Below are 144179 nucleotides of genomic sequence, written 5' to 3'. Positions count from 1 at the left end.
GAGCAGCGCACGTCACAGGGGAGCCGCAGGCCGCATTCGGAGGTGTCAGGGGCCGGATGAGGCCCGAGGGCCGGAGGTTCCCCACCGCTGATTCAAAGAAATCAACAGGGGTTGTGATCGCAAGCAGTTTTGCAATATACTCTCCCTTCCTGTCAAAAGAAGTGTCCTTCTTCCTGTCAAACTGCAGTCCAGGCTTCCTTTATGCTGATATTTGGTCTTTTCTGTTCAAAAAAAGAGACCAAACACAGGAAGTCCCAGTCCTTTGAGCACTCACAGACATAGCTTGGTATTGTATGACAGCCATACCTGAGCGCGCACAGAGTGGGACAAGTGTTCACTGTGCGCTGGGGCCTCCTGCTGAGGGTAGTAGTAGGTGGTAGTACTGGGTAGGACCCGGGTAGCCAGTTGCCAGATGTTAGGTCACGGTATTGGCACGAGGGGAGCTGACTAACCCACGGGAACCTGACCATGCGGGGCCCGGGCAATTCCTCGTTGTCCCTAGTCAAGGCACCAATAACTGGACCAATGCCAGGGTTCAGAAACAACGGTAGTTGTGCGTTTATTGTAACGGTGGTAACCAATAGCAACAGTGTCTCTGGATGCAACCAGGAATAAGGCAGACTTGGATATAACTGAGGAATGGGTGATGCTGCAATAGGCTGTGATGGTAGCGTTACTTGAAGCAATAGGAATCTGAATGATGGGAGTAGTAGTGCTGGAGATATGATACTGGGCGGAATGAATTGAACTGAATACTTGCTGTTGATGAGAATAGGTGATGAGAGGAATAGTGACTGAAGAATGACACCCAGATCTTGCTGAATATCAGAATCTTGAAAATGAGGAACCCAGGTCCCGACTGGACCGGAACACTTCTGGACAGCACCGGGACTGATACCGCGGAGTTGCAGCCTTGTACCACAGGGGCAGCAGAGAAACACACCCTTCCCCCTTGAAGGTAGAGGGAAGAACTATACAACCTCCTCCCTTAGGTAGGAAGAAGACTGAGGTAGACAGGAAGACAGGAACTGACATAGCATCCCCAGCCAAAGCTCGGCGGCTATTGGGGTTACCATGGCAGCCGGGGAACAGTCACGTGACACCAAGCCTATTGCATAATCACACCATTGAACCATAGGTATATAAATATACATGAGAAGTACCATACTTGAACACTGGGGGCGACACAATACCAACAGTTTGCAGTGGCCATTATAGTTTCCAGAACAGGAATAACTAGGAAACATACATATAAGAACAAATCCTGACACCAATATACACTTTTAGGAGAAATTAGAGAAAACCTCTGTTCTGGGCCACTGCAACTGCGCATCCACATTCAGTAGTAGAGGATACTGGGGGTGCTCGCATTATATGGTCAGCTCTCCTGTCACACAGCACCAAAACTTATGTAACCACACAGTGACATTATACTGAGTGAAGAGCATTGTCTCCTAGTCAGCTGCAGAGCTGATATTGTAATTAGTCTTAGGTAATAGCCCTCAATTGTTATTAAACCTGCATGATGAACAGTTTTTTTTTCTTATGTGAGCGCACAAAGGACTGTGACTTCCTGTGTTTCATCTATTTTTTTAACACACCGTCGAAATAACATAGCGGCCATTATTTGACGCTAAATGGCGGCCATCCAATAAGGATGTAGGATTAGCGCTATATTGCTGCTCTGTAAAGAGTATGCCTTCTCAGGAATACCCCTTTAAATCTTGCAGTTTTCTGGAGTAGTCCTACATGATTTACTCTCGGGAAGGAAGTTTAGAGGGTCTTTTTGTCCTTTACAGATCACTTTCCTTTCTTTTTACACAGAGCCTTTTCTCCACATCTCTGACGCTCCAGGGGCTGACACAGACTGCAAAGGACCCCTGTGCAAAAAATGAGTTTGGGCCCCCATAACCTATTCATAGCTCCACCTTTCTGCCTTAAAGGAGCACACATATATACACCCGGTTATCCGGTACATGTGTCCTGGTTACTCGGGAGGGTCCTATAGCACAGATGCCAGGGCCCACTAAAGGACTGTACTGCAGTCTGTGCAGGCCCCAGTGTGGGTCTGGGGTACCTGTGGCCCACCAATAGAACTAATCAAATAAATAACCTGTCAGAAGTGACATGCTGACCTGGTCCCATCCTGTATCCTGTATATCCAGAATAACAATAACTACAATAAAAATGCCTTACATTTATGAAGCCCTCAGAGAATGCTGGGAGTTGTAGTTTCCACGGGGACAACCCCTTGAGTTGTTTACTTATTTGTACCTAAAATCCCAGCATATCCTGAGGGCTGCAGACTGCAGTAAATGCTGGGAGTTGTAGTGTTTGCAGCTGTTGTACTTGGATGGTCCTGGGTGCATTGTACACTAAATGCTTTGTGGGAAATTTAGAATATATAGCTCATAATTTGGCAGTGTCCCCAGAACAGCACTGATAGGGGATAGAACACATGGGCACTTAATCACTGTTAATGTACTGTATGTGGCTGCACAGGTGGGAGACATGTACTGTATGTGGCTGCACAGGTGGGAGACATGTACTGTACGTGGCTGCACAGGTGGGATACACGTATTGTATGTGCTGATGCCGCCTGGGAGGCCCACTACAGACCTGTGCCATGCTGAGCTGACACTTTAGACACTGAGGTCACATGGTCAATATGGCAAGCACCTGTATCCTTGCACTTTGGAGATGTCTGGAAGCACCCTCCATAGCTCTTCCGTTACAGAAGGGTTAAGATATCTATCGTATGGAACATCTGACTGCCCAACTGCATGAAGACAAGACCGTTTTCTTTGTAGCTGGTTATATTGGGCTCAATATGTGGAAACTGATGAATATAAGACCCATATTTCTTCCTAAGCCACAGGTGAAGCCTCCCTCCCACATCCACCCCCCTTTCTTTTGTCCCTTTCCTCCTTCCTTTTGTCCCGACACCCCCCCCCCCCTTCTTTTCGCCTACCACTATGCTTCTCCTTTTTATAGAAGTAGGAAACAGAAAATCCAGCACTTAAAGTAGATAGTATTAAGTATATAAGTTAAAAGCTGGAAACGCTGCAATGGCTTTTAACTTATATGGGATTAAAAGTTATGTTTTAATACTGGCTGTAAATGGCTGCCGCCAACTTGGAGAACCAAAAGTAGAGGTCAAGAGGGAAGAAAGGTGTTTTTTTTTTTTTATGTGTGTGTGTGTGTGTGTATATACAGTATATGTATGTGTATGGGGGTGTATGGTGGTGTATGTATGTATAATTTATATTCATTCATGTATTTATTATTTACCTATTTTATTGATTATTTTTTTATTTATTTCCTTTTCTCTGTGGGAGAGAAATGGGAAGAGTTAACTTCTCAATTTGAGTATAAGTTGTAAGAATGAAAGACCAGGATAACACCAGAGGTATGAGTGAATAAAAGAGGATTGCCGATTGGGAGGGGCATTATAGATGTTTTCTCCCAGTTGGTGTCAAGGTATGAGAGACTAACTACTACTTATACCAGTTCTCCTCATTCCTACTTTTTGGGTGGGCAGAGGGAAGAATAGAGGAATGAATGTGGTGAGGGGTAGGGGTTCTAAGGGTGATGATGGGTGGGATATACACACATTTGTCCTCCTTCCAACCGGCTCTAATAATTAAAATGTTGCACTGTGCTCTGGTTCCTTGAGTAAATATGGGGGTGCAAACTAAGGCACCATGAATTACCCTGTAACTATCATAATTAAGGTAAGACAATAGGAAGTTATCCATTTGCCCTATAAAAAATATATATATATATTTTTTTCTCTTCTGGATTAACTCCTTTTTTCCATTCTTTTCTCCTCTTTCCTTTCCTCTCTTTTTTTTTTTTTTTTTAATTTTTATTTTATTATTATTATTATTATTATTAGCATTAGCATTAGCAGTATAATCATTATTAATAATGTATGCACGTGTATATATATATATATATATATATATATACATTTTTTATGGGGTTTAAGAAAGAGGAAAGATTCATGTCAACTAAGGAATTAAATTAAAGAAATAAATATGTATATAAATTAAGGAGAAATTCGGATAATTTATGTCACTTTGTGAAGAATTCAGTATGTAATTTATGAATTATGATAAAAAAAAATACTGGTCATCTACTCTAAAGGTCGTATTACACGTACCAATTATTGTGTAAAGATTTGCTATAAAGATCGATCGCTGGTGAAAACTAGTGATTTTGAAGCGAATGATTCAGACGTTATTACATTCACTGACTACTGTAACAAGCGATTGTTTTTACGTTGTTATATGGTCGCCAATTGTTCCTATAGACTTCCATTGCGGAATAGCCCAAAACAAATCTGCAATCACAGGCAACTTCATGTGACGTGTGATTAAAGCGACTCTGTACCCACAATCTGCCCCTCCAAACCACTAGTACCTTTGGATAGCTGCTTTTAATCCAAGATCTGTCCTGAGGTCCATTGATGCAGGTGATGCAGTTATTGTCCTAAAAAAACAACTTTTAAACTTGCAGCCCTGTGCCAAACTGGCGTGGCCTAGAGTATCTGTGCCCTAACCTTGCACCACCCCTCTGTCCCTCCTCCCCACCCTCTTCGTCATTAGGAATGCCTCTGGCAGGATTTTTCCTATTCCTCTGCAGTGAACACTGCACAGGTGCCTTAACAGTCTAGCCCATGTGCAGTATGGGCTGAAGAATAGCAGACAATCTGCCTGGAGCATTCCTAATGATAAAGAGGGCGGGGAGGAGGGATGGAGAGGTTGTGCCAGCCTAATGCATTGCCCCTCTAGGCCACGGCCATTTGGCACAGCGTTGCAAGTTTAACCCCTTCCCACATTTGGACGTACCGGCACGTCCAAATCTGCATGCAGTCCCTGCAGATGGACGTGCCGGCACATCCTCGGGATGACAGGGGCGCAGGAGCTGCGCTCCTGTCATCCCCGGCAGGGCCCGGCTGTCAGTGATAGCCAGACACCTGCCGCAACAGCCATGCCCGGATCTCGGCATTTAACCCCTTAGTGACCGCCGATACGGCGGTCATTAATGGGCCATATTCTCTGCCATCAGCTTTGGCAGAGAATAAGGCTGCGGCGCCCGGAAGACCCCCACCCCATCCCCCCAGCTACTGGAGGTAGCTGAGAGGTTGGGGCAGTGAGTGGGGTCCGTCCCTATTTTTTCACAAAAAACACACAAAGTAGTGACCAAATTTTGCCACTAACATAAAGTGCCATATGTGTGACGAAAAAACAAATCTCAAAATCGCTAGCATACGTTAAAGCATCACTGAGCTATAAGCGCATAAAGTGAGACAGGTCAGATTTTGAAAAATGAACCTGGTCATTAAGGCCCAAATAGGCTTAGTCTTGAATGGGTTAAAAGTAGTTTTTTCAGGACAATAACTGCATCACCTGCCGAACGGACCCCAGGACAGATCTTGGATTAAAAGCAGTTCTCTGAAGGTACCAGCGGTTCGGGGGGGGGGGGGGGGGGGGGGGGGGGTGTCAGATTGTGGGTACAGAGTTGCTTTAATGCCTCGGGTCCATTTAGATGTAAAAGATCTGCAATAGATTTGATGCTGCACATATCAATGTAGCTAAAATATGGGACACAGCATCAATCTGCTGCACATCCTGTATATGTGCCTCGACCCTAAAGACATAGGACAGTTCATTATTTCAGAAGACCTGGGGGACATTCATCACAGGGTGAAAAATATAGACTGGTGTAAACTGCCCCCAGCAACCAATCACAGCTCATGCTTCAGCTCTGGTAACATGAAAGCTGAGCTGTGATTGGTTGCTGTGGGCAGTTTACACCAGTGTATATTATACACCCTTTGATAAATCTGGGCCCTGGTATTTATGAGAAAACTTTAGTGTTTCTAGACAGCAAAGATTTTCTCCATCTATGTTGATCTAGTTTGTGCACCAGTCACATACAGTATTGTCATCAATATATAGTCCTTATTTTGGACAGGGCCGGTGGCAGCACAAGGCTTACCTGGGCAAGTTCCGGGGCCCACAGCATCTCTAGAGGCCCAGAGAGGGAGGGGGGCCCGGTTTTCTGATGTTCAGCCCACTCACTGTAGTGTAGGGTGAGAACTGAACATCAGAAGACACGGAGACGGAGAAGGACCTGCACAGAAAGAGAAAAGGGATAAGGACCTGATCACATGACCTAAAGGTCCTCAACCTTACAGTGTAGAGAGCACCCGACAGAGAGGAAGAGGGAGAAGACTGAGCTGTAACTGCTTTGTGTTAGTGTCTGAGTGTGTCAGTCAGTGTCTATGTCAATAATGTATGTTTGTACGTTAGTGGTGTCTCACGTTATTGTACATAGTGTGTAAATAAGGGGCCCGCTGAGGCTCTGTCGACCAAGGGCCCGCAAAAACCTGGAGCCAGCCCTGATTTTGGAGCAAAGTTTTTGTCAAAACCAGGCGTATCACCACACACATTTTGCATTAAAAAAAACACCAGAAAAGAAACTGCAATTACTTTTGACTAGCATATTGCAGTTTAGCGTGTATTAGTATAGATTATGATGCGTTTACACAGACAGATTTATCCGATGATTTTATGGTGCGTTTACACAGACAGATTTATCTGACAGATCTTTGAAGCCAAAACCAGGAGCAGACTGTAAACAGGGATCAGGTCATAAAGGAAAGACTAGGATCCATCCTCTTTTTAAATCCTTTCCTGGCTTTGGCTTCCAAAATCTGTCAGATAAATCTTTCTGTGTAAACGCACCCTTAGGTCTGGACCTAATTAGACAATCAGCCGATTATCGTTTCATTGGCTGATCGTTGTCTCTAAAAGGGTCCATTTACACAGAAAGATTATCTGACAGATTATCTGCCAAAGATTTGAAGCCAAAGCCAGGAATGGATTTGAAAAGAGGAGAAATGTCAGTCTTTCCTTTATGACCTGTTCCCTGTTTATAGTCTGTTCCTGGCTTTGGCTTAAAAAAATCTGTTAAATGAATCTGCCTGTGTAAACGCACCATTAATCATGTCATTCTTTCATTAGAGAATTTCTGTTGAATGCCATGTACTAGGCTTTGCACATTCATCAATAAGCCTTTGGTGCCCGTCTTCTCTTCCCCAGTTGTCCTCCTTTGTACCACCGTTGGTAGGTAGTAGCCAAGCACACACTAACATTTCTAAGACATACTATGAAAAATAAATGGATAATAAAAAATTCTAAAAGATATTATGTCCGGAATGTGCAGTAGCCTGGTGTGAACTGGGCCTGTTTTTACTTTTGTGTGACATACCTGCTTGCTTTCTGGCAATGCAAGAGTTAAACTCATCACTGCTAGACTTGATTATACAGCTGAGTAAGTCTTTTGACTGGTTTCTCTACCTGTCTGGAACCAGGAAGATCAGAGCGCCAGTCCAATTGGCATCTGAACCGGGCTCTTGGTCTTCATAAAAGAAAGCTGAGCCAGTCTCCCAGCACTGGCTATAAGGTTTCATACCCTGGTCCCAGCTTTCCCTGTCTATTCCTGCGATACCCGTCCTAACTCCCTCTGCTTGCTCGACTTTGTTACCTAACCTCTTGCTTGACTTTTTGCTTATCCGATTGTTACCTGATTTTGTAATAAGCTGCCCGTTTGGTTCTGACCTTGCTTGTTTGACTATCCGATATTGTGTTTGTCTGTCTTGTTCTGTGTGCACGTATCTAGTACAGGGAACATCTTCGTGGTTGTCCGCGGCTGCCTAGGGCCATTTTAGGCAAGTAGGTAGGGACAGTTGGTGGGTTCAGTATCAGGGCTCACTGTCGTGTCTTGTCCCTGCCTCCCTGTCCCTGACAGAATAGCCAGCCAGCTGTTTTTTGCCTCACGGTCACCATGGACGCCATGGTCACTATAGTGGACCACATGCAGCAGCTCAACACCATGGTGTAGGAGCTGGCTAAAAGGGTCCAAGAGAAGACAGCCCCCGAACAGCTTACCATGACCTCCCCGGTACCTCCTGAGCCTCCCGTCCAGCTCCCGGAGAAATTCAAAGGGGAGAGGAAAAGCCTCCGCACTTTCCAGGAGGGTTGTAAGCTGTTCTTTCGACTACGTCCTCGTTCCACTGGAACGAGTGGCAGAGGGTGGGCATAGTTTTGTCCCCCCTCCAAGGACCACCTCAGGAATCGTCCTTCTCCCTGCCACCTGACTCTCCCAACCTGCAAACAGTTGACCGCTTCTTCTCCAAGCCAATACGGAGCGACAACTAACCAGGTTAAAGCAAGGTGAACGTCCAGTAAAGGTACTATTGTTCTGCGTTCCGGCAGTGGAGCGGCCCTTCCACTTGGAACACCACCACCCAGCTGTTCCATATCTGGGCCGGGCTGAGTGACTGACTGAAAGACATGTTAGTGGCCTACCCGACTCCTGACACCCTTGAAGAGAGTATGACCTCAGCCATTCGGAAGAAAGGTTCCCCAGACTTGACTAGAACCTCTTTGTCTCCAACCTCTTTCCTTAATCCTTCCCCTCCTGTTGCACCCCCTCGGGAGGAGCCGATGCAAGTGGACACCACAGATGCCAAGCACAGGTAACCTTCATGAGAAGGAACAAGCTACTGTTACCTATCTCTCTGGTGTTGGGGAATAGATGCATTTCTGGGTATGCCCAGGTCGACTCAGGGTCTTCTGCAAATTTTATTAAAGGGGTTATCCAGCCTGGGGGCACTTTTTTGGGGGGACCAAACATTGATGATTCGACACACTGATTTTCCACAAATTTTTACATGACAATCAACCATAGAGTATTTATTAAGACAGACATACTCGTACATTAGGCCTCGGCCCCTTTTCCAAGCCAAATTCACTAAGAGGCGCATGCCTCCCAGTGAATCTGCCCGGCCAGACGCCCGACTCTGTGCTGTGCATACCAAATCTATACCTGTTCCCAGGAATTGTCATACCCTAATGTTTAGATTATATACTGTACAGTAGTTGTCATCACAAACTAGCAAAACCAGACAGACGCCTTCCCACCCCCTCCCCTTAGCAGCATGGTGGTTAAGGGTGGCGGCACGGGTCTTACTTTCGGGGAATGCCTTATTTTCAGGGGGGCGCTTTATTTTTTAGCTATCCTGTAAATCCTCCACTATGCCTTATTTTCAGGAAGATGTCTTATTTTCACGGAAACAGGGTAGCTATGTCATGGTTAGAATTCTGATGCAAACACCCCTCTAAGACAATGGGAACAACTATCATTACTCTCTTAAGATAAGGACTGACTCTCGTGTCTGTCCTAATGGTATCAAACATTGATGGTTCGACACAGATTGTCCACAAATTTTTACATGACAATAAACCATAGAGTATTTATTAAGACAGACATACTCGTACATTAGGCATCGGCCCCTTTTCCAAGCCAAATTCATTAAGAGGCGCATGCCTCCCATTGAATCTGCCCGGCCAGGCGCCCGACTGTTTTCCACCCTGGCATCCTGCTCTGGCGCCCAGCCAATCAGTGGCTGTGGCTGGGCAACACACTGATTGGCTGGGCGGCAGAGCAGGACACCGGGACCCCGTGCAGCAAGAGACAGGTAATGTATATACGCTGCGGAGCGGGAGCGGATGAAGTGGTTTAGGGGGTGGCTGCATTACATACTCGCAGCGGCCTTTCAGACCGCTGTATGTAGTTACTTGGACCTACCAGGACCTTGGCTCGTAGCGGGTCTCGCTGCGAGTCGTTACGTGTGAAGGCACGCTTAAAGGGGTTATCCAGCCTGGGAAAGAGGTTGGAGACAAAGAGGTGACCGGGGAGGAGGTGGCTGAAATAAAAGACGTCCACTTACCTCCCCGGTTCCAGCGGCAGGTCCCGCATCACAGCGCTCCTGTGCCCGGTTCCCGGCCGCTTCCTGGTGTCTGACGCCGCCCGAGATGCTACGTCTAAGGGCCGCTCAGCCACTCAGTGAAGGAGGCGGGATCCGTGTGAAGTCTGCTGCGAGTAGGTAATGCAGCCGCCCTCTTAACCACTTCATCCGCTCCCGCTCCGCAGCGCATATACATTACATGTCTCTTGCTGCACGGGGTCCCGGTGTCCTGCTCTGCCGCCCAGCCAATCAGTGTGTTGCCCAGGCACAGCCACTGATTGGCTGGGCGCCAGAGCAGGATGCCGGGGAGGAAAACATTATGGTATGACAATTCCTGGAAACAGGTATAGATTTGGTATGCCGAGCACAGAGTCGGGCGCCTGGCCGGGCAGATTCAATGGGAGGCATGCGCCTCTTAGTGAATTTGGCTTGGAAAAGGGGCCGAGGCCTAACGTACGAGTATGTCTGTCTTAATAAATACTCCATGGTTTATTGTCATGTAAAAATTTGTGGAAAATCTGTGTCGAACCATCAATGTTTGATACCATTAGGACAGACACGAGAGTCAGTCCTTATCTTGAGAGTAATGATAGTTGTTCCCATTGTATTAGAGGGGTGTGTGCATCAGAATTCTAACCATGACATAGCTACCCTGTTTCCGTGAAAATAAGACATCTTCCTGAAAATAAGGCATAGTGGAGGATTTACAGGATAGCTAAAAAATAAAGCGCCCCCCTGAAAATAAGTTATTCCCCGAAAGTAAGACCCGTGCCGCCACCCTTCACTACCATGCTGCTAAGGGGAGGGGGTGGGAAGGCGTCTGTCTGGTTATGCTAGTTTGTGATGACAACTACTGTACAGTATATAATAAACAATAATATTTTTTTTGTGTGAACTCTTCTTCATAGAAAAAAAATATTACATCCCCTGAAAATAAGACATAGCGCATCTTTGGGGCCCAAAAATTAATAAAAGACACTGTCTTATTTTTTAGGGAAACAGGGTATATTAGAGACAAACCCATATGTGTAGGCAGGCTCAGTCTGTGGGTTACACAAAAATGTAGTTATGGGTGCAATTTACATAGGGGTCATATTTCCAATAATAAGACACTCATACTTATAGTTTTACATTTGGGGAAAAAATACTAACTTATAACCAGTCCAACTTTACCCATAGGAAGTAGAATATAAAAAATAAATTTAAAAAAACAAAAACAAAACACACCCTCGGCGGTTAGGAGGCAGATGATTGCTCCTTACAAGGGAAAATTCCCTCCAATTATAGCAATCAGAATAAATATCTCCAGAAAACAAGTACCATGGCTTTCCACTTAGGGTCACAGACACATATATCTGACAGATTTTTGAAGCCAAAGCCAGGACAGACAATAAACAGAAAAAAGGTCATAAAGGAAAGACTGAAATTAAACTCTAGTCCCCAACAGGTCATGATTTCAGGATCCCCTTAAAGGGGTTATCCTGTGCTACAAAAACATGGCCACCCCCCCCCCCCTTGTCCCCAGATTGGGTAGGGTTTCAAACTCAGTTCCATTGAAGTAAACGGAGGTTAATTGCAAACTGCACCTGAACTGGAGACGAGAGGGGGAAAAGTGGCCATGTTTTTGTAGCACAGGATAACCCCTTTAATGTTTCACAAGTGATATAAATATAGTTAGTACATTGGGTGCCCTCTGTATAGGAAATCCTGAAATCATTAAATGTTGGTGGTTTTTAAGGGCTGGTGGTAAAGGGAACCAGTCACCCCAGATCTTGTTTTATGATCAATACAAAAACCGCTCCAGTGGTCGTCACTGTTCTCTTGCTAAAGAACCAGCTGGGAGACAAAAGCAGTGCTAGTAAACAAAGCAAACCCTATATAGTGCTAAAACAGAGCAGGTAATGGGGAACTGCAGTTCCTGACACAAACAGTGGTGGCAGCAGAGGGTCTGTGCCACCCCATACAGCTACCAGACGTATATTTGTAAACATAAAAAAGTATACACTTTAATAAATTTATAATGTTATATAACTTTATTATTTTTTTAAGCAATGCATTGAAAATATCTCCAGAGTACCCCTTTCAAAGACAGTGGTTTCTAAAAGAACAAGGTCAACCACTGGAGAAAACAAAGCTAGACTGGCGGAGGGCAGAAACCACTCAAAATGTGACCTACATAAAGAATGGCAAACTAGCGCTAGGGTGAAACACAGCTGAAGAGCAGTCACAGTGCCCTCCAACTCCTATCTACTGCCGAATGGGTCTTCAATGTACAGGCGACTACCAGAATAGGAACATAGAGCAATAGAAGGTGGCCTGGTCTGATGGCACCAAGATGCCCTATAGGAAAAAGGTAGGCCTGTGGAGCTGGTGTGATGCTCCGGGCAAAAACCTCAGGTCCCAGAGGCTTTGTGGACAATACTGTGACATGTATGACCAACTTTAACATTTCTTCACACCAAGTCCTCCTCATGGCAGCAGGGACAGTGCCCAACCACACTGCAACAATGTTTAGGAATGAAGAAAATGGCAAAGAGCTCAAGGTGTTGACTTGGCCTCCCCAGATCTCAGGCTGATCAATCAGGGGTGAGATGCATACAGCAGTACCTTGGTTTAAGAGTAACTTGAATTGAGAACGTTTTGCAAGAAGAGCTCACGTTTTTTTTAAAATTGTAACTTGGTTTAAGAGCATTGCTTTGGTTTAAGAGCTCCCTGTACTGGGTGGGAGGGAAGTGGAGGAGGGGCTTGGTCTGCATAGCGGGGTCTACAGCCCTGTACTCTGACCCAGGAATTCTACCTCACCTTCCAAATCATAGAAGATCCACTTCAGGCTGGGGCTTGCATCAGGGGACAGGACTGTGGAGGTAATCTCTTCATCGCTGTAACCCCTCTCTCCCTGGACAGAGAGCGCTGCATTTATGTGTTCACATATGTCACATATGCCCTGCTCATTCCTTCATGCTCCCTGCAGTCTCTGTCCGCCCTTGTGTTTCTCATCCTCTCTATTACTGGACAGTAACTTATAATATCACAGATTCTGCTGTTTTGAATGTTTGTTTCATCTGTTTTACATGTTATTTAGAATAATAAATCATTATTTTTGGGGTGTGGAACCAATTGTCTGCATTTCTATGATTTCTTATGGGAAATCTGCTTTGGTTTTAGAGTGGATTTGGATTACAAGCATAGTCCCGGAACGAATTATGCTCTTAATCCAAAGCAGCACTGTAAATGTACAGGACATGAAGTACCTGCTGCAAAAAAAAAAACAAAAAACAAAAAAAAAACCAACAACAAACAAACACACATAGGACACCTTCAGAGGTCTTGTACAGTCCTAGTCAAACCTGTATTGGTAGCAGGAGGGGGACTACACAATGTAAGGCAGGTTCCATATAGGTGCATAGTCTACAATACTTTTGTAAAAAGTAGTCTAAAATATATAATTTTTTTTATTTTTTAATACATGAGCATTTAAAGGACAACTCCGGCGGGACCCCCCCCCCCCCCCCAAAAAAAACAAAAAAAAAAAACAAAACAGACACCATACTCACCATCCCTCCGGTGACAATCGCCACTCCATTCGCCCGCCGTCCGCCTCACCATCATCTGCGTCCGCCGTCCAGCGATGTCTCTCGCTTCCGGGTCCATGAGAGAGAAAAGGCTGCCAGCGCGCTTGCGCACCGGCAGCCTTTTCATTGGCTGGAGCGCATCACATGGCTTCCAGCAAGCTCAGCCAATCAGGGCTGAGCAAGCTGGAAGCCATGTGATGCGCTCCAGCCAATGAAAAGGCTGCTGGTGCGCATGTGCACCAGCAGCCTTTTCTCTCCCATTCACTCTCAATGAAGACGCCGAAGAGGAAGAAGATCCGGACCGCCCCCCAGCTCTGACGTCACTTGACACCAGAGAAGAGGACAGTGACGACCGTAATAGGTAATGTATACATTCTTTAACTTCCGGGGTGGGGGGGTCGGAAAGTGGGGGAAGGGGGCCAGACCGGGTATTTAACCACATTACAAAGTTATATAACTTTGTAATGTGTGTTAAATAAGCCAAAACATTTTTTCGCCGGAGTTGTCCTTTAAAGGACACTTATGGGCAGGATGATTTTTTTTTTTCTTGTAAAAGTGCTGGGGAGGGGGAGGCTGAAATAAATAACGTTGTCTCACTTCCCCGGCTTCAGCGCTGATGCCGCATACCGCTTGCTCCGGTCCCCCTGGCAGCTTCCAGGTTAGAAGGGGGACCCAGGACATGACGTGTCAGGGTCGCTCAGCCAGTCAGTGGACGCAACAGGGTCCGGGGTCCCCTCTCTAACCAGGAAGCTGCTGGGGGACACAGCATCAGCGCTGGAGTCAGGGAGGAAAAAATAAAAAAAATAATTCGCCCTGCCCAGAGTTGTCCTTTAACGCACTAGATAGTTTTTGGCTTCGAAGTTGGCTGTCAGAGCTTTGTTTGAGAACCTTTAGAGCAGGGGTGGGGAACCTTTTCCATGTCGAGGGCCGGTCGGGCCTTAATAAAATCATTCAAGGGACGCACTCAATGTTATACCGTGCGCGGCAGTTAGTAGCAGGGGTTTGCAGCACCCGAACAAGGCAAAGTATTGTTCCCCTAATGCCCCTGCTATTGTAGTTAACCCTCTGTGATGCCCCTTGTACCTAATTTGAAACCTTAGTGATGCCCCTGGTAGCCTAGTTAACCCCCCAGCCATGTCCCTGGTAGCCTAGTTAACCCCCCAGTCATGTCCCTGGTGGCCTAGTTAACCCCCAGTGCCTGCCCCAAATGAAAAAAATAAACATCCCACTCACCTTTCCTCCGCTCCCACGCTGTCCAGGTCCTCTTCTCCCTCCTCTCTTCTGTGCCGGTCTTCTCCTGCAGGCGGCGCGCGATGAAATGACGTCATCGCGCGCGGCCCGCAGGAGTCAGAAGACGTGCGCCGCTCTGTGCCGCGCTGGTGAGCTCCTGCCTCACCAGCGCGGCGCACATCACAGGAGGGCAGGAGTTAGAAGACGTGCACCGCTCTGAGGGGAAGGAGCCGGCACTCACAGCATCCTCCTGGCAGCTGTCACAGACACAGGAGGATGCCGTGTGTGTCGGCTCTTTCTCCTCCAGAGCGGCGCATGTCACAGGGGAGCCGCGGGCCACATCCGGAGGTGTCAGGGGCCGGATGCGGCCCGCGGGCCGGAGGTTCCCCACCCCTGCTTTAGAGCTTCCCTTGTAGTAACTTGCTTCTTTATTAAAATTTATGTACGATTTCTCTCTATTCTCATAAATTAGACTTTTGGTTGATAAAAAAAAACAAACTCATTTTAGCACACGTCACTAACTGATCATGGTGCATGATATAAAAGGTTACAACATCCAGGCAATGATACAGTACGCCATGTTGTTTATTTGGAATAAAAGGGACACTTTTTACATACTAGAAAATAAAATTGAAAGTGTATGAATAAACTTGGTGTAATATTGTTTAACAGATTCTTCTGCTCTTTCCATCACATGGTGGGTTGCAAACATAAATTATCGCTCAGAAAAGCCTCAAAAGTCGACTCAATGACCGTACCTGAAGAGAAAAGAAGAATTAGTCATAGGAAGAGTCTGTTACAACAAATATCAAAACCCCAAAGGTGACACCATCCTGCTTTACAATGTTCACTATCAAAGTGCCCATAGTTGGAAGACATTTACAGATAAACCTTTCCATTGGTGGGACCATCTATAATCAAACGTTCAATATATAAGCTGGTTTCATTACTGATCTTCCTCTACATTAGCCATTTCCACCTGCGGTAGTTATGTCCTATCCAGAGCATGCACACAATAGGACATAACTATGATTGTGGGGGGGTCCGACCACAGTGGTTTTTTGGGGGTTGGATTTAGTTTGTGTAAAACACATGGCGATTAAGCATTTTTGCTGTGTATCTGCAGGTAATTCTCTATGATGTATTTCATAGCAGATTTTGACTTCCCCCATTTAAAGTCCATTGGGAAATTCCACAAAATAAGCCGACATTCTGCAGAATTAAAATTCATATACCAGGTCAGTTTCTATGACTATTTTACACAGATTATATCTACAGCATATGGATGACATCTGGTAACTTCTCATTCACTTTGCTTGTTCAAAAACAGACTTTGGAAAATGAAAAAAAAAAACAAAAAAAAAAAAAACACAAACAAACACAAAATTGTGTTATCGTCTATGAACACTGTATTATAACATCTCCAGTTCTGATAGTTAAGTTTGTTAGGAGGTCTAGATTATGCCCGGACTAGATGTACAGTAAAGTCAACTACAAAGTTTTAATAATACCCATGTTCAGATTTAGGGCGGGTTCACACTATGGAATTCTCGCGGACAATGTCCGCGGAATTCCGTCAGCTGTCCGCCCGCACATCTGGGCGCCTTTCCGCCGGCCCCATAGGCACCATTCTACGGGCCGGCGTATTCCGCTATACGCTGAAAGTAGTGTCATGTCACTTCTTTCAGCGGATCGCGGAATACGCCAGGCCATAGAATGAGGTCTATGGAGCCGGCGGAAAAGCGCGTGCCCGTGCGGTCGGACAGCTGACGGAATTCCGCGGACATTGTCCGCGAGAATTCCGTAGTGTGAACCCGCCCTTAGGCTGGGTACACACACAATTTATATATTATGTAAATTGCAAACTTTCTTTATTTCTACTGTTGATTTAGATTTTAAGCTCGGCGATGCTATAAGTAAAAATTGGTTTCAGGCAGATTAATAAATCCGGGTCAGTTTTTGGAACATATGTGGGTCAGTATTTCTTACCAAAACTAAGAGAAGGTCCAAAACACAGGAAGAGCATTTCTCAGTGTTGGCTCTACGCTTTGTTTTGGTAAAAATATGGACCAAAACCTGTGTGAAGGGTTTGAATGTGATCAGTTTAGGATAACGGTTGCGATAGACCATCTAGGGGACAACCGTACTAAGGGCCCGTTCACACTACCAAAAACAGGCGGAAATTCCAGGGCAGAACTCCCGCCCATGGACTCTGCTTAGGGTCCCACCTGCTATCTGTTTCTGTGCGATACCTTGTGTACCTCTGCGCAAAAAATTGACTTGTCAATTCTTTAGGCACAGAGGCATCCCACTGAAACAATCTGGAATCTGTCTTAACAGCAAAAATCTATCATGGCAGACTAGATCGCCCACTACATGGGCAGCCTTCTTTTGAGAAGTTAGAGGGGGCAGGAGGAGTTTGTATAACTCTGTTAAAATCTCCACCATACACTTAGAAGTCACTAAGGCTACTTACTTTTGAAATTCCCATTCTCTGTTATCTAATGGACAAACCTGCCGAGTTTTCAACCAGCGAGAGATGCAATGGAAATGGAATGCGTGCTGGAATAGACGGAACATTGTCATTAGTATCTGGATTACAGACAAGGACATCACTGCAATCAGTGACATGCAATTGGCTGCATATAGGGGGCTGAGGAGGTATGGTTTCAACACAGTGGCACCCATTTTTTAGTTCAATGAACTGATCCCAAATGACACTATACGAAGCCGCTTGTCGGCTCATGTATAAGGGATACCATGCTTTATAGGGCAGTTTGCAATCTGTTTATCCCTTTACCAAGCAGGGATCGCCCATGGTTTCCCAACTATCAGCTGTAAGTTGTTGAGACATCAAGCATCATTTTTTTCCAGGTCTACACAGATAGTGGTTGTCAACAACCCATCCAAAAAGGCAAGAGCCGAAAGAAGAGGAGAGGCGAAGCCATCCCATTGGCATCACTCTGTGTGGAAATAGAGATGCTGAACTTATCCTACAACCAACAGATGGCAACCAAGGCTGTAAGCGCTAATAGGGACAGAACTGAAAATATCAAACAAGATTCTCTATTCAGACAGGAGACTGCTCAGACAAGGAGTCACTTACATTGCACACTCCCCATGCCACCGTGCATTCCTCTGAAGTGGCCGATGCTTGGTTCGCTTGACATTCTATACCTATAGAGCAACGACAACACAATGTATTAATTAATTCCAGAGTCTTATACAAGCAATAGGGGCAACAGACAGGACATTACAAAATCAAAACACACTACATGAATAAGGGAAATGGTAGACTGGTACATTGGGATAGAGGACCGTGCCCGGAGGTCTTCTACTCTACAAGGTACAGGGAGGGAGACAGAAAGTAAAGTGCAGCCAGTCACAGTGTGATGCAGAATTATTATAGGTTGTAGCCTAGTTTGAAGAGATGGGTTTTCAGGTTACTTTTGATATGTGTTGGGGTAGAGAGCTCCAGAGCATGGGGGGGGAATGGAGGCTCAGGCAAAAATTTTGGAGGCGGTTGTGTTAGGTACAAACAAGGGGGAGAATAAAAGGAGACTGTGTAAGGGACGGTAGCAGGATATCAGGTCAGAGGTATATGGATGAGACAGGTTGTGGACGGCCTTGTACGTCATGGTCAACAATTTAAAGTTGATTCATTGAGTAATGGGAGCCAGTGAAGGGCTTGGCGGAGGGGATAGGTGGATTAGTCAGGCAGCAGATATAAGGATAGACTGGAGGAGGGTAAGGATGTTAGATGGAGGATGTTGCAGTATTCATAGCGGTAGATGATAGGAGCATGTACCAGCAGTTTGGTGGAGTCAGAGGAGAAAAGAGAGCAGATTCGGGAAGTGTTTTTCAAGTGAAGATGGTAGGAGGTGGTCATGGTCTGACTCTGTGGTTTAAAAGACAGGGCAGAGTCTAAAGTGACCCTAACGCAGCGGACTAGGGGGGGGCAAAGGAAAGAGTGCGGCCATTGACAGATTAGACGGAGGGGATGATTAGTTCTGTTTCGTTCATGTGGAGTTTTTGTAAATGGGAGGTGAAGGAGAAGATACAGCAAATAGACATTTACAAATTAATATGCTTTTTGTAAAAAAGGGAAGCATGTTTTACTTTTTTTTTTTTTAATATACTTAAAGTGTACCTGTCGTGAAGTATGCTGATCTGATAGGCCTAAATCCATTCTGCTGGGGAAAGTTCAGGTATCCATGGGTACGACCACACCGGGTGGTGACCCCATTCTGAGCCAAATAGGCTTGAGCAAAGTACTGTCCCGGCATGGCTATACTGATGGATACCTGAAATAAGACCGGGTGACGACCACCTCCTCAGGCTTAAAGGGCTGATATGGTTCCCTGGAGCAATGTATAAAGCTCCTGCAGCAGCCAAGGCACATACCGGCCACGGCCGTAGCAGGAGCTTTATACCGGGGAAAAATTACTTTTATTCCCCGGCTCATGACAGACACGGACAGGGAAGTAGTCATAATTTTTCCCCGGTATAAAGCTCCTGCTGCAGCCGTGGCTGGTATGTGCCTCGGCTGCTGCAGGAGCTTTATACATTGCTCCAGGGAACCATATCAGCCCAATTGAGCTGATTGGTTCCCTTTATAGAGGTTATCTGGTTAGGGAAAAGTTAGTTTATACATTTGCAAGTACATAGAAGAGCTTACACTTACCTCTCTGCACTCCCCCAGTGTCCTGCTGAGCACAGAGAGATAAGTGTAAGCGCTTTATTATTTTCTATATACTTGCCAACTTATGAACTGACTTTCCCCTAAACAGATAACCCCTTTAAAATTGGTATTACAGTGATTGATAAAGGGGAGACCCCTCACAATCCTCTGACCTTTGACCTAAATCTCCCAGCTGAAGGAGAGGGTCAGCACATTCACAATTCATTCTCTGAGTTTGCATACAGGGCTCATCTATACAGGCTGTCTGTGGCTCAGGCAGCATGAAATAAGAGGATTTGTCTTCAAAGACCACATTAAAAAACATTAAACAAAAATACCCTAACATGTGGGAACACAATTTATAAAGAGAATTCTCTTTGGCTGAAAGCATATAGGGTCTGATACTTACACAAGTCCATGATGTGGTTTCTGCAGATGGCGCAGTTGTCAACTACAATATCCCAGGCCCACAGAGCGACGGCGTTCCACTGAGCACGGAGAAAGAGAAAGAACATAGGTCTACAGGAAAATCTATATGCATGTCAAGACCATGGTCATATACTGTACCCCCCTGCTATACAGCGACTGACAGATCAGAACGTACAGTCAGGTAACGGCCAGGCAGGCGTATGTGAGAGGCTACAAGCATCATATGGAAAGTCTTGTAGCACAGAATCACATATTGAAGGGGTAGTTCACAAAAAAAAAAAATCTTTTCTTTAAAATCAACTGGTGCCAGAGATTTGTAATTTACTTCTATTAAAAAAAAAAAAATCTCCAGTCTTCCAGTACTTATCAGCTGCTGTGTGTCCTGCAGGAAGTGGTGTATTCTTCCCAGTCTGACACAATGCTCTCTACTGCCACCTCTGGCCAGGTCAAAAGCAAATCCCCATAGAAAAGCTCTTCTGCTCTCCAGATTGAAAACAAATACCACTTCCTGCGGGACATACCGTAGCTGACAAGTACTGGAAGACTTGAGATTTTGCCTGTGTGGAACACAAATTTTATATATTTTAAGCTATATGTTAATACACAATTCTGTCCTACTGTAAATCCCTTAGTATTCCAACATACAAGAGTGACGCAACTGGGATTTATGGAACATCTAAATATCTGGATCACAGGGTCATCATCACAGATTAACACTATGAACCCCTGTGCCGCCACCTCTGGGGGTTGTGACATCACAGGCCCCCTCAGCCAATCAGCAGCACAAACAGACCAGAAGAAAATGCAGCACTGTAACTATGTGAATAAGCAGGAAGTCACAAAGACAGAGGTCCTTGTTGCTGCAGGTACTGAGCGGCCAGAAATACACTGTATACCTTACTGCTTAAAGTGACTGTCCCACCAGGCCCAGGCTGAAGCACTGGAGGCGGCCGACCCACCCCCAGTGGGAAGAAACCACAGCCCCTCCATTAGAATCAATGGAACCCTATCATAGAGGGGCGGGGGTTTCCTCCCACTAAGGGTGGGTCGGCCGCCTCCAGTGCTTCAGCCTGGGCCTGGTGGTACAGTCACTTTAAAGGGCTACTCCAGTGAACTTTTTCTTTCAAGTCAACTGGTATCAGAAAGTGCCAGACATTGGTCATTTTCTTCAATAAAAAAAATCCAGTCTTCCAGTACTTATCAGCTGCTGTATGTCCTGCAGGAAGTGGGAGTGTATTCTTTCCAGTCAGGAGAGGTTTATTATGGGGAGTTGCTACTTCTCTTGACAGTACCTGACACGGACAGAGGTGGCAGCAAAGAGCACTGTGAATATACCACTTCCTGCAGGACATACAGAAGCTGATAAGTACTGGAAGACTGGAGATTGGTGGCACTTTCTGACACCAGTTGATTGGAAAGAATAGTTTTTTTTCGACTTAATTACAGTAGCACTAGCTGGGCTTGTGTTATGTGTACAGTATGGCCACTTACAGTACAGGAGCAGGGACTTTTTTCTTTGACAGGTGACCCTGCTTCTGTAAGTACTCTCTGTAGCACTGTATACCAATAGCATATGGTGCTATATGTCAAAACAGATCAGCATCCCATCAGAGATCAGTGATAACTTTTTTATAGCTTACCACTCAAAACGACAGGTTCACGGGCCAACCATGATGTACACAAGGTCCAGATACTGACTAGTTGTAGTTCCTCATGGTTGGCCCAGCTGTAGGGCTCACCACACAGCGCCACTCAGCGTCTGGCCCGGACACCTCTTATGTTATCTGAGGTCACGTGATTACCCGAGCACTGTCTATACGGCAGTAACACAAGGCTGTCCTCCTCACCCGGCGATGACTGGCAGAAAGCGCATGCGTTTAATAGCGTAGCGTGTAATAAACCGGATAGTAGAGACCCCGACAACGAGCTCCGGGTCCTACAAGGCTTCACTCACCTTCTTCACCTCGAACCGCTTCTTTCCGGCGCTGTTGTTGGCCCCGCTCGGTGTATCCACGTCCATTGCAGCAGCCATTTTGAACGCTAAAATTCCGGGATTTGAATGCGCATGCGCGGGCCGCCGCCGCACTCGCGTCATCTCCATGTGACTGTTTTCTTAAAGGCGCTGTCAGGGTGGGCGGGGGCTGTGCGTGCGAGTGGGCGGAGCCTAGCAACAAGGAAGGGAGGAATGGTCGCCCATAGATCATCACTGTTCTTGTGTGACAACTATGGGCGGTCATAGAAAATCCTGAGTGTGTGTTATAGACGGACAGGCCTGCCGAGAAAGCCTATGATATATAAGGGAACTGAATGCTTTGCAGCCATGAGATATCTGAGGACTATGAAACTGCCCTCTAATATGTTAGTGGGATCTTACTGATGCAGGGTGGGCATGGGCGCTGTTCACACTGTGTGGCTGAACTATTTTTCAGCCCCATAGAGAAAAAATTGAGGGCAGGGTCAAGTTCGCAGGTATAATGCACATATAATGTATTTCGGGTCTGTGCACACCTGAAACGTGTTAGTTGTGCGATTTTCCTCAGACTTTTATCCATAGGAGCTTAGAAGATTGTCAGATTGGTCCATATACCCTGCCCTCATGTATTATTTCCTTCCCTATTACCTTAGATTAGATATATGTGATTTCCAGGCAGGTTTACCACATCTGCTAAAAGTGTGTTCAAAGCATCTACTACTCTTTAGGTAAAAGAATATATTCTCAGTAATGAATACTTACCTGTCCTATTCCCTCACCACTGCCGGATCCCAGGCCGTCCACCTTGCACTATTTCCTGTGTTTTCATAACATCTGATGACGTTGTGCTCCCACCAGACATGGAGGCTCAGCATAGACTCTATACTGAGCGTCCGTTTCCTATGGGAGCGGAACGTCACCGGATGTTCTAAAAACACAAGCAATTACAGAGCGGGTGGCCCAGGATCCAGCAGCGGCGAGGGAACAGACAGGTAAGTATACATTACCAACATGTCCTCCACAGCCTGGCCAAGTATTTATTTTTCCTGAACAATCTCTTTCAGTTTCTCCCACTTGAACCTTATATAGTCCTGTAACATATATAAAGGTTTCGATCATGTCCCCCCTTTCCCTTCTTCCTCCTGTAACATATATAAAGGTTTCGATCATGTCCCCCCTTTCCCTTCTTCCTCCTGTAACATATATAAATGGTTTCGATCATGTCCCCCCTTTCCCTTCTTCCTCCTGTAACATATATAAAGGTTTTCCTTCTTTCCTCCAGACTATACAATTTGTTTTATATTCACTTTTTGCTATAGAAGTTTATATATTTATTAAAAACATAAATCACAAGGATCTCTGTCCTCATACACAAGACAAGGGCCTAACGTGAATCTATTACTTCTCACTTCAGGAGACATGTTGATGGAGCAGTTCCCACCCCAAATGTTACCCTAGTGCCTAGCCCTGGCCTGTCATTCTCTGGCCCGCCTTTTTTACTTAACCTGACTCTGGCTCCAGGTCAGGTCTGTGTCATACCAGCGAGTGCTGGCCGCTATCTGCAGACAACACCAAATATCAGCGATCAGTCCAATTAGAGATCAGTAGTGATCGTGGCATCAGAACAGTTCTGTCATTGGTGGTGCAATGGGTCTGATCGGCACCCCTGTGATGTAATTGGAAGGATGCCAATCGGCTGTCACTGCAGCCAGGGGAGCGCCCATGTAAGAGAGCCATGCGATACATAGGCACTGCTTTGACCTAAGAAAGCAATCGAATGATTGCTTATAATAGGCCCCTAGAGGGATTAAAAAGTTAAAAAAATTCAACCCCTTTTCCCATTTTTGCAAATTTAAAAAAATATTTAAAAAAAGCAAATAACTTGGTATCGTTGAATGCAGAATTGTCTGAACTGTTATCACATTCTTGATCCCACAAGGTCAATGACATTACAGCAAAAAAAAAAAAAAAAAAGTACAAAAAACAAAACCCCAAATTACAAATTTTTTTGTCAAATCACATCCCAGGAATAAAAAATGATCAGTAATGTCTTCACGAATTTAGTATCAACAAAAAAAAAAAAACAGATCATGGCACAAAAAATAGGTCCGCCCACAGATCTGGAAGTAGAAAAATACAGTTATAAGGGTCCGATTTTTCTTTAACCCTTTCAGGACCGGGGCAATTTTGGTACTCCGGGCTTGCAGTATTTTTAGTCTGTGGCCGGGGAGGGGGTGGATAAAGAAGACGCCGGTCACTTACCTCCCCAGTTCCAGCGCCGGGTCCTCCCCCGGATCACGCCGCCCTGTTCTTTCTGGTCTGAGCTGCAGCTTTAGATGTGATAGTGGAGTCCCGTTTCGGCCGCTGAATGGCTGAGCTGCCTTGAAACGTTACGTCTCAAGCTGTAGCTCAGACCAGGAAGCAGCAGCCGGACGGGAGAACGGAGCGGCGCGATCCGGGTCCCGGCGCTGGAACCGAGGAGGTAAGTGACCGGCGCCTTCTATATCCACCCCCTCTCTGGGCACAGACTAAAAGTACTGCTAGCCCGGAGTACCCCTTTAAAGGGAATCAATCTATCAGCAGGTTAGAAGTATCTAACCTGCTGATATCTCCCTATAGTGCACGGGGCATTGGGAATGATGTTTCTTATCGCCATCTTCTGTGCTATTTCTGTGATATTTACCAAAACGCCTTATTACCCAAGGGATTAAACTCCTAATATCACATAAACTTACCTTCAACCTCAGCTCCCCGTGCGCTATAGGGAGATATAAAAAGATTAGCCGCTTCTAAAGTGCTGATAGTTTCCCTTTAAAGGGATCCTCCAGCACGTTATTTTATATATATATATATATATATATATATATATATATATATATATATATATATTTTAATGCCATTATATACAGCATAATAAACATGCTGTTCTTACCTCACCATGCTCCCCTGGGGTCCTCCTGTAGCATCTTTAGGCCCCCCTCTGAAAGCTGTCGCTATTACTTTTAAGAAGAACTCATCTCAGCAGTTACAACCTGCTCAGCCAATCACTGACTGAGACGGGACAGCACCATTGCTAGTGATTGGCCAAGCAGATTTACGAATTTTTCAAAAAAATCTTAAAGTCTGATTTTTGTAAGGGTCTGTTTTGTTTGGAAGTGGATTTGAAGGGCCTGTATGGTTGAAACACCCATGATTAACCCTATTTTAAAAACTGCGCCCCTAAAAGTATTAAAAATGACAATTTATTAACCCTTTAGGTGCTTCACAGAAAGGAAAGCAAAATAGTGGTGGAATTAAAAAATGTCACCACAAAGTGATGAAAGTTAAAAATTACACCTTTTTTATTTTTCCAAGTAATCTGTGGTTTTACCCTGGAATTTTTAATTTTCACAATGAATACAGAAGAATAAGCGGACCAAAATTAGTTAGGAAAATTCCCGTATTAAGGCAATACCTCACATTTTTTTTGGATACACGGCAGGGCTCAGAACACCATTTTTCTTTTCTTAGTGCAGATTTTGCTGGAATGGTTTTGGGATGCCATATCTCAGTTGTAAAGCCCCCAGTAGTTGTAAAGGTACTGGTACATTGAAAACCCCCAAGGCATGATCCCATTTTCGAAATTATACTAACTCATTCGGGGCAATACTGAGCATGTTGACCCTACAAATGTTTAAGATTAGGCCACAAAAAATATTCCCCCCCCCCCAAGAATATGTAGTTTTTAGCTAAGGAGAAAAGTCAGGTGAACATTTGTTCCACAGGTTTTCAGCTCTCCATATGTGGGTATAGACTGCTACTACAGGGCAGGAAAGGGGTGCCATTTAGCATTTTAAGTGCACAGTTTGCTGGAATGGTTTTTGGGGTCAATGTCACATTTGTGAAGCCCCTGTGGAATCAGTAAGGTGTAAACCACCCAGACATGACCCCATTTGAAAACTACACCCCTCAGAATATTCACCTACGGATGTAGTGAGCATCTGTTCCCCACAGGTGTTTGCCAGAGATTAGTCTGCACTGGATGTTGCACAATAAAAATAGCAATTTTTACTCAGATCTGCCATTTTATTGCCCAATATGTTGTACTCAGCTTGTGCCACAGTGAAAAGATGGACTGATTATGTATTTGAATTCTATGTTTCATTTGCACCAGTCTGAACACTGTTTCAACAAAGCTCAATCCCTTCTGCTCTGGTAATTGATTCTTCACCACACCCATCTCTTACCTGCTTAATTCCCTCTGGTCATTAAACAGTTAACCTTTGTTTTTCTATGTGATTGACATCTTGCCTCTCCACTCACCCTTTGCTTTGTCAGTCTGTGTTCTGTGTGCCTGCTCCAATCATGGTGGGCCTGATTCCTGGCCTCCTATAAAGTGTTTGTTTGTCCAGTAGTCTTTGCTAGCTATTGGTCTTACCTGAGCGTGCTATGCACACCCTGTATCTATATATCTGTAGCTCCATATCTGTTATGTGATCTCAGCTCTTGTATCTCTGAGTACTCTTTGGATTCTGACTTTGTACCATGTTATCCGTTAGGTTTGACCCCAGCCTATATAACCATCCCTTGACGTTTTGTCTGTCTTACCTTTGTTGCGTGTTTAACACCTTAGACGCAGGTTAGGGGACATTGCCCACAGTCGCCTAACGCTGTCTGTTGCAAGTAGGTAGGGTCAGCAGGGTGGGTCAAGTCCAGGGCTCACTGTCCATGTCCTCCCCTCCCCCTTTCTGGATGTCCCCTGGCAGTCTAGCTGACATCTGCCAAATTAGTTCCCAATATGTTGGGCCCCGCTTGTGCCACCAGAGACACACCCTAATTGTTAATCGGGTTCTGCCGGGTACAGCATTGCCTTATATGTACTGTCTGGTCACAGGGCAATATGGCAATACCTGATTTATAATTATATATACATATATTTTTACTAACCCTATTCAGATGAATGTTAAAGCGACTCTGTACCCACAATCTGACCCCCCCAAACCCCTTGTACCTTCAGATAGCTGCTTTTAATCCAAGATCTGTCCTGGGGTCCGTTCGGCAGGGGATGCAGTTATTGTCATAAAAACAACTTTTAATCTGGCAGCCCTGTGTCTAACGGCCGGGGCTTACATTTGTATATGTATTAGGCTGGCACCACCTCTCTGTCCTTCCTCACCACCCTCCTCATCATTAGGAATAATCCAGGCAGATTGCTTCCTATTCCCCACCTGTGGAAGCCAGGCACATGGGCAGGATCGTTAATACACCTGTGCAAAGCTCAAACAGCAGTAAATGTTCCTGGATCATTCCTAATAATGAGGAGGGTGGGGAGGAAGGACATAGAGGTGGTGCCAGCCTAATGCATATACAAATGTAAGCCCCGTCCGTCAGACACAGCGCTGCCGGATTAAAACTTGTTTTTATGACAATAACTGCATTACCTGCCGAACGGACCCCAGGACAGATCTTGGATTAAAAGCAGCTATCCGAAGGTACAAGTGGTTTGGGGGGGACAGATTGTGGGTACGGAGTCGCTTCAATCTAGCAGAAATTTCTGCCAAAAATCTGCTTGACATGAATTACACCCTAGTTCAGCATCTAGAAGAGCATGCTACGTCATGTCATGGTCTGGAAAGACATCAACCATGTTTGCAATTTTCACCCAATAGTCTGTAATGATCAATACCACTAATCTGGCATCTACAAATAAAGTTACTAGTTGAAGATTTTTATTTTTTGTTTTTTTTTGCTTTTGCTGGAACTGAACAGCACTTGCACCTCCTAACAGAGACTCCCAGTACTCAGAAACCCACAGGACTTAAAGTAAGGCCATGTGAACAACAACCAGACACTGTCCAAAACAAATACTGTATATAAAAGCATGTATCCAAAATGGCAAGAAGGAAGCAGCACTCCATAACTTAGAAGAAAACCAGCGGTTTCTTCAGCCATCTGTAAAGGCAAAGTTTCAGTTCCTCAATGGAACCTTGTTAAAGCAAAGTACTAGTTTATTTGTATAGACCTATACAGTGTGCAATTAGTTCATTCATCAGATCATGTGATCTATACAGAGAGTATATATACACCTAGGTAAATCATTGGGCAGAATAGTAACGCTTCTTTGGCTGAGGTGATAATTCAGCCTAGCTTTTGACAGTCAAGGTGGTAGAGTAGGTTACAAGGCTCTAGTGGAGTGATGCATTGAGCTTCCCGCCAGATGTCAGCCATTTTACAGAATTATGATACCAGATTTTTATAAATCAGTGAGACCCTGATCTTCTCATACCAAATGGCTATTACTATTCTTTTTAAAGCGCCCTTGGTTCCAGAGCGCTATACAAGCGATAGGGGGTGACAAAGAGAACAATACAAAGTCAAAACACGTTACAATAAGGTAAATGGCAGACTGGTACATGGGGATTGAGGACCCTGTCCGCAAGGGCTTACCTTCTACAAGGTAAGGTAGATGGGTTTTCAGGTTACTTTTAAAGGTCTTGATGGTGAATGAGAACCGGATGTGTCGGGGTAGAGAGCTCCAGAGTATGGGGAAGGCTCAGGCAAAATCTTAGAGAAGGTTGTGTGAAGTACGAACAAGGGGGGAGAACAAAAGGAGGTAACTGGAGGATCGGAGGTTGCGCGAGGGACAGTAGCGGGATATCAGGTCTGAGATATATACGGATTGGACAGGTTGTGGACGGCCTTGAATGTCATGGTGAACAGTTTAAAGCGAATATACCAACAGGTACATTCGCTTTAACGCGACCCACGGATAGATTGGCGCCGGCGCAGAGAAGCCGATGCCGCGGTCCATTTTTTGAACCGGGGCCTAGTTCCCGTGTACGGTGCCGTTCTTTCCATGGGTACCTGTCTGGAGCTGAGGCACTGGAGGCGGGCTGGCCCGCCCCCAGTGGGAGAAAATCCCCTCCCCTTTATGACGCGGCTCTGTTAGAATCAATGGAGCGGTGTCATAGAGGGTACCCGTGGATAGAACGGCGCCATACACGGGAACTGGGCCGTGGTTAAAAAAATGGACCACGTCACCGGCTTCCCTGCGCCAATCTATCTGTGGGTCGTGTTAAAGCGAATGTACCTGATGGTACATTTGCGTTAAAATGAATTCATTGGGCAATGGGAAGCCAGTAAAGGAATTGGCAGAGGCAAAGCGAGGGGTGGTAGATGGAAGGCCACAGAGGAGGATTTTACATAGTCCAAGCGGGAGATACTGAGAGTATGTACCAGCAGGTTTGTTCACTCAGGGTTGAGAAAAGAGCGGATTCAGGAAATGTTTTTAAGGTGGAGGTGGAAGGAGGTGGTCAGGCTCTGAATGTACGGTTTAAAAGCCAGGGTAGCATCAAAGGTGACCCCAAGGCAGCGGAGTTGGGGGATGGAGGACAGAGTGCAGCTGTTGATCATGATTGACAGATTAGATGGAGGGGTGGAGCGATGGTTAGTTATGTTTTCTCCATGTTGAGTTTTAGGAAGCGGTAGGAGAAGAAGATAGATATAGCCAATAGACATTTTGTGATCCTGGATAGCAGAGAGTTGACATCCGGGCCAAAGAGGTAGATTTGAGTGTCATCGGCATAGATGTTGTACTTGAAGCCGTGGGATTCTATGATGTGTCCCAGGAAAAAAAGTATAGATGGAAAAGAGGCCCTAGGACAGATCCTTCAATTCAATGAATTGCGGCCGTAGGAAACCCTGTCAGTTCACACAATGAAGCGAGCGGCTTCGGGCGCTTGCTTCATTGTGTCCTATGAGGAGTTCTGATGCGGGCGCGTGCTGATGCGCCCGCATCAGAACACTACGGCCATAAAGATCATCCGGCCGGTACTGCAGTACCAGCTGGGATGATCTTTGCAGAGACCGGCCATTCCGTGACCGGTCTCTTACATAGTGTGAACATAGCCTAAAGGAGGTGCGGGTAGGTAAAGGTGGAGCTGGGGTGAATGAGCAGTTGTCCAATAGCAGCAGACCAACACAGTCCTGTTTGTTGCTGGAGCAAGGGGTGTGAGAAAATTTAAGCTTTCCATAGGACTGTGAAGAAGGGGAAACTGTCAGTAGGTGTCAGCCATTTTACAGTTAGGCCTAAAAAGAATAAGTTGTGTTCAAGAAAGAGTTGGATGAATGAAAGTTTATTGCAGATAGAATGTGGATTCTAGAGGAAACCAAGAAAGGGACAGGGGGCTATGAAAACATATTGGTATAACCCATGGAAAAAAGTATTGGGGCACCTACCCATTATAAGGAAATTAATATATACTCCCCCATGCAGGCATAGCAGCGTCAACTCTTCTGAGAAGATTTTCTACAAGCTCTTGGAGGAATCTGTGAGTATTTTTGCCCTTTTATCCAGAAGACTGTTTGTGAGGTCAGATGCAGAAGCACACTAGACTCTCCTGCAAAAAGTATACAGGAAGTAGACAATTTAGTCACTAGTACACTCCCCTTAGGGTCCTATTACAGGGCTCTGCTAGATCAGTGCTCGTTTAATTAGCAGTTACACTGGCCAACTATCGGACAGCAAGTGTAAAATAATAAAGTATTTACTTACCTTACTATGTTCCCTGGTGCCCTCGGGCCTTCCATGGTGTCTGCAGCTGCAGCCAATTTCTGCACTAACAGGCCACTCAGCCAATCACTGGCCACGTTCCTGTCTCGGCCAGTAAACTGCATGTCAGTGCAGAGACTGGACCAGAAGAGAACAGAACACAGAGCTGCAGCCGCAGAGACCAGGAAAGACCCAAGAACGCGGTAAGGTTAGTACTTTATTTTATACTACAATCAGCAGCGGTCGGCCTGCATTGCTATTATACGTAGCGATGCGCATCCGGCGTCCGATGATGTTAGGGTTGGACCTAATGAAACAATCAGCCGATTATCGTTTTATTGGCTGATCGTTGCCTCTTATGGTGCATTTACACAGACAGATTTATCTGACAGATCTTTGAAGCCAAAACCAGGAACAGACTATAAACAGGGATCAGGTCATAAAGGAAAGGCTGAGATTTCTCCTCTTTTCAAATCCATTCCTGGCTTTGGCTTCCAAAATCTGTCAGATAAATCTTTCTGTGTAAATGCACCCTTAGGGTGCGTTTACACAGACAGATTTATCTGACAGATTTTTGAAGCCAAAACCAGGAACAGACTATAAACAGAGAACAGGTCATAAAGGAAAGGCTTTGGCTTCAAATCTTTGGCAGATAATATTTCTGTGTAAATGGACTCTAACACGGAGTGATAATCGGCCCAATTAAGTAATTAGGGCCCTTAATCCATCCTATCGGTACACTGCAGTATGTGTTTTATGCACTTCTGCCACTATTACGGTCATGTACCACCAAAGCATGATGTGAAAGGGGCCCTACATTTACAAAGATCTGTAATGTATGTGCACCGCCAGTTCTAGTTCTCATACATGGCAAACACACACACATCTCTACTTCAAAAACATCACATCTCCATGTGTGCTGCTGCATATACAGTATACACACTACCAGCTGTTCTATTCATATACAGTGCATTCACATAGTTGTTGCTGCATGCACATTACACACACTACCAGCTGCATGCATAGCTCTGCTTCATGCATATATGCTATAGTCACAATTGTGGTGTATGCACATTACAAACACAGCCCTGCGCCATGCATACAATTTTGTTACACACACACACACACACACCCCTGCACCATGCATACAGTTTTGTTACACACACGCACGCACACACACACGCAGAGCCCTGCACCATACATACATAGTTTTGTTACACAAACACACACAGCCCTGTACCATGCATACATATACACACAGCCCTGTACCATGCATACATAGTTCTGTTCCATACACAGCCCTGTACCATGCATACATACATACACACAGCCCTGTACCATGCATACATACATATACACACAGCCCTGTACCACGCATACATAGTTCTGTTCCATACACACAGCCCTGTACCATGCATACATACACACAGCCCTGTACCATGCATACATACACACAGCCCTGTACCATGCATACATAGTTCTGTTCCATACACACAGCCCTGTACCATGCATACATACACACAGCCCTGTAACATGCATACATACACTGCTCTCACACATACAGCAATGTCTGACCCCCCATCCATCCTATTGTATATAAAGCCCATCCTATAACTCCCCCCGTAGTGCTGACACCCCACAGCCCTCCCATACATGTGACTGATCACATGACGCGATGACATCATCAGATCCTTTAGTCAGCCAGGTCCCAGCATCCTCCCGTGCAGTCGGAGGACTGTCTGCAGAACTCTATGGTAGTGAGGCTCTCCATTGTACATATGTGGAGACCTATGGACGGAGAGTCTCCTGCCATGATGCCTGCCCGTCTATGAGGAGGCTGCCGGCTGTGCACAGTAGGTTGCTGGATAGAGACCATAGTTTCCATAGACTGCTCTGCATCCCTCAGTGAGGAGTTGTGCATGCTGAGTGCAGGGCTCTCCATGCTGAGTACAGGGCTCTCCATGCACTATATACATTATATATGAGGCGCTGCACACTCTGCAGTCAGAGCTCCATGCACTGATATAACGTAGATCTCCTGCAGAGGGAAGAAAGTGTTCCTCTAGCGCCACCTATAGGAAGCTATAAGCATTGCACCTCAGCTGTACAGACACCTCTTCCCTGTCCACAGGATAGATGACAGTGAGTGACCACTGGGGGCGCCATTACTGATCACAGGCAGGGGGTGTCTGGGTGGTGATGGACTCTCCTTTCAGTCAATGAGATTAATGAGGTGCAGTTCTTGGCTGTTGTCAGCCTCATAGAGATGATAAATCCTATCACATAAAGCGACTATCGGTCGTACTTGGCCGATTAGAGGCTGTTCCGGACGATAATCGTTTTGTGTAATAGCTCATGCAGATAGGCAACGATTAGCCGACATGCACAATGTTAGCTGATCGTTGCCTTTCTGCACAAACCTAAATCCCGATAATAATAGTGACGGTCTGCTGGTCATCGATCCATGCAATAGAAGCAGCGGAAGCAGATCATCACTATCTTCTATGGACTACCCGGATGATCTTAAGTTCATTCCGGTAGCACCCCACGACCCCCCGCTCCTGAGAAGCGTGTGAGTGGGAAACGAGAAGCAAGCGAGCGCTGACATGACAGGTCGGCGCTCGCTTCCTCCAAAATATTTGGCCGTCTGATACAGCCCTTAGGCATAGTATACACGACCCCTATTCTCCTGAGCATTTTGTGAAATATAAAAAAAAAAAAAAAGTTTTCCCTCATTATTTTGCACTCAGTACCCATCATGAGGTACGGCTGGCCCACTCAAGGACATCCACAGTTGTCGCTAAGCCGCTTTATTATCCTGAGTGTTTTGGGTCATTGTCATTGATGGTGAACCTTCAGTCCAGTCTGAGGTCCAGAGCGTTCTGGATCAGGTTTGGTGCAGGTGATGGTCACTGCCTGGTTTCCTCCAGACATGAGGTTTAGAATTGAGGCCAAAAAGTTCAATCTTGGTTTCTCACAGTCTTCGAGTCCTATATGGTCTTTTACTGAGCAGAGCCATAAGCAATAAATTCCAGTCTGCTAGAGGCTATAGTGATGGCTGACCTTCTGGAAGAATCTTTGGAGCTCAGCTAGAGTGACTATTGGGTTCCTGGGTTGGGTTTCTTCAATCCATATAAAGATGAATATTGAGTATTAAATGTATTTTAGCTTTTTCACAGGTCGCAATACAGCTAAGAATCCAGCAATGGATGCAGACAACTCTTACAACCGGTTCTCCGGGGAGGACAGCAGTCCACTGAGTGACAGCAGTTCTGGTATTGGAGATTCCAGCTGTGGAGAAATTAAAGAGGAGCCTCAACCTCACCCCATCAATGTACACCCCCCGCCTGGTTTTAAACCAATCTCTGATGGCGGAGCTGAGCCAGGTATATGTATGGCCTAATCAGACAATCACCCGACTTTACTTAAACTGTCCAATTGTTATGCAGTGTAAACTTAGACTAAACAGTCTATGAATGCACCAGTAGAATAGAAGAATCTTGGCGAGTTCCGGGATTCTTCTATGCTACTGCTCTGGGACTACTCCTACCACTATGTGCACCACCCGTTTTACAGGGTGCTATCTTCTACTATACGAATGGCTCAGGCTGTTTGATAAATCTGACTGTCTAGTCTAGGCTTATACCGCGGATTGTCCCAGTATAGTTGGTGCATTGGGCAATAGGAAACCCACCAAGCAGTGCTGCAATACACCACAGTATGATGGACTTGTCATGATGCTGCTCCTCTTATTTAACCACACCAATGGTGATAGAGATTACTTGAATGGTATGGTGTAAAAAGTATAAAACTATTCTTTTTTTTTTTTTTTTTTTTTAAAGAATGTGAAAATTTAAAAAACTGACTGAAAACTGTTCCTCCCCTCATCTTTAGCGATCTGTGAAATGTGTGGGATAGTTGGCACACGTGATGCCTTCTTCTCCAAAACCAAGAGATTCTGCAGCGTCTCCTGCTCACGTAGCTATTCATCCAACTCTAAGAAATCCAGTGTCCTTGCTCGGCTCAAGGTAGGTGGTCACATTTGTGTTTCTGTCGTTGGCCGACCATAAAGGAAGTCTCCACCATTTTGTGAGATTCCTTTTACATCACTTTAGCTCAGGGGAAGGGAACCTTGGCTCTCCAGCTGTTACAAAACTACAACTCCCATCATGCTTGGCTCGCCAGCTGTTGCAAAACTACAACTCCCATCATACATGGACAGCAAAAGCTTTAGCTTTGGCTGTCAAGGTATTATGGGAGTTGTAGTTTTGCAACAGCTGGAGGGCCAAGGTTCCCTTCCCCTGCTTTAGCAGCTGCTAAACTTCTGGGCTACTTATTATTGTGCATGTTACATGTATTTTGTCTTCCATAGAGAATATGGATCTACTATACAGTATTTACCCCCACAATATTGATGCATAACTCTTGAAACTTTGAACATTTTATCCATAAGAAGACATTTTTAGGCATATTTGGCATATTGTTGCGCTCACGTTAGTTTATCTCCTCAGGGGAAACCTCCTTCAAAGAAGGCGAAGGTTCTGCACAAAGCTTCCTGGTCTGCCAAAATCGGTGCATTCCTCCAGTCTCAGGGTCCAGGACTACTAGCAGATGGCGCCCCCAGTGGACAGGATGGTAAGGAGGGTCACAGCACACTCCGCAATGGGACTAGAAGACTGTGTAGAAAAAAATAATTATTTTAAACAACAGCAGTGTGTTTAGAGATGCCCTCTCCATACATGAACATAGTCTAAAGGCCCTATTATGCCAATCTGGCAGATATCGCCCTGTCTAATAACAACAACCATCAGCTGAGGAGCGAACAATCCTTCACTCATTGACTGATTGTTGTCTTTAGACAAGTTTAAAAACCTTTGCTCTATGTAATAGCTGATGTGCGGCCGATGGCTGATAAATAATAATAATATTTATTTGTATAGTGCCAACAGATTCCGCAATGCTTTATAAAAGGGGTCATCTGTAGAGATGAGCGAACCTGGAGCATGCTCGAGTCCATCCGAACCCGAACTTTTGGCATTTGATTAGCGGTGGCTGCTGAAGTTGGATAAAGCCCTAAGGCTATGTGGAAAACATGGATATAGTCATTGGCTGTATCCATGTTTTCCAGACAACCTTAGAGCTTTATCCAAGCTCAGCAGACTCTGCTAATCAAATAGCGAACGTTCGGGTTCGGATCGGCCCGAACCCGGTTCGCTCATCTCTACTCATCTGCCCTCAGTATATAAGAAATAATAAAGATGTTGGGGGAGATTTATCAAACATGGTTTAAAGTGAAACTGGCTCAGTTGCCCCTCGCAACCAATCAGATTCCACCTTTCATTTTCCAAAGTGTCAGGTAATGATTTTATTTTGTGAACTCCTTGTGATTACAGTGCAGTAACATCCAGTATCTCACAGGTAACGTCTTCTCTGATTAGAAGCGTTCACTTTACTTTTTCTTCTTCATCTGGCCCAGACTGCAATGATAATTTCTATCCAGCCATGACTCTCCTCTCAGACTCAGAACCTGCCAGACAAACATCTTAGGCTCCACACCTTTTTAGCATTTTCCCCAATTTTTTCCTTAACCATAGTGCTTCACATGGTAGTAATGGAGAGATGTGGGAGAGGTAGGTGGTTTGGGGTCCCTGATAGATTACTCCACTAGTTCCACCCCGCAGTAGTTAGTTTGCCCTTAGTATGTAGGACCTTCATGTTGGTAGTATGCCACCTGTTATTATAATCCCCTTGTAGGGAGTTTGCCCTATTTAGTTAGGAACCCTATTTAGATAGTTTGCCCTCCTATAAGTAAGCCCCCCGTGGGTAGTTTGTTTTTTCCTGTTAGGACTCCCCTGTAGGTAGTTTGCCCACTGTAAGTAAGACCTCCCCTGTTGGTAGTGTTCCCCCTGTATGTAAGACATCCCTGATTATAGTTTGTAAATAAGACCTCCTCAGCAAAATCAAAAGCACATACTTAACTTGACTCCATCTTCTAGGACACAGGCAGCTTCTTCCTCCAGTCACTAGAAGCCTGGAGCGCCTCTCGCTTCGACACATAGGTACATGATTTGGTCACTCCTTTTGGCGATCCTACATAGTGATTGACAGCTCACAGTGTATGCACACTTGGGCACAGATAACTGTCAATCACGAAGAAGGACCACCCACTTGACTACCTAGCCCAGAATGAACAAAGAAGACTTCTATGAATAAAGGACAAGTTACACTAACTCCTTTGTCACAAGATTTTATATCGCTCTGCTCCTGCCCTATGACATATTTGAATGTGACTGGTTACTATGATATGTATGTCAGTGGATCAATTACCTTTCCTCTTCTCTTGCAGCCATAGTTTTCAGCTTTGACTGGGGAAAGTACATTTCAGAAGGGGATTACTATGCGGCCCCTGTCAGCTGCTTCAGACATGTGAGTTGTGTCCTATGTCTCTTCTTTCAGTCGCTGTAAAATCTGAATTACATTAATTGACACATTGTGACCTGTGTTAAAGTGAAGGATTTTAGTAGAATTTTTGTTTTAAATTTTTTTTATTTGTCCTTTATCCATAATGTTAATTTAATGTAATTCCTGTTTTTCACATGGTGTAAGGTTCCTCTCCATGATCAGTGGGAGGATATATCCGAGGGCATCAAGGTGGAGAGCCTCAACACAGACGCTGTGCTTCCCAGTCGTGTATATTGGATCTCATCTGTCGTAAGGATAGCAGGTGGACTACATTCTCTATCTGCTGTTCACCTTTGTCGTTTCAAACACCTTTCCTCCATGTGATGGCCTGTGTGATTCCTAACATACTTGTTAATGCTTTCATTTACAAAAAAATTTACCCTTTACCCCAGGAAAAAAGCCCTAATATCCTGTCCTCTAGGGGTCTCAGATCCCTGCTGTCCAATGACTTGTTAATCAAATTCCATCTCTAGGAATAGAGAGACCAAGACTCAACACAAAAAGTGGGCGCGAGGGATTCCAGAGCTCATTCACGTCAGTGAGCCTGCGCCACCTCACTAGTAGATTGCCCCCTGTGCTGCCCCTAGTACACGGCCTCCTGCTGACCCCTAGTAGATGGCCCCCCTACTGCTGCTGCTCCCTAGTAGATGGCCCCCTGTGGTGCCGATGCTCCCTAGTAGATGGCCCCCTCTTCTCCCTAGTAGATGGTCCTCTCTGCTTCTCCCTAGTAGATGGCCCCCCCTTCTCCCTAGTAGATGGCCCCCTCTGCTTCTCCCTAGTTGATGGCCCCCTTTGCTTCTCCCTAGTAGATGGCCCCCCCTGCTTCTCCCTAGTTGATGGCCCCCTTTGCTTCTCCCTAGGAGATGGCCCCCCCTTCTCCCTAGTAGATGGCCCCCCCTGCTTCTCCCTAGTAGATGGCCCCCCCTGCTTCTCCCTAGTAGATGGCCCCCTCTGCTGCTCCTTACTAGATGTCCCCCTCTGCTTCTCCCTAGTAGATGGCCCCCCCTGCTTCTCCCTAGTAGATGGCCCTCTCTGCTTCTCCCTAGTTGATGGCCCCCTCTGCTTCTGCCTAGTTGATGGCCCCCTCTGCTTCTCCCTAGTAGATGGTCCCCTTTGCTTCTCCTTAGGAGATGCCCTCCTCTGCTTCTCCCTAGTAGATGCCCTCCTCTGCTTCTCTCTAGTAGATGCCCTCCTCTGCTTCTCCCTAGTAGATGCCCTCCTCTGCTTCTCCCTAGTAGATGCCCTCCTCTGCTTCTCCCTAGTAGATGCCCTCCTCTGCTTCTCCCTAGTAGATAGTCCCCTCTCCTTCTCCCTAGTAGATAGCCCCCTCTGCTTCTCCTTTGCAAATGGCCCCCTCTGCTGCTCCCTAGTAGATGGCCCCCTCTGCTGCTCCCTAGTAGATGGCCCCCTCTGCTGCTCCCTAGTAGATGGCCCCCTCTGCTGCTCCCTAGTAGATGGCCCCCTCTGCTTCTCCCTAGTAGATGGTCCCCTTTGCTTCTCCCTAGTAGATGGCCCCCTTTTCTTCTCCCTAGTAGATGGCCTCCTCTGCTTCTCCCTAGTAGATGGCCTCCTCTGCTTCTCCCTAGTAGATGGCTCCCTGTGCTGCTGCTGTCCCCTAGTATATACCTGTCTGCGCTCCCTAATTTCTTGTTGTGTGAGGTGACAGGCCGCTTAGCCAATCACTGGGACAGTGCTGCGGCCAGTGATTGGCTGAGCAGCCTGTCACCTCAGACACTGCAGAAAGCTAGCAGGGCATCAGCGATCGCGGAGGGGTATGTATAACTTTTTTCCCAGAGTCGGCCGATGATTTTAGGTCCGGACCTAAAGATATGATCAGCTGATGATCGTTGTCATCGGCTGAGCATTGTCTTTGTTATACGGAGTGATGCTCTGCTGAATCAGCCTGATTTGGCAGATTATCGCTCCGAGTAAGGATGTCACAGGGTAGTATTTCTGATACTTTTTTCGGCCTATGTTACCAGTGTATTTGCTGTTGTATAAAGTTGTATAATGATGAAGCTTAGATAGTAAAGAGCTTTGTTGTTTTTTTCCCCCCTTACTATAACTATTTAATTCCCGCACAGGTTATAAGGCTTTGCTGCAATATGAAGGTTTTGAAGATGATTCCTCACATAACCACTGGTGCAATCTAGGCACTGTGGACATTCATCCCATAGGATGGTGTGCCGTCAATAGCAAGATCCTGGTGCCTCCGCAGAGTAAGAATTGCTAGCTGTCATTATATTATAACATCACTTTTTTATTGATATTTTTTGTTCTTTAATATGTTCTTCAGCACTTTACAATGTTGTCATATATAAAGTGTACCCGCCCTAAAAAAAACTTTTGCCGGTACACAGGCACATGTGAAAAGTTTTGGTCAACCAGTCAGGCCGGTGGAAAAAAATTAGTTTTCAAATCAACTGCTGTCATAAATTTATATAAATCTGTAAATTACTTCTATTTAAAAATGTCAATTCTTCCAGTACTTATCAGCTGATGTATGTCCTGCAGGAAGTGGTGTCTTTCCAGTCTGACACACTGCTCTCTGCTGCCACCTCTGTTCTTGACAAGGACTCTCCAGAATATGGTATCCTAGTCCTTACAATGGAATATTGTACATATTAAAGGGGTTATCCAGCGCCATGTTTTTATAGCGCTGAATAACCCCTTTAATAATAAAAAAACACACAAGATCTGTGGAGAAAAATTGGCCGCAATGTTTATTATTGTTTCATTTATCAAATATTAACCATATGTTTATTTAAAATTCCATATAAAATTAATCTCCATAACAAACCATTAACCAATAAAAACATTTCCAGCCCTGTGTTCGGCAACTAACACACCCCACTAAGGCTGTAAGGGTCTATGTTTCGTTTTTAATGAAAGCACTTGGCAGGGCAATTGTAGATAGCGACACGATTGTTCCTTTTGTGGTGGGAGTCACCCATTGCTCCGCTGCTACAAAAGGGCCGATCAGATGGGACAACTTGCTGTCAGAGACACTGTGGGAAAACCTGGTAACTTTGGTGAATCTCAAAAACATGGCCCCCTTCCTAAATCTATACCCAAACAGGTGCTGAGTTTCTTTTTAGAGATTTTCAGTTTGGTTTCCTAGTCCCCGCTTTTGATGGAGTGGGTTGTGTTTGTTTTCCTAATCCTAGGTTGGCGCATTGTGATGTAGTTAGGGATAAGCTGAAAAAGAGGTTGGATGACGTGCATACTGCGGGCCCTTTTGATTCCCCGGGCCCTTTTGGAATTTCAGAATTTCTCCATTGGGTATTGTCCCTAAAAAGGACCCTGGTTCCCTTGTGATTCCTCAACAATGTGGGTGATCCGGGTAATGCTACTGTTTGTTATACTTCTTTTAATGACGCTTTACGGTGGTTGCAGCCGGCTAGTCGTGGTGCCTTCCTTGCTAAGGCTGATAATAAATCTTTTTCAATTTTTCAATGGTAAGTTCTACTATGATAAATGCCTGCCTGTGGAGTTTTTTATGTGCTGCAATTATTTTGAACGGTTCATCCACTACTTGGATGATTTTCTTTTCATTGGCCCGGGGGGATAGCGATGTATTGCGTTTGGTGATGTCTGTAACTGGTTCGGTGTCCCCCTGACCAATGAGACGATTGTTTTGCCGTGTCAGGTGCTGGATTTTTTGAGTGTCACTATTGATAGTTCCAGGATAGAATTCAGGTTGCCCGTTGATGAATTGACTAAAACATTGGCTTCTATTGAGTATGTTTTGTCTGAAAAGAAGGTTCTGTTTAAAGAAATTAAGAGTTTATTGGGTCTTTTGAATTTTTGTACACGCATTATCCCAATGGGTAGAGTTTTTGTTACGCAGTTACAGGGGGCTGTAAATCTCTTTTCTGTCACATTTTTGAACAAGATTCATAAGCGAATCAATAGGGCGATGGAGAGATTCTTGCCTGCTCTGGGGCAACTTTCTCATCGTCATATTGATCTGAGGGCTCGTTGCCGGGACTATTCAGGGACGACTTAGTACATCTGTCCGATGTGGGCAATGATATTTTTCATTGTGGGCTGCAGAAAATCATTGAACATTGGCTGCGATGTGTTGGGGGAGGCCATGTGATATTACATGGCCTTGGTGGGGTGTGTTAGTCGCCCAACACAGGGCTAGACATGTTTTTATTGGTTTGTTATGGAGATTAATTTTATATGGAATTTTATTTAAACATATGGTTAATATTTGATAAAAGAAACAATAAAATAAACATTGCGCCCAGTGTTTCTCCACAGATCTGCTTGTGTGTTTTTATTATTAATATGTACATTATTTCATTGTGGGGACTAGGATACCATGTGGGTCCCCGAACCTGTGGAGTGGAGCACCAGTAAGGAGGGGGGGGTTACACATGTTATCCTGTCACCCAGTATGGTGATGATAGTGGCCAGCGTTTCCAGTGACCCCCGAGGATCTGCTTGGGCAAGAATCTGGCGTTGGATCCCACGAGGAGTACAGCGCGAGCAGTATATAGGAAGGAGCAGGAGCGAGGTGCGGCAGTCATTGGCGGAGAGAAGAGCGTCCATGACAGGAACTGTCCAGAGCAGTAGAGGTTTTCTATGAGGATTTGCTACTGCTCTGGACAGTTCCTGACACGGACAGAGGTGGCAGCAGAGAGCACTGTGTCAGATTCAAAAGAAAACACCACTTCCTGCAGGTCATACAGCAGCTGAAAAAAACGTTAAATTTTTAAATAGAAGTTAAAGAAGTAGTTGATTTTGTTAAATAAAGAGTACCCCTTTAATTATTACCTGCATACTGAGCTATTTTGTATGACGGAATCTGTAAGAGAGACTCCTAAAGGATCCCTGACACAGATGTAAGCCCAGCTTGACTGTGTCTCTATGAATTAACACGTTTCACTTGTTTAGCTATCCATGCCAAGCATGATAACTGGAAAGAATTCCTGATGAAGCAGCTGGTTGGGTCTAGGACGATTCCAGCAGACTTCCATGTTAAGGTAAGCATGACTGTCTGTTTTGTTTCTCTTTCCTTGCCTAAGAAAGTGAAGGCAACTGGTGTGGATGGAGCTCTGTGCGGACAGTCAGGTTCTTCCTACCAGACTCTCACCCCCCCCCCAACCATGTCTTTATTGACTTTGCTTCGTGAACTAGGGCACAGCCATGTTACACAAAAAATGCAATAGCTCACCGCTAATGGCAAGATGCAGACCCAACACAGATATGAAAATTACTAAAGGCAGCCCCCCGCAATGGAACTCCACGGAATCCTGCCTGCCTCAGTGTGCCATAGCCTGTCTGTGGGAGAGCTTGTGCGCCGACGCTCTCCCCTCAAAGAATTGAGCCTGCTGCCTGGACCAGGAAGCTGCAGAGCACAGGAAAGAAGACCTGGAGCGGGGAGAGGTAAGGTATCAGGTGTTTAGGCAAGGGCTGCATGAACATCGCTAACTGTCCATGCAGCCCTTACTGCCCGATTATCAGGCCATCTAATCCAGGCCATCTAAGTCCAGTAATAGGTCTAGCAGATCGGTGCTCGGTTACTAAAATGATCGGGCCCTAGTCGGCCGGTGTAATAGGACCACAAGAGGACCCTTACTCACTTATTCTACCATTTCTTGGGATGTGGAAGAGGTTGACTTAAGGATCAGACCATTGGATAAGAATCTTCCTCTTCACCCACAAATCCTTGGTCTCCTGTAGATTACAGAATTATATATAGAACACCAGCAAAGCTAAACAGATCAAAGCTCTGGAAAGCTTCTGTATACATAGTGAAAGTTTTAAACCATATGTGTTTTCCAATCCGAGCCACTAGAGCAGTTTGGCCTATTGACACTTACAGACACTGTGTAATCATCATTCTATGTAAATCGTAGTGCCTTAAAGTGTACCTGTCGTTAAAAAACAAACAAACTTGTTTGTTGTCATATGAGACATATTAAGGCTATGTTCACACTGCGTATATGTCCGGCCGCATATTTTCGCAGCCGGAGATTTACGCTACTTGCGGCCGGCTACGTACGGACCGCGAACTTACGCCCGAAGTCTACTTATGCTTCCCGAACGCCCTACGTAGCGATCTGACCGCGGTCTTTTACTTGGAAATCTTCGCCTAGCCCCGGACACCCCACAGAACCTTTTGGATCGGCACAAAAAGCTGCAAAATGAAGAAATCACCACTACGTACGGGACCGCATGTTACGCTACGGGCGTAAGTTACGGCATTTTCGTCCGCAAACAATGGTCTGGTTCATTTTTACGCCGCCGCGTACAATCCGGGCGTAAGTTTGTACGTAGTGTGAACTGTGCAACCGTACTTCGTATACTTTCCATTATACGCAAACTATGTAAGTCTCCGGCCGCTTATTCACGGAACGCGCTACGGCCGGAAACTTATGTAGTGTGAACATAGCCTAAAAGTGTAACCCTGTTGGGGAGTGATCAGACCCTGGCTGATCATGAGAATGAGCTTGGAGAAGTAAACATTTAGCGTGTTCTTCCCTGGCTTTGTGCCTCACGTCTCAGCTGATCGATGTCCTATATGTATCGGTGGACTTTTATGTGTTTTTTTAACTGCTTTAACCTTTTTTATTTCATTTCTGTAGATGGCTGAGAGCCTGAAGTGTCATTTCCGGCAAGGAATGCGTCTGGAGACCGTAGATAGACTACACATATCCCGCATGCGGGTAGCAGTGGTTGATACTGTCATTGGAGGAAGACTGAAACTGGTGTACGAAGATGGAGACAGTCATGATAACATGTGGTGTCACGTCAGCAGCCCTCTGATTCATCCCGTTGGATGGTCTCGTAGGGTTGGCCACAAAATCTTAGGTTGGTGATTGGCTTTTAATAATTACAGGGACCTTTAAGCCGCAATAAGAAGCGGGTTCTTTTACACGGACACATAAATCGCTTGAGTGCTTTCAGCAAATGACAAGCGATAATTTTTTCTTTTAAATGATAGGTGTCCAGACGAGAAGATAAGTTGATATGAAAAGTCGCTAATTCGATCTTAATTTGTATATATATACTGTGACCGTAATTGTGTTGGTATCTATATACTGTAAACGATAAGTAATTACACTGAGAGACTTGAGAACAATTAAAGCGAATGTACCATCAGGTACATTCGCTTTAAGTGTTGCACATGAATAGAACGGCGCCAGCACGAGGAAGCCCATGCTGCGGTCCTTTATTTGAACCCCGGTCCGGTTCCCGTGCAAAGTGTCGGTTTATTACCAGACACCGGCCAGGCTGAAGCACAGGAGGTGGGCCAGCCCGCCCCCAGTGTGAAGTATCCTCCGCCCCTCTGTGACGTGGCTCCATTAGAATCAATGGAGCTGCATCATATAGGGGCAGGGGGTTCCTCCTAATGGGGGCGGGCTTCGCATCATTCTATTTATTGCAACACTTTAAGCAAATGTACCTGATGGTACATTTGCTTTAAGAATGATTTTGAGGTCAGCTCGTTCGTCTTTTGATGGTTGCCGCGTTTACACCACAAAATTATTACTTAAGTTCGAACGACTTTGTACCCACAATCTGACCCCCCCCCCAAACCACTTGTACCGTTAGATAGCTGCTTTTAATCCAAGATCTGTCCTGCAGTCTGTTTGGCAGGTGAAGCAGTTATTGTCCTAAAAAAACAACTTTTAAACTGGCAGCCCCGTGCCCTATGGCAGTGGCCTAGATTGTGTAAGCATTAGGCTGGCACAACCTCTCTGTCCCTCCTCCCCACCCTCCTCATCATTAGGCACATACAACCAGAAAGGATAACAATGATCATATACCAAGGACGGCAAAGGCTAAAGGCCCTATTCCACGGAACGATTATCGGCCGTATTCTGCCGATATCGGCCGCTACGGACGATAATGGTCCCGTGGAATACAGTGCAACGATCAGCCTACATTGTTCATGTCGGCTGATCATTGCAGTCGCTTGTGTTGAAAAACATGCGACTGATACAGCAACGATCTGCTGCCGTCGCTCCATTGAATAGGAGCATCGGCAGCAGACGCTGCTATATCCTATAGGCTGCCCGGACAATCAGCGATCACCCGGACAGCCCCCCCCGGAGCTCCCCGCCGCCCCCTCCCACATTCACCCGCTCGCTGCAGCCGTGATGAATAGCGTTTGCTCCTCTAGACCAGTGTTTCTCAACCTTTTTAAGCCAAGTACCCCCATGTCATGAGATGCTCCAGCCAAGTACCCCCAAGGATGCGATCAATTAGAAACGTTGCCTTAATGAGGCCGAGATCAGAACTGCAGCATTTAGGCTCTATGTAAAGTCTCTGTCTCCGATCATATCCTCCCATAACTGTAGGGTTGATCTGTAGAACCCATAAATAGTAATAATGCCCCCTGTAGCAATTATTAATGCCCCCTTGTAGCCAGATATATGCCCCCGTAACCACATACATAGCCCCTTGCAGCCAGATACATGCCTCCCTGTAGCAGGATACATGCCCCCCCCGTAGCCAGATACATGGCCCCCCTGTAGCCAGATACATGGCCCCCCTGTAGCCAGATACATGGCCCCCCTGTAGCCAGATACATGGCCCCCCTGTAGCCAGATACATGGCCCCCCTGTAGCCAGATACATGCCCCCCCTGTAGCCAGATACATGCCCCCCCTGTAGCCAGATACATGCCCCCCCTGTAGCCAGATACATATCCCCTTGCAGCCAGATACATGCCCCCCCCTGCAGCCAGATACATGCCCCCCCCTGTAGCCAGATACATGCCCCCCTTAAGCCAGATACATGCCCCTCTGTAGCCAGATACATATCCCTTTGCAGCCAGATACGTGCCCCCCCTGTAGCCAGATACATATCCCCTTGTATCCAAATACATATCCCCTTGTAGCCAGATACATGCCCCTCCTGTAGCCAGATACATGCCCCCCCTGTAGCCAGATACATGCCCCCCCTGTAGCCAGATACATGCCCCCCCTGTAGCCAGATACATGCCCCCCCTGTAGCCAGATACATGCCCCCCTGTAGCCAGATACATGCCCCCCCTGTAGCCAGATACATGCCCCCCCTGTAGCCAGATACATGCCCCCCCTGTAGCCAAATACATGCCCCCCCTGTAGCCAGATACATGCCCCCCCTGTAGCCAGATACATGCCCCCCCTGTAGCCAGATACATGCCCCCCCTGTAGCCAGATACATGCCCCCCCTGTAGCCAGATACATGCCCCCCCTGTAGCCAGATACTTGCCCCCCTGTAGCCAGATACATATCCCCTTGCATCCAAATACATATCCCCTTGCAGCCAGATACATGCCCCCCCCTGTAGCCAGATACATGCCCCCCTGTAGCCAGATACATGCCCCCCCTGTAGCCATATACACGCCCCCCCCTTAAGCCAGATACATGCCCCCCCCTTTAGCCAGATACATATCCCCTTGCAGCCAGATGCATATCCCCTTGCAGCCAGATACATGCCCCCCCCCCTGTAGCCAAATACATATCCCCTTGCAGCCAGATACATGCCCCCCCCTGTTGCCAGATACATATCCCCTTGCAGCCAGATACATGCCCCCCCCCTGTAGCCAGATACATATCCCCTTGCAGCCAGATACATGCCCCCCCCTGTAGCCAAATACATATCCCCTTGCAGCCAGATACATGCCCCCCCTGTAGCCAGATACATATCCCCTTGCAGCCAGATACATGCCCCCCCCTGTAGCCAAATACATATCCCCTTGCAGCCAGATACATGCCCCCCCCTGTAGCCAGATACATATCCCCTTGCAGCCAGATACATGTCCCCCCTGTAGCCATATACATGCCCCCCCCTTAAGCCAGATACATGCCCCCCCCTTTAGCCAGATACATATCCCCTTGCAGCCAGATACATGTCCCCCCTGTAGCCATATACTTACCTCCCCCCTTAAGCCAGATACATGCCCCCCTGTAGCCAGATACATGCCCCCCCCTTAAGCCAGATACATGCCCCCCCTTTAGCCAGATACATATCCCCTTGCAGCCAGATGCATATCCCCTTGCAGCCAGATACATGCCCCCCCCTGTAGCCAAATACATATCCCCTTGCAGCCAGATACATGCCCCCCCCCTGTTGCCAGATACATATCCCCTTGCAGCCAGATACATGCCCCCCCTGTAGCCAGATACATATCCCCTTGCAGCCAGATACATGCCCCCCCCTGTAGCCAAATACATATCCCCTTGCAGCCAGATACATGCCCCCCCTGTAGCCAAATACATATCCCCTTGCAGCCAGATACATGCCCCCCCCTGTAGCCAAATACATATCCCCTTGCAGCCAGATACATGCCCCCCCTGTAGCCAGATACATATCCCCTTGCAGCCAGATACATGCCCCCCCTGTAGCCATATACACGCCCCCCCCTTAAGCCAGATACATGCCCCCCCCTTTAGCCAGATACATATCCCCTTGCAGCCAGATACATGTCCCCCCTGTAGCCATATACTTACCTCCCCCCTTAAGCCAGATACATGCCCCCCTGTAGCCATATACATGCCCCTCCTGTAGCCAGATACACGCCCCCCCTTAAGCCAGATACATGCCCCCCCTGTAGCCAGATACATGTCCCCTTGCAGCCAGATACATATCCCCTTGCAGCCAGATACATATCCCCTTGCAGCCAGATACATATCCCCTTGCAGCCAGATACATGCCCCCCCTGTAGCCATATACTTACCTCCCCCCTTAAGCCAGATACATGCCCCCCTGTAGCCATATACATGCCCCTCCTGTAGCCAGATACATATCCCCTTGCAGCCAGATACATGCCCCCCCACACACACACCTCAGCCCTGACACTACACTGCCGTGACATTCCCCCCCCCCCCCCCCTTTATTCACACACACATCCCACTGACAACCCCCCCTCAGCTCAGATAAGAGAGCAGGACTTACATGACGCTCTCTTCCTCTGTGTCCTGGCCGGGTCAGGGGAGTAGACGCTGTCACTGGCTGTGTGCAGGGCGGGAGATGATCAGAGCAGCAGGAGGAGCAGGGAAGTTCCTGTTTCTCTGTGCTCCAGTCTCATCTCTTCAGCCCCAGGATAACTTTGAGTCTGATTGCCCCTGTGCAGCTATGTCCACCACTGCCCTGCCTATCTGTGCCCCATATAGTTGTATTATGCCCCAATCGTTTGGCCCCCATGTGCAGTGCCCCCACTAGCCAAAAAAAAAAAATTAACTCACCTGTCACCAGCAGCCCCTCTCCTGTAGTCTTCTCCCAGCAGCTCCTCTCCTTGATTCGTTCTCCTCGGCCTCCTGTCATGTCCCGCACAGGCAGCCTGGTACAGAGGCTCTGCCTGCAGCCGATGTGCCCCGCAGCCCTGTGTGACTCACACAGATGAATGATTAGGGCTGTGGGGCACATCCGGTGCAGGCAGAGCCTCAGAGTCTGTACCAGGCTGCCTGTGACATGACAGGAGAACGAATCAAGGATTAGAGAGCAGGTGACACCTTCCTCCCTCCCTCTGTGAAGGAGCGGGTCCTCGGCGCCCACAGCTGCTGATTAAGCAGCGCAGAGGCGAGGGCCGTAGCAGTGCTCTTTCATTATTCATCCCGGTTGTTTTTTTGCCACTCCTCCCGCGTACCCCCTCAACCTGCGTCAGGGGGTACGCGTACCGCAGGTTGAGAACCACTGCTTGAGACGACCCATGAAATAGGGCCATAAGAATAAGACTAAAGAAGAAGCATAAAGAAAGAATGGGAGGGGGGGGGGTGAGGGGTGGAGAGAAAGAACAAAAAAACATGGGGGCGGGAGGGGGGGGGGGATGGCCACATCACTGAATTAGGATAGAATTTTACTCGTCCGACTCTGTAAATGGGTCCCAATAGAACCACTATTGGTAAATCTTAACCAGGGTTCCTTTAAGTCTTTTAGTGATGTTTGCCATTACAGCCTCTGCTGTCATGCGTGCATGGTATCGATAGGAGAAATCTGCACCAAACGTGACCCTGTATTGATGTGTTAACCTTTATGTATTACTTATAGAGGAGAAACGAAACGAATCTCACCCGCACATCCGCAAAGTCTACTGTGATGCCATCCCTCATCTCTTTAAACCGGTAAGCTTCCGATTCCTTACCGCCATTTTCTTACCCTTGCAGTAGATTCTTACTGCATGTATTTGCAGCTTCTTTTGTGTTTCCCACTTAAAGAGGTAGTTGTAATATGTGTTATCTATATACTGTTATATATATATATATATGGTATGCAATGGTAAGGAGGACACTGTCCCATATATGCCGCACTGGGCACTTAGTCATAGGATAATTATGGTAATATATCTCTATATTTCTTCTAGGTGAGGATTGTTTATCCTAAAGGGATCTGGTTTGAGGAAGGAATGAAACTTGAAGCGATTGACCCTCTAAATCTTGGTAACATATGTGTTGCTACTGTGCGCAAAGTGAGTCCCAGTGCCAGGGTTACATCAGCCATTGGGCGATAGGGTTACAGTGGTGCCTTAAAGGGTTCCCGACCCCCCGTTAGAGACCCCTATACTCACCTCATCGCGCCGGGTCCCGCTTCTGAAGATGGTCGGGTCCCGGAGATCTCAGACGCTGCAGCCCGGCGCGCGCGCTGAGAGATGAGTCCAACGCTCATAGAGAATGACAGGAGAGTCCAGCGCTCCGTCATTCTCTATGAGCGTTGGACTCATCTCTCAGCGCGCGCGCCGGGCTGCAGCGTCTGAGATCTCCGGGACCCGACCATCTTCAGACCCGGCTCGATGAGGTGAGTATAGGGGTCTCTAACGGGGGGTCGGGAACCTGTCACCCCAGCACGGGGGGTGACAGGTTCCCTTTAAATTCCTCAACTTTCATCCAATCAGTACATAATATTTGGCAATTTTAACTTATTTTTTCTTGTAATGTTTTTTCACTGCATTTGTTTTGTTGTGATTTTTTGCATAAGAATAAACAACAAAAAAAGGTCACATGTGAACCCATGCATGTAAAGCTTGCATAGGCAGATAGCTGATAGAGAGTTTAAACAAATAATACCTGTCTTTTAGTTGATATCTGCAAAGTTCTGAAATTATGTTTTCCTTCTAAGCTCATGAGCCATAGAGGCTGGGCTGAGCTGCAGCATGCTCGACTCCTCCCTCCCCCACCCCTCCCTGCCTTGCAAAACTCATGGACAAGGCTCAGTAATGAGCCTAACCCTGTACATTAATCATGCAAAGCAGGGAGGGGTGGAGAAAGTTGGAGGCATGCATGCTGCAGCTCAGCCCGGCCTCAGCTTGGAAGAAAAATATAATTTTTAACTTTGCAACAACCATTAGCTAAGAGACAGGTATCATTTTTTATCCCTTGATATAGAGCTGACAGATTGCCATTAAATCAGCAAAAAGGGCAGCATATTTATTTCTCTGCCTGACAGTGACATGTTATACTTGAAGTTGAAGAATACTCACACTCACCTGGCCAAGCGTTTGTTCTCCCCGGAGCTTAGAGAAGGAGGTAATGCTGGGGGACTGCGTCGGGCCAGGGGAGTATGTGTGTGTTTGTTGGGGGGGCTTTTAGGATTCATAGGGGCCCCGTAAAGTTTTTTTCTATGGAGCCCCATGAGTCCTAGCTATGTCCCTGCCTACAAATACAGGTTACATTGCATTATGTTGCACTCACCTGATATTTATATGTTGTGTCTTATAAGTAATTTTTTCTCTAGGTTCTGCTGGAAGGATATCTGATGGTGAGCATGGACAGTAATCTGTCTGATGACGAATCACTATGGTTTTGCTATCATGCGACATCCAGCTCAATTTTTCCAGTAGGATTCTGTGAGAAGAACGGCATTGAGCTTACAGTCCCAAAAGGTATTTATTATCCAGACTGCAGACCTCATAGACTAATGGAAGGCACGCGAAGAGTCAACATGAAAAAATGCTTGACCCTGTTCACGCATCGCTCCAAAACTGCATCCCATTATGTTTAATGGAGAACTCCGTAGTTTTATGTGGAACAGATTATTCCCACACAGCCCCTCTGCTGCCACCAATGGCCCTGTCAGGAACTGCAGGACTACCCAAGTCAAAGGGCCCTATAAGCTATACTCCCCAGTTTGCTGCTTTGGAACCTTTCTCCTGCAGAGAGAGGATGGATTCAGACTATGGAATCCGTGCGGATAAATTCCGGCAGATTCCGTAGCTCGTACTTACTCATGGCTGCGTGCCTCTCCGCCCGTGTCATAGACACCATTCTATGCATGGGCGGATTCCGCATTCCGCCGAACGAACTGACATGTCAATTCTTTCGGTGGATAGCGGAATCGGCCTGCCCATAGAATGGTGTCTATGGAGTCGGTGGAAAGGCGTGCGGCCATGAGCAAGTTCGAGCTACGGAATCCGCCGGAATTTATCTGCGCGGATTCTGTAGTCTAAACCCACCCAGAGACAGAGAACCAGGGAGGGAGATGCACTATTCCGACTCTATCATATGATGGGTCAGGGTTTTGACACTCGGACCCAGACCAATCAAAACTTTTTACATATCTGTGTGACATTTTAAAAGTTTTTAGTGCCAGAAACACTTTAAAGTGGAAATATTATCATGTGATCAGTGTTTTAGGATTTGTAGCCTCTATTCTTTGCAGAACCGTAAACTGTAGAGAACTTACTGTGCCTGTATTGCCTGAAACATATAACTGGATATACCACTCGACTCTATTTCTATGTGATACAAGTGTTGCCTCGTTTGTCCTAAATAGGGTGCACAATAGAGGAATTTTCTTGGGAAAGCTACCTGGAGAAAACAAAATCCAAGCCGGCTCCAGCGCTGTTATTTAACACTGTAAGTAGCTTGTGTAACGTGTTCAAGTATCTGGAGTAAGATTAGGTTATGGTAATTTTTTTATTTAAAGGGAGTCTGTCACTAGGTTTATGCCACCTTAAATGAGGACAGCATAAACTAGACAGAAATGCTGATGTATCACGTACATCATTTTGTTCAGCTGTTCTCCTAATATGCAGGAGAATAGAATTCTTGCCACACCCCTCCCTCCGCCCTCCAGCTGCTGATTGACAGTTGACTGACTATACACAGCATGGATAGAAAACTGCCAATCAGCAGCTGGTGGGTGGAGCTTTCTGCTTTTCATGAATATCCAGGACTACTGGGCTCATGCACATAATGGGGAGGACTACTTATTGTATTGCTATTTGCTCATCATATTCTATAAATGTTAAATGTCAAAGTCTGAGAATGTGACCATAAAGAAACCAGAAAGTGCAAGACTAAATATGTTGTTCTTGTTTGTAGGAGGTCCCTAACCATGGCTTTAAATTTGGTATGAAGCTAGAAGCGGTGGATCTGATGGAGCCCCGTCTCATCTGTGTGGCTACTGTGGTACGAGTTGTGCAAAGACTCCTCCGCATTCACTTTGATGGTTGGGATGATGACTACGACCAGTGGGCAGACTGTGAATCTCCAGACATCTATCCAGTTGGATGGTGTGAGTTAACTGGATACCAGCTCCAGCCACCGGTAGCAGATGGTACGTATAGTTACCATTGTTGTTACAGACTATTATCTTGCCAACCTCATAAATGACACCATATGTGGAATTGTGCATTACATCCTGTTATGTCATGGTTAAGGAACAGGAAAATGGAAATTAACGCATATTCTGGAACATTTGCCTTACACATTACACTAAATTAAGCCACACCTGCTGATCCCAGCAGGATGGGATGACCATTTAAAGGGGTTATCCAGGATAAGAAAAAAAAACTGCCACCTCTGTCCTCAGGTTGTGTGCGGAGACTCTATCAGTAGGTTTCTGTTGTCCTATCTCAGGGAAGCATAAACTAGTGACAGAGAAGCTGAACAGAATGATGTATCACTTACATTGTTCTGTGCAGCTGATGCAGAGATATCCTCCTGAATAACATGGACAATAAGTAGTCCTCTCCATTATGTGCATGAGCTCAGTACTCCTGGATATTTATGAGCAGCAGAAACCTCTGCCCACTAGCTGCTGATCTGTCCATGCTGTGTATAGGCAGTCAACTGTCACTCATTAGCGGTGGGAGGGGTGTTGCAAGAATCCTATTCTCCTGCATATTAGGAGAACGGCTGAACAGAATGATGTAAGTAATACACCGATCTGTTCAGTGTTGCTGTCACTAGTTTATGCTGCCCTCATTTAAGGCAGCATACACCTAGTGACAGATTACCTTTAACGTTGGTGGACTGCAAAACTCACACCCAGATCTAGGACAAGAGTAGTGCTGTTTGTGGAAGAAAGCGGCCATGTTTTTGTAATCCTAGATACAGCCTTTAAAGTGTCACTGTCATTATAACATAAAAAATCAAACTCTCTCAGCTAACAGCCTGTCTCCTGTAGAGTGTACACCCCATTGGTGCCATTCCGATGTTCCTAAGTGGAGATATAGCCCTGTTTGTGCTGCTCACCTATCTGCATTTGGTCTTTCTGGAGGGGGCGTGTCAGTCCTCTGATTACATCACCTGTCAGCTGATGCTGAGGAGGAGTCTTGGGAGTGAGCACAGCCAGCCAGCCTCCAGTCCACACCCCTATACAGCTCCTTAGCCAATTAGCTTTCAGCACATTCTCTGTGTGTGTAAGGGCCCTATTCCACCGGACGATTATCGTTTGCATAATCGTTAACGATTAACGATCTCAAACGACCGCTATTGCGAAAGACCTGAAAATGTTCACTCATTTCCATGGAACGATAATCGTAACTTATGAGCGTAATTGCGATCGTTTTTCTTAGCTATTTATTCGCTATTGCGTTCGTATCTATTGCGAACGACCGAACGATGTCTTATTCAATGCAAACGATTTGCGAACGAGCAACGATAAAAATAGGTCCAGGTCTTATCAAGCGATCAACGATTTCTCGTTCGGTCGTTAATCGTTAACTGCATTTCAACCGAACGATTATCGTTAAGATTTGAACGATTTAACGATAATCTGAACGATAATCGTCCGGTGGAATAGGGCCCTAAGGGCCCTATTCCACCGGACGATTATCGTTAGCATAATCGTTAACGATTAACGATCTTAAACGACCGCTATTGCGAAAGACCTGAAAACGTTCACTCATTTCCATGGAACGATAATCGTTACTTATGATCGTAATTGCGATCGTTTCTTCTTCCGTATTTCTTCGCTATTGCGTTCGTATCTATTGCGAACGACCGAACGATGTCTTATTCAATGCGAACGATTTGCGAACGTTTTGCGAACGAGCAACGATAAAAATAGGTCCAGGTCTTATAAAGCGATCAACGATTTCTCGTTCGGTCGTTAATCGTTACTGCATTTCAACCGAACGATTATCGTTTAGATTCGAACGATTTAACGATAATCTGAACGATAATCGTCCGGTGGAATAGGGCCCTAAGTGATTTTCTATAGAAGAGAACGGCTCTCCAGCTCTTCTGAAATCTGAAACCAACGTCCCTGAATCCTTCCTCCCCCAGTCTTCCCTGAATAAAGCTATACACATCTCCCCTACCTGCCCATGCTGTCTCTAAGCAGACAGCACGTATATACAGCATTCTTCACAGCCTCCCCATCCAGTGTCATGTCAGCCTGCTGTACAGCCCTGCCTGTCTGTCTGTGCTGTCTGTAAGCAATGAGCAAGGCTGCACAGCATTGGAGAGAGCGCTCCTGTAGGCTGTCAATCAAATGACAGGGGGGGAGAGACTGTCAGGAATCTGACTATTTTTTCTAAATCAGACTGTCAGGAATTTTAGATTTCAACCAGTGGAGGCTAAAATAGGAAAAAACGCCCCCTGGTGGAGAAAATGTATAGCCATGAATTACAGGGTATTAACATGAAAATAAGAAAAGGAAATATATTAGAAAAAGGCTTATAATTAATTCATAATTTAATTTATAGTTTAAAAAAAAACACGACAGTGACACTTTAATGTGAATAGGACCAACTGACTTTCTCCAGTGGTAGATGTCAGGAAAAAGCTTGGGCCAACATGGCCAGTCATTTTGCTTTCAGGTACATATGCCTTTCCTCTTACTCTTTTCAGAGTATATGCCATGCTGAGTGTGCATATGTGTTTCATATAATGCTATGTTGTTTTGTTCTGTTTTCAGAGCCGCCAGAAGAGGTAATAAAACCTAAAAAAATCAAGAAAAAAAAGAAGACATTTGGAAAAAGACGTAAGTATTTATTTCCTATCTTGAGTGCTTTTATATATATATACATAATATATATATATTATTTTTTATTTGCTGGAGTATGCCTTTAGGGCCCCAAACACATGTAAATGGTACAATTGTTCCTATGAGCCTATGAGTTATGAGAAGATACTTTAGGTGTGGACTCCCTTCCCTTGATTGCATGTGAAAGTTCCTTAGAGGACCAAGGATGCTGCAGACAGTGGTGGATTAAATGTACCCTGGGCTGTCTACCCAACCTGCCCCCCCTCCCCCACTGACGCGGAATTCTAGAGCGACGAGCTTGCTTGCATCAGTGTGCCTTCTGTGCATCCCCTATATAGTAGATGGCCCCCTGTGTAGTTCCCCTTAAAGAGATGGTCCCCTGTTAAGTGGCTTCCCTCATCCTCCAGCATCACCCCCTCATCCTCCAGCATCACCCCCCTCATCCTCCAGCATCACCTCCCTCATCCTCCAGCATCACCCCCCTCATCCTCCAGCATCACCCCCCTCATCCTCCAGCATCACCTCCCTCATCCTCCAGCATCACCCCCATCATCCTCCAGCATCACCCCCTCATCCTCCAGCATCACCTCCCTCATCCTCCAGCATCACCTCCCTCATCCTCCAGCATCACCCCCCTCATCCTCCAGCATCACCCCCATCATCCTCCAGCATCACCTCCCTCATTCACCAGCATCACCCCCTCATCCTCCAGCATCACCTCCCTCATCCTCCAGCATCACCCCCCTCATCCTCCAGCATCACCCCCCTCATCCTCCAGCATCACCCCCATCATCCTCCAGCATCACCCCCATCATCCTACAGCATCACCCCCATCATCCTCCAGCATCACCCCCATCATCCTCCAGCATCACCCCCATCATCCTCCAGCATCACCTCCCTCATCCTCCAGCATCACCCCCATCATCCTCCAGCATCACCTCCCTCATCCTCCAGCATCACCCCCATCATCCTCCAGCATCACCCCCTCATCCTCCAGCATCACCCCCCTCCAGCATCACCCCCTCATCCTCCAGCATCACCCCCCTCATCCTCCAGCATCACCCCCATCATCCTCCAGCATCACCTCCCTCATCCTCCAGCATCACCCCATCATCCTCCAGCATCACCCCCCTCATCCTCCAGCATCACCTCCCTCATCCTCCAGCATCACCCCCATCATCCTCCAGCATCACCCCCATCATCCTCCAGCATCACCCCCCTCATCCTCCAGCATCACCCCCATCATCCTCCAGCATCACCTCCCTCATTCACCAGCATCACCCCCTCATCCTCCAGCATCACCTCCCTCATCCTCCAGCATCACCCCCCTCATCCTCCAGCATCACCCCCCTCATCCTCCAGCATCACCCCCATCATCCTCCAGCATCACCCCCATCATCCTACAGCATCACCCCCATCATCCTCCAGCATCACCCCCATCATCCTCCAGCATCACCCCCATCATCCTCCAGCATCACCTCCCTCATCCTCCAGCATCACCCCCATCATCCTCCAGCATCACCTCCCTCATCCTCCAGCATCACCCCCCATCATCCTCCAGCATCACCCCCTCATCCTCCAGCATCACCCCCCTCCAGCATCACCCCCTCATCCTCCAGCATCACCCCCCTCATCCTCCAGCATCACCCCCATCATCCTCCAGCATCACCTCCCTCATCCTCCAGCATCACCCCATCATCCTCCAGCATCACCCCCCTCATCCTCCAGCATCACCTCCCTCATCCTCCAGCATCACCCCCATCATCCTCCAGCATCACCCCCATCATCCTCCAGCATCACCCCCCTCATCTTCCAGCATCACCCCCTCATCCTCCAGCATCACCTCCCTCATCCTCCAGCATCACCTCCCTCATCCTCCAGCATCACCCCCATCATCCTCCAGCATCACCTCCCTCATCCTCCAGCATCACCTCCCTCATCCTCCAGCATCACCTCCCTCATCCTCCAGCATCACCCCCCTCATCCTCCAGCATCACCCCCATCATCCTCCAGCATCACCTCCCTCATCCTCCAGCATCACCGCCCTCATCCTCCAGCATCACCTCCCTCATCCTCCAGCATCACCCCCATCATCCTCCAGCATCACCCCCCTCATCCTCCAGCATCACCTCCCTCATCCTCCAGCATCACCCCCATCATCCTCCAGCATCACCTCCCTCATCCTCCAGCATCACCTCCCTCATCCTCCAGCATCACCTCCCTCATCCTCCAGCATCACCCCCATCATCCTCCAGCATCACCTCCCTCATTCACCAGCATCACCTCCCTCATCCTCCAGCATCACCTCCCTCATCCTCCAGCATCACCCCCATCATCCTCCAGCATCACCCCCTCATCCTCCAGCATCACCTCCCTCATCCTCCAGCATCACCTCCCTCATCCTCCAGCATCACCCCCCTCATCCTCCAGCATCACCTCCCTCATCCTCCAGCATCACCCCCCTCATCCTCCAGCATCACCTCCCTCATCCTCCAGCATCACCTCCCTCATCCTCCAGCATCACCCCCCTCATCCTCCAGCATCACCTCCCTCATCCTCCAGCATCACCCCCCTCATCCTCCAGCATCACCCCCATCATCCTCCAGCATCACCTCCCTCATTCACCAGCATCACCTCCCTCATTCACCAGCATCACCTCCCTCATCCTCCAGCATCATCTCCCTCATCCTCCAGCATCACCCGCATCATCCTCCAGCATCACCTCCCTCATTCACCAGCATCACCCCCTCATCCTCCAGCATTACTCCCCTCATCCTCCAGCATCACCCCCCTCATCCTCCAGCATCACCTCCCTCATCCTCCAGCATCACCCCCCTCATCCTCCAGCATCACCCCCCTCATCCTCCAGCATCACCCCCCTCATCCTCCAGCATCACCCCCCTCATCCTCCAGCATCACCCCCTCATCCTCCAGCATCACCTCCCTCATCCTCCAGCATCACCTCTCATCCTCCAGCATCACCTCCCTCATTCACCAGCATTACTCCCCTCATCCTCCAGCATTACTCCCCTCATCCTCCAGCATTACTTCCCTCATCCTCCAGCATTACTCCCCTCATCTTCCAACATCACTCCCTCATCCTCCAGCATCACCTCCCTCATCCTCCAGCATCACCTCCCTCATCCTCCAGCATCACCCCCCTCATCCTCCAGCATCACCTCCCTCATCCTCCAGCATCACCCCCATCATCCTCCAGCATCACCCCCTCATCCTCCAGCATCACCTCCCTCATCCTCCAGCATCACCTCCCTCATCCTCCAGCATCACCCCCATCATCCTCCAGCATTACCCCCTCATCCTCCAGCATCACCTCCCTCATCCTCCAGCATCACCTCCCTCATCCTCCAGCATCACCGCCCTCATCCTCCAGCATCACCTCCCTTATCCTCCAGCATCACCCCCATCATCCTCCAGCATCACCTCCCTCATCCTCCAGCATCACCTCCCTCATCCTCCAGCATCACCCCCCTCATCCTCCAGCATCACCCCCCTCATCCTCCAGCATCACCCCCATCATCCTCCAGCATCACCTCCCTCATTCACCAGCATCACCCCCATCATCCTCCAGCATCACCCCCCTCATCCTCCAGCATCACCTCCCTCATCCTCCAGCATCACCCGCCTCATCCTCCAGCACCACCTCCCTCATTCACCAGCATCACCTCCCTCATCCTCCAGCATCACCCCCATCATCCTCCAGCATCACCCCCCTCATCCTCCAGCATCACCTCCCTCATCCTCCAGCATGACCCCCCTCATCCTCCAGCATGACCCCCTCATCCTCCAGCATGACCCCCTCATCCTCCAGCATGACCCCCCTCATCCTCCAGCATCACCTCCCTCATCCTCCAGCATCACCCCCCTCATCCTCCAGCATCACCCCCCTCATCCTCCAGCATCACCCCCCTCATCCTCCAGCATCACCTCCCTCATCCTCCAGCATCACCTCCCTCATCCTCCAGCATCACCTCCCTCATCCTCCAGCATCACCTCCCTCATCCTCCAGCATCACCCCCCTCATCCTCCAGCATCACCCCCCTCATCCTCCAGCATCACCTCCCTCATCCTCCAGCATCACCCCCCTCATCCTCCAGCATCACCCCCCTCATCCTCCAGCATCACCCCCCTCATCCTCCAGCATCACCTCCCTCATCCTCCAGCATCACCCCCCTCATCCTCCAGCATCACCCCCTCATCCTCCAGCATCACCCCCCTCATCCTCCAGCATCACCTCTCTCATCCTCCAGCATCACCTCAATCATCCTCCAGCATCACCTCCCTCATCCTCCAGCATCACCTCTCTCATCCTCCAGCATCACCTCAATCATCCTCCAGCATCACCTCCCTCATTCACCAGCATTACTCCCCTCATCCTCCAGCATTACTTCCCTCATCCTCCAGCATTACTTCCCTCATCCTCCAGCATCACCTCCCTCATCCTCCAGCATCACCTCCCTCATCCTCCAGCATCACCTCCCTCATCCTCCAGCATCACCTCCCTCATCCTCCAGCATCACCTCCCTCATCCTCCAGCATCACCCTCATCATCCTTCAGTAACCCCCCCTCAGTAGTGGATTAAAAAAAACCTTCCCACATGTTCCCCTATTGCTGCAGGTCTCCCCTGTTCTCTCTTCCGTCAAAGGCAGGCAGTGTCTGTGCCGGAGGCCCCTGCCACCTATCAGCTCCTGACAGGTTGCCGGGACTTCCGCTGCAGGCAGCGCTTGTAACATGATGTCTGTGCCTGAAACGTTTGGGAAGTGCGGTTTCTAGTGCGTTCATTGGCTCTCCAGCTGCACATCACTTGGGGGCCCACCGGAGGATTGTTCGGTGAGCCCCCGAGTGATATTAGCTGCACTGAGATTAGATGTAGGCAGTTCTGATGGCCATGGGCCCTCCAGGAAACTTGGGGCCCCGGGCGGCCGCCCGAGCCGCCCACATTATAATCTGTCACTGGCCGCAGATGATTCTGGAGGTAACCAGTTATATGGTATAAAACATGAAGTAAACAGTATGACCCTTTTTTCTACCACCTGACTGGTTTCTATCGGATAGAAGTGTCTTATGATATCAAAGCAAAAATGTGTATAGGGTGGAGCTGATGAATAAAGCGGCCATCTTTGTGTTCTCGGTGCATCCATCACCGTCACTACTTTCCCTCTACTCTAGGAAAAAGGAGAGGTAATAAGAAGATGGGAGCTGTGAACCATGAGGATATTTCTCTTTCTTCTCGTCCTCCTATGGAAGTTACAAGTAAGATTATTGAATGATTTTTAAAGAAAAGAAAAGTAGAATTAAAGGGTTACTCCTGCGAAAATCTTTTTTTTTTTTTTTTTTTTTTTTATCAAATCAACTGGTTTCAGAAAGTTATATAGATTTGTAATTTACTTCTATTTAAAAATCTCAAGTCTTCCAGTACTTATCAGCTGCTGTATGTCCTGCAGGAAGTGGTGTTTTCTTTTCAGTCTGACACAGTACTCTCTGCTGACATCTCTTTCTGAGACAGGAACTGTCCAGAGCAAGAGAGGTTTTCTATAGGGCTTTGCTTCTGCTCTGGACAGTTCCTGACATGGACAGAGGTGGCAGCAGAGAGCACTGTGTCAGACTGGAAAGATTATACCACTTCCTGCAGGACATATAGCAGCTGATAAGTACTGGAAGACTGGAGATTTTTAAATAGAAGTTAATTACAAATCTATTTAACTTTCTGAAATCGGTTTATTTGAAAGAAAAATATTTTCACCGGAGTACCACTTTAATACTACAGTTTCATTTCATTGTGCCTGCCATATGACCCGTCTGATGGGGTAAGCCAGAAATAATAGACATCAAGTTTAACTAAAATGACGGAAATCCGCCTGTAGTAGAGACAAGTGCATTGCAGCTGGGATCAGAATAAATGAGAATTACAGCTTATGGACATTTTTAAAAAGCCGACATTAAAGGTTGGAGTGTAAGACATCACATTCTGTAGTTAAAAGTTAGAGTCAGGGCTCTATGGAGAGAGGGAAAAAAAAGCATACTCACCTTCCCTGATCCACTGCCTGGCAACTTCTGATCCCTGAACAATCACTGCTGCTTCCTGGTTTCTGCAAAACTGTTTCCTGAAGGAACTACCCATTTAGGCAATCACCTGACCTGCCTCAGATAGTGATGCAGAGACAGCGTGTCACAAGAGCCAGAAAGGGCAGGGCAGGGCTGGCGTCAGCACAAGGCTTACCTGGGCAAGTGCCGGGGCCCACAGCATCTCTTGGGGCCCAGAGAGGGAGAGGGGCCTAGTTTTCTGATGTTCAGCCTACTCACTGTAGTGTAGGGTGAGAACTGAACATCAGAAGACACAGGAGAGGGAGCAGGACCTGCACAGAGAGAGAAAAGGGATAAGGACCTGATCACATGACCTAAAGGTCCTCAACCTTACAATGTGGAGAGCACCCAAAAAAGTGGAAGAGGGAGAAGACTGAGCTGTAACTGCTGTGTGTCAGTGTCTATGTCGATAATGTATGTTCGTACATGTTAGTGGTGTCTCACGTTATTGTGCATAGTGTGTAAATGAGGGGCCCGTTGAGTCTCTGTCGCCCAAGGGCCCACAAAAACCTGTTGCCGGCCCTGCCTCAGGGTGTCAGCAGCAGCTGATCAGAGCAGATGATTATGATTTTTTTTCATAGCTGCCTGACTATGCATGTGAATACCCTGTTTAAATAGTATCTTATATCTGTTATCATAAACCGAATTGCTGCAAAGTATATCATAGTTTTAAAGAGGACATGTGACATCTCCCACTGTCATGCATGTGGAGCCAAACTACGGGCCGCATGATACACTGATGGACTCCCTTGTCACAATGTTCTATAATGTGACCATTTCAGAGAAATGGTAGTAGTAAGTTTGGAGTCATTAGAGAGGTACAACTGGCAACATTTTACTTGTTAAATTGGGTTAATTTTATTTTTACATTTCTGGAAAAAATGTGTACTGGAAAAACTCAGTATGCTGAGGGGAAATACTAAAACGGGTTATGCTATTTAAAAAAACAGTACTCTTTTATATATTATATGGATATAGATTTACTAATCCACCTTGTGCCTGCGATTTTAAAATTCTGCTGCTCTTGGCTACGACCCACTATGGGTCAGGCATGCTCAGTTCCATTGCAATGCCCAGGTAGTACTGGCAGTTGGTCTCCACTAAGCCTGCAATCAAAGGGGGTTGTGGGAAAGTGTGTGTACTGCTGAATGGCAAAAGCAGGGTCACAGTTCATAGAGGAAACCAGAAAGTGATCAAATCCATGGGAGAGAAAAACAGTACAGTGCAGTAAGTTACTTTAATAAAAACAGCACATTTGTATATACAGTGGTGCCTTGGATTACGAGTATAATTCGTTCCGGGACCGCGTTTGTAATCTAAATCCACTCTTAAACCAAATTTTCACATAAGAAATCATAGAAATGCAGACAATTGGTTTCACACCCCAAAAATAATAATTTATTATTCTGAATAACATGTAAAACTAATGAAACAAACATTCAGAAACAGAAGAATCTGTGATATTATAAGTTACTGTACAGTAATGGAGAGGATGGGAAGCACAAGGGCTGACAGAGACTGCAGGGAGCATGAAGGAATGAGCAGGGCAGATGTGGGCACATACATGCAGCACTCTCTGTCCGGGGAGAGAGGGGTTACAGCTATGGAGAGATTACCTCCACAGTCCTGTCCCCTGATGTAAGCCCCAGCCTGAAGTGGATCTGCTATGATTCGGAAGGTGAGGGAGACTTCCTGGGTCAGAGTACGGTGCTGTAGACCCCGCTATGCAGACCATGCCCCTCCCCCACTCCCCCTCCCACCCAGTACAGGGAGCTCTTAAACCAAAGCAATGCTCTTAAACCAAGTTAAAATTTTAAAAAACTGTGAGCTCTTACCACTGTATATGGTAAACATCTGATTTCTACCAACTTTGCTTTATAACACAACACCTTATAAGTCTTTCATGAAAATGTCCTTAACCAGAAGTGTTTTTGTTTTATTTTTTGCCATATTGTCTTTGTTTTTTTAAAATAATATAATAGACTAGAATTGTAGCTAATATGTCTGACCATAACACTAAACTTCATGGGGGGGATTTACAAAGCGTATGCCACAGAGAAGGTGCAGATTCTCCCCTTCTTCCTGGCGTACGCCTCCCATACGCCCCGCTCGCCCGATGGGTGGGCTGGCAGAGCTTGGGGGGGGGCATAATGAGGCGGGAAGGAGGCGTGGCCTCCTCCCGCACCTCATTTATCATGATTTACGCCTGCTCGCAGGCGTAAATCATGACGCAAATCTACATCTCTTTAGAAAGTTTTTTTATTAGTATGTTCCCCCATGGTATCCAAAGCCTGAAGTAGGTGAATTGTACACATCCCGCACCCCACTGGTTATGGGGGCAGCTGTGATATATGGAGACTCTTCTCCTGCTTCTATCTCATACTGCAGCTATACTGTACATAGAGTGCTGACCATCCATCAATAACCTTCTTATTATTGGGTACAGTTTATTTGGGATAAAATGTTTTTTTTCTTTTCTTTAAATACTTTTTCTATTGCAGAAAGAAAATACGTAAGAAAATCTTACAAGAAAGCGAATGAGATGGATATATCAGGTTATAAGCAAAGTAAGTAATGGTATTTTTGCTGGTAACAATAATTTTTTATTATTATTATTATAATTATTAATATTAAGTTTAAACGGATTTTCACTAAAAACGAACTGCTGCCTGTTCAGGCTATAAAAAAATAGTACTATACTCAGATTGTCCACTCCAATGCCATCACTCTGATCGACCCCATTGCCTCTATTTACCTTCACTGATGATATACTCTTTTGGCCCTCTGAAGATGCTCTGGGATCTCTGAGATTGCATTGGGTTCAGAGCATCATCAGGTCACATCATCAATAAACAGGCGGATCGGACAGACCATAGTGCAGGTGCTGGACTTGGCTTTTCGAGTACAGTACAGTTTAAAGGCCAGGGCTCACACAAATTTTTTAAAAGGCAGGGGAGGACCATAACAATCTATCATAATTCACCTCTCCCTGTGCCAGTTCAGCGCTAGTTTGCCGCCCTGGGACCCCTGCCAGACTCCGGGATTTATTCTGATCCTATGTCACATCTCGGCTGATGGACTTGCGGCTCAGCCAGTCAGTGACTGGGGTCGGACACCGCACCAGTCACTGATTGGCTGAGCTCACAGTTCATCAGCCAGGGCAGGCATTTTCCCCAAAGTCGTGACATCATCACAACTCGTGGGAAACTGCCTTCTGGTGGGGGTGTCCTGGGGCCGGTCTCGGGGAGAGGTAAGTAAGGACTGGTTATTACATTCCCCCCTGCCGGCTGCCCATTTTTGAAAATGACCAGGTTTCTCCTTTAATTTTTTTGTTAAAGCGACTCTGTACCCACAATCTGACCCCCCTAAACCTCTTGTACCTTCAGATAGCTGCTTTTAACCCAAGATCTGTCCTGGGGTCCGTTCAGCAGGTGCAGTTATTGTCCTAAAAAAAAACCTTTTAAACTTGCAGCCCTGTGTAAAATTGGCGTGGCCTAGAGTGTCTGTGCATTAGGCTGGCACTGCCTCTCCATTCCTCCTCCCCACCCTCCTCATCATTAGGAATGCTCCAGGCAGGTATTCTTCTATTCCTCACCTGTGTGAGCATTGCACATGAGTTGGATCATTAAGACACCTGTGCAGTTTTTAGACAAGTGAGGAATAGAAGAAATTCTGCCCGGACCATTCCTAATGATGAGGAGGGTGGGGAGGAGGGGTGGTGCAAGCCTAGGGCACAGACACTCTAGGCCACGCCAGTTTGACACAGCGCTGCAAGTTTAAAAGTTGTTTTTTAGGACAATAACTGCATCACCTGCCGAATGGTGAATGGATCTTGGATTAAAAGCAGCTATCCGAATGTACAAGCGGTTTGGGGAGGACAGATTGTGGGTACAGAGTCACTTTAAATTGGTGAACTCTTTTAACCACATAGATGACACAGCTATTTAAAAAAAAAAAAAAAAAAAAAAACAGCACTACCCCGTTCTCAGGTTGTGTGTGGTATTGCAATTTAGCTTCTTTAACTCCAGTGAAACCAAGCTGTAAAACCACACACAAAACTGAGAACTGTGAAACCTGTAAGAAAGCAGACATGTTTTTCTTCAACTGCATCTCATCGTTCTTGGGAAGGTGGCCGCCAGATCTCTCCTCTAGCCATGGAATAAATAGAGGTAGCTGTGCATGAATGCATCCCTCTGATCATTTCTATGGGAGTTATACAGACAACAGTAAGCGCAAAATCTACAGTTTCTGCAACAGCTATAGAAGTGAATGGACAGAGACGCGCACGTGTAGAGCTACCTCTCTCTTTATTCTCCACCTGGGAGCGGTGGCTGCACATAACATAGAGATTGGGGGACCAAAGGTTTTTTTCTTGGAATTTCTGCATTGCCACATTATATAGCCCAAGTATCATGAGGTCCATTTTTGTATATCATTTTAGAACTTGAGAGGTAACGGGTATATTGGATAAAAACTTTTTCTTTGACTTCATAGTAACATCTGTACAAGTGAAAAAGGAACCCACCGATCCAATTTTGATTGAAGAGGCGAGCTTTGGGGGGGCAATCGTGAAGATCGAGCAGTGTGAAAGTGACAGCTATGGTTTTATCTGATTAGAATAATGCGCAAGTGGACACAGTCGTAAAAAAATAACTTTTTGACTTGCTACTGGGACATGTCAAAAGTTTTAATTGCTCTGGGACCCACACTGATCAGGAGAACACGCCTGGAGAAGCATGCAACTCCATTATACATCTATTGGGCTGTCTGGACGGAAATGTTTGACAGCGGGGAAGTGCTGTCTTTATAACATCTGACGCGTGAAAAGTTTTTTTTAGTACGCTTTAAAGGGGTACTCCAGCAGTTTTTTTTATTTTTCAGATCAACTGGTGTCAGAAAGTTGTAAAGATTAGTAATTTACTTCTATTTAAAAATCTCCAGTATTCCAGTACTTATCAGCCCCTTTATGTCCTGCAAGAAGTGGTGTATTCTTTCCAGTCTGACACAGTACTCTGCTGCCACCTCTGTCCATGTCAGGAACTGTCCAGAGCAGTAGAAAATCCCTATAGAAAACCTCTCCTGCTCTGGACAGTTCCTGACATGGACAGAGGTGGCAGCAGAGAGCACAGTGTCAGATTTGAAAGAATACACCAATTCATTTCCAATTTATTTGAAAGAAAAAAAATTCCATTGGAGTACTCCTTTAAATTGGCTGTCCCTCATATATATGTTACTTTTTCTGTCTGTAATAATTTCCCAGTCAGATCAGAGAAGATGTCCACCTCATGCGTCAGATTTGGAGGTCACACATGCTCAGTTCTGCTGCTCTGTGATCCTTTTGTACACAATCAGTGATTTTTGTACACAAGCAATGACTCAGTAAGTACCAGTACACTAGTTTCTAGTTTCTCGCTGACCTTGGCCAATGGGTGGACATCCAGAAAGAGAATCAAAATAACAGGTGGCGTCATTGCAAGTATAAAACTGAAATATCAAGATGGAGTGCATGTGTTTTTTATTTTTTTTTATAACTTAAGAGGTTTTTCAGTGGAATTTTTTTTACATTTCTTTAATAAAGTTTTATGACTTTATACGATAGTTTTATTAAAGAAAATGTATATGTTGCAGTGAAATGATAGAATCCAGGGTTTTGATTAAGTTCCATCATTTCCCTAGGGATTTGATCAAATACCTGATCCCTTTCAGGGAAATTATGGAATGGACAATTGAGGAGTCACCCGGCTCTATGTTTGGTGGCGGACGGAGGAGGAGAGCGGCACACCTCCAGGCAGACATATGGTGGCGGGGTGGACGGAAGCTCCCAGCAGGCATATGGCGGCGGGGCGGACTGGGGGCAGAGCGGCACACCTCCCGGCAGACATATGGCGGCGGGATGGACGGGGAGCAGAGCGGCACACCTCCCCGCAGGCATATAGCGGCGGGGCGGACGGGGGACCAGAGCATTACACCTCCCGGTAGGCATATGGCATTGGGGCGGACAGGGAGCAGAGCAGACGGGCTGGGGGAGCAGGAGGCATGTTGCTGGGCGGGGCAGAAAGGACCAGAGACGGATGAGGGGGAGAGCGGCACTCCTCCAGGCAGGCATATGGCGTTGGGGTGGACAGGGAGCAGAGCGGATGGGCTGGGGGAGCAGGAGGCATGTTGCTGGGCGGGGCAGACAGGACCAGAGACGGATGAGGAGCAGAGCGGCACTCCTCCAGGCAGGCATATGGCGTTGGGGCGGACAGGGAGCAGAGCGGACGGGCTGGGGGAGCAGGAGGCATGTAGCAGGGGAAATGAGCGGAACGGTGAGCATAGAGGCGGATGGGAAGCAGAGCGGACAGGCTGGGGGGAGCAGAGACGCGATACGGTAAGCAAATTCTATGTCGGAGGGGGAAATGATTCATTTCCTTGAAAGGGGTCAGTGATCTGATATAATCCCTAGGGAAATTATGGAACGGCGCGGTCATTTAATAATTTCCCTGGATTTGATCAAATCCCTGATTCTTTCATTTCACTGCAACATATATATATTTTTACATCGAGTTGCAGCAGTAGAGTAGCAGACAGCTTCCCCAAGTATAATGCTATTATGCATAAGAGTATGTATGCAGCAGCTCTAGCAATATGTAGTTGTGTCGGGACCCTGCAGTTCCCAACACAGCCATTGATGGCAGCAGAGGGTCTGCTTCACCCCTCACTGCTGCTACTCAGTGTAAAAATGTAAATAAATATTCTGTCAGGGAGCAAAGCCCTATGCACAAGGTAAGGGCACTATGGCTGCCAATATCATGTGGCATTCTGGCTAGGGGGATTGTGGTGGGACACTGTGGTACTGTATCAGTACCTTATCACCCAGATATGTAAGTAAGGTGCAGTTTCAATATTCTTTTATCATTATGAGTGTGTAAGGTCTGGAGAAAAAAATGTGAATGTTGTCCAAAAAAAGTCCGTATTTTTTCAATAAAATCCTATGAATTGTGTTATGTCTGACGTGGATTCTTTAAAGTAATGGTGGATATGATTTTTATCGGTGAGTACATGCCCCACATCCCATATATAGTGATGGGATACAAGTAGTCAGGCCCTCAGAGAGGTATATCCCAATATAGGGGAGTACACATAGGGCGAAAAGCCCCAGATCTATCACTTGATGCTGCCTGACCTCTAAGTCATCTGGGCGGTCCCTAGTGACTTATCCCTGCCCCACTAGCCTTGATTGATAGATACTTCCCTATACCCAAACAGGGGAGATCTATCAATCATGGCTGTTGGGGACCATCCTGATGACTTGTGGTTCAGGCAGCATGAAAGTGATGTCAGGTTGTCTTAAAGGAGTCTTCTAAACACAGTTGTTCCTCTTTAGGTTTTTCCCTCATGACACACACCCTGTCTTTATAGATCTTTTTTAGTATCTATATATTTATTATATATATATATTATACAAATATTATATATATCAAATAAAATAATATATATAAAAAGAACATGCAGCACTTCACAGCCATCTGTAATACTGTTCACTGTTAAAAGTAGCTGAGAAAGGGACTACTAGAATGATTCATATATACACACTTGATTTATTCATAGTACTTGTATAAATAAGGCCTCCAAGGAGGGGACTCTGAGGGGGGCATCAACACATCCGCAAAAAACTGTCCATTCACGGGCGGTGTCCTGTGCGGCTGTGTCAGTACACTTGCGCAAACTTTCAAACAGTGTGGGAGCTCTTGAAATCATAATTAATCATGATGCTGGTAGCTCCGAGGTCCACTCCGCAGGACACAGTCAGTGCACAGATGTGTGCATTAGCCCTAAGGGGGCATTCACACCCCTGCAAAAAACTGTCCGCGCACAGACAGTGTTCTGCAGACTGGGCCACGCAGCTGTGTCAGTACAGTACTGCGAATTTTTAAAAAGTTCGGCGTTCCCGGCACCATAATAAATCATGATTCCGGGAGGTCCGGTCTGCAGTATACTGTCTGTGCACAGACTGGTTTTTGCGGATGTGTGAATGCCCCCTAAGTCATTTCAATGGTTTGATCCAAATTACTTTCACATTTACATATACAACCGCAATATATATTTTGTCCAGTCAAAAATTGTAATGTCGACGTATTATGATTCATATGATGACAAAGATATGATGGTCACCGTGCAATTACATGGGCTGATACTATACATCAGCCCTGGGCTATTGTAAATGTGTATTGTTATAACAATACAGATGGTGAGTTATATGTGTAAAAGGTGGATTATATTATGAAGCAACATGTTTTTCTGCAAGTTGTTAAGGGGTCTCCAGGATTAGGAAAAACATGGCCCCTTTCTTCTAAAAATAGCGCCATTCTTGTCCTCACTTTGGGTGTGGGGTTTCGCAGCTCAATTCTATTGAAGCAAATAGAGCTGAATTGTAATACCACACACAACCTGAGGACAGGGGTGGCGCTGTTTTTGCAAGAAAGTAGCTGTGTTTTTTTTTCTAATTTTAAAAAAGACAATTTATGTGACTTGTCCTTATCGTTCCTATTGCCTGCGTTTGTTCTTCTTACTGGTAGAGCTGGCAGGTATCTTTCTTTTCTTCCTGTTTTTATTATCCTCCCATCCAGGACAGGAAGTGAATTTAGCATTTCTGACATTTTGGCCTTTTAGGTTTTTAGGAGTTGCACAGGTGGCCCCCACCTTTAGATTCAGGCTGTTGATCCATCTGTAAGATTGGGGAAAAAAACAACAACTTAATATCTGCTATTTATAAAAGGAATTACAATCCCCCATGTACCTGATAACCTGTTGAACTTTGACCTCCACTAAGGTGGGTCACTCATGCTCAGTTCACCTGCAGTCTCTTGATCTGTCCCATTAATACTGGCAGTTTGTCTTCACTGCACATGAAAGCAGATGGGATTATGGGAGTATATGCACTGTTACCGAGCAACAGCAGGACCACAAAGAGAGAAAACCAGGAAGTGATCAGATCCATGAGGGAGAAGAACCGTACTCTTCCATCACTTCTGATAAAATTACATTGAACCAATGAATCAGGGCAATGACAAGGACTGTTCTAGTAATCACCAGGTATTAGATATTGAATGTACGACTGACCACCAGGAATATCCTGACAACTGGGCATTAGACATTATAATAACTCAACATACAGGTGGCATCAGTGGCGGATTAAATGTACCCTGGGCCCCGGGCTGTCCACTCAACCTGCCCCCCCCCCCAATCCGCCCAAACCATCCAAATTAAAATCCGCTACTGCCCCCCCCCCCCACGCTGTCCCCAATAAACACTGCCTGCCTCCCCTCCCTGCTGGCGACTATAAACATGTTTGGTCCCTTGCTGCTACTCCCAGTAAGCATTGTCCAACCCACCTTCACTGCCCCCAATAAACATATTGCCACTTGTTCACCCGCTGTTGCCCCCAACAACCATATTGCCACCTGGTTTCCTGCTGTTGCCCCCTCCCCCCCAAAGGTCACAGCTGCACAGAGGTTGTCAGGATAGGAGGGTGCTGATCTTATAGGGGAGGTCACAGGGTCACAACAGCACAGAGGATGTCAGGAGAGGAGGGTGCTGATCTATAGGGGAGGTCACAGCAGCACAGAGGATGTCAGGAGTGGAGGGTGCTGATCGATAGGGGAGGTCACAGCAGCACAGAGGATGTCAGCTGGCTCCCTCTATAGCTGTCCCCCTCTCCCCCCTTATAGATGGTCCCCCTCTTATAGATGACCCCCTCTTTCCCTCTTATAGATGGTCCCCCTCTTCCCCCCCTTATAGATGGTCCCCCTCTTTCCCTCTTATAGATGGCCCCCCTCTGCCCCCCCTTATAGATGCCCCCTCTCTTTCCCTCTTATAGATGGTCCCCCTCTTCCGCCCCTTATAGATGGTCCCCCTCTTCCCCCCCTTATAGATGGTCCCCCTCTTCCCCCCCTTATAGATGGTCCCCCTCTTTCCCTCTTATAGATGGTCCCCCTCTTTTCCCCTTATAGATGGTCCCCCTCTTCCCTCTCCCCCTTTTAGATGGCCCTCCTCTTTCCCTCTTATAGATGGTCCCCCTCTTTTCCCCTTATAGATGGTCCCCCTCTTCCCTCTCCCCCCTTTTAGATGGCCCCCCTCTTCCCCCCTTTATAGATGGTCCCCCTCTTACCCCCTTATAGATGGTCCCCCTCTTTCCCCCTTATAGATGGTCCTCCTCTTCCCTCTCCCCCCTTATAGATAGTCCCCCTCTCCCCCCCTTATAGATGGTCCCCCTCTTCCCTCTCCCCCCTTATAGATGGTCCCCCTCTTCCCCCCCTTATAGATGGTCCCCCTCTTTCCCCCTTATAGATGGTCCTCCTCTTCCCTCTCCCCCCCTTATAGATGGTCCCCCTCTCCCCCCTTATAGATGGTCCCCCTCTTCCCCCCCTTATAGATGGTCCCCCTCTTCCCCCCCTTATAGATGGTCCCCCTCTTCCCCCTTAGAGATGGTCCCCCTCTTTCCTCTCCCCCCCTTATAGATGGCCCCCCTCTTTCCCCCCTTATAGATGGTCCCCCTCTTTCCCCTTATAGATGGTCCCCCTCTTTCCTCTCCCCCCCTTATAGATGGTCCCCCTCTTTCCCCCTTATAGATGGTCCCCCTCTCCCCCCCTTATAGATGGTCCCCCTCTTCCCCCTTTTATAAATGGTCCCCCTCTTCCCCCCTTATAGATGGTCCCCCTCTTTCCCCCTTATAGATGGTCCTCCTCTTCCCTCTCCCCCCCCTTATAGATGGTCCCCCTCTTCCCCCCTTATAGATGGTCCCCCTCTTCCCCCCCTTATAGATGGTCCCCCTCTTCCCCCCCTTATAGATGGTCCCCCTCTTTCCCCCTTATAGATGTTCCCCCTCTTCCCTCCCCCCCCCCCCCTTATAGATGGTCCCCCTCTTGCCAGCAGATAACTCACAAAAAAAACCAAAAAAAAAACCACAACTCACCTGCCATCCATTCCCCTGTCGAGCCTCTCGCCTCCTGGTCTGTCCCTCGGCTGATGTGCGGCTGCCGGGGGTGACCCGTCCTATCCCCGGCAGCGCACGCATCAGAGAGCTCCCTCTGCCGGGGATAGGACGGGACACTCCCGGCAGCCGCGCATCAGCCGGGGGACAGTACAGTGGCGGCGGGGGACAGTATAATGTGGGCGGCGTGGCATGGGCCCCCCCGGAGCCTCGGGCCCCGGGCGGCCGCCCAAACCGCCCATATTATAATCCGCCACTGGGTGGCATATAGATGCAGTGTTAATTCATGACATCATATTTCAAGGTGTGATGTAATTTATAACGTGAGGGGGTGGAGTCTTGCCGATATATTTGGAATTGTTTAGTGGTGATGGTGTAAAGTACAGGCAGGGCTTCTTACCTGTGGAGATGGAGCAGTTGGCAGTCACAGTGAAAGGGATTATTAGCCAAGTTAATAACTTCAAGTCCATTGAAGTTTTTCATGTTCGGAAGACTCTGCAGGTTGTTGTTCTCCAGATAAAGACTCTTAATATTTTTACCAAGGCCTGAAAAGGCCCCATTGGAAATCTAAAGAACAGACAATGGGGAACGGTTAGATTTGACCATCTATAAGGCTGGGTTCATACTGTGTTTTTGTTGTCCGTTTAATGGATCCCTTTTTAAACGGTTACTTTTAACATACAGAAAGATGTGTTCAACCACGTTTTGTGTACGCTAAAAAAAGAAAGAAAAGAAAGAATGCGTCCGTTTTTTTTAAATAGACGTCAGTGGAAAAATGGATGCACACAATTGCATCCTTTTTCTCCCATTAAACAGATACGTAACGGGATTCTGACTAGGTTCGTGCCGCCTTAAAGGGAATGTACCATCAGGCCCGGGCTCTGAAGCACTGGAGGCGGGCTGACCCACCCCCAGTGGGAGGAAACCTGCCCCTCTATGACACTGCTCCATTAGAATCAATGGAGCTGTATCATAGAGGTGCGGGGGTTTCCTCCCACTGTGGGTGGGTCAGCCCGCCACCAGTGCTTCAGCCCAGGCCTGATGGTACATTCCCTTTGAGGCTGGGTTCACACACAGTATATTTCAGGCTGTATATTTGAGGCTGTATAGCAACCAAAACCAGGAGTGGATTGAAAACACAGAAAGGCTCTGTTCACACAATGTTGTAATCAAGTGGATGGCCGCCATTTAATGGCAAATATTTTCTGTTATCTTAATACAATGGCTTCTGTATTGAAATAATGGCCGTTATTTACCGTTATATGACGGCCATCCACTCAATTTCACCATTGTGTGGACAGAGCCTTTCTGTGTTTTCAATCCACTCCTGGTTTTGGTTGCTATGAGGACCTGACATGAGGACCAAATACAGCCTGAAATATACTGTGTGTGAACCCAGCCTAAATGAAGGCAGGATAAGCTAGTGACAGAAATGCTGAACAGATCAGTGTATTACTTACATGATTCTGTTCAGCCATTCTCCTAATATGCAGGAGAATATTATTCTTGCCGCACCCCTCCCCCCGCTGTCCTCTAGCTGCTGATTGACAGTTGACTGCCTATACCCAGCTTGGATAGATAACTGCTAGATAACTGGATAGATAACAGCAGCTAGTGGGTGGAGTTTTCTGCTTCTCATGAATATCCAGGACTACTGAGCTCATGCACATAATGTAGTGGACTACTTATCCTCTATGTTACCCAGGAGGATATCTCTGGATCAGCTGCACAGAACAATGTAAGGGATACATCATTCTGTTCAGCTTCTCTGTCACTAGTTTATGCTACCCTGAGATAGGACACCATAAACCTACTGACTCTTTAGTCTCTTTAAACAGACTGCAAAGAAGCACTGTGACCCGAGCGTAACGTTGATTCCTCAATACTTTTACTGTGCAAATAAGAGAAAGCTAAAAGAGTCCACTACAGTAACTATCCAATAAGGAATATGAGAACTCTCGTTTTCAGACGTAAAGTTAAATATTTATTTTAAACATGCGAATAACAGTTTGGAGCAAAGTTCTCGGTCAGGCTATTGGGAAAGATAGGCCAAAAAAAATTAACCCTCTAAGTAAAAAGCATTGAGAGCAAGCTGCTAGTATACTTACTATTATGCAGATACAACTACTGTAAAAGGATAAGTATCTAATAAATGAAGGTAATTAACACCTCTTTACACTGGCAAATCATCATTAATATTTATTAGTCTATTAACATCAGGATAATTTACCCAGTGTAAATGCACCAACAGGTTATCGCTGATTGTTGTACTGCTTGGGGCCTTTTACACGGTCTGATTATTGGCAATAAGCATTCTTAGAAATACTCATTCAGCTGATATTCGGCCTGTATAAAAGTGTCAGCAATCGGCCAACAAACAGGGAGTCCATGACCGTCCAAACTGCCAACATTATCACTGTCAGGGCTGCTCCGTCTATGAGGCAGAGTAAAGTCTTTGCCTATGGCGGGGCTCTGCTGAAACTGAAAGGGGGCAGCAATTCAGCCTCCAGCCTTTACTACTGCACACAGAGAGGGAGAGTGGTGAAGGACCTGAGTCACATGACCCACAGGTTCTCAAAGTTTAAGTGTGGAACAAAATTGGTCTGACTGCAAAGGGAAAGATGGGGAGCTGTAAGTGCTGTATCTATGAGTCAGTGTGTGTGTGTCAGTGAAGGTATATATCTACTGTATCTGTGTGTATTTGTGTTTCCGTGAGTGTGTGCATGTACTGACTCTGTGTGTCAATGTCAATGATGCAGAGAGCATTGTGTCAGACTAAGGGCCCTATTCCACCGGACGATTATCGTTCGCGTAATAGTTAACAATTAATGATCTCAAACAATCGCTATTGAGAAAGACCTGAAAACGTTCACTCATTTCCATGGAACGATAATCGTTACTTATGACCGTATTTTCGTATTTGTTTTTTCTTCGCTATTTCTCCGCTATTCCGTTCGTATCTACTACGAACGACTGAACAACGTCTTATTCAATGCGAACGAGCAACGATAAAAATAGGTCCAGGTCTTATAAAGCGATCAACGATTTCTCGTTCGGTCGTTAATCGTTAACTGCATTTCAACCGAATGATTATCGTTTAGATTCGAACGATTTAACGATAATCTGAACGATAATCTTCCGGTGGAATAGGGCTTTAAGAAGAAAACACCATTTCCTATAGAGCAGCAGATAAGTATGGGAAGTCTTGAGATTTTTAAATAGAAGTAAATTACAAATCTATATAACTTTTTGACACCTTGATTTGAAAGAAAAAGGCTTTTCGCCGGAGTACCCCTTTAAGGCCTTGTTCCCACTCAGTATTTTGGGTTGTTTTTTCACCTTTAAATAGTTGTAACATAATTACAATTATTGAAGTTATAAGGATAATCTTTTTATCCAGCATTCCTGTAAAAATCACATACACTGACCATTCTTGTGACACGCTTGGGGCATATAAAGTAAAAGGGTTTTCCTGTTATGGTGTAAAGGAAAAACATAAAAAAAAGGTTGAAATTATACATTATATGTCATAGTTGAGTATTCTATTTAATACAGAGGGACCAAGATAAAAAGGCTACTGCACAGTGTATATTCTGGTAATATAAAATGGGATTCCGTGGTGTCCTAATGCTCACAGTGGCATGTGTATATATCAGAAGTATTTCTACATTTGCTTCCACCACCCACTGTAAACTTGGCATAAACAGAGCCTTAAAGGGGTAATCCTGCAAAAAAAAATAAATGTTTTTTCTATTTTTCTTTAATAACTGTATCTAACTTTGTAATATGACTTTATTAAAGGGGAACTATCAGCAGGCTAAACTAATCTAGCCTGCATATAGCCCCCTATTGCTCATGGGGCTTGGAATGATATTATGTCTCTTACCTTCATCCTCAGCGCCGTCTTGCTGGACCAAGGATTACATTAAAGGGGTAGTGCGGTGCTACACATTTATTCACTTATTCTTTATTAATTTATTCCCTCTGGCTTGTCATCAGCTGCTCAGCTGCGATTGGCTGAGCATAGTTATGCTCAGCCAATCGCAGCTGAGCAGCTGATGACGCGCAGGGGGGGGGGGGAGTTATGAGGGAGGGCTGGAGCGGTCCGTCCGGACTCCTGAGATGTGTTCGACCCAAGATGGCGGCTGGGGTCGACAGTGATTATGTGAGTATAATGCACCACACTTCCGGGGGTGGCGTGGGTGGGGGGAACGCGGGGAAGGGGCCCATTCACGTAAATAACACACATTACAAAGTAGTATAACTTTGTTATTTGTGTTATTTAGTAAATAAATGTGTAGCACCGCACTACCCTTTAAAATGTGCACAGGAATGGTTCTGAGGATAAGGGTAAGACAATTTCCTTCATCCTTAGCGCCCCATCAGCAATAGAGAGCTATCAGCAGGTTAGATTCATCTAATCTGCTCATAGTACCCCTTTAAGGCTATGTTCACACAATGTATGAGTCTCTGCCCGGATTATCCCGGCCGCTACCGTAGTTCTGGCCGTAGTCTTCTGATGCGGGCGCATCAGAACCTGCCACTGCACAGAATGAAGCAAGTGGCCAGAGCCGCTCGCTTCATCATGTGAACTGACATGGGTTTCTGCGGCCGGAATTCACTGAATTGCAACCGCAGAAAACTGACATGTCAGTTAGTTGCGGGTCCGCATGGGATCCCGGCTGGAGCGTATACAATGTGTATACGCTCCGGCCGGGATCCCATTGAAGAAAATGAGGGTTCACAGGCGCATAAAGTACAGCCGTGCTTTTACGTAGTGTGAACATAGCCTAGTTCTGTTAGCGTTGTCATAACATGAGATGATGACCCACTCCCATAGAACGGCTGCACAGCATAGAGTTTTTGCTGACCGTCCATTTCCGGTGGGAGTGGAATGTCATTGTATGCTATGAAAACGCTGAGAGCAGAGCAGGCGGCCTGGGATCTGGCAGAGAAGGAGAAATGGGACAGGTAAGTGTACTTACATTTCCCTGCAACCCTGGCAACATGCCTAAGTATTATATTTTTCCGAACAACCTCTTTAAGGGTATAAACACACACACCGTATACGCAGCGTATTTACTGCTGCGATACGCAGCAAATACGCAGCAGATTAGATCTAAATAACTGAACACAGCATCAAATCTGCACCATCAAATCTGCTGCAGATCTGCTGCGTATACGGTGTGTGTGTTTGTACCCTAAAGATGATGGGGAAAATTTGTCAAACATGGTGTAAAGTGAAACTGGCCCAGTTGCCCCTAGCAACCAATCAGATTCCACCTTTCATTTGCCAAAGAGTCTGTGAGGAATAAAAGGTAGAATCTGATTGGTTGCTAGGGGCAACTGAGCCAGTTTCACTTTACACCATGTTTGATAAATCTCCCCTAATGTGTAAATTTAAATGCTTTTGTGTTGTTTTTGTACATTCTAAGGCCACCTGGAAAATAATGTTTTACCGGAGCAATTTTTTCTGTACCTGTTGCAGTCTCATGTCATTTAGATATAGATGCTGCATTGATTGTGATACTGGCATGAATGCGCCATTTCCAATTTTTTGGATGGGATTCTTGGATAGCTTCAACTCCGATAATTTAGGAATCCCTTTAAGAGCCTGTGTTGGTACCTCCGACAGCATATTCTCATCCAAATAGAGTTTTTCGAGATCCTTCATATTCCGAAAAGCTGTCGGAGAAATAGAATGGATCATGTTTCCAGTTAGATATAACCAGTGAAGCTTTTGCGCCCCAGCCATATTGTTGCTAGACACGGAGTTGATGGAGTTATGCTGCATGTGCAATGAAAAAAGATTTGGAAGAAGCTTAAATGTTTCTTTGGGAATACTACTAAACTTGTTGTGGTCAAGAAAAAGATAGCCGATTTTTGTAGCCCCCTGAAAGACATCGGGGTTTAAGGAGGAAATCTTATTATGTGATAGGTAGAGATAAACCAGGTTTGTCATCCCCATGAATGCTCCCGTCTCTAGGTCATTGATCTCGCAGTTCTGTAGATGCAGCGACGCAACTTTTTTCATATCCGAGAAAGCCCCCTTAGGAATGGTGTGGAAAGTATTTCTACGTAGATCGATGAGGGTAGTATCCGCATGAAAGCCTTTGGGAATCTTCTGTAAAGATTTATTCTCACATATTGCATGTTTATCATCTGTTTTGCACTCACAACCCTTTGGACAGTCATCAACATCAGGTTTTTCGGTGACCACTGGTATCCTATAAACGTCCTCCGGGAAATTTCCACATTTTAGATCTCTCGCTCTAAGAGAGTCCAAGTGATCTCCAAGAAAATGGTTGGGGCCAAAACAAAACAGATCAACTTTCACCCTTAACCTATCAGCCCATTCCTTAAAGGGTCTCAAAAAGCAGTCGCAGATAATCTGGTTTCCCGTCAAGTTTAGTCGTTTTAGTTTTTCCAGTCCGGAGAGAGGTTGTATTGATCTGATCTGATTATTACTCATGTCAATTAGGGAAAGTTGTTTGCTTCTTTCGAATGCCTTGTAAGAGACGTCCTGCAATGCCATGTTATTGAGGAGAAGCTGCTGTAGAGATGCCATCTGGATAGCTTCCTCTAAAATAAAAGTCATCGGGTTCCACCCAAGCTCCAACCTAGTAACGCCGGTTAGTCTTGACAGTGCTTCCCCTGGTAGGTACTGCAGTTCATTGTGGTCTAGACTTAGTCTTTTCAGGTTTGGAAGCGCTGCAAACGTTTCAAGCGACACAATGCTGATCATATTTCTAGAAAGACGCATCCATTTAAGCTGCAACAGTCCCTGAAACACCATATCGGGCAGATAGACCAAGAAATTGTCTTCAAGATTCAAAAAGTTCAGGAACCCCAACTGACTAAATGCTCCCGTCTTTATCTCCTCAATGCGATTTTTGTCAAGTATGAGCTGCTCGAGAGATGAAAGACCATCAAAGGACTCCTGCTGGATTATAGCTATCCGATTGGAGCCCAGATTGAGGTACCGTAAACGAGCAAGATTTCTGAATGCCCCTTCCTGAATCGTCTCAATGCTGCAGTTTTGTAGACTGAGATGAGTTAGGTATGGGGTCGGGATGAACGCTCCTGTAGGGATTACCTTAACTTCATTTTTTTGGAGGTTCAGCTTCTGGGTGTACTAGAAAGACAAATGATAAAACTTTTTATAAGTTTTAAACTTATTTACAGAATTTGAAAAAAATGTAGACATGCAGCTTCATGGCAATCATCAGCCCCTGATATATCTACGTGGGTACTGTAGGGGTTTCTATGGGAAAAGCAATAAAAAAAATTACACTTTTTTTTAAAGGGTTCCTTGGAGAGTGTTTTTTTTATTTTTTTAAATCAACTGCTATACAGATTTGTCAATTACATTTTGACTATTTAAAAGTCCTTCCAGCTGCTGTATGTCCCGCAGGAAGTGGTGTATTCTTTCCACTCTGACACAGTGCTCTCTGCGGCCACCTCTGTCCATGTCAGGAACTGTCCAGAGCAGGAGAGGTTTTCTATGGGGATTTGCTACTGCTCTGGGCAGTTCCTGACATGGAAAGAGGTGGCAGCAGGGAGCACTGTGTCAGACTGGAAAGAATACACCACTTCCTGAGGGGCTTACAGCATCTGAGAACTGCTGGAAGTAATTTACAAATCCGTATAACTTTTGGCCACCAATTGACTTGAAAACATTTTGTCTCCCTCAAGTGAAAGCAAATGTAAAAAGTTAATACCTAGGTCAAACCAGTATCCCACAATATCTACACTGACCTGTGGGATCATATCTGGTATCTCGGTCAGGTTCTTGTTAGCGCAGGTCACAAAAGTTTTGATATTGTCACAAATGCAGACTTTAGGACAGGGATCTGATAGACTTGGACTTGCAAGAGTCAAAAGTAGAAAACAATGCAGGAACAACATCATAGAACCTAGAAAAGAAAAACAACAGAGTGAGACTTTTTTTTTTACAAAAATTATAAGTTTTCAAAACTAACATGAACTGAAATAGTTGTGAAAAGTATGTGGACTATAAGGCTAAGGCCACACGGTGACTTTGGTCATGACACTGCTTGTCGGTCTCAGGTAATACATGATGTATCAATATCTTGTAACTTCCAGGTTGCGGCCAACCTGACCCCATTCACTTACAGTAGATGATTCCTGCAGTGTGACTTGACAATCTGTGGCTGTAGGACCCTTGCTGTATTACCCTAGTCTAAAATATATAATTTATATGCTTGGAGTAATCCATCTGGTATGCTAAGCAGGTACAAAATACCCACAAACAATATAAATCAGACAGGTTAGTATACGTGTTAGATTTATGGTCGTTCCTTTCTCAGAATTTTCAGTTCTGGTTGCTGAATGTCACAGCTATCCTTACATCTATCCTAGTAAATATTCCGAGCTGCAGCAATCCATCATGACCCTATTAGATCCTATTAGATGTTTAACTCTTTCCTCTACAGACAATTGTACCAGATGGAGATCTTTACATGCTCTGAACAGCCCCATCCCAAAGCTGTTCTATAGGATTAAGACCTGGGGATTGTGAAGGTTACGAAAAGAAGGAAAATTTAAGGCCCTATTCCACCAACAGATCTGACAACAGATTATCTGCCAAAGATTTGAAGCCAAACCCAGGAGTGGATCTGAAAAGAGGAGAAATCCAGTCTTTCATTTATGACCTGTTCTCTGTTTATAGTCTGTTCCTGGGTTTGGCTTCAAATCTTTGGCAGATAATCTGTCGTCAGATCTGTTGGTGGAATAGGGCCTTTACTATCACGTCTTTGAGGTCAATCTATGACTATCCAATCCTTGCCTATGGCACATGGCCTGCTGTCATAGGAAAAACAGCTGCCATGAAGGGATATCCATGGCAGGTATCGGAGGATCCAGGGTGGGTCAAAAATTTTCTCTTAGGTCATCATGGTAGTCAAAGTGGTCATCTGCTGTTATAGTCCATCCATGTTAAGGAATGATATGTTGTACAGAAAAGAAGAGAGGAGGTTCATCAGCACCAACCAGTCCTTAGAGATTCCTTATATCAGGTGCTTGTAAGACACTCCCGAAGACATGCTAGTTGCACACCATCATTGTATTTTGCAGCAGTCTCCTTTACTCAACCTGTTCATCACAATGATTTTGGACATCCTCCTCTGGCCCCTTTCATACACCCCTTTCGCTGAATCTTTTCTTCTAGGTCCCACCATTCTTATGTATTATTAACACTGTTGCATGAGATAATCCCACAAGGTTTGCAGTGAAATCCTGGCCTGACTTGTCTAAATGACCAGATCTCGTTCCAAGTCACTTGATATAATGTAAATTCACACTGAAACTTACATGTGTCATTTGTCTAATTTTCATACAAGGAAGCTTCAATTGTCAAAAAGCAGTGGTCCCACCATCCCACCAGTGGCCTACATGGCAGTGTACATGTCCCCACAAAAAGGACAAGTATGGAAACATTGATCATCACTAAGGTCATTGGCAAGTGGTAGACGACTAGTAGTACATTATATTATAGGGAAACTTGCTCTTAAGGATGTTACGGGGAGCACCATGGCTTTGGGTTCTCTACCTTTTGGGAAGGTATCAAAATTTGGTCTTCAATAAAACAGTATAAAACGATGAAGGTTAAATCATCACGCAAAAGAAATGACAACATGTTGAATTCATAGATGATCCATTTAGGTGGGGTGTCCATGGTTCTTCATAGTTTTCTATATTTACAAGCAGTACTGATCTTTACAAAAAGAACTTCAGTACAGTGATCTACAGTCCTCACCTTGTTAGATGATTTGGCACATTCTCCACAGAATCTTCTGAGTGTGTACCTGTGCAAGTCTGATTTTAGGTTTCTGATCATTTTTTATTTTTTTGTGCAATATTATGGTGACAGCCATCTTGCCTGAGCTGTTCCTAACAGCATTTAGAGCTATGCTGTACAAGAAGGCCAATGGGCATAGACACAATGGTCTGGAGCTGACTATAGACATGAATGGGAGAGTTTTTTAGGCATGCTTTGTGACCTGTGCATAGGTCATTCTACCAGAAAGGGGCCTGAGCTCTGAACATCAGCATAGCATGTGTTGATAAGGAGAACGTTGCTGGAAGTGATCTGTACTGAACATGAAGGGTCAGCTCATTATTAGGCTTAGTGGGCACAATGAAAATGATTATAAAAATTATTCTAAATTTAATTTCAGGAATATTTTATATTATAGATAGTAAAATGATAGTAAAATTAATAATTAAAAAATTTTCTGATGACAGATTCCTTGTAATGACTGCTGGCTATAGTGGGCAAAAAAAAATAACTTCAGTGGTGACAGAGAGGAACATGCTAGATGTTTTTTTTTTCTAGATCCTAGTTATACTTCCGTGTCCCTCAGACTTCCATACATTTTTTAACTTTTTTTCTTTTCCTCATGTGATACTTTTCTCCCCGGCTGATGCTAATAAGAAGAATGTCGTTCTCCCCAGGAGATGAATGCCTTTGGTTTATAATCCATATCATGCTACCTACCATTGCTAAGTAGTTGAACTAATGTAATTTGTATACATAGAAATTTATGTTATTAACGTAGAACTGATATATTTTGAATCAAGGGTCAGGGTGCGTTCACATCGTCAGGACTGGATACACAAGTTTTTTTATTTTACTGACAATTACAGTGATTTTCAAATGTGTTTTCTGGCCAAGTGGTTTTTACAAGTTTTTGATCTGTATTTTAAAAGCATAAAAATGCAGCTTGTCGAAAAATAATGGCTGGAAAAATAAAATTTTCCAGCGATTTGGTCAATAGTTTTTTTTTTACATTTTAGATGTTATTTGGCTTTTTTTTTTATTCAGTTTTGCTAGAGCAAATGCTATTTTGAATTTTTATTTATTGGGCTGAAATAGAAAAAAATTGCCAACAAAGTTAAAAAAAAAAAGATGCATTTTAAGGATAAACAGTACCAGTCATTTAGAAGACCTTTTGACATGTCACGGGTCAAAACGTTGCTTTTTTGTACTTGGTTATACAATCATTTCCTGAAGATTTTTTCACCTGTTCGACTTAATATCCCATATATCGGTTGAGGTCTTTAATCACAATAAGTGCAGAGAAGTGCGGAGTAGCACATTCCCACATTACTTTCCCTGCTGTCAATCATCTCAATGAGCAACCCCCATAGACCAGGGATGGGAAACTTTTGGCTCTCCAGCTGCCATAAAACTACACTTCCTACCTTCCCAAAGCCAAAGCTTTGGCTGTCCAGGCATGATTGGAATTGTAGTTTTGCGACAGTTGGAGAGCAAAAGGTCCCCATTAGAAATGAGCGAACCTCGAGCATGCTCGAGTCCATCCGGACCCGAACGTTCAGTATTTGATTAGCTGGGGCTGCTGAAGTTGGATAAAGCTCTAAGGTTGTCTGGAAAACATGGATACAACCAATGACTATATCCATGTTTTCCACATAGCCTTAGGGCTTTATCCAACTTGAGCAGCCACCACTAATCAAATGCCGAACGATCGGGTTCAGATGGACTCAAGCATGCTCCAGGTTCGCTCATCTCTAGTCCTCATCCCTGCCATGGACTTATAATAAAGTCGCTTGGATGGAGATTGCTACGAGCCGGGGATGTGAAATGTGCTACTGTGCTCTTCTTTTGGATCATTTTTCTGATCGGTGTGGATCTCGACAAATCAAATCCTTTTTTTTCATGCACTTTTTGACTTCCCATAATCTGAATTTAGGGTCCTATCAAACAGACAGATTTATCTGATAGATTATTGAAGCTAAAGCCAGAAACAGACTTTAAACAGAGATCAGGCCATAAAGGAGAGACTGAGATTTATCCTCTTTTCAAATCCATTCCTGGCTTTGGCTTCAATAATCTGTCAGGTACTGTAAATCCGTTTATGTAAAAGGCCCATTAGACGAAACAATTTTTAACGATAAACGATTAACAGTAAATGATCACCAACAAGATTGTTTATTGTTAACCTGAAATTGTTCACCATAATACACAGAACGATGGTCGTTACTACGATTATTTACTTCCATCTGATCCCAGCAAGAGAAGAAATGATTTGGAATTACACTGAAAGACTAGTGAACAAATGTGGAATTACAGCGAACAAATGCGGATTTACAGTGAACGATTAACAATGATTTTAGGGTCAGATCTAAATTAACGAGGAACAACGTACAAATTATTCAGCACGGCATGGAGAGAAAGGAACGGCTGCACATCCCATCTATGGCTGACACTAATGCCGCTAGGCCTATTTTAAAAATCAACACCAGAGTGTCTGTATATAATTTGATCAAACCATAATAGCCCCGTGTACCACGTACAGGTCCCCTGGTTCACACGGGTCCCTACGCTAACTCCACACCATGTCGGTCAGTGACCGCCAACCCTGCAAAGCGTGCACATGCAGGGAAGGGAGGCCATGGAATGGCCCTGCAACCCCGATGTCGCAGGACCAAACCCAAAATGCCCCACCAGAACCCGCCCAGCATCACCAGCGGGGAAGGCTGCCCCCAAACAGCACAAGTATGATATTACACTCACCACTGCTGCTCACACAGAATGGGGAAGACTTAAGGTACTGACATGTGAGCACAGGCATATCCTGCTAATTTTGGTCATGTGGGTCTTATAAAGGAGTGCGAGCTGTTCAGAAAAGGGAGAACTGTAAAACACGACATGGAGAGAAAGGAACGGCTGCACATCCCATCTATGGCTGATACTAATGCCGCTAGGCCTATTTAAAAAATCAACACCAGGGTGTCTGTATCAATTTGATCAAACCATAATAGCCCCGTGTACCACGTGCAGGTCCCCTGGTTCACACGGGTCCCTACGCTAACTCCACACTGTGTCGGTCAGTGACCGCCAACCCCGCAAGGCGTGCACATGTAGGGAAGGGAGGCAACGAAATGGCCCTGCAACCCTGATGTCACAGGACCAAACCCAAAATGCCCTATGGGAACCCGGCCAGCACCACCGGCGGGGAAGGCTACCCCCAAAGTATGAATATGGTATTACACTCACCACTGCTGCTCACACAGAATGGGGAAGACATAAGGTACTGACATGTGAGCACAGGCATATCCTGCTAAGGGACCCATGTGAACCAGGGGACCTGCACGTGGTACAAAGGGCTATTATGGTTTGATCAAATTATATACTGACACCCTGGTGTTCATTTTTAAAATAGGCCTAGCAGCATTAGTATCAGCCATAGATGGGATGTGCAGCCGTTCCGTTCTCTCCATGTCGTGTTTTATAGTTCTCCCTTTTCTGAACAGCTCGCACTTTATAAGACCCACATGACCAAAATTAGCAGGATATGCCTGTGCTCACATGTCAGTACCTTATGTCTTCCCCATTCTGTTTGAGCAGCAGTGGTAAGTGTAATACCTTATTCATACTTGTGTTGTTTGGGGGCAGCCTTCCCCGCCGGTGGTGCTGGCCGGATTCTGGTGGGGCATTTTGGGTTTGGTCCTGTGACATTGGGGTTGCAGGGCCATTCCATGGCCTCCCTTCCCTGCATGTGCACGCTTTGTAGGGTTGGCGGTCACTGACCGACACGGTGTGGAGTTAGGGGCTTGTGTGAACCAGGGGACCTGCACGTGGTACACGGGGCTATTATGGTTTGATCAAATTGTATACAGACATCCTGGTGTTGATTTTTAAAATAGCCTAGCGGCATTGGTATCAGCCATAGATGGGATGTGCAGCCGTTCCTTTCTCTCCATGTCGTGTTGTACAAATTATACAGATTATCTTTTAAATTCGACACTATAACAAATTTTCCGCATGATAATTGCCCCTTAAGGCTATGTTCACATTACGTGAACATCCGGCCGTTCCGTGACGCGCGCCCACATCAGAGCCGCTTGCTTCACTGTGTGAACTGACAGGTCCCTCTGCGGCCGGAACTCAATGTGTTCCGGCCGCAAATAATGGACCTGTCAGTTTTTTGCGGCGCCTCATGTGATCCGGCCGGAACGTATACGATGTGTGCACGCTCCGCCCGGATCCCATTGAAACTGTCCACACCGCAAATCTACGGCCGTGGTTCTGCGGCGAGAACTACGGCTGTAGATTTACGTAGTGTGAACATAGCCTAAGGCTCTATTCCGCTTATCGAATATCGTTTAAAGATTCGCTATAATGATCGATCGCTAGATTTTGTAGCTAACGATTCTGAGGTTATTACATTCACGATTACTGTTATGAACGATCGTTTTTACGTCGTTATATGGTCGCTAATCATTCCTCAGGACAGCCCACACAACATGTTTTATCTGCGAACGTCTTATCACAAAGATATGTGAACGATCGTCAAACTACCAACAATAATTTTTCAACATGTTGAAAGACAAAAATGAACGATTTTTCGTTCAATCGATGGGTGTTATTACACAGACAATCGATCATTTTTGATCGTTATAGTCAATTTTTTAAACGATTATCGCTCCAGGTAATAGGACTCTTAGGCTAGGTTCAGGAAATGTAGTTTTTTTAAACAATATTTTCTAAACTAAACAAAGACTAGATAAAAAGACGATAGCTGTAAGTATTTTTGTGAATCTTTTCTTCCTTTTTGGATATCAAGGTGAAATCCTTGATCTCCGGCACATAAACATCACGGTGCCCGGCTAACAGAGCCGCTACTCTACTTCTTGAATAGAAGGCCATTCAGCAGAGTTTTCCACAACATGCAGAGGAAATGAGCTGAAAGATGAGCCTGTCGGCCAGCTCCTCACACGGTCACTAGACGCGTGCCTGCTGCTGCAAACACCCAGACGCCACATTCTCCTGCAGGATATCCCAGTCATCTCGCTTATATTTTATATAATGTGCTTGGTTATAATACACACAAATATCCAATACAACAAACTTTATGATGATGTCACGATGATGACACCAAACTTTGATAAATTTTGTAAAACTGCAAATTTACTAAATTTTTGCATTATAAAAAAAAAAAAGAGGATGACTCACTGAGAAATGGTAATCCGGCGTGGATGGCAGATGAAGAGATTGTAGCAGGTACAGAAGGTCTCCTAGACGTACAGTAGATACTCCGGTGATGTTTAAATGACAAGGAGGAGACAGGAGAGGTGGAGCGAAGAAGTGGAGGGAAGGAGGGGGCCGTGTCAGATGCCACATACCTCCAAAATACCTCACTCCAATTATACAGGGATTGCTTAGTACATAGTATACAGATGTGATACTGGAAATAGATTCCCCCATCCATTCAGGTAGTTTGCAATGTTGCATGAAATAGTTTATGATTCATAAAGCAAGTCTATAAAACTTGATCTAAAAATGTATAAATAAAAAAGGAACACTTTACCCATAATCCCTCTGATGCTCTGGTGTCCCCAGCCAGGCCTGCTGTGATAATATTACACACATTGCTCACAAGAATTAGCAGCCAATCACTGGGCTCAGTGGTCACATGCTGTGCCTGCAGGAAGGAACCACTGCGGCCAGTGATTGGCTAAAGCATTGTGTATGCACTGGAGAAGCCTCAGCACTATGGGGGAGATTTATCAAACATGGTGTAAAGTGAAACTGGCTTAGTTGCCCCTAGCAACCAATCAGATTCCACTTTTCAATCTGTGAGGACAGAAAAGTGGAATCGGGTTTGTTGGAAAGACTTTTTTTTTTTATTACATGGGACAGTTATCTACTGAGCAGGTCAGCATCACCTTGTGTAATAGGGCCAGTCCAGTCATCATCATTTGTTGGCTGATCGAGCCATCTTGGCCTGGCAAAAATCATCAACGATCACTGCATATCTCAAACATATGAACCATATGAATCCAGCGATCACTGGGATGGCCCTCAATTCTCAGTGCTCAAGCCATGTAATAGGCTCTGGAGCATTGGACCATCTACTAGGTCACTGAGCCAGAAATGGCTTTAAAGATATTGGAAACATAAAAGACTGACTTCTCCTTCTTGCTGGAACCATTTTTATTTTCGGATAAATTAAGGATAAAACATTTTTTTTAGAATGATTAGAAAATTTTGGAAAACCCCTACATACTATACCTATATTTTACATTCAGTAACTATTCTAGCATAATGTGAATGAATTGTATATTCAGCTTTTTCAGTTCTCCACCATTTTCTAGATTTCTGCTGCATGTCAATGATTCTGAGTATTCTTCTTCTGCAGAGATTAGAGCTGGAAGCCTCAGTCTCTATGTCCTGATGGTTGGGGGGGCCGCACAGGATGGCTGCAGTTTGTTACCATGTAGTGTCTGAGTCTCTTCTGTACATGTTATCTCTGTAGTGTAAGGCGCTGCAGTATATGTTGCCGCTATATAAGTAAATATTACTATTATTATTCAAATCTACAGCTAATTTTTCTGCTGTGTAATCTCAAAGTCCACAGTGTGAGGTTTGGAGGAAATGATCACTAGTGTTCCCTGGCATGGACCCAACCTTACAGGGTGTTGACCCAGATTATCAGTATGTGTCTTGGAGTGTGGCAAGAAACTGAAGTCCCCAGAGGAAATCCACTCAGACACGGAGGACTCAGGGTGGACATTAGAGATGAGCGCAGCTCCAGCATGCTGACGTCTGTCCGTGCCTGAGTGTGCGGCATTTGATTACCGGTGGCTGGATACAGCTCGAGGGAGTCCTGAAAAACAAGGATTCGGCTACAGGCTCATTTCAGGCAATTATTTTTCCATCGGCCCACATGAGAAGTGGTTTTTGAGGGCTACTCACACCCGGGAAAGTATCTCAGAGTGGTCGGCTAGCATACCCCTTGCCTCCCCCCCCCCCCTAAGTAGCTGTGACGCGGGCCGGTCACAGGTAGTTAGCGGTCAGATGTGGACCCTGGAACTTAGGGCCCTATTCCACGGGACGATTATTGTTCGCATAATCGTTAACAATAAACGATCCAAACGCCCGCTATTGCGAAAGACCTGAAATCGTTCACCTATTTACATGGAATGATCGTTCTTGCGGTCGTCTTGTCGCCGCTATTGCGTTTGTCACTACTGCGAACATCCGAACGATGTCTTATTCAATGTGAACGATTTGCGAAGGAGCAACGATAAAAATAGGTCCAGGTCTTATTAAACGATCAACGATTTGTCGTTCGGTCGTTAATCATTAACTGCTATTCAACCGAACAATTATTGTTTGGATTCGAACGACTCAACGATAATCTGAACGATAATCGTCCCGTGGAATAGGGCCCTTACAGTGCCCAGGTCTGGTGTACAGGGACCTTAAAGCGTTTTTTCATTGATACCACTAACGAACAGTATAAGCGCCCGTATAATATATGTGTGCATTTACACTGTAGGTATTATGTTTGCACCATTTATTTGTTATGCCAATTAGATGTATCGTGTGGTTTAAGTGGCAAAATGTTGCACTACACTGACCTAACTAACCTATTTACACGAACCTAACTACACTACCTGTGATTTATATGTCTGCACGGCGCATATTTGCATAAGTTTTAACAAGCGTGCGACTTTACACAAATTCCATGTAAAAACCCTGCTGTAAAAAGTTGTGCAAATAAATTCAAAAGATCGCACAAACACTCACACATAATACATTTCACCACCGGGACGCAAAGACAGAAGTGGATCCAGCCGGAAGGAGAAGTAGAAATCCTTTTTATTATATTTTCTATTCCTTTTGATTCAACTCTTGGCTTCAGCTCGAAGAACTGCATCAATAATCGCAGCATATTCCAAAAAAAAAACAAAAAAAAACGCCACCCCAAAAAAAGTATTTTCAAGCCCCAAAGCCGTCTCTCCTAAACAGTGAGTTAAAGCACCACTTAATACTAGAGCGGAGGGCTGGAGTGACATTAGGCAATGCCCTCCCTCTATCTCCACCCAACAAAACACACAGGAAGACAACCAGCAAAACTGCTTTCTCCACTTCCCATTCACTCCACCATGAGCAGCAGGGAAGGGGGGATGTAGCTGATTGTCAGGCACACAACCACGCCAGCTTTTCTAGGATATAGGTCAGATATATAAGAGGAGAAATATACAGTATATATATATATATATATACACATCCTATACACAGTGCAGCCATGTTTGGGATGATAAAGAACTCACTTTTCGGAGGAGTAGAAGTTAATAATGGGACAGTGATACAGAAACAAGAGAAGGTAAGACGCTACGTTGTGGAAGAACCTTATTGTGTGGGGTTATTATTTGGCATAATATATAGATGGTAGAGTCTGCTGTATGATGGTGTGTATGTGTGTGGGTATAGTATAATGCTAGTTTATAATCAGGACATAGCTGCATCAGCCATTGGATCCCATAGTAACATACAGAAGCAACACCTATGTTATACTGAAGTCATATATATATATATATATATATATATATATATATATATAATGATACGGATGCCATACTGAAGCAACAGCCATGTAATACTGAAGTCATACATATATAATACAGATGTCATACTGAAGCTACACACATGTAATAATATGGTTGTGATACCGGAGCAACAAACATGTAAAATGGATGTAACACTGAATATATAATGTTGATGTGACTCTGAAGCAAGATACATGTAATACCTATATAACACACATGCAATACTGAAGTAATGCATACATAATACTGATGGGACACTTATGTAATACGTCTATATAAGCTATAGGCTATGTTCACACACAGTAAACTAATACCAAAATATGGTAAGAAATAAAATGTGTGCACAGGTGAAAAATAAGTTTCATAAAATAATAAGCATGTGCATTATAAGGTCGTTATTCTATATTGTGTGTGCACAGCCAGCCGATTTCCCATTGTCTTCAATGACGGAAGTATTTTGGGTATTATTTTACATTGTGTGAACATGGCCTTATAATACGCATGCAGCACTTATGTAACTCTGATGCAATACGGAAGCAACACTTGTGTAATGTATATATATAATATGAATACACCTGTAATACGGATGCATTACAGAAGTCATACAAATATGATACGGATCCGACACTGAAGCAGCTGATATGCTGGCTGAATCATACCGCATACTGAATGCATCACATGTAACAGTGTAAGACTATGTTCCCACTAAGTAATAATATTGGCGGAAGGCGGCCGTCGCTTTTAAAAGACGACTGCTAGTAATGATCAGGATTACTATTAACGGCCGTCTATGTTACAAGATGGCTGCTTTCCCCAATATTTTCCCGAAGTGGTAACATAGCCTGTTCCCATCCCAAAGGTTTCTGTTCTGGACATGAGAAGCACCAGAAAAAAAACTGATGGTTAAAGGGGTACTCTGGGCGGAAGACGTTTTATAACTATGACTGGGGAGGGGGTGGATATAAACAATGACGTCAACTTACCTCTATGGCTCCAGCTCTGCAGCCCACCTCCAGCTGCTGTGGTCCCCCAGTCTCCTGCCGCCTTCTGATCCAAGACGAAACTTCAAACATGATGTTTCAGGCCCTCTCACCCTGTAAGAGGCAGAGGTAGGACCCCGCTACAGCCGCTGACTTGCTGAGCAGGCCTGAGAAGTCAAGCCTGAAGACCAGTCTCAGACCAAGAAGCAGCAGTGTGGTGAGCCCCCGGATGATGATGTTGTAGCGGTGGGACGGCCGGTCACTTGCTAGATGGAAGTGTGACACCACTCCTTGCGGAGGATGGCCGAGGCACAGCCGAACCTCAAGGGTTTTGTCACATGACCCCAGTGCCTGATGGGCACACTGGTGTGATGGCACGCCTGCTTTTAGAGGGTAAGGCCAGTTTTACCCTTCACCCCTGTGATCAGTATCCTGTCGGGTTGCTGCAGGGTCCCTTGGGATTATATCACAGGTCGTCAAGAGTGGTATAGTAACCCTCCCGAATAGTGGTAGGACCCCCCCCCCCCCCCACACACACACACAGATAGGGGAAATGTCCCAAGGTTAGGGTTTGTTAACACTACGGAATTCTCGCAGATAAACTCTGCGGAATTCAGCAGTATGTCAGTGCGCGCGGAGACTCAACCAAATTAGTAATGTACTCTGCCGGGAGGTTTGAGTGTTAAGAAGAATACTTGTAAAGTAAGAAGAAGAAATAACCTGTACCTGCGGCTTGACCTTTCCTATAGCCTTCACACCACCTTCTGCCCACTAGGTTTGGCTGAACCGTACTAATGGGTGACACAGGCCCCAGACCGTTATCTGGGTTGAGCAGAATAGTTAGAGTTCCTAAGTACACCCATATTGTGAGATGGAGTTCATTGACTTTACGTAACTTTGCTCCACCCGGATCAGTTCCTAGCTCTTTGGCTTATCTGCAGAGACTGTCCTACACTGCACTGACTCCTAGTTCTCGGCGTGGGTTGAGGTTATCTGTAGGCTAGTCCTCTCCTGAAGGGCTTAGCAGTGCATCATACAGTGTCTGATGCTTTAAGAAAAAGGGTTGTCAGAGCTGTCTGTTCTGCGTCCTACCCATGTGGGGTACTGACTAAGAACTAAGTTGTAGAGGGAACCTGGCAGGGGGCCAGGGCCCAGGTAGAACCACTGAGAAGAGCTATTTGAGCTGCATCCTTTCTCCTCCAAAGCTCAGCTAAGACTCCCCCTCACCCAAGGGACTAACTTCCTAACCAGCGCGTGTGCTGTGTTGTGGTTGGGTGGAAATAGTGCAATAAGAGCACGGGATAGAGAAGAGAGAATAGGGCAAAAGTAAGAAGAAATCCTACTGGACAACAGAATCTGGTACAGAAACAATAACCCTTCCGTTTACTTCAGTCGGGCAGTTTCTAGACCTTAGTTACACACTATAGCAACATCTAGTGGTCATCTTTAATAAACACAACAGCTATAGCAAAATCACAGATAAGTACAGACTTTTAAGAGGGGTGTAAAGAATAGTAACACCCACAGTGGAATACCACAGCAGTAGACCAAGGGATCGCTAGAGATAGGGAGGTAAGTGGACGTCATTGTTTATATCCACCCCCTCCTCGGCCATAGTTTTAATAAAGTCTCCCACCCGGACTACCCTTTTAAATATAACAGAATAAGAAATTTCCCTAAAAAAACCAACAAATAAACAATGCATGAAATTTATGGTAAAGAAAACAGGAGTCTTTAGAAATGCATCTTACAAGATGATTCCAGATTTTACCCTCTACTTCATCTGGAAAGACATCCGCTAGTAAATGAGATAATTTCATTTCATTTGAGGGAAGATTCATGAAGCCAGAACACTCTGCTATTAACCCCTTTCTGACCCATCATGTGCATGTAAATCATGGTTGGATGGGAATATGGAGCAGGTTTGAGAGCTGAGCCAGTTCCATAGAGGTGAGCATCGGCCAACACTCGCCACTAATGACTGGCATTGGAGATCAGTCTCATTCCTGCCATCTGACTAATCTAGATTCTGTGATCAATAACGATTGCAGCTTCTAGTCAGTTATTTGATAGGAGCTGTGCCTGTCAGGGGTGGGGAGGGATCGGTTGTCGTGGCACCTTAAGACCTTTGTAGGCATCTGTATCTGCCATGACAGATCTGCTAGCACAGCCTGCCACAGTCAGCCTGTACTAGGAGCATGCTGATTAAACAGATAACTGCTTTACATTGATCTGCATGCATAATTAATTTATTCAAAAGCCTCCTATGGGAACTAAAAGTGTGTGTATTATAATATATAAGTCTAACTGTCATTTACTTTTTTTTTTTTTTGAGAAATCAATAGTACAAGTGATTTTAAGAAACTTCGTAATAGGTTTTATTAGGCAAAAAAGCCTCTTTCTGTACTCAAAAAGCTGTTATCCAGCCTCTCCCCCCTCTCACTTCTTATCTGCTCATTATCGGGCAAAGCCGTCTTTATTATAGAGGCGAAAAATAAAGAGGGGTTTGCTCTGTCCATAATAACCTATGGCGGGGGGAGGGGTCGAGGGGGATGAGTGAGCAGGAAGAGCAAAGAACCAGCTGTACAGTTTGCAGACTGTCTGGGCACATAAAACACTGGATTCAGAGGTCAGAAAGGTCATTAAGCTTTCTGGAAGCTTATCTGGGAGCTTGATGAGAGAAGATTGCAGGATGTAGTGTTGTACAGGGCTGCCTTTTCACCTCTCCGTGATCACTCATCGCCCTCGGCCCCTCCACCTCCATAGAGCATAATGGAATCTGAAATCCTGCTTCTTTTGAAGTGAGGGGGGAGGTAGGAAAACAGCTATTTGAGTACAGAAGGAAACACTTTTACTTAATAAAACCTATTACAGAGTTTGTTAACATTGCTTGAACTATTGATAATTGTTGATTTTTGAAAAATGACATTTAAACGACAGTTACACTTGGGTTTTGCAGCTCATGTTAATTTAATTTAGAGCTGAGTTGTAATACCACACACAACCAGGGAACAAGGATGGCGCTGTAGCTGTGCTTTTCCTAATCCTAAATAACCCCTTTAAATATTACTCCCCCCCCCCATCTGTTTGCAGAATTGTCCAACCAATTATGATCTAATGCCACTGATCCTGCACTGTAAATACTACAAACAAAAAAAAGAAAAAAATAGTGGAAGCAATTTATATAAATTAAATTTTGCAGTAATCGGACTGACCTGAAAACAAAGTTAATTGTTAAATGCCAAAAATAATTATTGCCCCATAAAATTCGACAGTTTGCCCCCCCCCCCCTTCATCCTATATATCACGTCTGAGATTTGTGTATTTCCTATGAAGTAAAAAAGCTGGTGACCATCTAAGGGTCTTTTTACACGTACAGATAAATCGCTTAAGTGCTTGTTTAGCAAACAACAGATTTTTTTGTTTTCTTTTCAAAAATAGGCATTTAGACAAAAAGATAAATCGCAACAAAAATTGCATTTTTGTGTGTATATATATATATATATATATATAGTGAATGATGAGTATTTACACTGGAGGGCTTGAAAACGATTAACAATGGTTTTAAGGTCGGCACAATAGATGCGGTCAACGACTTACGAACGATTTTTCATTTGTCATTTGTTTGTTGCCCTATTTACACTGTAAGATTATTTTTTTGCACGATAATCAACCGATGTAAAAGGTCCTTAGGGGTGGGGAGTCCATACTTTTTTGCCAGCAGTTGTCCATTACCAGTCACAGTTACCGGCATGGATGTGTTCCTCTTTATTTTACTAATTGGTGGAAATCCTGGTAGTAGACCCTCCCCCACTGTGCATACACCACAATATGTGAACACGTTGGAGGCTACTGTATGACGCAATGCAAAGAATGTACAAACCTCTCTAACCGTGTTGTATAAGGTTTTACACAAACATTAAATTCCACATAAATAACTCAGGGCGGAAGAGAAAAAGGTCATTGAAACCTGTTTTTTTTTTTTAAACATATTTTATTGAGATTTTTGTGATATGATAAATCAGTACAAATATCTGTTGTAAGACAAATTTCACCGTATCACTTTTACATATCAGAAGATCAGTATACAGCATATCTAGACAGATAGAAGAGAGCATTAATTTACATTGACATGTAGTTATAGCAAAAAGGCAAGACAATGACCAGGCCTCAGCGCCTCTATCTTGTGGGGTATGTGTTGTTGGTAGTTACCAACATGTATGATAGTATTGATACCAAGATCAGAAATCTACAGTCAGTAAAATATTGAATAACAAAATAACCAGTAGGACTAAAGAACTATAGTACCTTTTAACAAATCTAATCTAATTTGCATGTACCAAAGCATGAAGTCGATTCTGTTAGTCTAGGGAGAGTGTATCTTGGGGATGATTGTGGTCATCGCGGGGCCTACAATCATATCTGTGTTAATAGATACCATAGAAGTAATCATGGGGGTGAAACCTAAGGGCTCAGATAGTATTTATTCGGAGGAAAGTAGGAGGCAAGGGTAGTTAAGGGATTTTAAGATTACCTAGGGAACTTTTAAGGTCTGCTAAGCAGTACCATTCTGTTAACCTGAAATGCTTCATCAGTGATATTCGTCTGTCATGGGAGGGCCAATGATGGAGATACCTCTTCCATTTGTTGAAAAATGACTTAGCCCGTTTCTCCTTGTCCCTGAGGGTGTAAACTAATTCGTGGTGTAGGAGCGAATCAATGAATTCCTTCAGCTCGGTAAGTGTAGGGGTGGACGGTTGGAGCCAATGTTTAAGTATGCATTTGAGGGCTGCTAGAAGTACTAGGTGAACCCCCTTTGTAGCTATCGTTGGTATTTTGTCGCTTGGTGTGGTGGGTGACTCGGAGGGGTCCTTTGGAATATAATGAAAAACGTATGTTATGATGTCTAGTTCCAGGTCTAGGTCCCAAACAGTTTTTATGAGGGATCGCACTTCCCTCCAATATGATTGTATTTGTGGGCAGTGCCATATGCAGTGTTCCAGGTCGGCTTTCGGCAGTTTACACTTTGGGCACTTGACTAGGTGAATGAGGGTGGTGTCTCTATATGGCAAGTTGAAGGCATAGGTGGCTCTATGTATAATCTTCAAGTGCATTTCTCTCAGGGACTCGCTAGGGGTCGATTGTCTGACATGTTGGATACCTGTTTTCAACTGGAGGGAAAGATCTGACCTGGACAATTTGGAATTCCATTTCCCCAGTGCTTTAGATATCACGTGTTTCTGACAATATCCTTTGAGGAAACAATAAATGTCTGATAGGGTATCTCTCCTAGTGTGGGGGCCTATGAGAGCGTCAAAAGTGTTGGGGGTTTCCACAGCGTCGCAGTGTGCTACTAATGAGTTGAAGTAGGACGTCACCTGGGAGAATTGTAGGAATTGTGGTTTGGAGAGATTGTATTTTTCGGTAAGGGAGCTCCACGTGTAGAAAGCGTTGGTGGATGGGTCTAAAAGATCATGAAAGGAGTTAATGTGACGAGTTCTCCACTCCTTGAACAGCGGATTGGAGTGTCCCTGTGGGAAACCCGGGGCTCCCCAGAGGGGGAAGTATTTAGAGAGGCAATAAGGTAATTTGAAAAGCTTGCGGACTATCTTCCATGTAGCTATTGTGTCTGATAGTAGTAAGTTGGACTTAACTGAGCTGGGCATTTGAGGTAATTTTGTGTGTAGTAAAGCTGATAGGCGCCAGGGTGCAACCATCTGAGACTCCAAGTCATAGTTGGAATAGAAATTAGAGGAAAGAATCCAATCTCTGACATGACGGAACATAGCCGCCAGATTGTATAGCCTAATATCTGGCAATTTTGCTCCCCCGTCGGATGTAGGAAGACACAGAACATCATACGCTATACGGACCCTTTTGCCCTGCCAGATAAATTTGTTAAAAATGCTCTTAAGTTTAGTGATGTCATTATGGCGGATAAGAAGGGGGATCGTTTGCATGGGATATAGGAGTTTTGGGAAGGACATCATTTTTAGTAGTTGGATGCGGCCCAGGAGGGACAGGGGGAGGGAAGACCATCTTTTAAGTTCTAGTTCGATTCGGTGTATGAGAGGGGGGTAGTTTAGGTTGTATAAAGAGTGTGGGGATTTGCCTAGTTTTATGCCCAAATAGTTAATGGAGGAGTTAGTAATAGTGATAGAAGGGGGTAGTTTAGATTTGTCAGGAGCATGGCTGAGGGGGAGGAGTTGGCATTTGTCAACATTGACCTTGTATCCTGAGAAGGTGCCAAAGAGAGAGAACGTGTCCAATAAAGCCGATAGGTGTTCTTGCGGGGAGTTCATGAATACTAGGGTGTCATCTGCAAAGCAGGCTAGTTTGACCTCCCGGTTACCGACCTGAATACCCTTGAAGGTGTCAGAGTGGATAAGATGGTAAGCGAGGGGTTCCATAGCTAAGTTGAAGAGGAGCGGGGATAGGGGACATCCTTGGCGGGTGCCCTTTTGGAGAGGGAAGTGTTCCGAGAGGACACCAGGTAAATGAATTTTTGCCAGCGGGTTTTTGTATATATTCTTAAGGAATTTGGGGAAGTGGCCCTGAATGCCGAATTTTTCAAGGGTCATATCCAGCCAGGCCCAGCCAACGTTGTCGAAAGCTTTCTCAGCATCTACAACAAAGAGAGCAGGGGTCTGGCTGGAGTAGGACCTCCGGGAAACCGTAGCTTGTACAGCAAGGACCGTGCGGAGATTAGATACCGCCGATCGCCCTTTGACGAAGCCTGTTTGATGTAGACCGACCAGGTCGGGTAAAATATCGCCGAGGCGGTTGGCCAGTATCTTAGATAGGATCTTTAAATCCTGATTTATCAGGGATATAGGTCTGTAGGATGTGGGTGAAAGAGGGTCCTTTCCAGGTTTATGTAACACTTTTATGTGTGCCAGGTCTCCTGATGGGATGTGAGCGTCTTCTAACAGCACGTCATTAAATAACGCCGTGAGGTCAGGAGATATAGCGTCTGCTAATATCTTGAAGTACTCCCCTGAGAATCCATCAGGACCCGGGGCTTTATTGTTGTTTAGTGTTTTAATTACATTCAGCACATCTGCCGAGGATATAGGGGCATTCAACAGGGAGAGCTGTTCCTGAGAGATAGTGGGTAGGTTCAGGGAGGCTAAGAATTCCTGGCCTGCGGTTAAGTTTTGGGGTTCTTGGAAGTATAGGTTTTTATAGAATTGTTTAAACTCTTCAGCTATGGCTCTGGGTTCTTTAAGTACATTTCATTTTGTATCTTTGATAGCCCTGATGTTCTGTGGCTTCCTACGTCCCCTGGCTAAATTGGCCAGCATCCTCCCAGATTTGTTCCCAAATCTATATAGATCTGCTAAGTAATTGTCCCTGCGAAAGGATTCAAGGGCGTCTTGTGCTACCTCAAAATCTTGTTTGGCGGCAGTCCAAGTATCTTTAGAGGTCTCAGATGGGTGAGTCAGGAATGCCGTATAAGCCTTTCTAACTGCGAGGGTGGCCCTGTTATATGCCAAAGAGGCCTTCTTTTTTAGGGTAGATACATAGGAGATGATCTTTCCTCGAATGACCGCTTTGGAGGTTTCCCAGAAGAGAACTGGATTGTCTCTATGAATGGCATTGTCTGTCATGAATTCTCTCCACCAAGAGAGGAGGAGCTCTTGAAAGTGGATATCGGAAGCCAGATATGTGGGAAACCTCCAAATTTTGTCCGATCCAATTGGAATGTCATCTCTAAGAGTGAGACTGACCGGGGAGTGGTCAGATATGACCATATCATATATATGTGAGTGGTCTATCTTTGGTAGGAGAGCTGGGGAGATGAGAATATAATCTAATCTAGACCAGGCCTGTTGGGAGTGGGAGTAGTGAGAGTATTCCCTGTCTATAGGATGCGAGTGTCTCCAGCTATCAAGTAGGTGTGCCGAGTCCAGCATTGGTTGTAAAAAGGAGTCTACTGCCAAATTGGAAGAGAGGACCGTTCTAGAGCGCTTGCGATCTTCAAGGCTGTTAAGAACAGTGTTGAAGTCGCCGCTAAGTATTTTGTTAGCGTTTGTATCTTGCATTAGGAGGGATTCTAGAGTAGAGAAGAATGGACGCCTATCTGAATTTGGGCCGTATATATTGTATAGGGAGAGTCTCCCAACGGGTGTGTCTAACACTAAGGTGTGTATGCGGCCCTCACAATCGTCTTGTTGGTCGATCACTGAGTGTATTAGGCGCTTGTGCAGGAGTGTGATTACACCCCCTTTCTTATTCACGGCTGAGGAGCCATATGTCTCTCCTACCCACATTTTTGTTAGCCTGAAGAATTCGGATTGATGTAGGTGTGATTCCTGGAGGAATGCAATGTCTACATTCAAGCGTTGCAGGTGACGTAGGACTTTGGAGCGTTTGGCTGGGGATCTGAGACCCTTAACATTCCATGATACAATTTTCATAGTATACTAGATTTAGATTGGGGAGTATGAAAGACATATGACTGCAGGCCCGCGATAAAGAACCAGAGCATGGTAAATACATTCAAGAGAGGTACATGCGATAAAACAAACAGGAACAGAAACTTAACACTACATAACTTTGCGGCCATACTGAGGGTAAGGCCCGGGAAGGCATCTCGAGGTGCTGTATGGACGGTGACTTCACTTTTTTCGCGTGAAGGGAGTGGGCCTCGGGGTCCCATCTCATATAGCAGAAAGTAAATCTTATGTCGTCTGGTGCTGGTGACATCTGCATACCCGGGCGCTTGTTCACACTAACTAGCTCGATGGCACATAATAAAAGTAAAGAACATAAAAGAGAATATTGGGGAAAACCCCAAGAGGGTGAAAGCAGTGTGTCTGGAAGGACAGTGGTAGTACCATAAGGGCACTGAACAAATTATGTAACCTGTGAGGGTAGTCGTGTCCCGATTAGTCCATGGAGTCCTGGTGGGAATCTGGGCTGTCACGTCTGCGACGCTTGTGCTTCTCTAGATTGGCGGGTGATTCCGAGATTCCCATGTAGTGTGCTGCATCTTCGGGAGTACGGAATACTTCCGCAGAACCATCTGATTTAAAAATGCGTAAGGTGGCCGGGAATTGTAGTGAGAACCGCAGTTGTTTCTTCACAAGGGCTGTGCATATGAAGGAAAAGGCTTTACGTCGTTTGGCAACTTCAGCAGAAAAATCATTAAACAGAAGAATCTTGTGACCTCTTAGCATAGTGTCTGCTTGATTCTTTTTGTAGGCTTGTAGGATCATCTGTTTGTCTGCATAGTTCAGATACTTCGCGATTGCCTGTCGGGGCTTAGGTACAGTGTTTTTGCCGGTGATAGCTCGAGGTGGGCCGATTCTATGGGCACGTTCTACCAGGCATGGAGAGGAGAGACCTAAAACTGCTGGCAGCTCCTCTGCAAAGATTTGTTGCAGACAAGATGGCGGGATGTTCTCCGGGAGGCCCACAAGTCGTAAGTTGCTGCGGCGAGATCTGTTTTCCAGATCTTCGGATTTGTCTTGTAATGATTTAATCATCCTTTGTGACAGTTGTAGTTTCGTTTTGGCATAAGATAATTCAGTTTCCACTACATCTATGCGTTCTTCTAGCTCAGCGATTTGAGTCGTGTGTTTCGCCACCTCACCTTGCATTTGTGTCAGGGAGGCTGAGATAGTGGCGTCCAGGGACGCTTTCAGGTCCGGGCCAAGTATCTTGGCTACCTCTATTGCGAGGGACTTACAGGATAGTTGTAGTCCCGGAATCAGGAGGTCTCCCACGGCATCCAGGTCTGAGGAGTGTGCGGCTATCTGCTGTTGTGAGCTGTGCTCCTCACGGCTGTCCTGTGTTGGGCTGACAGGCGCCATTTTAGCTTTCCCCGGCTCTCGCTGTGGTAAAGCCGCCGGCTGGGATGATTGTGTCGCCTCACCGCCCCGCACCAGATATTTCTCCATACGGTGCCCGGTGATCCCAGGGCCGATTACCACTCAGGAGGATCGGCTAGACGGGCGATATAGGAGCGGGAGGACAGATATGTATAGCGCCCGGCACGGAGCTGCACCAGCTAGCTGTTCACATCCGCGCGCCGGAACCGGAAGTGAAACCTGTTTTAATCTATTGGTAATTTTATAGTAGACTTTTCTGTCCTCCATTGTAACGTATTGGGGCCAGGTTATTCTGTTGTATTAAGCAGTAAAAAAAAAAAAAGTACAAAAAAGTACATAAAACTAAAAGTTCAAGGGGTTTTTACAGCTTTAGCCCATTGTGTGAGACACCGGTTGTTCCGTGACCCGGCCGTGTTACGCAACGGCTGGTGTCAGAGAAGATCATCTCGACCGGTACTGTAGTACCGGCTGGATGATCTTCACTGCCACTGAATTCGGATGCAGGCGCAATAGTGTGCCCCCGCATCCAAATTCCCCGCTGCTCACAATGGAGCGTGCGGCTGGAGCTTTTCTGAATCTTTTCCTTTAAAGATATTTATCAATCTGCTCAGCTCTTCCTGCTCTATAGTGTTATTTTTATGGATTAGATAGCATTTTCATGGCGACAGGTTCCCTATTAATGGTAATAAAACAATTGCTCTGGCCAATTTAAAGGTACCTGTCATGATGGTTCGTGCACAGCCATTCTTGCCACCAGAAGTTGGGTAACTATGGATATGACTGTGCAGGGTTGGTTCTCTACCCTCGTCCTATTCTGATCCAATATGGCTCATGCATGGAACCGGCGTGGTGTGGTCGTATCTATTGCTACCCAAACTCACAGTGGGAGGAGCGACTGCGTGACGACTGGGTAACAAACCATCAAGACGGGTATCTTGAGGCTATGTTAACGCTACCGGTCATGGTCATGGAATGGCCAGTCTCTGCCAGGATCATCCCGGCTGGTAGGTTCTGATGCGGGCGCATTAGCCCGGCGCCCGCATCAGAACTTCACATAGCACACAATGAAGCAAGCGGCCGGAGCCGCTCGCTTCATTGTGTGAACAGACAGGTCTTTCTGCGGCCGCAATTCACTGAATTGCGGCTGCAGAAAAGTGACATGTCAGTTATTTGCGGGTCCGCATGGGATCCTGGCCGGAGCGTATACAATGTATATATACGCTCCACCGGGATCCCATTGAAGTAGAGGCATTGTTCCACCCTGCACAAAGTACTTTTGCATATTGTGAATATAGCCTTGTCCTTCGGGAAAGGTGGGTGTACTGGACTATACCCTTGACAAGTTGTCCATATTTAAACACCAAGGAACTCGCAGCTATTGATACAGTGACAAATAACTAATATATTACAAATTATATTAAAATTTGTTGAAACCAGTCTAGTACTTCTGTAGAGCACTTGTAGAAGATTGTTGGAACAAAAATCTCCCCTGTTCCATCTATTCCGCCCTTATATTATTTACTTTATTATACATGTTTATCCCAGGCAGATTTACTTTAGGTTACTGTAGATTTACCTACCACATCTGCTGGAAGCTTGTTCCAGGTATGTACTACTCTTTCAGTAAAGTAATCTTTTCTCATCTTTCCTCCGACTAACCTCACAGGGCCTTTTGTTCTTGTGTTTTTTATAGTTGGTAGTTCCCGTATGGTCTCCAGCTTATTGATCCTCACTAGATGTGTAATGAACATACATTTGGTTTGTTCCCAATTTCACAACTCTTTGCTAAATTCCACACGGATCATCTCATTAGTTAAAATGAAGTCCTTTTAGTTACTGAATAACAAGGTCTAAGCAGTGTTTGAAAACCTCTGACACAATGCAGGGAACACATAAATGTAAACTACAGTGCTACAGACTAGTTCTATATAGTATCACCCAAAAATATACAGCGCCGATCATATCAGGCAAGTCTGGCTTGTCTGTAGTCCTGAATCCCATCACTTCTTAGTACATCACCATCTATGTTCCTAGGCTGATGAAACACCACATAATTCCCTTTCATAAAATGAACACCGATATAATGAGCTCCTATTATGGAGGTCAACAGCTAGCAGACGGTCGCTATCGTTGGTCATGTTTTAAGACAACGATCAGCCGACATTGTGCATGTTGACTTATTGTTGCCTTTTAACATCGCCTGTTACACCAAAGATTATCGGCCGGTAATCGGCCAAGTACGGCTGATAATTGTTTGGTGTTATAGTACCCTTTGAGAATGATCCAGAGTTCAGTGATCAGAATTGTGGATAAGTTCACCACAGAGTAAGGCTATGTGCACACTTTGTAAGAGACTGTCCATTCTGTGACCGGGTTGCCGAACGGCCGGTCTCTGAAAACATCACTGCAGTACCGGACGGATGATCTATTCAGCTGCAGGGTTCTGATGCGGGTGCATCAATGCGCGCCCGCATCAGAACTCTCTACAGCACACTATGGAGCGAGCAGCCTGAGACGCTCGCTCCATAGTGTGCACTGACAGGGTTTTCTGCGGCTGCTATGCAATGAATAGCAGCCGCAGACAACTGATATGTCAGTTGTTTGCGGCGCCGCTAGGGATCCCGACCTGAGCGTATATATTGTGTATACGCTCCGTCCGGGATTCCATAGGCAGCAATGGCACGTACGTTTTTGTATAAATCACGGCCGTGGTTTTACAGAAATATACGTTGTGTGAACATAGCCTAGAAAGTCATGTACACAATGTCCACAGGATAGGGGAAAAGTAAAAGATCATGGGGGGTCCAATCTCTGTACCCCCCGGTGATCTTAGTCGGGCCCCAACTTCTGCTTTATGAATGGAGCTGTGGGTACGGCACGTGATCTGTGGCTCTATTCATTCCTATGGAGGTGCTGGAGAGAGCTGAGTACAGCGCCCTTCCGGCTTACTCGGCTCTCTCCGGCACCTCCATAGAAATGAATAGAGCCATTGGTCACATGCTGTACCTGCACGTCTCTATTCATAATCAAAAGCCCCCCCCAAGACCCTGTGGATAGGGGAAAAGTTGATTTTGCCCAGACAACCTCTTTAACCTTTAGTGTCCTTCAGTATATGCTTGCTGTCAATGAAGTAAGCACAGTAGAAAACACAGAAAAATGCTGTACATACACCTTTCATCCAGCCATAGAATACCCTGTAAGCCTTGAATAACGATCAAAATAGTACTGCCCATTACACAGGCACATACAGCAACCATTATAGGCAGTGTACTGGGACACGGCACAAGTTTCCCCCAATCCCCCTTGCTTGCATGTGCAGTGAAGACCAACTGCCAATACTAATAGGACAGATCAGGAGACTGAGACCTGGTAGTGGTAGCGCTCAATGTCAAGCAGCAGATGCTAACGCAATAGAGATGAGCGAACCTGGAGCATGCTCGAGTCCATCCGAACCCGATCGTTCGGCATTTGATTAGCGGTGGCTGCTGAAGTTGGATAAAGCTCTAAGGCTATGTGGGAAACATGGATATAGTCATTGGCTGTATCCAACCTTAGAGCTTTATCCAACTTCAGCAGCCACCGCTAATCAAATGCCGAACGACCGGGTTCGGATGGACTCGAGCATGCTCCAGGTTCGCTCATCTCTATAAAGCAAACATGATATTCAGAAGCCTGTTATAATTGCACCTCTATAAATCTATAAAGTAGGATCCACTTCGGGCTCTACATTGTGAAAAAGCTTGTTGTACCTTATCGGTACTAACACTGAATACTGCGGACTGAGAGCTATAAAACTACTGTAGTCATGATGAATTTATAGGGGCCTGAATGAGAGAAATAATAGCCCCGGTATGTTAAATGGCTCAAGCTGATCCCAATAGGAATCCTGGGCCCCTTAAAGGACACAATGGTGTCCCTATTATTAGCAGTGGGGATTGCAGAGATCCGGCCTCTGGAGCTGTAAGTAACTTGTTATATAACGCTCTATATGCCTTAATACATACATTGTTCAGTACTTTGTTAGTATAGCTGGCCGTGCTATGTCAGTGTTTGCAGGAGTTTTGCAGTTTCTGTATCTCTAGATAGGACAGTGTTCTGCTGTGGTGTGTGGATGATCTGATTATTCGGGCTGGGACGTTCCTCCCATCTCTTCCCTCTCATTGACACCAAAAGAAAAGATCTGAACTGGCAAACTGGTTTGTAAAGATAACACATAGACTAGGCCGGTATTCATTCCATTATGCATTCTACACACTTTCTTATTTTGTGGCTTTTTTTGTCCTATAGAAAAACCCACAAGAAAAAAAAAACTCCTCAAGTAACTGGATACCTGGAGTATTCCACTGCAAATAAAATCACGCCTCAACCGAAAGAGGCATTAAAGTCAGTGGGGAAAGCAAAACAGCATAGTTTCTAGTTCTTTTATATTTGATTACAAACTTTCAGCTAAGATATGGTTGTAGCATTTTTGAACCAAATATACATCTAAGTACACCACAGAGAGGCAGTGTTTTTATTCCTTACAATTTTTCCTGATTTTTTTTTTTTTACACATTTGCGTTTCTTTATCTATATCTATCTACAGTATATTAGAAAATAATACAGACATCTTGCAGTTTCCATTTTTACCACTAGGCCAAATACTATGATGATGCTTCTACTCCTATGCCTGTGATGATAGGGAGGAGACTGCCATAAAGTGATCTGTTCAGCATTACAGTGAAAGGTAACATCAGTATATAGAGATATGTAGAGACAGGTCCTGTGCATTGTTGCCTATGTCTATGGGGCTTAATGTGAAGTATATCACTAAATGCATGCTAAAATGGCAAAATGGCTGTCCCTATAATAACGTACATACAAAATAAAAGTGTTTTTCTCTCATCAGTAAAAAGATCTAGGTCACTCTCTCTAAAGAGGACCTGTGGTCGGTGCAAAAAAAGAAAATTAGTTTTTAAAAAATATTTACAAGCCTCATGTACCCAGATTCCAACTTTTTTTTTCTATGCCACGTCCCTCCCCCTTCCCTTCCCCTTTCCCCATTCCTGATATATACTTTTACTTAATGATAACTCCCCTGTAACTCCCTTGAACATAACTGACACCCCCTCTGCCTCCTTATCACACCCCCTGAGCCACATACATTAGGCTTTACCATCAGACTGTACCATCAGGCTCTTGAGATGGCTCTGTAGGGATGAAAAGTAAGGAAAATAGCTTAATCCTGAAGGCCCAACACTTATCTGTAATGCTGGTGATAAAAGACCAGATAGATGAGCGACTTTTATGTGGCATCCATGGTCAGCATGGTCTTCATGTACTTTCAGAATGGAATGACCTTTGAAGAAAGAAGTTATGAGGGTGGGAAGTACGCCACGGTAGAAGCATCTGAGAAGCCATTCGATGAAGGGTCGAAGGAATGTGTCCTAAAGCTCCTAAAATATGTTGGAGGCTCCAATGATAAAGGTAATTATCAGAATGGCATAAACTAATAATAGAAAGCAAAGCAATGCTCCTACAGAAGGTAAAGGGCTTGCCTTCTGATGCCACCTATTGAGGTATCAAAATGAGAGTCATAACGATGGTCTGCTGGCCTTTGCTCTTTGCAACAGGAGCGGTGGCAGCAGACCGCCGCTGTCTTCTATGGGCACCCAGACAATCTAAGGGTTACCTGGGCAGCCCTCCCCACTGCTCCCTGCAGCTCCTGCTTCTCCCCGCTTGAGGTCTCTGCTTGTAGAATCTGTCACTAGGTTTATGCCGCCTTAAATGAGGGCAACAAAAACTAGTGACAGAAATGCTAAACAGATTGTGTATTACTTACATCATTCTCTTCAGCCGTTCTCCTAATATGTAGGAGAATAGGATTCTTGCCACACCCCTCCCCCCGCCCTCCAGCTGCTGATTGGCAGTTATCTATCCATGCTGTGTATAGGCAATCAGCAGCTGGAGGGAGGGGTGGGGCAAGTATCCTATTCTCCTGCATATTGAGAGAACGGATGAACAGAATGATGTAAGTAAAACACTGATCTGTTCAGCATTTCTGTCACTAGTTTTTGTTGCCCTCGTTTAAGGCAGCTTTGCTTCCCATGAATATCCAGGACTACTGGGCTCATGCACATAATGGAGAGGACTACTTATTGTCTATGTTATTCAGGAGGAGATCTCTGGATCAGCTGCACAGAACAATGTAAGTGATACATCATTCTGTTCAGCTTCTCTCTCACTAGTTTATGTCACCCTGAGATAGGACACCAGAAACCTACTGACAGTCTCTTTAATATCGGGCCGTGTAATACAGCCCTTAGTTTTAGGTTTTATCATGAAGATTAATTTCATGATAGTAAAATGTAAACTGTAAAAAAAAAAAATCACCAAAATCTTGATTTACACAATGGGTTATTTTTGATGACATATTCCCCTTAAAGTGCCTTGAAACATGATTAATATTGACACAAATAATAGCCAAGCCAGAATCTCCTCCATAGTTACCCATCAGTTGACAGCTGTTCTGCACTGCGGTGATGGCACTATGTTGGGGCTAAAGTAACTGGGATCTGTTGCAACCCACAAGTGGGCACAACTGGGCACAACTGCAACCTGACAGCAAGAAATCCATCCTTGGTGCCTGTTATGGCCAAAATCCCTGTGTAGCCTCAGCCGAAATGGTCAACAATTCGATTTCATCCATATAACTCTCAGCTTAAACAGAGGAATTGAAATATCTACCCCATATACCTGTAAGCCTCTCCTTCCCAGAACATGATACAACTGACTGTAGCCACCACTAGGGGCAACTCTCTGTGTGTGAGTTTATAGAACTACTACTGAAAAGTGGAAGCTGTAAAAAATCTTTATGCACTGAGCGCCCCCTAATGGTGACAACAGGAAAATGTCTATGTAGGGAAGCAAAAATTATTCTGTTAATTTGTTTTCCCTGAGACCCATTGACATCATAACAGTATGGGGTATATTCGCCCCTGCGAGCCCCTAGGACGAAGCAATCTTTTAATGAAAACAATCAATCAATCATTTTAATCCCCTCCCACAGAAGTATAAGTAGGTCCTCCCCCTTTACATCGTCAGTCTCATAGCAAGAACACAAGAGGGAGGGAGTCTTGTGATGCCAATGGGTCTCAGGGAAAACAAATTAACATAATAATTTTTCCTATCGTCCCATTGGCATCACAACAGTATGGGGAACTAGCACGAAAAAAATTCCCCTAGGGTGGGTCATCTATAGAGGCTGCGTTGAGAACAGCCCTGGCAAAGGCCGTTCTAGCTGACAGGTTAGCCTCAATTCTATAATGTCTAACAAAGGTAGACAATGATGACCATGAGGCAGCTTGACAAATGTTCTCCAATGGTACTGCTGCTCTTTCTGCCCAGGAAGAAGCCACTGATCTAGTGGAGTGGGCCTTTGTAAATTCCGGTGGAGATTTTCCTGCAGATGTATAGCCTAACCCTATTGCATCACAAATCCATCTGGAAATGGATGGTTTTGATGCTTTCCTTCCTTTATTTTTCCCAGAAAACAGGATTAGCAGATTTTCATCCTTTCTGAATGAATCTACTCTAGATAGGTAGATTCTAAGGGTTCTGGAAACATCCAGCAGAGAGAGTTTAACCTGACTCTGCGGTTGCTCTTAGGGGGAAAAAACTGGAAGGATAACCGACTCATTGATATTGGCAAAGGTAGGAACTTTGGGCAGAAACCCTGGTAGAAACCTGAGTGTCACCTTATCCTCCGAGAAGATGACATATGGAGGAGAAGATCCTAGAGCTTGAAGCTCTCCTACACGCTTAGCAGAGGTTACTGCTAAAAGCAAGGCACATTTGAACGTTAGGAATTTTAAATCAACCTCATCCAGAGGCTCAAACGGAGGAAGACAAAGGCTTCTAAGGACGAAGGACAGGTCCCAAGAGTCCACATGTCTAGTCACTCTAGGCCTCAGTCTCGTTATACCTTTAACAAAATTTTTGATCTCCAGAATTTTGAATAGACTAAAATTCAGATGAGCCGACATTGCCGCTATCTGGACCTTAATGGAACCCGGTGTTAACCCCTTATCAAATCCTTCTTGAAGGAATTCCAATATCTGAGGAGTATAAGGTTTCGAGGGGTTGATCTGCTTCGACAGGCACCATGCCTGAAAGATCCTCCATATACGGCCATAAGATTTGTTAGTAGACATACTACGAGCATGAGAGAGAGTACGGAGCACCTTTTCCGAGAAACCTTGTGACTCTAGTATGGCCCCCTCAGTCTCCAAGCCGTTAGACTGAGACTGGGAAGGTCCTGGCAGAGATGGTGTCCTTGAGATATCAGGTCCGGTATTAATGGGAGTTTCCAGAATTCTCCCTTGCTCATGTTCATGAGAAGGGTGAACCACGACCTCTTGGGCCAAAATGGAGTGATTATAATCACTGAGGTCTGATCCATCCTGATCTCTATGAGAACCCTCGGTATCATAGAGATTGGTGGAAATATGTAGGCCAGCTGGAATGTCCATCGAATGGACATCGCATCTACTATCGACGGATTGTCTGCCGAGTAGAGGGAACAAAAGTTCTTCAGTTTGGCATTCTCTGCTGATGCCATGAGGTCTATCTCTGGAAGACCCCATCTCCGGGTTAACTGAATGAAAACTTTCCTGGAAAGAGACCATTCTCCCGGGACTGTTAACCCTCGACTTAAACGATCCGCCAAGGTGTTGTGGATGCCTCTGATGTGAAGAGCACATTGAACATTGGAGGGAAGGAAGGATTCCTGACTGCTCCATAACCCTGAGACCATCTTCTCCTCCAGATGTGCCCCCCAGCCTGAGCCTGAGGCGTTCGTCGTGATCGTGATCCATAGCGGTTCGGCTATCGAGACTCCATGTACCACTTGTCTCCACCAAGTTAGGGATTGCCTTGTCTCCGTTGATAGTACGTGCAGAGCGTCCAGGTCCTCTAGTTTCTTGTTCCATGTAGACAGGATTTCCCTCTGGAGATATCTCATATGCCAGAGAGCCCACGGAACTGCCTCTGCCGCCAAGGAGAGGAGTCCCAGGTATTTCATCAGGGTCCGAAGCGACACTTGCCTGGGAGGAATAAGAAACTGGGCGCCTCTCTGGATCCGGATAACTCTGGGTGGTGACAGAAATAATTTCATTAGTCTGGAGTCTATGATAAACCCTAGAAAGGTCTTTGTTGTAGACGGAGTCAGGTCTGACTTTTCCTGGTTGATTAGCCAGCCCAATTGGAGCAATATGTCCAGGACATATTCCAATTGAGCCTTTAGAAGAATCTGAGTCTGAGCCATAATCAACCAGTCATCGAGATAAGGTATAACTTTTATTCCTTTCAACCTGAAAATGACCATGACTGCTGCCACTACCTTTGTGAAGATGAATGGAGCCAAGGTTATTCCAAAGGGAAGTACTTTGAATTGAAGATGTCTTATTCTCCCCTGGAGTTGAATAGCTATTCTTAAGAATTTCCTGTGGGCAGGCAGGATAGGTATGTGAAGATAGGCATCCTGGAGGTCTATTGAAACCATAAAGTCCCCCTCCTGGAGGAGGGTCTTTACGGATTTTATATTCTCCATGCGGAATTTCTTCTTCTCCATGTGCCAATTTAGATACCTTAGATCTATAATAAGCCTCCACTTTTCGGATGGCTTCGGCACGAGAAACACTGGAGAATATACTCCTAGACCGATTTCCGACGTAGGAACGTCTTCTAAAGCCTCGAGAGTTAGCAGGTGAAGAATCTCTTCTTCCAGCACAGGATGTCTTACCGGACCTAGATGACGAGATACGAGAAACCTTGGGGGGGGGGGAAAGGTTAATAAAGGAAGCACATAACCCTGTCTGATAATGCTTATGATCCAAGGATCTTTCATTAGAGTGTCCCAGGCGGGAAGAAAATGCATCAGACGCCCCCCCACAGGCAGACTTCTGGCGTCAGAAATCCGGCTTCTTTGCGACTGCTTTTTCTGCTGATTACCTCCACCTCTTTTGGAGTAATATCTGCCTTTTCCCTTGGACTGATAACGGCTTTTACCTCTTTGAGGGGATTTGCCTCTACGAAAGGAACTCCGATTTTTATATGACCCACTAGCTGAGGTCAAGGGTAAGGATTTACCCTTCTTATCTGACATTTCCTCCATGATCTTATCCAGTTCTGGGCCAAATAACCGGCCCGGCTGATATTCTAGGTTGCATAACTGGAATTTTGAGTTGGAGTCACCGGCCCATGGTTTTAACCAGAGGGCTCTGCAGACGGCTGTAGATAAGGCCATAGACTTAGCGGCCAACCTGGTACCCTGTGAAGCAGCATCACATAAAAAGTCTATAGCCATATTTACTTTTTTGAATGAACGAAGGACCTTGTCCCTGTTCACCCCTGCCTCCAGATCCTCTTGGACCTTAGCCAACCATCTCCTGAGGCTCCTGGAGACCTCAAATGAAGAAATAGACACAGCCCATTGGGCTGTTGCAGCATTGTAGGACCTTTTAAAGGCTACTTCAACTCTACGGTCCATAGGATCTTTCAGGTTAGAGCCATCCTCGGCAGGCAACACTGTATTTTTGGATAACTTAGCAATTGCCGTATCCACCTTAGGAGGCTCTATCCAATCCTTACAATGATCCTCCTTGAGGACATATAAGGTCTTGAATTTTTTGCTTAATACTGGAGCCTTCTCAGGTTTTTTCCATTCATTCTGCATCATGGACAGAGATGACTCACCAATCGAAAAAGCCCTAGGCTTTTTGATGTGAGAGCCACCATCCTCACTTTCCTCCGGGTGAATCTCAGCTTGGACAGCTCTACGTAACTTGTATATACTGTCCATAGGAAAATATCCTTTAACCCCTTAGCGACGCATGACGTATCTGATACGTCATGGTGCCGCTCGGGGTGTTCAGAGCGGGGTCCCGCCGGGACCGTGCTCTGAACGGCGCTGATCCCGGCTGACACGTGCAGCCGGGCAGTGCCTCTATTAGCCGGCGCGGGTCCCGTTGCCGCGCCGGCTAATTAAGCCTCTAAGTGCAGCTGTCAAACCTGACAGCTGCACTTAGAGGCACTGCGCCGCACGTCCCTGGTGTCTAGTGGGACGGATCTCCCCCCCGCGATGCGATCGCGGGGGGGAGATCCGTTCTTCTGCCCGTGCCGGGCCTCAGCGTCGGAATGACGCTGATCCCGGCTCGGCAATAGATTGCTATGGCCTGCAGCAGAGTGAGGAATGAGGCAGAACCCAGCCCGCCTAATCAATACTTACAGGCTGGGAAACAGAAGGAGATATGCTACGCTTAGATCTTTGAATGACGACATTCTTTGTTATTCAAGGATTTTTCCACGTAATCTTTGACCCAAACTACCACATCTTGTACGTCGGACTGAAACACATATATAACCCACGTAACTATTATTGTATAATAACATGGAACCTGAAAGTTGAAAGAAGAGCTCCCGTACGGTATTCATAACCATCCGGCAAAGGTGTTATACAGTCAGCGCACATAAAATGTTTGCGTTTGGAACCTCTCTTCGCAGAAGGACTAGTTTCCATGGCTGACATCTGGCAACAATATATACACTTAAGAATACATGTTTGTATAGACATCTAATATAAAAAAACAGGCCTAGCCTTTAATATCATAAATAGCCACTAGATGGCAGCCAGTAACAGGAGACTATCTCCACTTACTTTAGTAACTTTAGTAATACTGCTCAGTTGCTTCACAGGCAGAAGGCACAACGGACCTTCAGAAGAATCACAACAGGTAGGGAACTCTCACCAGTATTCCTGGAGAGATACAGACCCAGGCTGTGTGAGCTCCAAGCACAGACTAAGTAGTGCGGAGCGGACGGCTGTGACGTCACAGGCGGTGCCGGCGTAATGATGGATAACGTCGGCGTCCGACGTGATGACGCGGTCCCCCGCGTCAGAATCTGGGTCAGTGAACCGCAAGGCCTAGCCCTGCGTTCCACACCGCGCGGCCCGAACAACCGCCAACAATCCGGACACAGACTGTGTCCTAAGGTACCTACAAAAAGAAAACACAATAAGATTAAGCAGGAGGGGTAAGGTCCCGTGGGGCTTAACAGGACGAAGTGAAAAAGACTGACGATGTAAAGGGGGGAGGACCTACTTATACTTCCGTGGGAGGGGATTAAAATGATTGATTGATTGTTTTCATTAAAAGATTCCTTCGTCCCAGGGGCTCGCAGGGGCGAATATACACCATACTGTTGTGATGCCAATGGGACGATAGGGAAGCTGCAATTCCCGCACTTTGCCCTCACCACTCAAAATTTCTGAAATCTGAAATCATTGAAATGATAGTTACATAGAATTTTATGTCTGTTTATTGTACCATAATAATGATCTATTAACATTTCAGATCAGTTGTCTAATGAATGTGGTAATATATACTCAAGTATATAAATATTTTTTCTCATTTAAAGGGGCAGGAATGGGAATGACAGCGCCCGTCTCGATGATCAGTTACCCTACAGAGGAGGAGTCTCTCCAGCCAAAGGTGAAGGTGGTGCTGCGGATTCCGAGCCAGTACCAGGGAGATCCTCCAATTCCCACAGATGAAAGCATTCACATTGAGACCAGGGAAGGGATGACCGTCTATGCCATGTAAGAAAATAACCATAAATGTTTTTTGATAAATGCACATTTACTCCCAATTCAATATTCTTACCGATCCTGATCCTAAATCACATGACCATGTACCAAACAGCCAACACATGCAATGAAGTATACATTCATAAAAAATGCTATGGTTTTAGGTCGTTTTGGGACATTTAAGTGGATGCAAGAACCAAAGTACAGCTACATTGCCGGTCATGCACCTCCATCACGCCTACTATTGAATGAAGTTCAATTGCAATGCACAATCGATTGTGACCCAACGTGACTCTCTTCATTTGTAGAAGTGATGGAGCTGTGGCACCAGGCAGCACTACAAGGTGGTTCCTGGTCACGTGACTGGGAATTGCTGTGTAGCCCTAGCCTTAGTTTTGGGCAAGTTTTAGCTGCTGGTAGATGGCCTCTCATTCTACGTAGGCGTTCTTGGTGGACTCAATGACCACCTTCACCACTGTGCTTGAGAGTCAGTATGAGGTGTTCATGCTGATATGCTGTGTTTTACGGACAAACACCTTCATCACAGCCGATCCTGGAAAGATTGTCGGAGAGATGTAAACTGAGGAGCCGGGGGGTTGAGAGCCGAGGGAGGGCCGGGGCTGCAGAGCCAAGGGGAGGCAGGGGGAGAGAAATAAGACATCCCCCGAAAATATGACATAGTGCCTGTTTGGGAGCAAAAAGTAATATAAGGCACTGTCTTATTTTTGGGGGGAAAAAGTAAAAATTTCAGCATTGTTTGAAATGAAGATATTGTATAGAATGCTTACATATTCCAATGCAATGCCTAAAACACCAAAGCAATGTATAAATATAAATTAATATGTATTAGAGATGAGCAAACTGGGTTTGGGTTCGAGTCCATTCGAACCTGAACGTTCGGTTAAATGTCTCAAACTTTATCTCTTTTGTAACCTACAGGCAGTTTGGAGGATTTGCTAAAGAAGCCGACTTTGTATCCCATGCTGCAATGCTCAGTTCTTGTCTTGGGCCGGAGGCATCTTACCATAGAGACTACTATATTTGCTGCGGTTACGACCCACCTATGAAACCTTACGGAAGACGAAATGAAGTCTGGTTTGTTAAGAAAACATAGAAGAGTAGTGTGCTGAAAGTCGGAAAAACTTGTTTCATGGAAATTGTTTAATTCATTTATTGACCAAATTTTTTTTGTGTGTTTTTAAAATGTATTGATTATATGAAACCACTACAGTTTATAATACAATGTAGTTATATAGTACAAGAAAAAAAAAATTAAAACCATCAATATCCAAAGATTTACAAATCTGAGTATCTCTCGTTCGATTATTTTTATTGTTATTTTTGGTTGCCTATAACTAACTGCTGAAGGCTAGCAGAAATAAAGAGCTGTCACTGAGAACACCATAAAGGCCCCTAGTCATAGCCAATAAAGTTTTTACACCTTAGATGCCAAATAACACAAGTTAAGTCCAGAACAAAAAATCTAAGGTCCCGCTCGCAGCAGCAGCTCCAGAGCGGCTTGACTGAGCTGTCAGACCGCTCAGCCAATCACAGGCCGGGACCGCCGCGGCCAGTGATTGGCTAAGCGACCTGACAGCTCAGTCAGGCCGCACCGAAGCTGATGCTACGCCGCGGGACCCGGGGAGGAAGATGGGTAGCAGGAGAAGCCTGGACAGGTAATGTATTGCTGCAAGGACATCGGTAACGATGTCCCTGCAGCCCTTGCTTAACGATCATCAGGGCTGTGGAATAGGCCCAGTAAACGAGCGGTGATCTAGCAGATCGGTGCTCGTTTACATGGTTGCTCGGCCCGTGGAATAGGACCCTTACTCTGAAAAACAACTCCAGTAGGATCAGATCTCCAAAGTATCAGGTTACAACAGCCCATAAACGTCTATGGAGAGGGTGAGAAATTATAAAGATCTCACTCCAACACTGAAATCACGGATTAGACTGCTCTATAATGTCCTCTATGCTGTTGCTCATTTTGAATGTATGGTATAGAGATATAAGGATACTCTTCTGTGTACAGAGTAAGGGAGCGATCATAGATAGCAGCTTGCCTCCACCCACTAACCCAGGGATAACAAAAAAGTACACTTGAAGCCTGCAGAGCAAAAAATTGGTGAAAATGCAAGTTATATAATGGCCAAAAATAGTGCTTACCCACAGGACAGCTTATAGGGGAAAATTGCCTGTCAGAAATGACAGGCATGTTTTAAAGGAGTTTTTTTATGATGAAATGTATTTTTAACTTTCTACTACATTGGTAAATAAAAATATTAAACTATCTGTCACCTTATATGCTTTTATCCCCCCGAATGAAAATCATCTGTTCTGTGGTCTCATTGCCAAACTTCCTGTCTAGTATATATCCTGTAATGGACTTCCTGTTCCTGTTGTATACCCTAGCTTGTAACTCAGCCAACTCTATATCCCCCATAATGGGAGGCTCCTGTGGATGTCGTAGACATGTCAAATGTTTTCATCAGTTTTCTGTTCTGTGCAGCAACAAGCACTTAACCAAGCACTTCACCTTCTTTGCTCTAGCAGTTGGTGGCAATTTGAACTCCTAGATCCCCACCATGCAAAACCTTTGACACTTCAATTGGTCAGTTCGCTCTCCAATACCTTAAAGCCAGGCTACTTAAAGGGGTAGTGCAGCGCTAAATTCACTAAATAACACACATTACAAAGTTATACAACTTTGTTATGTATGTTATGTTAGTGAATTGCCCCCTTCCTCGTGTTCCCACCCACGCTAGACCCGGAAGTCTAGTGCTCTATACTCACCTGATTCGTGTCGACTCCCGTCCGCCATCTTGTGACAATGATGTCATCTTCGGGCGGCCGGCCGAACCACTCCCACCATCCCTCGTGCCGGCCCCCCTCTGCCGCGTCATCAGCTGCTCAGCAGCGATTGGCTGAGCACAATTATGCTCTGGGGGTGGCGTGGGTGGGCGGGAACACGGGTAAGGGGGCTATTCACTAACATAACATACATTACAAAGTTTTATAACTTTGTAATGTGTGTTATTTAGTGAATATTTGTTTAGCGCCGCACTACCCCTTTAATGTCCTGGGAGAAAGAGTTAAATATCACCCTAACGGAAACAGAGGTGCAACATGTGCTGCGGCACTCCCATGGCTTCTCCAGATGTGTACTCCTTAAGGAGAACCACTTTAAGCTCCCGTTCTGCTGGTATAAGACACTAGAGTGGCTCTTTGGTTATAAATTTGCCCCTTCCGATAAATGTCTTCGGCACACCGGATCGCTGACCCACATTTGGTGGAGCTGTCCTGAACTGAAACTATATTGGACTAAAACGGAGAAAGTGATAGCTGAGGTGATGGGATCCGTAGTAAGCTGAGCTTGCCTGTAAAAGGCTACACACCCGCTAAGAGTGCCCCGACCACCCACCTTTTGGCCGCGGTTAAGGCGCTCATTTCGCTGAAGTGGAGACAGACACTCTTACCGACACCATCGAATGGTATCAGAAAGTGAACCAGATATGTAGATTTGAGGAGCTAGTCAGTTGGGCGAATAGGTCCCATGATAGATACCTTAAATTGTGGAAGCCCTGGCTGGACTCCAAATATAATACCCAACTTACCCTCTTGTGACCCACCCCCACCCCCTTCTAGTCTGGTTCAGTCTTCTACCTCATCACTCTCACAAACCTCTGGATAGCTGACTACACCTACTGCCTGAGACTTTGCAAGCCTAAATACCCCTCTCCCCCTTCTCACCCCGTTTGACCTCACCCCTACCCCCCCCCCTGCCCGCTCCCAACTCTTCTCTCTCTCTTCTCACCTCTGTTGTTGCCCTAGCCCCCTCCCACCTTATCTTTGTCTACCCTTGTCTTTATGCATTACATTCGCTGACTTCTTGGCCTGATAGGGTCTATCCTATACGTTATACCCCCTCATCTGCACCATACCCACCTGAGGTAGCCAATATTGTTTTTGTTGTTGGATAGTGTTATTTAGCTGACATGGTGTTGTATTGTTTCTTCAACCTCAAGAGTTTTTCTCCACTTCTATTGCTCTTACTACCTTTCTATTGTTCTTATCTCCTTTATTGGGAGCCCCCTGCATGGGGCGTTTACCAACCCGTTACTAGTTGTTTATTTCAACTGTATGTTTAAAATTAATAAAAAAAAGATAATTATTAATTTTGATCGTTCCGGGTCTGAGTGTTCAGATCTGTACCGATCGGGTGATAGAGCTGGGAGTAAACCCTAAGTGCGGTCCCATCCCAGCTCTGTGTCACGTGATCAGTAGGACTTTTCAGTCAGGCTCCCTAGAGCTCCATTTTAAGTCCGACTGATCACGTGACACAGAGCCGGGAGAGGACCGCGTGGGTCTGAACACTCTGTCTCTATGACCTGTCAAATGTTTTGTGAAATGTCAGTGACACTTTAAATATAAAACATAGTATTTCCCACACTGTGCAGCAGTCTTTCCAGGTAGAAACAGCCCCCCTGTAGCACTTCATTGACCCCCACATGGCTACATCAAAGGCTTCTTACCCAGCACTAGCAAAATGGTAACCAGTGTTCTAGGGTGCCACCTAATACCAAGAGTTAGGGGGGGCATTCTATTGAAGAAAAAAAAAAGAATTAACCTGATGAAGTTTGGAACTGCACAAAACTCTTTGAAGGTTAGTGCCAGCAATAAAGTCCACTTTTTCTTAGGAGGCACCTAGTTTTCAAAGACCTTCTGATAAAAAATACCAGCATCCAAGGGACTTAAAGGGGATAACCAGAATTCAAATTTAATTTCAGTCCTCAGGTTGTGTGTGGTATTGAAATTCAGGACTCCCTAGGGCGGCAGAGCGTTCGGGTTCGAAGAACATTGCCGAACCCGAACAGTTCAGCAAGTCCACTGAAGCCTCTGTATCTTCAGGCCCCCAAGACATAGCAGCTGGATGGGAAAGTGGGAGAATAGGACAGTTGATCACAGCAGCAGAATACTAGGTAAGTATGTACTGCTGTGTGATCTGGAAACTGACAGCACGGATATATGTATATCTGTGCTGTCAGTTTCCATGGCTGCATGAACAATACATGTATCGTTCATACAGCCCAGCCGCTTAATTTGTTGTGCCATTTAAAGGCATTGCAACTGCCATCTCGATGACTGGCGCTTGTTTGCGGCCTACAAATCTTTGTCTAAAAGGACCTTTAGATTCTTTAGTAGAGGTAAAAAATACAGAACAGACCACTAGAGGATACTTTCTTGTATATACCTTTATTGCAGTTTTAGGATAAATAATTTAACACATATTACATATCGGTGACAGATCTATTTACACACTCATATATAAGACAATTACAGATGAGCGAACTTACAGTAAGTACGAGTTCGCTTAGGTTGGCACTTGGGTTCTACTGACTGCATTATTCTTGTATTGGGTAAGTCGTACGGCAAATCCACAGTGGGTAAAAGCTCCCTAAGTGCACATGGGTGTACTATTTGAGTAGTCTGAAAACAGCAATATAGCTCCAACATTGGGCTTAGATTGTCTTACATGAAAATAGGTACAAATTATATGAGAAAGACTTATCTAAAACTACATAAAAATAACACACATCAACAATATAAATATTTATCCACTTCAAAGGAGAAGTGCTAGACACATATAAAACCTTCATGTCTCATGATACAGATAACTAACTCTCCTCTATTCAGTGCTTTGACTTAAGGTGCCCATACATGTAATAGTACTGACTATTTTATGTGTATTGGGGTGTCCTGATTCTCCCCAACAAATGATGGAGAGGTGGTGTTTGACAGTGGCTTACTCCACTTTCCCAACAGAAGAATTATGCAGGTTGGGGCAAATCGAGTATGTATAGATATGGAGACCAAAATCTGCTGGGGGTGTATGGGCACCTTAAGAGGTTTTCTGAGCATAAGATACAACCACATATATTAGCATGTTTACATTAGTAAAGTGAAAGTCAGAGGTCCTATCACAAGATGATGCTGTCATATACAGTAATATATTAGGTAAGTGTCATGAAAACAAAACGTGTAAACTGAGCAATTCCGTTAACAACATAATTCCTTAATGTCATTGTGGGAGTTGTCCGAGAAGAGGAGCCTAACGTTAGGTTATTAGATCAACAGAAAACAAAGTACACAAACAGCAAAATGGTACATAAAACCCAATCTGTATAAATCTGTAGCCAGGAAGAATAAACAGTAGTATAAAATTACAGGAGACTCAAAACCGTAAAAATAATTTAATTAATTCAATTTTTTGGTTGTAAATTTTGGTGTTCCTGTTGGTAACTTTTTACCTGTGTTGAACAACAGACGTTGCATAATACTGCATGTGATCTTAGGTCGGTGTAGGCCTGTCTTCGTACACCATTTATAGTCTTATTATACCTTCTTCCAACATTAACTTCCATGGTTTTAAACATATACTGTAACTATCCTGCACTATATCGGTGAAACCAAATCGAGAACTGTATTTTAAATACAAAAACATCCCAGAAGCTCATTTCTTATGGTTACACTTCATGAAGTAACAATATACATATTTCAAAAGAACAATAAATAAATACTAACTGGTGAATTTTCTGGAAAAAATATTTTTAGATGAGTCTTGGATGACTGGGTGCAGTTTTTCATGATTATTATTATTATTTTTTGTGAGGTTGTATGTAACTATTCATTTGAGATTTGAATCTCATTTTCAATTTTTTTTATTGAACACTGGATGGCACTGTGACACTGAGCAAGAATTTATCTGTCATAAAAAAAGGGTTTGTCTTGACATTCTTTTTTTTTTTTTTTTTTTTTTAATACGTCGTACACACCTAACCGATCCCCTAACACTCTAGGGTGTTCTGCAAGTCTCTGTTACTTTTTTACATAGACATATGACTGCTGTAGCCAATGACTGGCCACAGTGGTGACCCTCTTCTACCATTGATTGACTGTAGTGGTCACATGTCCATGATAAGAGGGAATGGGATTTACAGAGACCTGCAGGATCCAGGAAGCAATGGGACATGGGCAGCAGGGGAAGGGTAAGCATGACTTATTTTATTATTTTTGTATAGAAAATTAAACCTTGGAAAATGAAGCTCTATACAGAGTTAAAGCACCACAATTGTCTATGAACTGTGTCTCATATTGCATTTTTTTCCAGGTACATCTCTCATTTTCCTAATTGAATACAACCTGTTGACTATTGGGCACTTAACAATATCCCTTAATAACATGTTGTACCACTAGACCAAGATCAGATTACTCATAAAAGTCAGCAAAATGTAACAGGGATGATTCCATATCCTGGAGGAACATGACAACCTCTGGAGAACAGATTAAGGGTCAAGTCCAGTGCAATATAGGTTTACATTTGACTCAAGTCATGGGTTCGATACTGCAGAAATGCGTCAGGTCGAGGTTGAGGGCGAGGTATAGAGAATTCCTTTGAGGGTTCCATATCCTGTAAACGGAGAAGATAATATTTTATACAAGGTTTTACATTTTCAAAAAAATATATAACTTTTTTTTTAAAAATTGGGCAGTTTAAAAATTATTGCTGGTATGCATTGGTGTACAATTTTTATACTTTCCTCTGTCACTATGGAAAAGTATATTGTGTATTTTGGGAATTTGAAGGTGTACGAACATAATGTAGAGCAAAAGTACAGTGTTACCCAGTCTAATATAGTTCTTGCTGACAAGTGTCATATGGTTTTATGCGAACCAAAAGTGGCAGAGTTAATGATAGCGTTGGGCACAGTCTTGAGTCACTACTATTCCTTATTTCATGAGGGTGGAACAATTTATAAATGGTAGAAATCCAGGCAACAAAAGATCGCAAATAGAACGACTTTAATAACAGAAAAATCATTAGGCAGTTCCATAGATGACGGGAGACGTTACTCTGCCATCAACATCTGCTACTCAACCTAAAACGTGTAGTGTACTGTATATATAGATTTACTAGGACAGGAAATCATCGCTCTGTAATTAAATCCCATCCTATAATATTTGAAGAATTTATAGGAAATTTTATAGATAACAACTCCCTCATTTAAAGTGAAATACGGTTAGTAATATTCCCAAGACTGAAGAATTGAACAAGGGTTTAGTTAATGGCTGTCCCTTCTACAAAGACCAGTTGTCAGCAATGACTATTCCTAGGAACACTCATTTGCCCCATGAACACCCTTTACGCTATGTGTTCATAAGAAGATTCCAGATTGTTGCCTTATAATAAACTTCAAGCTACATGATTCCTGACAGCTGTAAAAATCCTGACATTGCTATGTATGGTCAGACCTCCTATGGATAGGTGGAAAAAGTCTATGGTGAAAAAACTTATACAGAATTAGAAAAAACAGATGAGTTTTCTTAAAAAAAAAAAAAAAAAAAAAAAAGAATGACACCAAGTTGTAATACCACACACAACCTGAGGACAGGGGTGGCACTGTTCTTTAGAAGAAACCAGCTATGTCTTTTCCAATCTTTGATAACACCTTAAAGGGGTACTTCGGGAAAAAATAATTTAGTCAAATAATAATAATAATAATAAAAATAATAATAATAATAATTTATTATTCATTGTATTATTATTATTCAAATCAACAGATTTGTAAATTACTTCTATTTAAAAATCTCCAGTCTTTCAGTACTGATGTATGTCCTGCAGGAAGTGATGTATTCTTTCCAGTCTGACATAGTGCTCTCTGCTGCCACCTCTGTTCATGTCAGGAACTGTCCAGAGCAGTGGCAAATCCCCATAGAAACCCGCTCCTGCTCTTCCCCAGCTATATGAAGCACATGCCGCCGGTCATCTGCATGATGTTCAAGAGAACGTGACTCATCAGACCAGGCCATTGGCTTCCATGGCTCCATGGCCCAGTTCTGATGCCCATATGCCTACTGTAGATGTTTACAGACATAGACAGGGGTTGGCATTGGCCACTCTGCAGCTATGTAGCCCCGAACACAACATGTGACATCACACATAGTGTTAAAATAACTTTTCCAGCAATTTTTGCTATAGTAGCATTTCTGTAAGATCCGACCAAACCGGAATAGCCTGGCACATCAATAAGTCTTGGGTGCATGTCACATTTTTATTGGTTCACCGCTTGTCCTTAGAGTTAGTGAACATACATATGACAGAAGACATGCTCTTCTGATGTTGCTTGGAGTCTTCTAACCATCACAATATGGTCCTTGTCAAAGTTGCTTAGATCCTTACATTTGCCCTTTAGCTACAGGTACCCAGAATGCATCTGAAAACTATGGGGAGATTGATGAAACCTGGTGCAGAGGAGCAAACCTGGTTGCCCATGGCAACCAATCAGATTCCAGCTTTAATTTTTCAAACGCCATTTTACAATTGATTGGTTGCTATGGGCAATCTAATTGGTTGCTATGGGCAATCTGATTGGTTGCTATGGGCAACTGCTGTACTGCTCCTATGCATAAGGTTTAATAGGATAGATCTCCCCTATGCCTATACAGAAGATACAGAGATCTTTATTAGAAGGCCTATGTCCGTCACTATAGATATATTTTACTAGATGAATACTTTTTGACCTAGTTAGATATTTGAATATGATTTTGGAAAGTGAAGATAGTCAAGGTGGACTTTCACTTGAAGGTGAAGGTGGTGAGCGTTATCCCAGGTGCGGTACTCACTCTCAGTGCTAGTGTTGCGTCATACTGTGGAATAGAAGAGGGTGAACTCCTTCCAGAATCCTGGACTGTTGAAAGAAAAAATAGAGAAAATGTTTAAGAGACTGTGCATTAAATACGCAGCTAAGGCTGGGTTCACACTGCGTTTTTGCAATCAGCGTATCCGTTTTTAATTGGTTACTTTTAACGGACAGAAAAACATAGTCAACACTACTTTTGTGTCCATTAAAAAAACGCATCCATTTCGATCCGTTTTTTTTTTTATAATGGACGTCAATGGAAAAACGGATCCAACACAATTGCATCCGTTTTTTTCCATAAAATGTATACGTTAAACGGATTGCAAAAACGCAGTGTGAACCCAGCCTAAGGGTACAGGATAGAAATGGCTACAGTATGGTTATCAGTTACACACATAGAAATACATGTTTTTTGGATATTCTTAATATATTCCTAAATGTATGACTTTTGCACATGTATATATTAAGTGTATATGTGTACTGAGTGTGGATATCTATTGATCCCAAGTGCATAGTTGCGCTCCCGGGAATCTGCGGGCAGGATCTTCCAGGGAATTCAAGATACATTCCCTGGATTTCCAGGGAATGTATCTTGAATGCCCTGGAAGATCCCGGCCGCAGATTCCCGGGAGCGCAACTATGCACCCGGGATCGCAGGCATCACACTGGAGTGAGTGGCTTTCAGACCGAAAGCCCGAAAGTTCCGCTCATCTCTAGTCCCGATCACTCAGTGACAGAGGCTTGTCCTGTCACTGACTACCTTAAACTATAATCTGTAGCGATCACAGCGATGAAGGGGTTAATGACAGGCAGCTGCGGGATCACAGCTGCCTGTTATCATCCTCGGCTCCCGGGACACTGATGTCCTGCACACACCAAACCCCTCTAAAAAGTCAAGAACGTACATATACGCTCCTGTTGCACAGGGTATGTGCAGCAGAAACGTTTATGTACGTATTGCTGACATGAAGGGGTTAAAGGGGTATGTATGCTCATCTCAACCAAGAAACCTTAGCTTGTAGGGCTTGTTAAAGGAGAAGTCCATCGAAAATCTTTATTAAAGTATTGTATTACACCCCAAAAGTTATAGAAATTACCAATATACACTTATTAAGGGAAATACTTATAAAGTGCTTTTTTCCCTGCACTTACTACTGCATCAAGGCTTTACTTCCTGGATAAAATGGTGATGTCACTTACTGGATAAAAATGGTGATGTCACTTCCTGGATAAAAATGGTGATGTCACTTCCTGGTTAACATGGTGATGTCACTTCCTGGATAACATGGTGATGTCACGACCCGACTCCCAGATCTGTGCGGGCTGTGGCTGCTGGAGAGGATGACAGGAGGGGGACACTGAGGGACACAGGGCACTGGAGGGACACTGAGCATCCCCCTGCCATCATCCTCTCTAGCAGCCACAGCCCACACAGATCTGGGAGTCGGGTCGAGACATCACCATGTTATTCAGGAAGTGACATCACCATGTTATCCAGGAAGTGACATCACCATGTTATCCAGGAAGTAAAGCCTTGATGCAGTAGTAAGTGCAGGGAAATAAGAACTTTATAAGCATTTCCTGTAATAAGTGTATATTGGTGATTTGTATAACTTTTGGTGGGCAATACAATACTTTAAGAAAATTTTTTGCCGGACTTCACTTTAAGTTAAATAATTTTGCAAATATATTCATTTAACAAAACTTGTCTCCTTCTTCTGATATGCTGCTCTTTCCTGCCCACTGTTGACATCTCGTTGTCTAAGTTACCAACCACCACTCTGCTCTAAAAGCAGTGGTCTTATTTAAATGTAATTATGATTTGGATAAATATTTATATATATATATATTTTATACACACTGTATAATATCTAAATATGTATACACCAGTCAGGCCACGGCTTTAAGAGCAGAGTGGTGGTCTGTAACCTAGTTGAGCTGTCAACAAAGGGAGGAAATTGTAATTTACTTCTATTAAATATTTCTGTCTACCCGTACTTATCAGCTGCTGTATGTCATAGACATAAATATGTAGGGCATACAGCAGCTGAAAAGTACTGGAAGACTTGATATTTTTTGTAATAGAAGTAAATTACAAATCCCTGGCACTTTCTGATACCAGTTGATTTGTAAGAATTTTTCCACAGGAGTTGCCCTTTAAGTGTATGTATGTATTGAGAATATGTAATAAAGTATTAGTAAGTAGTATATAGTTATTAGCCTTATTTTACCCTATTGTATTCTATGCATATGTTTTTTCACCCTTTACAGTGGTGCTATATAAGCACTATATGGCATCATGTTCTTGAGTGTATATCACCAGAATCATTAGAGTAATAAAATAAATTATTATGTGGGTTATGTGTGGTGTTATGTCGGAAATTCAATGTAAATTGTCCTTACGTGTCAGATCCTTCTAGATCATTTGTTAGCCTCCTACATGAGTGTGCTCTACCGTAATATCCTGTCCTTGTATATTTTTAACAGTAGCTTGTAAAATTACATGGGGATTGGTTGGTATTTCCCTTCTACATATTTACTGACATTATAATTACTAGTGGGACTCTATAAGTTGGGAAATAGGCACCTTGAGAACAAGAGCGCTTTTTATCCGTGCTACCACTCCCAGGTTACTGATAATTCCTCTTTAAGTAGGGATGTTCTTGACTTAACTATATCATATACAGTGTATATAATTATATAGTTTAATACGGAAAACGGGGACATCTTTATTACCACTTATTACTCTGCCGTACACCTGTCTTACTTTCCATTATGATAGAAAGTTCAGTAAAATTTAAGGAGAAGACGTGCTCTTCTGCTGATGGATACCCATCATTTAAAATAAAAAAACTTTGAATTTTCATTGTGACATGACAAAATGTTTGATTGGATGGGATCCAGATGCTGAGACCCCCCCCCCCGACTGCTAATACCAAGGGGCCAGTAGTGGATTATAATAGGTCCATTTTGGGCGGTAGCCCGGGGCCCTGAGCTCCTGGGGGCCCATGGCCGCCCAAAAAAACATATACTTTCAGTGGTGTAATGTCTCCTGGCTACAGTTCTACCATGATTTGCAAAAAAATCACAGCTTTTTTACCACAATTTTGCACAAATCAGGGCATCATGACATTATCTATCTTGTACTATGAACACAACGCTAGTGCTGCCATAGTTACAGTGGGGGGGGGGGGGGGCAGACTTGGTGAACAGCCTGGGGCCTATGGTAAAGTTAATCTGCCCCTTAAGTCTCTTATACCACACTGTTACCATGTTATGCCTGTATAAAATATTCCAATCCCATAGTTTTATACATTTTTTTTTTACTGTTAAGTGCTGATTTATACTTTTACAATATTCCTATACTTACACTATAATGTCCTATAATACTATGCTTTTATACTAATATTAAGAGATATACAGTTTAACAAAACTTTTATGTTCTATAGAACAGTATAGATGAAAGGAAGATGGACAGAGAAGCTTTTTGCAGGTCTCATACATCATAGTACTTAATGTTAAATGTTGGGGGGGGGGGTAGCTACTGTGAGTAATAAAGTATAATATGTTAAGTACTAAAAATGCAATTAATATTTTTAATGATATGGTTATGGTTTTTATTTGGTTTGGGAGGCACAACTTTGTTGTATGCTCCTTTATCTTTTGCCCCTTTGAACGGAAACTATCAGCAGGTTAGACCAATCTAACCTGCTGATAGTTCCCTACAACGCCCGGGATACTGAGGAGGCGCCTCCTCTGCGCTGGTCCCACGCTGTTAGTCTCCGTTGTCATCTTCGGCTGGGAGCACTGTTAGGAGAATAACCTGCTGATTTTTCCCCTTTGAAGGGTGTTGTTCTAAAATAAAGCTTATTGCCTATTGTCTCCCAAAGAGCCCTACTAATCTCATCAATGTGGCATCCCATGTTCCCCATTTAGACTTAGCACTAGTCAAGCATGCTGCTTTAGGAGTGACAGATGCAGGAGAGTTTAGCATGCATATGTATCAGAGGAATAGCCAATTGCTAAAGAAGCGTTTCTTCGACCCCATTTATCTGATCACTTCCTGGTTTATCTGTTGCCTTATCTGTCCTCTAATCTGTCGCCATGCTGTGCAATGTGTGGTGCTGCACACACTATTCACTATCTTCTTTGCTTGCAGGAGCAGTGGAGACTAACTGAATATACTTGTGGGATAGACCAAGAGATTGCAGTTGAACTGAGCATGTGCGACCATCTTAATGGATTCTGTAAGGTGGTCATACCCAATGCCAAAACAAAGCTGATTATAAGTAAGTCTATATCTGTTTAGATCTAGTTATCTTGTTGGGAACCCCATATGAGGGTGCCTAATTTATAGGAAACTACCCAAAGACGGGGTGGTTACTCAATTTGTATGACAAGTTTTTTCAACAAACACATTTCTGTGTATATTTCCTCAATGGTAATTAGCATTGTGGGTGCATGTCTGAGAGATCAGATCAGAGTTCTATATATACAGCTATTTATATTGCATACCTCACAGATGGATACACCCCTGCACTTTTAATGCTACACCTGCCTTTTAAGTATATATTTTCAACAACATGTTGTCCCGTGATGGGTGTGTTCGGGTTGGATGTGAGTCACCAAATACGTGATCTTTTCAATTAGATCAAAACTTACTCTACACTTCACCAAGTTTGACGTATTTCCCCACTCAACATTCTTTTGCCATTAAGGTGGATACGGAAAAACAGAATTACTCACTAAAACACCGATAGGTATTTCCAATTGGTGATGACTACCCTGCCCGTCCTTTACCAAACACACTCCCCTCCATCTTTTAGAGTGAAGAATCACATTAAGTGAAGCAAAGTAGCAGTAAAGCATACTAAGAACTACTTCTAGGTGTGCCCATTGTTTCTAAACAGGTATATTTATACAAATACTTATATGTTATTATTAAAGGGGAAATAATTTTCTAATATATCATGAGATAAGGGCATATTGATGTTCAATATCCACAGACCACCACATGTGTCCATGACAATGAAACTTGTAATCTGCTATAGATCTATTGGTCCGTTGCTTAAAGTGTAGCTAACTTTATTAAAAACTTCTGACATGTCATAGTGACACATCAGAAGTTTGTATTGGTCAGGGTCTGGGTGCTGAGCCCCCCGCTAATTTCCATAAAGCGGAGATGAAGGGGCAGAGCATGCACTGCTGAGCACTTCTGCCCCTTCATCTCCACTTTATGGAAATTATTCCCGTAGGCTGCTATACGAGCAGTCTACGAAACTATAATGGAAGCCTATGGAACTTCCAGCCAGAGCTTCCATAGGCTCCATTATAATTTAGAAGACTGCAGTTTTAGCAGAGATGAAGGGGCAGAGTGCATTCTGCCGAACACTTCTGACTTTTCATTCTAGCGATTGGTGGGGGTCTCAGCACCCGGCATCCCACTGATATATGCTTCTGACATATCACTATGACGTCAGAAGTTTTCACAAATTATACTTACACTTTAAAGGGGATGTCCAGTGAAAATATTTTTCTTTCAAATCAACTGGTGTCAGAAAGTTATATAGATTTGTAATTTACTTGTTGTTTTATTTTCAGTCTGACACAGTGCAGAGATCTCTGGCCGAGACAGGAACTTCCCAGAGCAGGAGAGGTTTTCTATGGGGATTAACTGTGTCAGACTGAAAATAAAACAACACTTCCTGCATGACAAACAGCAGCTGATAAGTATGGGAAGACTTGAGATTTTTAGATATACGTAAACTACAAATCTATATAACTTTCTGACACCAGTTGATTTGAAAGAAAAAGAAGGTGGCCATACACATTCATGAGCTGTTGCCTGAACACCTATTCTTCTTCTCCTTGCCATACACATGCTCACTTGGTTCAGATGAGTGTGTATCTTTCACATCAGATCAGTGCCAGAAAATTCTCCAGAAGGAGAATTACCCATCTGCAGACAGCTGTTTTGGGGTTATTACCCCTCATCAGTACAGAGCAGGGGGCTGGCTGGCTGCAGAGGGGTTTCAAGGGAGCAAAGAGGTAATGTTCCTTGTTGACGACGGTGTCATAAACACATGTAGAGAAGAGAAAGCTACCTCCGAATGGGGGGCATCATAGAGCTGCTTTGCATATCCTACTTCCCAGAATTCCCAGTGGAGCATGAATGTTCTGTAACTCTTTACACGTCTTCATGATGCTCGCATCAAGGATAAATATTACCCTTGTTATCTGTTGTAATGGTGGTAAAGGCAGGGGAGTTTAGCTGTTTAGGAGTGGTAGTAGTAATAGTAGTAGTACAGTATGGAGCTTAATGGACAGGGCAGGAGATGTGCAGCTGTGTGATAGTAGTAGTGCCATGTTTGTAGAGCTAGAGTAGACCTACTCCAAAAACAAGCCCTGGTTAAAATCAGCTGATCAGATCCCTGACACTGGTTGGATGAGCATCAACTAACTACCGTATAAAGTGGGGCCACAGTGTAGGGGCATACTGCGTTTCTCCAGAAATAACACCTAGGCCCCTATGCCCCTTTTTCCCCAGAAAGGTCTGTTTTATTTGCAGAGAAACACAGTAGTAGCAGTACAATATAAAGATGATGGACAAAGCAGGAGATTTGCGGCTGTGTAGGGTAGAAATAGAATAGTACAGTATAGTATAGGAGAAGGCAGGAGATGTGCTGCTGTTTAGGGGTAGTAGTAGTAATACAATATGGAGCATGATGGATCAGACAGAAGATGTGCGGCTGTGTAGGGTAGTAGTAGCAGTAGTAAAATATGGAGCATGATGGATCAGACAGAAGATGTGCGGCTGTGTAGGGTAGTAGTAGCAGTAGTAAAATATGGAGCATGATGGATCAGACAGAAGATGTGCGGCTGTGTAGGGTAGTAGTAGCAGTAGTAAAACATGGAGCATGATGGATCAGACAGAAGATGTGTGGCTGTGTAGGGTAGGAGTAGTAGTAGTACAATATGGAGCATGATGGATAAGGCAGGAGATGTGAGGCTGTGTAGGGTAGGAGTAGTAGTAGTAGTACAATATGGAGCATGATGGATCAGACAGAAGATGTGTGGCTGTGTAGGGTAGTAGTGGTAGTAGTACAGTATAGAACATGATGGACAAGGCAGGAGATGTGCAGATATGTAAGGTTAGTAGTAGTAGTATGAGCAGTCAGGAGTTTAGAATTTTTTAAACAAATCTCAAAAACTTTACATTTGCTAAATTGACAAATTTTTTGGGAAATTCAGAACAAATTCAATTTGTACCTAGTGACTAGCTGTGTTTAAGATAATCCTATGAAGTATGCATTTTTGGTTTTACGAGTTGACACTTATTTCTGGTGTGACTACACCCTTTTTATACAACTCAATTGTGTTAAAAATAGCTCACGCCTGCTCTTCCTACTTTTACATAATTGTCATGTAAAACCTTAAAGGGATAGTGTGAGCTCAGATGAAATTTTTTTCTTTTTGTTTAAGATATTTGCATGTTTTTCTATTGTATATTGGATGCAGGTTAGACTCGGTAAGATAACTATTGTTACTATAATTTTGCTGCAACATTTGTACTTTAGAGTCAGGTAATGTGAAAAGCAAAACCAACGTAAGTAAAAAAGTAAGAAGTTAGAAATGGTTGATATCTATAGCACATGAACACCTACCTTGGGATATATCTTCTTGAGTGAATACTCGGTTTTCTATTCCAACAGTTCGCCGGAGAAGATGTGGTTGTGACTGGCACTGGCCCTGTTTGCAGCAATCTGCATTGTGTCTGGTCATCAAGCAAAGCTCTGGAACCATGTACAAAATGAGGAAAACCCAACCATTGGCTACTAAAGCTATGGCTCTCACAGGGTCATCCCATTCAGGATCAGTACCCAGAGATATATTCCCTCTTAGAAGCATAACAATCCAAGTTACCCAAATGGCAATGGAGAAAAACATTGTTATATAGATATGGGCACCATGCCGTTTCCAGTGTTTACAAGGTCCACACATAGCGATCATTGAAACCAGCAATGTGGCAGCCATCAATGCCATAACATAGACAAGAATGAGCACAAAGTCAATGTTACGTTGTCGAAGATCGGCGGTATTGCGATCGCATTGGTCCATATTTCTCCCCAAAAAGATTGCTACGTAAAGAATGGCTATAATAATCTGCACCATGGATAGGGCAAAGAGCAAGATTAGCATCACCCACCATGACATACCCTTGCAACCTCGAACCAGTTTCACTAATTTACTGGCATGAACTAAAAGACAAGCAAAGCAGATAGCGAATAGGACTCCAAATAAGAAGAAACGCGTTGGACAAGTGGTTCTATTCAGTCTGACGATAAAGGCAAATGTAAGACCAAAGATTCCAAGTGTGCCCATGAGGAAGGTGAACTGAATGGGAACCAACTCCCTTTTGGCTTTGTCACAAATGCGTCGCACTACTATGAGCAGGGATAGCATGAGAGCAATAGTGAACACAATCCCAGCTGCTGCCAACGTTTCCACTACGATGCCCCATGCATCCTGTGCGCTGCACAAGTAGATGAAGTCTTCACCAACGTTACAAGACATCTTGGTTTAGGCCTGTATGCCAGCACTGCTGGGACCTACGGAGAAAAATATAAAATGGTTACGATCAGTAAAAGTATAGACACCTATCTAATTCATCTATCTATCTATCTATCTATCTATCTATCTATCTATCTCCTATCTATCTATCTATCTATCTATCTATCTATCTAAAAAAAGTTGCCAGTTCACTACACTCAGACCATAAAAGTCAACGTGGCTTATTCCTTTCCATCCACGTATATGTTGGCATTCCATTTTCATAGTTTGGTAATGTATACATATCACAGGCGACACAAAGTCGGAGGTATACTCTGGGGAGTCGTACTTACAGACTAATAAGGTGGTTTGTTCGTTTTATTGCTTTTAACCCCTTCCCAGCATATAACAAACACCTACTGAGTCTAATAGTGCCAGCTGGTCTCAGCAGCCAGCGCTCACCATCACTGTCTGACATCAGAGATCACTCCTATGCCAGTCAATTAACTCTTTAGATGCTGCAGGCAATGGCGACAGCAGTATCTAGGGAGCCCTTTGACAGTTGGCACTTTGATTAGCACCTTTGCCAATTGGACGTCATGGCAGCCCAAAGCCTTCTCATGTCAGATTTGCTAGTGAAAGTGAACGATCAGTCACTGTGGTGAACAGTAAACCAATGAAAAAGTAAAATCCCTGCACTTGATATATCATGTAATAGATTATTGTGTTTCATTCACACATCAGATGCTGCTCACGTTCCAACAAGGGCAGATTAACTTTCCCATAGGCCCCGGGCTCTTCACCAAGCCTGGGCCCCCCACCCCACTGTAACTATGGCAGCACTAGTGAGGTGTACATAGTACCAGATAGATTATGTCATGATGCCCTGATTTGTGCAAAATCGAGGTAAAAAAGCAGTGATTGTTTGGAAATCATGGCAGAACTGTTGCCAGGAACGATACACCACTGAAAGTATAAGCCTGTTTGGGTGGCCATGGGCCCCCCAGGACCTCAGGGCCCCTGGCTACCGCCTGAAATGGACCTATTATAATCCACTACTGTGTTCCAACCAACATTTATCTTTTTCTCAACAGTTTCTTTGCTAGTACAGTTTGCCATGGGCAAGTAGAGCTACCAAAATGCCAATATGACAGTACACTCAACTGTTACAGTATTGCAGTGAACTGTATGATCACTCTAACCATTTAGGGGGACTTTTTTTAAATAAAGGAAAAAAACATATTTGGTATTGGCATGTGCAGCAATATCTAAGCTATTAATGCCTTTAGGAGCAATAATGTGACTGTACATCCTTTTCTGCACAGCATTTCTGCTCATGGACATACAGTTACATCCTCAGATGAAACAGGCACAAAAGCTCTCAGTGATAAATCCTGCAAAAGTTTTCTGTTTTTTTTTCCCGAACAGCTTGGCGAAAAAACTTTGCACAAAACAAAAAATCGCACATGATAAATCTGGCTTAAAAAGTAGCTACTCTCAGAGCGGAAAAATGAAAAAATGGTGCAGCTGGTGTAAACGGCTCTAAAATGGCGCAAACTGCTTCATAAATGATGTGTAAAATTTTACAACCTGTTAAAAAAAACTAAAACAATAATGGGGCAAAAACAAATATACATGTTTCCCTATAAACTCCATATCCCCCAATGCACATAATACATGTAGAAGAAAAGAAAAAGCATAATGAAAATGTTGCCTTTTTTCATTAAATGGTGGCATTTTTTAAAAAGAAAATTGTATGGATATCGGCCAAAATTTACCTCTAACCTAAAGTACTATGGGGGAGATTTATCAAACATGGTGTAAAGTGAAACTGGCTCAGTTGCCCCTAGCAACCAATCAGATTCCACCTTTCATTTTCCAAATAATCTGTGAGGAATGAAAAGTGGAATCTGATTGGTTGCTAGGGGCAACTGAGCCAGTTTCACTTTACACCATGTTTGAAAAATCATCAATCATTATAAAGCATCAAATAGGTATAACCGCATAAAACTGGACCCTGGTCCTTAAGGCCAACATTAGCCCGGTCCGGAAATGGCTATAATATAATGTATCAGAAATGCACGGTTTTTTTTTTTTGGGGGGGGGGGGGGGGGGGGGTGGTTGAACCACATTCCAAAAACATGGTGTAAACAGTGATCACAAATTCCCATCTATCCCAAAATAGTACCATTGAAAACTACAGCCCATGAAGCCAAAATGAGACCTATAACAGCTCCATAAATGGAAAAGTAAAAAGTTAGAGGGCAGAATATGGTGGCATGGAGCATTTTAAAGCCAACAGATGGTTTTTACCATACAGTGAACTTAGAATTATTGCCCCAAAGAATTGCACAACTGTGTTTGTGTTTTTTCCAGGTTTTAAAATATGAAGTACCAATAAAAATTACAACTTGAACAAAAAAAAAAATCATATAACTGTAAGATAAAATAAAAACCTTACGAACCGTAGAAGTTTAAGAGGGAAAAAAAACAAAAACAAAACAAAAGAAACAATTGATAATCACTACAACGTAAACGCATTAAAGATAACCTTTGGTTTCTCCTTACCTGTCTCTTTTAGTATATCCTTGTATAACCCATGAAATAACAATTCTGGAGCATCATTTCTTATACCACTGTCTTGTTCCGTTCCTCTGTTATCCTTACTAGCAAGGTATGACTCAATAACCAACTGGGTGTTACCAATTGGGGGCGTGTCCCTACACTCTCTTTTACTATCCAATTAGAGCTGCCAGTACCAGACTGTGTAGGGACATGCCCCCAATTGGTAACATCCAGTTGACTATTTAGTCATGATGATTCAGAATTGTTATTTCAAGGGACATACAAGGATTTACTCAAATAGACAGGTCAGAGAAGTCATGGGTAGTGTTGAGCGGTCAAACAGTTCAGGTTCGGCAACGCTCTCCAAACCCAAACGCTCGCCGTTTGATTCCACGAGGCTGGAAAAGTTGGATGCAGCCCTAGGAAGTCCTGGAAAACATGGATACAGCCATATATCCATGTTTTCCTGGCTGCCTTAGGGCTGCATCCAACCTCTGTAGCCACGGGGAATAAAACGCGGATGGTTTGCGTTCAGAGAACAAATCCAAACCGCTTGGCATGTCCCCTCAATACTAGTCATGGGTCTCTTTAAGATGATGCTGCACTTGCTATTGAGTTAAAAGGCACCTACCATTCTGTGCGCGTGGCAGGATACCTTCACTATACTCCAGCAGGTAGACAATCCGCCCTAAAAGTGAGCAGTGTCTGGAACTGCTGGAGGCATCATAGACAGAGTGCAATGTTAGTGTATTACCATGCAGTCTATAGAGTCTGGCAGTTCCTTTCACCCCTCACTTTAGGAGTGGACTGTCTGCCACTGAAGGGTGAAAAACACACAAAAAGGCTAAGTAGGTAAGGTATATTACATTTCCCTATTGTCACAGACTTTTGGCCCCACCAAAAATCAGACCGATATGGTCTGTGTAATGGGGCCAGTGCAACGTGCAAGCGCTTGCTCCTTAGATGACTGTTCCGTTTTATCATTGAAGCAAAGGAACAATCTACCGATCCTTCCTGTAGCCATGGCCGCACACTCATCAGACCGTGTAAAAGGCTCTGTAAATGATTCTCAGAAAAATATACAATCAATCTTGAATTCCTGGACGTACTAAAGATTTTCTTTTCCTGGAGTCCATAGGCAGCACAACAATAAGTTGTGCTGCCTATGGACTCCAGGAAAAGAAAATTTTACGAAAGCCAATTTTTTTTCCTTCCTAGATGTCCTATGGCAACACAACAATAGTTTGTGCTGCCTACGGACTCCAGGAAAAGAAAATCTCACGTAAGCCAATTTTTTTTTCCTTTTCACTGTGACCCCTATAGGAGCTCTGCTTGCAGTCAGTTAATAGGAACTTCTATCTTTCCTGGTCATGTTATGTACAAACAAGCGCACATCCAGTTATATAACTTCAGTTTGGATAGAAGAGTTGTGTCTGTGCCGAGAACCTAAGTATCCATCTGATGACCACACCAGAATATTATCCACCGGAATGAAACAATAAAAGCTTCACGTTGAATGACTAAAAGCAGAAAACTTGAAAAACATGAGAACTAATACAGAAAGCATATCGGAAATCTGTATAGGTTTTTATTACACATGGTGTAATCCATGCTGGGCAGCCACAGTCAGGTCTAAGCTTCAGAGCATCTCATATAAAAGTTAATATAAGTCAACCTCACATTCTCGCAAGACTATAGAATGTGTCAGCCTGTATGATTATATGGTGGCCAAATACCAACATGACATTACCTTTACAAGGGTTGTTCTGTAACAGGACAAGAATTAATAAAGGGATCATGGGAAGCTTCAACTAACTAGTGTTATAAAGTTGAAGAATGAGATGTACTCCATTGTCCTGTATCATGTTAGCTGGATAGACAATGAGTTTTTATTACATACGAGTAGAAGCCATGAAGGGTTACAGAATGTGGCCATAGTATAGGAAATTATGTAATATAACAACCTCTGTCTGACAGTGTGGTATGTTATATAGTTAATGCAATGTTATTAATGTGTGGTACATCATCTTACTAAACCTTTAATGACTTTCGTCCAAGCGTTCATGTGTTCTCGAAGGGGTGAGGAGGGTAAACCAGCTTACAGTTCCCATACACTCTATACTTTTGCTGGAGGCAGGTGTGGACATCAATATACAGTGAATAATGGCCTCCAGACTGATGTTGGTGGAGATAGGGGTTGGGCTTGATCGATTTTTACTGTTCAACTCCACTATTTTTGGAGAGATAAGCCGCTGTCGGAGCTGTCTGGCAGTGGCTTATCCCTCCCCATAGAGAATACAGGGGCGTCCAGTTCTCCTTGAGTTCAGTGATTACTGTGTTTTGTTGGTCGATTTGCTATTGCCCCAACTAGCCAGACTCCTACTCCACACTGATGAGAGGCAAAAACCCCGAAACGGCTGTCTGTGGATGGAAGCCTGCCTTGGCAAGCCCTTGTCATGATCGCAATACTCGCACCTTGAGTTAGACATTGACAAAAAGGGGCCACCCTGGTGTTTCCCTATTTATGTTCCAATACTCGCAACCGAGTGGGACTTAAGGGGCTATTTATCAGGGTGGTGTGGTGCTTTCCCTATCATGGAGGCACCCCGTGGCAACAGGCTAGTGATATCTGGCTATCCCTTGTTTTGAGACTCGCAACTGAGGCTCCATGGACTCCTGTTTTGCATATTTAAATTTTTGGGGGCATCAGTGGAGACTCTTGATTGAGTACTTCATTGGAAATTTTTTTCACTGTTCTCCTTGAGTTCAGTGATTACTGTGTTTTGTTGGTCGATTTGCTATTGCCCCAACTAGCCAGAATCCTACTCCACACTGACGAGGGGCAAACACCCCGAAACGGCTTTCTGTGGATGGAAGCCTGCCTTGGCAAGCCCTTGTCATGATCGCAATACTCGCACCTTGAGTTAGTCATTGACAAAAAGGGGCCACCCTGGTGTTTCCCTATTTATGTTCCAATACTCGCAACCGAGTGGGACTTAAGGGGCTATTTATCAGGGTGGTGTGGTGCTCTCCCTATCATGGAGGAACCCCGTGGCAACAGGCTAGTGATATCTGGCTATCCCGTGTTTTGAGACTCGCAACTGAGGCTCCACGGACTCCTGTTTTGCATATTTAGGATGTGGAAGATAACAGTTATTGAAGGTGTATAGGGTGGAGAAGAGAGGCCCCAATGTGAAGTGAACAACCAACGAACGAATGATACGTCTTTCCAGTACACAGGAACGTTTGGTGTGGCAAAGCGTTCTGGTGTTCTTTGAAGAGAAGGGAGGGGTAAGCTGCAGCGACATCATTATTTGTTGGCGGACAGTCCGGAGAGCCCCATACACCTTAGATTGATGGTCGTATCCGCTGTGAGTGGAAGGTTTGCCCAACTAAAGTATAAGGTATATGGGGACCTTTAAAGGGAACCTGGCACACAAGGCAGAACCCACCCTACCCCTGGATAAAGGATCTAGGATAAAGGATCATCTGTGCACTCAATATGCAAATGAGATGAGTCCAATGTCCAAAGGAAATTGCTGCTCATTTGCATATTTAGTGCACAGACAGGCGGGCAGTGATTTCTCCACAGCAAGACTGGCATCGGGAACAGGACCAGCAGGAGGGGGTAAGTATATGATCAGCGGTAGGGTGGGTTCTGCCCCGAATGCCAGGGTGACAGGTTCCCTTTAAGGCTTTGGGTGCAAAAATGAATATAAGAAACACAGTAAACCTAGTTATACACAATAAATAAAGAGGTGAAGCCCACCAATTCATAAAAATATTCTTCTTAATTGTATTAAAAAGATGGTGCTTTCATGGTACAGAAAAATATTCAGACACCTTTCAAGCATGAAGCTCTTGATCCCTGATGAGGGATCAAGAGCCACATGCTGGTAACATGTCTGATGTCTTTACTAGAGATGAGCGAACTGGGTTTGGGTTCGAGTCCATCCGGAACCGATAATTCGGCATTTGATTAGCGGGGGCTGCTGAACTTGAATAAAGCTCTAAGGTTGTCTGGAAGCCATGGATACAGCCAATGACCATATCCATGTTTACCACATAGCCTTAGAGTTTTATACAACTTCAGCAGCCACCGCTTATCAAATGCCCAACGTTCGGGTTCGGATGGACTCGAGCATGCTCAAGGTTCGCTCATCTCTAGTCTTTACCATGCAAGTACCAAGTTCCCCAAAGTTGTTGGCTTAATATAATAGAGAAGAATATGCTTACTGGTGCTGGACTTCACCTTGTTTTCCTTTGAATGTTTATCTTGGAAACCACGAAGTGTCTGCACACCTGATGTATTTTTTACCAGGACGAGTCAAAGGATTTTTTTCTAACATGGTGAGTGTTCATTCTTACTACACAATAGCTGCCATTCAGCCGACAGGTGAGGTAAGCTGTTGCCACACTCCTCTTATCTCTCCAAGTACAAAAGGATCGACGCCCGTTAGTGTAAGTGCTCAATCCTTATCTAAGTTCACACACATTAGATAACTCATTTGGCAGAACAGCTATCTCTCACAACTCCGCAATACACAACAAAGAGTTCTTAATACGGAGAGAGAAGAAAGAGGCTGCCAGACACATCTGGTTGTGGTTTAGGCCCTGTGAGAAAATAGTATTAGACATGTCAAAATCCCCAATCCCATTGGGTCCCTTGCAATGTGCCGTTATAGGAGAGGCAGAAGACCACCATTTACTTTAGCTGTCATCATCATAATCCATTGGTCAACAAGACCTATAAACCTCTTCCACCGATACTATATTGACGTAAATTATATCTATACAGTCATCCTATCAAATCATCAATCTGACCTACATAAACAGATCCCAGGATGCATCACTCCAATCTCGATGATAGATATGTGGAAACTGTGTTTAGTAATTATATACCACAATAGACTGATACTACATTGTGAAAGTAATCCTGATCACAATCTGTGTCAGACATCAATCACTTTTCAGGACACATAGCAGAATTTAACATATCAATACACACTAAAATACTGAAAACTACATATCAAATGTAAAGATTTTACATGTGTTACTGGGAATGGGATTTTACATATACATGCTTCTGTAATTAGAGTGGCCGTCATTAGAAAAAAATTTTGGCAACAGTCTGGCTGTTCAGACCATGACCGATCAGGAGAACGAGCCAGGAGAAGTTCACACTCAGCATCTTCTCTCTCGGCTCTGTGTCACGAGACCTTGTTGGACGAATAATGTAAGGGCCCTATTCCACCGTACGATTATCGTTTGCATAATCGTTAACGATTAACAATCTCAAACGACCGCTATTGCGAAAGACCTGAAAACGTTCACTCATTTCCATGGAACGATAATCGTTACTTATGATCGTAATTGCAATCGTTTTTTCTTCACTATTTCTTCGCTATTGCGTACGTATCTATTGCAAACGACCGAATGACATCTTATGCAATGCGAACGATTTGCGAACGTGCAACGATAAAAATAGGTCCAGGTCTTATAAAGCGATCAACGATTTCTCGTTCGGTCGTTAATCGTTAACTGCATTTCAACCGAACGATTATCGTTTAGATTCGAACGATTTAACGATAATCTGAACGATAATTGTCCGGTGGAATAGGGCCCTAAGTGTATGGAGCCGTCCAGCTCACACAGAGTGGGGAGAGGAACGCACAGCAGTCCTGGTCGGTCCCGGGCTGAACACTCAGACCCTGACCGATAAAAACTATTGACATGTCTCTTTTATTGATAGGCACACTTATATGGCAAAAATACATGTATTTAGGTCTAGAATTACAAGTAAATTTGGTGGCAGTTTTTGATGCAGTTTTTTTTTTCCATAAAACAGAAAAAGAAGCAAAAACATAAAGAAACCCTAATAGAAAAATGGAAAAATTGAGAGTGCCCCTGTGAGAGTCCTTGTGGGGGTTCAGACTGTTTCCACTATTGAAATGTAGAAACTAGAAGTCAAAGTGTAAATTTTGTGGGCTGAAGAATTGACCCCTGCTTTGGTGCAACCACAACGTACTAGGAAACTTGAGTTTGACTGATGATACTTTTTAGTAAGCACATGTAAGGTGTTTCAGGACCAGTCATGAAGTGGTCTGAGGAAAGGTCCAGAAAGATGTTAAAGGGGTTATCCAGCACTACAAAAACATGGCCACTTCTCCCCTTCTCTTCTCTCCAGTTCAGGTGTGGTTTGCAGTTAAGCTACATTTACTTTAATGGAGCTGAGTTTGAAACCCCACCCAATCTGGAGAATAGAGAGGGGGGAAAGTGGCCATGTTTTTGTAGCACCGAATAACCCTTTTAAATGTGCTAAATAAAAAGGATCATGTCTCAAGTTTCCCAGGACATTGTGGTTGCACCAAGACAAAGGTTCATTCTTCAAGCCGTTTCCTTCTAGTTTAAGCTTAAAGGGAACCTGTCACCCCCGTGCCGGGACAGAGCCTGGCCGACCCTCCGGTGCACCGACGCTACAGAGAAGTCCCGGAGCCCGTCCCGCCGCCGAGATATCCCTGTCCGAAGCCGTGCGCCGTGTCATGCGCTGACCAGAGATTAGTCCGACGCCCATAGAGAATGACTGCTCCAGTCATTCTCTATGGACGTCGGATTCATCCCTGGTGAGTGCACACGTGGCTTCAGACAGAATATCTCGGTGGCAGGACGGGGTCCGGGACAGGGGGGTGACAGGTCTCCTTAAAAGAAAAGACCGGTACATCTCCTCTTTTCTGCATCACCTCCTGTGCTGGGCTCCAAAAAGGTTCGTGTTTTTCCATCTTAAGATGGGTTTCACACATAACATAAAATTCCACTGTAGTTTTTGAGTTCGAGATTGGCACTCATTTGCAGTGCCTTTACAAGGTAAGATAAATCGTGCAGGTGGGCCACTAGAACGTGCAGCTGGTAACAATAAATTTTAGAGCCGAGCTGGCATTTTTCCACACATCAGCTGATCATTGGCACTTTTACAGGAGCTGATTATTGGCTGAATGAGCAATTCTAGAAATGCTTGTTGCCAATAATCGGCCCGCGTAAAGAGGCCTTTAGATTGGCTTCACACAGTATTTTGTTTAATATTTTCTCTATATTTTTAGCCAAAACCTGGAGAAGAACCAATACAGAGTACAACATTTATGAAATAATGTGAACTTTTTTCTATGACTTGAAAATACTCCTGACTTTTACTAAAAATTAGCAAAAATTTAACCAAATACTGACTAAAATCCTATGTGTAACCCAGCCTTATAATTCTTCTTCTCAAATGGCATTTAAACTACAAATCAACACTTAGGCCAGTCAATTTTTACATTTTAGGGAGTGCAAAATTACTCTATAATAGTTAGAATATATTCTCAACCTAGCCAAATCAGAGACTTTTACATAATTACTTTGAAGGAGTTAATTTGCATATTGTTTTCCCATAAAGCATTGCCTTAAAACAAGTCTCCCTAAGTTTACTGAGACTCACCCTAAACTAGGGTGCAAAGGGTAAAAAAAAATAATAAATAATATACAATATCACAGTACATGGCTTAGGGCACTTCTTCTATCACCTAATAGATGCCGTGCTGTATCTTACCTTATTCCAGTGCTTATCTAATGCCGTGATGCTATCACATACCTTGTTAGCGCTCCTGTGTTCTGCTTAGCCGGTGTATTCTAGCAATCTATAAACCCTCAAGTGGTTTCTGTCACAAAAGAGGGTGTGTTAAAAATTGGAAAGAAAAGCAAGGAAGAGACACACCTGGACCTGTCTGGCAGCTCCTTACAACATTGGGAAAGAAATGTGCGCCGAGGGTTCTACAGCTAGCATTAGGAATGAAGGATCCCGACCTGTATCATGGATTGGCTTTTGTGTCACGACATGAACAATTAAAAAAAAACAACAATGTAATTAATTAGCTATAAATGTAAATGTTACCTGGACATGGTCTTTAAGTTTTCTTTAGTAATTGAGATAACACTAAAGCTTCCACAGACTTTTGTGAAATATTTTAAACAGTTGGGATACTGGACTTTAAAGGGGTAGTTCACCCCCCAAATTTTTCTTTTAAATCAACATCCAGTACATATCAGCTGCTGTATGCCCTGCAGGAAGTGGTGTATTCTTTCCAGCCTGACATAGTGCTCTCTGCTGCCACCTCTGTCCATGTCAGGAACTGTCCACAGCAGTAGCAAATCCCCTCAGAAAACCTTCCCTGCTCTCCAGACTGGGAAGAATACACCACTTTCTGCAGGAGATACAGCAGCTGATAAGTACTGGAAGACTTGAGATTTTTTAATAGAAGTAAATTACAAATCTCTGGCACTTTCTGGGACCAGTTGATTTGAAAGATTTTTTTTTTTTAAATAAATGTTAAATTTAAATTGAAACGGGCAAATGAATTAGTAATGAGTTTTACAGACTGTAATGATAACGGTGCTGTAGAAATGGTGGATTATCATTGTAACGTTCACCTAAAAGACATAGGAAAGTCTAGTCTATTACATTGTGAAGCTTCCTGGAGAAAATGAGGTTAATTGCATTATTTGAAATTAAAATGAGTTCATGAAATGATTAGAATAAATCGTTTGATTCAGGTCTTTTGATAGTATCAATTCATTTAAATTTTGTAATTTGTTTTGTTGGTATCAGATCTCATTATACAGGAGATAATATCGAAATAACAGCTTACAAGTGGATTGTGAATCTGCATACCTGGTTGTAAATATGTCCACAGGCGTAATCTTAGACTTCTAGGCACCAGTACAGAATATGTCACAGAGATTTCCGGCTGTCATTCATCTTTTGGGGCCCCTGTGGCTTCATGGCCCAGATGTAACCATAATCTAGGACAGGGGTAGGGAGCCTTGGCTCTCCAGCCGTTGCAAAACTACAACTCCCATCATGCCTGGACAGCCAAAGCTTTAGGTTTCCTACCCTTGACCTAGGGGTATGCACCTGTCTATCGTGGACATAAAGTTGCCTTCTAGTAAGCGACCTATTACACAGAAAGATTATCGTAGAAAAAAACCTTTGAATGTACACGATTATCTTTCCGTATTTATGCAGGCAACCATCAAATGACTAAAGAAAATTCATTCATATGTCGTTGACTGTATCTTTGTTTGCAAATCTTTCAGTGTATGTGTGGTATGCCCCCGGGGTGTTATGTCAGAGGAGCGGCCGGTCACTTGCTAGATGGTGAGGTGTGACACCACTTCTGTGGTGGTTGGCCGAGATACAGCCGGGCCCAGTGGTGTATGTCGTGACGTCAGTGCCGGTTGGGCACACAAGTATGATGGCATGACTGCTTTTAGTTTAGAGGGCCGGTTGTACCTTGTTCCCCTGTGGACAGTGTCCTGCTGGGCTGCTACGGGGTCCCTTGGGATGATATCACGGTGGCCCGGAGTGGTGTAGTGACCCTCCCGGACTATCGGAACTGCCACCCACAGAAAGGGGGAAATGTCCCAAGGATGTGGTGAACACTCTGTCGGTGTAAGGTAAAAAATCACAGAGTCTCTTTATCATAAATAATCTCGTTATTACTTGAAAAGTACTTGTGTGCAGCAAGTTATACAGCTTTGCTAGGGTGCAATACACTTGATAGTTCCCTTGATAAAGCACTT

The 144179-nt window shown here is 44.7% G+C and overlaps 5 protein-coding genes across 8 annotated transcripts; 2 read left to right on the top strand and 3 right to left on the bottom strand.

Annotated features, from left to right (window-relative positions):
- Positions 1-15192: 15192 nt before the first annotated feature.
- On the bottom strand, positions 15193-21800 carry RBX1 (ring-box 1). The gene is made up of 5 exons (XM_069968938.1): positions 21690-21800; positions 19716-19794; positions 17732-17802; positions 17102-17187; positions 15193-15383 (listed from the first exon to the last, which is right to left on the bottom strand). Exons 1-5 carry the CDS (start codon positions 21765-21767, stop codon positions 15371-15373), a joined length of 327 nt encoding a protein of 108 aa, XP_069825039.1. The 5' UTR covers positions 21768-21800; the 3' UTR covers positions 15193-15370.
- A 10151-nt stretch (positions 21801-31951) lies between these two features.
- On the top strand, positions 31952-65965 carry L3MBTL2 (L3MBTL histone methyl-lysine binding protein 2). Its single transcript, XM_069968936.1, has 18 exons — positions 31952-32090; positions 33406-33623; positions 34132-34265; positions 34749-34872; positions 36584-36663; positions 36844-36961; positions 38784-38918; positions 41605-41693; positions 43299-43524; positions 48693-48766; positions 49006-49110; positions 50373-50520; positions 51411-51493; positions 51962-52196; positions 54786-54851; positions 60043-60126; positions 63459-63524; positions 65452-65965. Exons 2-18 carry the CDS (start codon positions 33443-33445, stop codon positions 65568-65570), a joined length of 2067 nt encoding a protein of 688 aa, XP_069825037.1. The 5' UTR covers positions 31952-32090; positions 33406-33442; the 3' UTR covers positions 65571-65965.
- Positions 65966-68517: 2552 nt separating this feature from the next.
- Positions 68518-87012, bottom strand: CHADL (chondroadherin like). Its single transcript, XM_069967349.1, has 5 exons — positions 86931-87012; positions 79688-79845; positions 77409-79064; positions 72330-72496; positions 68518-69664 (listed from the first exon to the last, which is right to left on the bottom strand). Exons 2-5 carry the CDS (start codon positions 79838-79840, stop codon positions 69484-69486), a joined length of 2157 nt encoding a protein of 718 aa, XP_069823450.1. The 5' UTR covers positions 79841-79845; positions 86931-87012; the 3' UTR covers positions 68518-69483.
- On the top strand, positions 69943-115057 carry HEBP1 (heme binding protein 1). 2 transcript variants are annotated; one of them, XM_069967351.1, is made up of 4 exons: positions 69943-70032; positions 106457-106595; positions 113586-113766; positions 114694-115057. In XM_069967351.1, the coding sequence occupies exons 1-4, from the start codon at positions 69991-69993 to the stop codon at positions 114866-114868; spliced, it is 537 nt and encodes a 178-aa protein (XP_069823452.1). In that variant the 5' UTR covers positions 69943-69990; the 3' UTR covers positions 114869-115057. The 2 variants fall into 2 exon arrangements, with proteins under 2 accessions (XP_069823452.1, XP_069823451.1); XM_069967350.1 differs by lacking the exon at positions 69943-70032 and adding an exon at positions 89833-90090.
- Positions 115058-118988: 3931 nt separating this feature from the next.
- On the bottom strand, positions 118989-142282 carry LOC138788936 (G-protein coupled receptor family C group 5 member D-like). Of its 3 annotated transcripts, none has more exons than XM_069967345.1 (4): positions 142192-142282; positions 131117-132061; positions 123436-123500; positions 118989-121222 (listed from the first exon to the last, which is right to left on the bottom strand). In XM_069967345.1, exons 2-4 carry the CDS (start codon positions 132024-132026, stop codon positions 121127-121129), a joined length of 1071 nt encoding a protein of 356 aa, XP_069823446.1. In that variant the 5' UTR covers positions 132027-132061; positions 142192-142282; the 3' UTR covers positions 118989-121126. The 3 variants fall into 3 exon arrangements, with proteins under 3 accessions (XP_069823446.1, XP_069823449.1, XP_069823448.1); XM_069967348.1 differs by having other exon boundaries at positions 142150-142202; XM_069967347.1 differs by lacking the exon at positions 142192-142282 and adding an exon at positions 134571-134658.
- Between the last annotated feature and the right edge of the window lie 1897 nt (positions 142283-144179).

This window comes from Dendropsophus ebraccatus, chromosome 4 (genome assembly GCF_027789765.1).
Source record: "Dendropsophus ebraccatus isolate aDenEbr1 chromosome 4, aDenEbr1.pat, whole genome shotgun sequence".
Classification (NCBI taxonomy): Eukaryota; Metazoa; Chordata; class Amphibia; order Anura; family Hylidae; genus Dendropsophus; species Dendropsophus ebraccatus.
This window is presented reverse-complemented; position numbering and strand designations above follow the sequence as displayed.

Excerpts from the sequence above, each read along its gene's own strand:
- RBX1 (XM_069968938.1), bottom strand. The coding sequence starts at position 21,767 with ATGGCTGCTGCAATGGACGTGGATACACCGAGCGGGGCCAACAACAGC. Across the intron at positions 19,795-21,689 it reads AGCGGTTCGAGGTGAAGAAG|TGGAACGCCGTCGCTCTGTG; the intron begins GTGAGTGAAGCC and ends CTCCGTGCTCAG. Across the intron at positions 17,803-19,715 it reads AAACCACATCATGGACTTGT|GTATAGAATGTCAAGCGAAC; the intron begins GTAAGTATCAGA and ends GTTGCTCTATAG.
- L3MBTL2 (XM_069968936.1), top strand. The coding sequence starts at position 33,443 with ATGGATGCAGACAACTCTTACAACCGGTTCTCCGGGGAGGACAGCAGT. Across the intron at positions 43,525-48,692 it reads GGTTGGCCACAAAATCTTAG|AGGAGAAACGAAACGAATCT; the intron begins GTTGGTGATTGG and ends TATTACTTATAG. Across the intron at positions 54,852-60,042 it reads GAAGACATTTGGAAAAAGAC|GAAAAAGGAGAGGTAATAAG; the intron begins GTAAGTATTTAT and ends CCTCTACTCTAG.
- CHADL (XM_069967349.1), bottom strand. The coding sequence starts at position 79,840 with ATGATGTTGTTCCTGCATTGTTTTCTACTTTTGACTCTTGCAAGTCCA. Across the intron at positions 79,065-79,687 it reads TACCAGATATGATCCCACAG|TACACCCAGAAGCTGAACCT; the intron begins GTCAGTGTAGAT and ends TTGTCTTTCTAG. Across the intron at positions 72,497-77,408 it reads ATGACATGAGACTGCAACAG|ATTTCCAATGGGGCCTTTTC; the intron begins GTACAGAAAAAA and ends TCTGTTCTTTAG.
- HEBP1 (XM_069967350.1), top strand. The coding sequence starts at position 90,013 with ATGTTTGGGATGATAAAGAACTCACTTTTCGGAGGAGTAGAAGTTAAT. Across the intron at positions 90,091-106,456 it reads TGATACAGAAACAAGAGAAG|AATGGAATGACCTTTGAAGA; the intron begins GTAAGACGCTAC and ends ATGTACTTTCAG. Across the intron at positions 106,596-113,585 it reads TGGAGGCTCCAATGATAAAG|GGGCAGGAATGGGAATGACA; the intron begins GTAATTATCAGA and ends TCTCATTTAAAG.
- LOC138788936 (XM_069967345.1), bottom strand. The coding sequence starts at position 132,026 with ATGTCTTGTAACGTTGGTGAAGACTTCATCTACTTGTGCAGCGCACAG. Across the intron at positions 123,501-131,116 it reads TCAAGAAGATATATCCCAAG|TCCAGGATTCTGGAAGGAGT; the intron begins GTAGGTGTTCAT and ends TTCTTTCAACAG. Across the intron at positions 121,223-123,435 it reads ACGCAACACTAGCACTGAGA|GATATGGAACCCTCAAAGGA; the intron begins GTGAGTACCGCA and ends CTCCGTTTACAG.